The sequence below is a fragment of the Lathamus discolor genome, chromosome 8 (assembly GCF_037157495.1).
Source record: "Lathamus discolor isolate bLatDis1 chromosome 8, bLatDis1.hap1, whole genome shotgun sequence".
Lineage (NCBI taxonomy): Eukaryota > Metazoa > Chordata > Aves > Psittaciformes > Psittacidae > Lathamus > Lathamus discolor.
The window spans coordinates 9,643,985-9,788,163 of NC_088891.1; the positions used below are offsets into that span (position 1 = coordinate 9,643,985).

Below are 144,179 nucleotides of genomic sequence, written 5' to 3' on the forward strand. Positions count from 1 at the left end.
CTTACTGCCTATTGTTTTTTTCCCCAGATTTAAGCATAATTTCCTGTTATATACCAGAGTTTTAATGTTAATCCACTACTGACATGCCATCTTTATGGGAATTTTCAAGACTTCAAATGATAGCATCTTGAGCATTTTAGCAATTGTTAGCTCTCAAGCAGCTCCTGCTTTCTCTGAAACCCAAAATACCCAACAGAAATTACATGAGCGCACACACCATTCTGTCATATGAATGATGATCATCGAACACATTTCAGGAAAAAGCGTGTGCTATTCTAAACAGATTTAAAAATAGCTTCTGTGCAGACAGATTGATTTCTGCCTAGCGGTTATTTTGTTCTCTTCTGTCTAAATGAATCACCTTTACACCATAAAATGTGAGGGAAAATGGAATGATGAGTAGGGGAATGAGTGATATGTATGGGAATCTTGAGGATTACACAGTTCCACTGTGTCTTTCCGGTGTTTATCTTTCCAGCTGTAAAATTACAAAACACTTAAATCCAGGATTTCAGGCAGGTTTGGTATGTCCTTTCCTGAATCTGTGGTTGGCTGGGAGACTCAGAAATCTTTCTAGTGCAGACTTTCTACTAAAGAGCAAATGCATGGCCAGTCCGGTTCACAGAAACAGATGTAGCTGTTGCTTTTCTACCAGAAAGCACCAAAGCAGAAGTTCAGAGTAATTCTCTGAATAAAAGATTAAAATAGAGTTGAATAATTGCCAGTTTGTCAATATATATTACATCTACATTAGCCAGTAATTTTGGGCACAATAGGAATGGATAAGTACATCAAAACAATTTGTTCTCAGACCTTCATGCTTACGCAATCTACTTTTCTATGGTTTAACTTTGGACTAGATTTTGTCTGGTCCTCAGATTAAATGTCTCACACACACACTGTTTTACATCAGATATAGGATCAGGAAATGAGGTGCAAACCTAGAATAAAGTTTCTTGTTAAATTTTCTCCAAGAATAGTCTAGCTTCAAACTATTCTGCAAACCAATCCAACACACTGAGATTTGCCCCCCAAATGCTATGTTTTGCATAATTGACATATGTCTTGCATAACAACCATAATTCATATGTCTTGCATAATAACCAAAATGCTAATGTAGGTAAACTCTCTGCTTAGACTCCTTTCCTCTCACACACTGTATCATCACCTAATGGCAGTTTCCAGACTTTTGATTTTCATTCAAAAGTCTGTATCAGTTTATCTCTTACCACATCCTCTCCCACAAGGTGCTCTCACAGCTGGCACCTTCATCATCTCCAGTAACCCTCTTCCTTGGCAGTTGGAAACCCCAGGAGTGCGGGCCCTTGCTTGACAGGTCTCTTGCTGTAACTTGGTTAGACCTTGCCAGCCCTTGCAAGAGGCTCCCTTCAAGGATTCCAGGATAAAGAATGAGCACTTGCTCATATTTTTTCAATCTAAACTATAATTAATTTTTAAAAGTATAAAAATAACTTGCTGTGAAGCTTTACAAAATCTGTGCCCTTATCATGGATGGTAAAGTAATTTTTTAAAAGTGTTTTATTCAGAACTGTCTGTGGTTTCAGCTTTCTAAATGAATTAGCAACCACTTCAGGTTCATGGCAGTATAATAGTAGAAGCCAATTCTTTTAACACAAGCAGAAAAGGCAATGTTGTGTTACTTCCACAACATTGTTCTGTAAAACTCCTCCAGTCCTGGCCTCATGGGATTGTACCTCCCAGTCCATTCTCCCACTCTTCACTGAGATTATCATCAAGAATGCAGGAAACAATATTGTTTGTTGCAGTGTTCCTTTCTGGGAAGTGGACTGTTCACAGCAACTCATTTTATCAAGCCCACAAATTAACATGAATTCTGTCTTTGGACTTGACCCAAATCTGAACTAATGACCATGCAAAGACTACAAAACAGTCAGAAGGAACTGAACAGAACATGGAGTTAGTATTTTAACTATGTAGTCTGCTGTCAATCCTACAAATCACTCCGGTTTTAGGTATGGTCCCATAGTATAATTTACTGGTCAACTATCACTCTATCACCTGTGACAACTGGATTTTGTGTGATTACGAACACTACACTAGCAGGATAATAGGCTTACTGTCTAGCTCATTAGTCTACAGGGACTTTATTCCAAAAGCTGGAAGAAAAATACAGAAGGTACATGTAGGACTGGAACTAGTTGATAGTTATACAGCTAGTGGATGAAGTATACTTCATGCCCCTACATGAAAAAAGCAGTACAGTAGCAAACCTGCAGGATTTAACAGAAAATATTGTTCTCAGTAAACTTATTTTATTATTACTAAAACCAGCTGAGAATGCTCAGCAAACCTACAGTAAAATGATCTGCAAAATGGAGAGGCTTGTTAGTGAATTACTCCAGGAAAAGCTCAGCGGTTTACAGAAGTTTTACCAAAACTTAACAAGAACATGGGTTTAAAAACTTAGTTTGTTCCGTGCTCATGCATATCAAAGAGTCACTGACACCAGCATTTTAAAATTTATTTAAAAACCAAGCAAATTATTTGTATTCCCTTCCTCTGCAACTTTGAGAATGTATGATTTTGACATTACAAATGAAAATTTAAATAGAAAACCAGAAAGACATAATACAATTCAGAGTGTGCAGGTTTTCTGGTTTTGTTCTTACTTTTCTGAATGATCAAGGCTATTCAGGTCTTACAAAAGGACCTTAAGAATGAAATCTTTCCACAAGGAAAGGCTGAAGATGCTGTATGAGTACAAGAAACCAAACTCTTCATAAAAATTGATTTAGCGTAATACTAATATGTGAATTCATTGTCAGCAGATATAAAGAGAAATGAATGAACTGAAAAGCACACATAGAACTGTCTCAGTTCTGCTTTTTGGAGTTCTTGAAACAAATATTTATTCCATAAACTTGCAAGTCTAAAAGCTTTAAAGATATTTATGTTCACATCTTATTTGGCTAGTATTCTTTCACTGTGATCTTGCTGACTACTTCAGTACAGCCTAAGGCTCTAGGTAATTTCACCAAATAAAATGTCACATTTAAAGCAACGCCCACAATATAGAAAAGACAATATGTTGATTACCACATGGCCCAAATTTCTAAGAACTGCTGGATGCAATGTATGAGTTAACACTTTTGAGGGATAAAAAGTTGGAGGGATGCAGGATTAATAAGTAGGCTTACTTTTTTATTCTAAGGATATTGTTATCACAACAGACTATTTGAGATATGAAACAAAAACTTCCACATATCTCAGACCTTTTTTATTATGCACCTTGCAAACCTCAATGAAGCCAAATCTGGTGCAAACCTGAGAGGAGACTGTGCAACTGCACATGCTTCATTAGCTTACAGTGGGACTAAAAGACAGTAAAAATATTCACAGTCAGAGAAGCTCTATCTACAGTAGACCTCCTACCAGGAACTGCTCTGGTGTTAACAATGATGGGAAACATTCACCCATAATGATCACTGAACAAAACTAGCAGTTATCCATTGAAGACAATGGCACTTTGAACATCTGCAGTGCTAGCTGCTCAACAGAACTTGTTTTTTATTTGGTCATCCAAGAAAGAACTAAAATCACCGCAGATGGATGCTACTTTTTTTTTTTTTTGGTGCAGAATTTATTATACGTTCTTTTCTCTTTGTCGCAGTATTGAAGACGGAGGTATTGTTAATCTAATTCAACCACTGTCCTCGGTAAAAACGAGTCTAATTAGGGTGAAATGGTATTTTATTCACTGAGAAAACAGGCATCCATCCTAAATTCCTTTCAGTGACTAAGGCATGATGACACATTTGGCATTAATTACATAGTGGTGCTACAACACTTATTTTCAGGACTTAGTGCCACTAGAAAATAGTATTCTTCTGCCTTCATCAAATCTCTAGAAACAATCAGTGTAACCTGCACCACAAATAAATTTTCAAAGACCAGAGTGCTTTGGAGTATCTACTATTATTAAAAAAAAAAAAAAAAGGACCAAGGCATTATTTGCTCTCAACCACACTGAGAAGAATCATTCTGTCTCACTGCCTCCTCTTCCTTCCTGAAATCCTTGCCTTATTCTCCAGTGTATCCAGAAGCTTGCTGGAATTATCATTTGCTTTGCCTGACATGCATCGTATTTCATCTCCTCTTTGAATCTCATTTACAGGTTTCAACTTCCCTTTCCAAACTTCCTGTCTTTACCCTTTATGTCCATACAACATCTCTGCCTCTGCCTACAGTGCCTGTTTCATCTCCAGACTTTTGTACTGAGGTAAAAAACACATGTTGGTACTTTTCTCAGAAAATATACAAATACATTATTCAGGATGCTACCATGTCAAAGGCTGGAGATTAGGACAACACAGGAATACATGAGAACAACATGCTGCTGAAAAGAATGGTAAGACCACTACAAGATTCCATCTGCTACCAGCAAGCTTCTACCAACAAGGATCAAAACACTATGGATGACAGACAGGACAACAAAAAGTACTGTAGGGATGATGGTTTTTAATTTCAGTGCTTTGAACTACCTTTTTTGCACTAATGACAGGTATAATTATATAGGCAGTGCTTTTTTGCAACACAAAAAATCTGGACAGCTCCAGGTACCACTTAGCCAGCCTGCACCGAAATGCCTACCTTAAATCGTTAAGTGATTATGAATTATACTGGAAGAAAACTGCCCTTAGAATCTTTTTCTTTTCTCATAAGTCAATTTCTCTTTCCAGGCCTGCAATGAAAATGGTAACAAAGAAGTAGTTAATTTATTATTATTGACCAAAAAATACAAAATTTATCAACCTGTCTCGATAGATATTGTAATAATTGCCAACAAAATCAGAAAATACTATGTTTTTGCGTGCCTCCCTGGAATAATATATATTATCCAGTGTAGCCAATACCTTGTTTTTAGCTCAGGCGTAAGGAAGGCTGAAGATCCAGCTAGAAACTTTTTGTGGCTATAAGAGCTGACCTAATAATGTAAAGATGATGATCCAGAGTTGGTCCTTTATGCTGCTGGACACCAGTTTGAAAACATCCAAATGGATGAAATGCTAAGAGAACACTCATTGGAGCCTGGTAGCTTGGTCTGTGGTCCCCAAACTCCTGGAGATTTTAATATGCATAACATTTCCTTCCTATTTTCCAACTTGTAATTTTTGGGCTATAAAAACTATTTCCCCAGTCTGGAAGATTACACATCTCATTGGTATGTTATTGTTAGAAGAAGACACAATAAAGAAGGACATGTTATGAAACACATAGGGGAAAAGGTTGGGTGGACATGGAAAGAGAAAAGAACACCAAACAGAGAACTAAAGCAAAGTAATTATTAGTGAGAAAGGAAAAACGGAGGGAATGATTAAAATATTATTTACATGCTTATATTTTCACAGACAATTGAAGAGCTGTTTATAACTACAGCTGAGTGTGGTAGAATGATGTGAGGCTTTGCTACAGAGTTATTATTAGCTACTTTTATTACTTAACATAGTGAGATGGCAGAGAATTTCTATTAGCTAGAGAGCCTTCAAAACCTACTGGGGCTCTGTATCCTTGAGCTCAGTCATTCAAAGTTCATGATTGGCCTATGGCTTTCTCATCCCACCTCAGTTTCTCTACCTGCAAAGCACAGACACCCTGTTTCAATTTCTCTACCTGTAAAGAACAAATAACTGCCTTCCTGACCTATTGAAGTTTCTCTAGATAACCTTAAGCATGCTTTGAAGTAAACACAGCTATGCACTATAAGCAGTTATTATTAGATTTATCTCTCATTAAAGTGAGAAGGATATCATAGAGCAGTTAAGTATCTTCTTTACTGCTTCTTGAAGAAGAACCTAGTTTAATTCTTGGCACATTTGATAGCTTTTGCTAGGATTACTGGTTCACCAGCTGTACAAAGGCTAACAAAGGAATAAATTAAATGAGGGACTGTTCCATGCCAGGATACAGAAAACGATGAGAACAGCAAACCTTGGTAATAAATAAGCATGCTAAACTGGCATGGAAATATAAACCTTTTACAGGAGCCTTAGAAATTATTAAAGCAACAAAACTGTCCCCCAGGTTTCCAAGTTTAACTAGAATCCTGAAGGATTCTTAATGACACAAAATATGACATGCAAAAAAAATTAAGAAGTAACAGATGCTGCCAGGCTTCCAGAATATTTTCCTGCTGATGGGAACAGAATCCCTCATGATTTTATAGTCTGAAGCTCACTACTTTGATCAGCTTCCGCTAGAAGTTTACCACAGCCAGAGCTATTCCTAAAAATGTCTTTGCAGGTCTTGGTTTTGCACTTCCTGGGTATACACAGAAAGAAGAATCAGACACATTCTGTGTTGCAGACATTTCTCCTTTCACATACGTGTTTACTCAGTTTGTTTGCTTTCTTCTTTCTCCTTTTTTTTTTTTTTTTTTTTTTTGGCAAGAATTCAAAAACATTTTGGGGGAAGAAAACCAGATTTAAAAACTGTTATTTAAAGTCAGCACGGACTGTACAATAGAAAGACTTCTGCTGAAAGTGGGAAAGTAAGTAACCTTGCTGTGAAAAAACCTAGCCAAACTTCACCTAAGCAGAGGATGCACCTGCAACTTGCAGAAGGCCACACCTAATTTCAACAACTCATTTTCCTTTTTAGACACTTTCACACTTCATACTGTGTAAGATGCAGCCAGCAGAAAACACTTGCTACAGAAATAATAAGTACACTCTCAAATGAGACACATTTATAAAAATATGTAAGAAACCCCAAGATTTTCACTATACCTTTCAGAACAGATGAAGGCACTGTCCTTCAGTTTTATTCTGGTCTAAATTTTAGACAGTGTATAACAAATAGCACAAGAGGGGAGGAAAGAGAACAGTCGTTACAAAAAATAATGGATAAAATAATGAGAATATATATGACACTCAGTTAAGTACTTGCAGGAATCCATATCAGCAAAAATACCTGTAACAGTAGTCTTGTGGGAAGTGCCAATGAATTCTCAAGGGGCAAAGCGGCCTTCATAGATTCTGTGAAACAGAAGATTAGGAAAAAAGAAACAAAATGGACGAAAAAAACAACTTGAGAGGTAGCAGAAGTACATAAAATGGAATTTGAAAGGAGTAGAACAATGGAAGAAAAGAGAACAGGAGGAGGAAAAGAAAAATATTTATTCTAAAACTTCCCTCTCTGTGATGATAGCACTACTGCACTCCTTATCAACCAGAGCCCTATGGTCAGATGTTACGTTTTCTTCATGCCCTGAGTCTGAAGGAATCAAGAATGCTACTTATTCCTCCATCCAGCTGCTGCGGCAAACTTTCCTCTTTCCCTACTGCCAGTGTTCGGATCCAGCCAGTCTCCCAAGGTTAATTCAGCTTTTTCATCTCTGAATTTATTCTGTTTCCCTAAGTGGGCTAGATTATTACATGAAACTTCTTTGTTAACTTAACGAGTTCTTTGATGTTTCTTATTTTGGACATTCAGTAATATTTTGACATAAAGCCTGAATCGTCGCCCTGATTGCGTATCTATACTCTTAAGACTTGAAATTTGCATTCCTGCATGACCATCTCTATTCAGAATTTTTTTATCTCAAAGTTAGCTGCACTGAATCATTTGCATACCCTGTTACATCATGGGAAATCATGCCAGTCTTCTGTCAGACACCATTGCTGCTATAAGTTTTGCCAAAAACTGCTGCCAGGATCAACAGAGATTAAAAAGTTCTTTGTGGTTGTTCTCCATAGAGAACTCCATCCCCACATGACTTCTGTAAGACAGAGAACAGTTTTTAATGTCAAAAGACAATGTAAACTGGAGATAAATGCAAATGTATTCTATCTTTGGTTATCATCTCATGCAAAGAGAAGTCCATTTACATCAGTGGTGTATCTTGAAAAAGAAAATCTATCAGCTTTTTGCTCATTGAATATAGCCCCTTAGATTTTATATCACTAATTTTGTGCTTTCATTTCTTGTTTCCTATAGCTACTACTGCTTAAGGATGCTCAAAGGTAATTGAGGTTTTACTTTCCATTTGAAAGCACTAGTTAAAAGCTAAATGGCCCTGAAACTTCTGCATTTATTTGACGTTACTTACTCCTCAGGAACTGCTACAAAGATTAAATAAATTTTCTTAGGGACCATGTAAGATATGAATCAATTGTATGTATGACAATGACTCTCTGCATTCTTTTGTATGTCTACGTCCTCTCTCCCAGACAGATTCCCAAAAGTTTAAATAATGGCCTGGTGATCTCCACATGAAATCCCTACCTTTTAATTAGCTCTGCATATATTATTGAAAACAGCTTCCTGCTATCAGAGACATTGCTGAAGGAGGAGGAAAATCTGCTCTTTAATTTTCTCAATGAATATAAATAACACCTTTCAAACACATTTTATTCTGAAGTGAACCTTAGTCAAGAGTTCCCTACCTCTGATGAGACAGAAACATCCAATGGTGCTTTCAGAGGCTCCCTTTACCAGGGAGTACAGACACCCTCTTGTGGAAGGTGCCCAGTGTTCTATATAAGCAATACACGCACTGACAAACCAGCACTCATCTCACAGCAAAAAATACTGTTCCTGTGGACAGATAGTCTACCACCTTTCTGAAAAGCCCCAACCCTTGCTTTTACACTAATGAATCTCTTTTCCAACATACATTGTTATTCCTTGGAGACATACTGAATGTTTCTATATTCATTAGTGACTGCTCCTTAAATTACATTTTTCTGAGATTCAGAACTCTAGCAGTGTTTCAGTGGGATTCAGGTAAAACTTGGTGGAAAGTGGGTGATTCTGTACCATTTCATTCCACTGAAAGGAGCGAACAGGACACATCAATACTCAAAAGTTACTTCAGCAAGTAAGTTATTTCTCCCAGAAGAGGTGTTCAAAGAATGAAGAGCCTAGCTTTTCATTTTGGAGTAGCAAATACACTGTACAATGCAATGACCATTTTAGTAATTTTATTATTTATTACATTATTGGTGTGCTGTCTGTTCCTTGGGTCCCCAGCATTATACTGAAATAACATTTCTCTCCCACAGCTCAAAAAAAAAAAAAGCTACCAACTAAAAAGTACTAGTTTACTAACCAATAGCAACAAAGAAATACCCAAATGTTCAGAGTCTCAGATTAGAACAATTGCCAACATCTTCAGACATATAAAATACTTTCTGTAGGCCGTGATGTCTGACATAAATACAGTGCCAGAGTAAGGTCATCCAAATCAAAACCATAAATAGTGGAATGGTGGCAGAAAATGTTAAAAACAATTACAGTACTCATGTTCTTTTCCCTTCAGGACAAAAGATTCTCATCATGTTCCTTTTTGTTCTGCCAGAAATATTTAACTGATTCATGTTTTGTGGTATAAATACATGTCACTTTCTGTTCCTGTTTCATAAGAGTTCATTGTATGTACCATACAGATTAATTTGAACCAAAGTAAAGCTTTCTGATTGCTAACATTTATTTAGCTCTAAACCTTAACTACCACAAATAAACTTCTGATGTGGGCCCAGTGGGATACAGCTTCTAACAAGCAAATTCAGCACAGGTTCGAAGATGGACTTAGAATCATAGAATCATAGAACAGTTAGGGTTGGAAAGGACCTCAAGATCATCTAGTTCCAACCCCCCTGCCATGGACAGGGACACCTCACACTAAACCATCCCACACAAGGCTTCATCCAACCTGGCCTTGAACACCACCAGGGATGGAGCATTCACAACCTCCCTGGGCAACCGATTCCAGTGCCTCACCACCCTAACAGGAAAGAATTTCCTCCTTACATCCAATCTAAACTTCCCCTGTTTAAGTTTTAACCCGTTACCCCTTGTCCTGTCACTACAATCCCTGACGAAAAGTCCCTCCCCAGCATCCCTATAGGCCCCCTTCAGGTACTGGAAGGCTGCTATTAGGTCCCCACGCAGCCTTCTCTTCTCCAGGCTGAACATTTGAACATGATGACTTACGTGCATCTCTAGTGTTATTTCTAAACATCATCACTTTGCTTCAAGAGACTGAAGCAGGTATTTCCACCACGGAAAACAAAGGGAACAGACTGTTTTCCATCTTAACACTATGTCACAAGGAAGTAAAATCCAAAAGGAGAGAAGTGACATAACCAGGCCATGGCTGATGCACATAGGCAATCCACAATAGAAGATAAGAATCACAGTGTGGGCAAGGCTAAACAGGGAAGCAAAAGCAATTCTTAGCACTGTCTGTAGTTAGCCCTGAAGTGGGAAGAAAAAGAATGATCTGAGTCCACAAAAGGTCATGCAAAAATGTTGCTTTCCAGTTTCAGGAGCAGTAGGTTCACACTGGCAGCACTGCATGCTTGAACAACTCCCGTAATCAGTCAGCTAAAGTCATGGAGTTTAGGGCTTTTATTTTTCCCTACATACAATGGTGTTACTGCTTTTTATATGCAAAAATTGCTAACAGAAAGCAAATTTCAAAATCTCAAGCATGAGTATTCATGGAAACCAGAGTTTAAACAGATCAGTAAACAAGAGAGACAATGACCTGCTTTCCACTTGTTATAAATAGGACCACACCTCACTCACAATGATTTTGTGTCAGTGCCTGGGGGTAATGACAGAACTTTGTAGCCCATTAAATGCAATGCACTCAATATATTGGAAGTAGGGTAGAACATGACTTAACAAAAGTCTCTTCAAGTAGGTCCCTGGCAAGCAGTACTTAAGAATGTCAGCTGAGCTCCTATCATGTACCTTAAATACTGCAAATTAAATATAAACCTTTTACATAGCCAATGACCTGGCCAGCCTCATTGTTCTGGTCGTGGTAGCTTGGACAAATACCCCATAGTCTGAAAAATAAGAATTTCTAATTGCCTGTGGGTAGATATACATAGTGCACAGCCCTGTGAAGGGAAGTATAAGAAGCAATGCGGCTTTGTTAATGATGTTTCTGCTTGTGCTAATAAACACCATAATTCTCAGCTGAGCTATTTCTTGCCAATGAAAGTATTTTAGCTTCTTCAGAGTTAACATGAATTTCTTTGCAACATACAGTGTTATATTTAATATTTCTATATTCTTTTCATTAGTGACTGGTCCTGAAATGAAATCTTTTCTGATAGATTCAGAGCTCTAGCAGTTTTTCAAGCCCAGCTCCTGAATAAGATTCAGCCAGGCAGAGGAGAGAATCTTCAAACAGCTAGAGTGATCAGTCATGATGAAACAGCTCCATTTGAAGGGAAAATATTCCATTATACAACAATTTCTTGAAAGGCATGCTCTGTACAAGTCTAAATTAGAGACCAATAGAATGAAAATACCATGGAGATGTGGATAACATAATCCAAACTTTAACTGGCAAGTGTTTGGCAGTCTTAGATGCATTGCAAATGATTCCTCCTCCTTCCCTGTTTCTCAAGCAGAATCTTTTGGTTATAAAACACCAAATGAGCAACCACAGCGATTTCACATGTCTGCAAACAGATCTGATATCAGGGAACTTTCCACTTGTGGAAAGTTTCGTCAGCAAACTTACTACCAATACAACACAGAAGCATCCCACTGCCCTTTCCTGTAAAATGTAGACTGACAGGTTTGTTTAATGGATTACTAGCTTTCAGAAACTATACCATGAATAGGTTTATCGCTCCTCAGCAGCCAGCATTACAGGAAAACTCCATGCTGAAATTCATAGCCAAAATGGGAAACATCAGTACAGGTGTCTGGCAAAACAACAATCATTAAATCTTATCGCATAAACTACTTAAATTCATTTTGTGCTGTGAACGCAAACACATGACTGTTTGGGGAATCGTTTAGAATAAGAAACTGTAGTTATATTATTAACAAGGAGATTAATCATTTTAATAGCCAGAAACCTAATAACATCAAAGAAAAATTATAACTATGCTTTGATTCACAGCACATGTCAGAATAATGCTAGTGTGAAATAATAAAACGAACGGAGACAAATTGTTCCGAAGAACATGTGTTACTCCTGTGCAGCATTATTTAGTCTGGATTATTAATCAAATTTGGCATATTCATAATTTTCAACAGGAAAAACAAAAGAAAGCTTGGGAAAAAACCCCAGATATTCTCCCAAGGCAGTAAAGGCAGGTATTAACAATGCTTTCATTCAACCTGTGTATGATTAAACATTGGTGTAGTATTTTTTGCCATATGAATACAATTTCATAAATTTCCGAAAAGCAGTCACACGAGTAAAAATGTTTTTCACCATGAAATAAGAACATACGTGCGTGAAAGAGCTCACAGAAAAATATAATGCTCTACCACTACCTCTAAATAAAGATGGCATACCTCTTCCTTGGACTTAATTTATGTTCATATCCACTCAGACCTTGCCCTTTTTGCCAGATTTGAGTAAGCTATGGTAATTTGTACTACTGATACACACCAATTCATTTATATATTAAATCATTTAAAACTCTATCTCACACATTACTGACAATTTTAAGGCAATTAAAAGCCTATCCAGTCCACCTTTTTATGTAAACTAATGGTTTAAACAGCTCTCTGCTATTTTTGGTCTTCTCAATCATTTAGTTCTTTTTCATTAAAAAAAGAAAAAAAGAAAAAAAAAAAAAAAGAGGAGAAAAAAGCTTTAATTCTAGAATAGTAGGGGAGGAGTTTCTGAAAGTACACTGACTATAATTGTATTTAACAGAAAAGTACCAGGAAAGTACTAATGTTTCTAATAAAGCACATATACCTTTAAGTCTGGTCAATTTGTGTGCTGGCTAAGTTAACACACAGAACACAGACCAGTTCTTTCACAAGTACAGCTTTTCTTCACACCATTTAATAATGCAAACAACTGTTAGGAGTAAACATAGATTTTATCTGCTCAAAAGGAAACTGGGCTGGGTTGAATAGGCCTGTAACCTCTCCTGCAGGAAAGATGCTTAATTTACAAACATGTTTAGAGGGAGCTCTTTCTGATTGTTTGCATGGAATACTATGCAATCAAAAATTAAAGCCTTCCAGGTGACAAGGACAATCACGGTGTAATCCTGCTAGGAGATGCATGAAGATAATTCTGCACACAATTACATCTTGAGTGTAGATGCCTGTTTCTTTATAATATTTGCACCAGAATCTATGAGCAACTAGGTACAGATAGTGTATAAGTCTACAAAACTACAGAAGTTTTCTGTGGATTTTATGCATCAGTTCCATGCACAGCAAGACAGAGTGTGCTTTTCTTAATAATATGCCTTAGTATAATACATAGTTTTAGAAAAATACATATTACTGAATATTGATTTAAAAGTGGCTTAATTTTGAAACAAAAAATCCAAGAGATTTGAAACTTCTTAAGCATTGCACATTGAGATACTCAAAAGTTAATTAAGTTCAATTATATTATGCAGTTTTGAAAAAAGTGTGATAAATCAACTTTATAAATTCCATATCAATTGGATTAAACAGTCACCCTAATCAAAACCTTAGCTCTGTGAAAAGCATGAACATAATTTTAAGTGCTAAGGAGAAATTACTAGCAACACAGGAAATGAATATAATTTTTCTTCAAAAAAATCAGATTTCAAATCACATCTGATACCTCAAAAATTGTTTGCTTTTTATGTTAAGTTAAAGTGAACAAAGTTTCTTCCTTATTTCAGTTTAACAACTTCAGCATTGCTCCTACCACGGCTAGATGTAGGAAAGCGTCACTTACCAGAACTGACCGCGAGGTGGTGATATTTGAACAGAAATGAGTTGTATTTGGTCCTAAAGAGGTTTCGGATGTGCTGAATAGCATTTTGTGTACTAAGGTTTGGTTTAAAAATAAACAAATACAAAAGAGCCAGGTTTCATGTGAATTGTTGCCATAAGTAACCGATGATAACACGCAGACCACCTGTCTATACAAAAAATCCCACTTTACTTTAAGCTTTTTAAATTGCCTAGCATTGAAACCTTAAAAAGCAAGCTTGCAAGAAAACCATGCAAGGATCTATGCCACCATCGAAAATCATTGGCTGAAGCTATCTGGAAAGTAAACAGATAACACATTCACTTAGCCTGCCTTGCCCTAGTAGGGCCAAAACTGAAATAATAATGAAGCAAAATGTTTGTAATCAAAACATTCACCTAATACACTCAGACTAGATAGAAAGAAGAATTTTTTTACATCGAGGGTGATAAAACACTGGAAGAATTGCCTAGAGAGGTAGCAGATGCCCCATCCCTGGAAGTGTTCAAAGGCTAGGTTGCTTGGAGCAACCTGGTCTAGTAAAAGGTGTCTCTGCCTGTGGCAGGGGGTTGGAACTAGGTGAGCTTTCCTTTCCAATCCCAACTATTCTATGATGCACAATATTCACCGATACTGTAGTGTTACTGTCATGAACTCACTTGTTGCATTGAGCTGATACACCTCCTTGACGAATACAGAGTGTAAAAGGCCACCTGACTGGAAATAAAGTCCCACACTAAAACTGTACCTTGGCTTGAATTCTAGAATTTCAGCATCTCCACTGGTATTTGTGCAACTATATCATCACACAACTGGACCTGGACAGAAGCACTTTCATGCATTGAGGTGTCTGAGAAGGCGCAAGCAGGGTCTCAGCAGCCCCTCAAGCAGTATGGGGAGCTGGATAAGTTGCTCCGGGCCCAGCTGCAACACCACCCTCAGCACATCACTGCAGGAAGGCACCAGGCTCTGCCAAACCACCTTATGGGACAGCAGGCCTCTTCTTTCAGAGCTCCTGAGAGACTTGGCAAAACTGCAAGGAATCCAAATTTTTTTTTTAATTATTAGTATTATTTTACTTGCAGAGGCCTTTCCCTGCTACATCTTGGTCTGGTGGGTACTCCTAAGAGGGCATAAATGTGAGAGAATCACAGAATGATCTTGGTTGGAAGAGAAAGCTCATCTAGTTCCAAACCCACCCCTCCACCCCCGGACAGAGACACCTTCCACTACAGCAGATTGCTGCAAGAATGACTACCTCTACTCCATTCAAGGAATAACCACCTGTATTCCGTTCAAAGAATAGCTACTTCTATTCCATTTAAGGAATAATTACATCTTCCCTTGCTTGAACATTTTCTCCAGCACTTTGCTGTCAGGGGCTGAAGAGCTTCTCCCACTTGGCTCATGGAATTTGTTGTTCAGATACACACACCTCTGGCTACAGCATGAAACACGTTCATCCGGGGAAGGCCATCGCCCCCAGAATGAACGTGATTTAAGCCATACGTGATTTAAGCCGTACGTGATTTAAGCTATAATCTTGAATAATTTACTGTTCTACAGGTGGGCTACAGAGGAACAGTGAATACTCTGGAGTGTACAAACTGCAGGAGAGGCTTGTTGCAGTCTGCGTGTGCCGTCGGCAGTGTCCCCAGCCCCGCCGGGCACGTCTGAGGAGGGCAGTCGGCATTCCTGCCTGTTTTTAACATTTATGGAGTTATTTTATTGCCTTCCTTTTCCCTGAGCATCCCTCCAGGACCCCCACCCCTGCAGCGCTGCTCTTAGGCCGGCCCCCTCCTTCCCGCTCATTGGCGGGCTCTGCCGCTCCAGGGCCCAATCGCTAGCTATAGCGATCGTCATGACAACGGAGGACGCCGCACGGCCCAGGCAGCAGCATGGCTACCTACAGACCCGGGGTGCTCATCGGCAACTGGAACGAGGACTCGTGTTTGCGGGAGGTGAGGTGGAGCCGGGCCCCTCTCCCCTCGCCAGACTCTTCACCTCTCGGTGTCACCCCAGATTCTTTCAGTTCAATTTAAACCTGAGATTGTGAGTGCTAAATAACGTGTCTACGTGCCCTCTCTCTGCCAGGAACTCTTGAGGGATTTTCTGAATAAAAGAGAACGAGGAGAACTTCTAACACAGAGAATAAACAGACTTCAAGATGATCTTTTAAGGAAGGTAATTTTTTTAAGATTATGTCAGTCCTCAATGACTCCACATAGACTGGAGTAGCTGTTATTAATATTCTTTATGCATTAAGGATGCTATGGATTAACATTTTGAATGCTGAAATGCTTCTGATAATAGCTTCAGATAATTCTGTAAAACATTCTGTATATTTCTATTTAGATACACCTGTCAGTGTCTAAGGATGGATTTGTTCATTTTGGGGACACAGTGATGCTTTTGAATACCGACGACAAACCCTCGGTGGAGAATCCCCGTGGTGTGTGCGGCAGTCTGACCTTGGCAGTTAATCTGGATGAACTGTCCATATTTTCACCTCTACCATTGCAAACCCTTCACGGAGTTAGTGCAATCAAGAGCGTGGCCCCTGTGGGTAGAAATACTTTCTGTATTTTAAGGTTTGGAACTTTATTTGTTGTTTTGGATTACTACTTTATCTTTTGGTAGCTTGTTTTGAGAAATATGCAATGAAGTTTGCTAATATACAAATGAATTTGAGGAAGATTAATTTATTTAAGAGTCTTTACCTTGGGTTGTGCATTGCGCTTAATTCTGTTCCACCTATGTGAATAATTCCAAGAAAATTTGAACAAGCTTAGAAATGGTGTGAAAACAGAATGGAGTTCACGGTATCATTTGATAAACTCTGCATCTGTTTTGAAGGTGGTCATATTTCAGCTGTAGAATTCAAAACATGTCCAAATTTGATTTAGAATCATTATTCACTCTTCTGCAAATAAGATCTCTGAAGTGAAAATTTGCGTTGATGCTTTTTCTGTACATGGACAGTGTTTTCCTAAAAAAAACCCCCCAAACCATTAACCAAACAGCATATTCCCTCTCTCAAAGACATATTTAATTCCAGCTGTTTGTGGGAGAAGAAACAGAGGAACAGGGTCCTGCTCAGCAGTAGAAATTTCTGCCTGAGTGCATGCATTTAACAATAGCGCATAAGAGTACAAACTGACCCATATAATCCTGATTGAACAAAACACTTTGGGTTAGACCCAAGAAAGAATTTTGATGCTAAGAGCATAATTTAGGCCTTCTAGAACTGCAACCAAAATGTTTTTGCTTAGCTGCTGACTGAATGCTATTGAGTCCCTCATTAAAAAGTTTATCAGCTGTAGATGAAAATGCTTACTGAGCTTAGCACTTAATGTTTCTGTGAAAAGCAGAGGTTATTCTGGAAATAGTGATATACCAGCATGCATGCTGATATGATGAGCCAAATTACTGAATATCAGTTACATACATTATTAGCAACATCTGTTAAGTTACATACAAACACAAACACACGCTGTTCTGCTTTTAGTACGTGATTCTTCAGATGCTTGTATTAAGTATATTTTAAAGGGGGCCCCAGTGCTGAATTCCTATTGGTTTTTCATTGGTTGGCATTTCTCCACCCTGTATGTTAATGAATATATCATTAAAAGTGATCAATACAGTCTCTTTCTATTCTGTTAAATATTTTAACCAGTAAATCATGTATGAAATGTCTTTTGAGTTAAGATATTTTGTCTATTTTTAAAGGTAAACTTCATACAAAAGATTGCCACAAGACCTAACTATAGAGCAAATTTTTTTTTTTTTTTAAAGGTAAAGTTGATTTTTAAAATAATTTCTTTCTTCCTTTTTATGATTTTAACAGTGTAGATGGAAGTGCACTGGGTGAACCAATTAAATATGGGCAAGCCTTTAGTCTTGGGACAACAGGAGGGTTTTCTGGCCAAATGGTAAGACAATAAGGCTGCTAATGGTAATGGCAGCATATACTGATAGTGTGCATTTAATTACTGTATATATAAAGCTGTACAGTGGTTCAGCATCTTAGCTTTACAGAACAGATTCAGAATCGTAAATAGATCAAGATAAGCAATACCTACTCAGAAAGTGTATGCAACTTGCTGAGATCAGGTGTGCAGGCCAAGGGGGCTGTCAGACAGAATGTGTGGATGAAGGAGATTTTAAAAAAGAAAAGAAAGAAAGAAAATTAAAATTAGCTTGTGAATCATGAAGAAATTAATTATTAGAGGGTGATTTTGACTTTTATTTTTTACTTTAAATAATTCTAAAATGAGATTTCATTCCTTATGAAGACAAATCTATAGCAGGTATATGAGGTAACATATATAATATATTCCACCATTCTGAGGGAGCAGATTTCTATTAATCATTCATATTGTTATCATGTTCCCCTCAGCAAGTTAGAAGCAAATAAGACATTATGGGTTACATGTGCACTCAAAATAAACTGAAAAAATTTTCCTCTCAGCAACCACTTTGGTGAGAGAGAATCTTCGGAATGTAAATTCAATTTTAAATTATTATTCACCAGCCTGAATAAAGAATAGCTATTTACTGAGTTTATCAACAGTAGAGGATCTATGTTACGGGCTTTTCATGTGTATCTTTAGCTTGGCAGACTGATTTTTCAGGAGTCAAAAGAAAATCATGACTTGAAAAATATTTTCTTAAATTACAGACCTGTTTCTTTTATATTTATACTCTCCTTATTATATATTTTTATTTACAGTTGTATCTAGCAAGTGACCACAAATCATTTGTAAGATTTGCTAAAAAATCTTACCTTCAGCAAGTATTTTTGACAGATGAGCTTTCCTATTTGACCCGCTGGCAAGCTGCCTTCTTGGATCCACAGCTGCGTCTTGAACATGAAGGATTTCCAGTTCCTGTAAGAAATTAAAACAGTAGAAAACATTGTGAAGATTTAACTGAAACAGTAGATGGAGTACTTAGAAACAAGTTGTGTGCATTTTCATAGAATGATTCGGGTAAGAAGGGACCTTAAAGCTCATTTCCAACTCCTTGCCATGGGCAGAGACACCTTCCACTGGACCAGGTTGCTCCAAGCGCCTTCGAACCTGGCCTTGAACACTACCAGGAAAGGGGCAGCCACAGCTTCTCTGGACAACCTGTGCCAGCACCTCACCACCCTCACAGTAAAGAACTTCTTCCTTGTATCTAATCCAAATCTACCCTCTTTTCAGTTTTATTCACATGTTTTCTTTATGTAAGTTCTGACCTGTAATTTTAGGAAGGGGGAGAGGGAAAGAATGATCTCTTTAACCAGGGAATCTGCATATACAACTGTGAGGTTCTGGTGTTTATTTTGAGGCTGATTTGCTCAGTTTTTCTCATCAGAATTTTTTTAAAGGTTGACATTATCAAGTTGGGAGAAGACAGTACTTGGAATCTGCTTTTCAGCACTTCTGAGCAATAAATTCCATTTCCAGTACTAGGAGCTCTGATCAATTAAGAACTCCTGCACATTAAATTTAAAAAGTATGAAAAACCCCTCAAAGCACCTGGATAAGTGGATGCCTTTGTAAATATGGAGTTTAACCCTTTGTAAATAAGTTAAGCAGATGCAGTATTTTTCTGTTCTACATACCTGTTGGTCTTCCTGAAGTGTTGTAGTATGGCAAAATAAAACAAATATAACTGTTCCCCTACAGCCTTGAACAGTGACTCATTTACATGAATCAACTTACTAACATTTGACTAATACAGTCAAAATTATGTAACTGTCAAAGACAACATTCTTTATTCACAGTATTGGTAAGTGAAAGTAACTAAAAATGAGTTCTGTTACATATAAAAAAATTTGCAAATTGGTAAAATAGAAAGGTCAATTTCTAGGCTGCATCCCCAGACCATCTGGATCTTTCATATGCCAAATATCAACTATAAGAAGAATCACCCTGATGGCAGAGGCCACTGGAATAACTCTAATACTTCCTTGACATTTTACTTTCTAAGTGCCCAGCAGAAGGGAGTGGTTGAGAACTCCAGTTGTGTTTTTAAGTGCTCAGAAGGAGTGAGGGCTTAAGAACTCCAGTTGTGTTGAGAACTGATATGGTATAAAATATCTTACTATAAATATACAGCACTCTTGAGTGATGCAGCTTACACTAAACAGTAAATAAAAGCATTTGATTTAAGTAAGAACAGTTAAAATCAGTATAAAAATTTCTGTCAAGTGTCTTCTCTTGGTTTTGTTTTTTCTTTTCCAGGCAAACTCCAAAATTATTATTACCCATTGCCAAACTAATCGCAGCTTGGCTGTTCCAAGGAACTTTTGGACAAGGTAAGCATAATTTATAACTGGCAGGGATGTCCACAACAATGTGCCAACCTCAAGAATTACTGTAAGAAGCAAGACAAGTACTTTAGGAACACACTGATGAAAAGAATGCAGAACGCATATTCTTGTTTCTCTTATTTTCTTTTAATTAAGCATTGTAAATGAGTATACCAATCATTTCCTATCAAATTCAGAGCAAGAGGTGACTGAGTATTTGTATCAGGTTTTTGAGGATGAAATAAAGGACAGCTGTTAAGTACCCGGTTTTCCTCAGTCAGAAAGAAATGGCGATGGGAACTTAACCAGCTTATACATACTGAGTCTGTATACCAGAGCCTTACACTGATGAGGCTGCTTTAGCTTTGAAGCTAGAAAAGTGTCATTTGCTCATGACTTCAAATTCCTAAATTATTCATAGGAAACCAAGTGGGCTATTGCATTTCTTGTAAGGGTCTGATATTTAAAATTGAACGGTGATATTTCTGAATAAGCCCAAAAACCTGGAGAAAAACCTTAACAATTTACAGATAATGCAAATCTGCTGAATTTGTATATGTATTCATTGCCCCTACCCATCCCCATTTTTCTTTGACTTTGCAGGTCTTATTTTGGAAGAGAGTATGAAGTAATTTGTCACACTTTTCTGGACACCCATAAAGCTGAAGAAGATAAGAATTACTGGGAAATAATTACAGGAGATCCCAGTGATGAGGATAGTACAATGATTGATAGGCACAACCGTCCGCTAGGGTGGATCAGAAAGAATGAGTCTTGTGAAGAGACAGAATAAAAAAATCCTAGCCTACAGCCAATAGAGGTCAGTGAGATTCTGACTCCTGGGTTTTCTGTTCAGATTCTAGAGATGCTTGTTTTAAAAATGGAAATGAAAGTCTACCATAAGTAATATTGCACAATCTAATCATGGTTATACATTGGGCAAAAAACTAACAGAATTTTATGAATCATGCAGAATGTTAAAAATTCATGAACCAGGAAGGGTTCATTTTCCCATTTTCCCATTCACTGATGGCAAAAAAATGTCAAAATCAAGGAAATCTAATACATTTTCAATAAATTACTGGCTTTCAGGAGGTACTTAACCAATTCTTCCAAAACCAAACCAGTGTCACTCTTTTTAAAATAAGCGTACAGTTTCCAGAACACTGAAAACCAAACTCATGAACTGTCATTGGATACTTTGACATTTAAAGTTCATCTGAAAGAAAGTTGGTTGTTGAGCTTGTTCCACACTCTGCCTAGCACAATGTTGTGAATTATTAAAAAAATCACAAATGAGCTGTCTATCTCAAGATTGGCTTCCAATTTATGGAAATGAACTTTAAAAGTGTATAAATTGATTTTTTTTTTTGTGTGTGTTTGGCCATGTATTCTAAACATTTAAATGCCAACCGATCAAGAACTTGAGCACAGTGGTACAGACCAGAGACTTTCGTCAGCTTTTTCCAACCACCACCATTTTCCATTTGCCTCCCACCCACAGAATTTTTCAATTCATAATCACTTCTACCTAGTTTGACAGCAAGGTAAAATTGTTAAAATTAAGCCCCAACAAGTCTCATGAAAGTATATGCTAAAGTAGAAAAAGAATAAGAGAGACTGTAAGTTTATCCAGTCAGAAAAAGATTGCGATCTGTGTTCATATCTAATTAGACACTGGAGAATCCACATGAAAAAAAATGGCCCAAGAATGGTAAACTGCAGCTGAAACTAATTTTTTTTTAAACAAGAAAATCAACCAAGCATGAGATGCAAAGACATGGAAAACAGATGTCATTACTTCATAGTTACCTGCCTTTATATGGAAGCTGAAACAGCATCACAGAGAAACTTAATGCATGACATTCCATTATATCCATTTAGTAAAGCCACATGCGTACATATTCCATTTCTTACTGTACCACAAGAGTGGGCTCTTTCAGCACAAAGGAAGTGAATTTCTGAGTAAAATACTACTTAAATCTCAAATTCAAAAAGCCATCCATGCTCATAAAGGTCAAGTAAAACTTTAAGTTTTACCAACATGAAACCACTAAACTTTCACAAAAGAAGGGACTGGTCCAAACATGTCTCAAAGCTTTATTCCCAGATAGGCTGTTTCAAACCCACTGACAAGGCTTTAAAAGCTCTTGCCTTTGTTCGGTATGAAGTAAATCAGCAGACTGTGGGACTGGCCAAGTTAGCACTTGGCATAGAGGGTCTCAGAGCAGGACATGCAGGTTTGCTTTGGGGTAGCATATCACAGAAGACAGGTTTTCAATCACTGTCCTTGTGTGCAAACCTCCACAGGTCTGTTATAGATGGGGTATTATTGAGGAAATTATCTTTAGGGACTTTTTCTTTCACTTTCTATGTAAATATATGAAACCTGACATGTAACTAATTATGCGTGTTTTTATAGAGACACTGTTACTACTCCAATTGACAGAGATTAAAATTCTGCATGTTTTCACAATAGGTTAACATAATTCTGCTTGGTTTTGTAGATATTAAACTAGAAAAACTTTGGCTGCATGAGTGCACTGCAGTGTTTCTAATTTGACTGTTGGGGACATTTACTGGTGTTGGGGATAGCTGTTTCAAATCTGGCAAAGTCTCTTTCTTCTCAGTTAAACGTAAGAAACAAGAAGAGGCCTTAAACCAAAAAACCATGGCTGAAACAAAGTTTCATGTGAACTCATGGAGGAATGAGAGCTGTGTGGGCAGAGTGCCTTCACCATGGATAGGAGCTGTTGTGTGATTGTGCAAGCATTGAAGTGGAACAGAAGCAATGTGGGCTGTACAAAACCAATTTTTTGTAAAGTCTTAGAGGAAAACCAGATAGCTACAGAAGTAGGTAATGTTGGAATTTGGTGCTGATTAAAATGGCTTGGAGACTTATGTGCATGATTTGATCAGTCTGTGCTCATGGGAAAGAACTTCCCAAGCTGTTGGAAAACAAAGAAAATAGAATCAGCAGTTCCTGATCACATTATCAGTTTTTCTTACCTAATACAGTTTTAAACCCACAGATTTGTGCATAGCTTCTTATACCATATAACAGATATTTATAATACAGCTGATTTATGATATCAAATACAGATATTCATCTGTTACCTAGTTTTTGAAAACTGTTTTTTACAGTTCTTATATTGTCCACATGATGGCACCACATTTTTCTAAATAGCACAATTACTGCTACATATGTAAAAGACCACGAAATGTTTAAATCCAAATGAGTCCCTGAAATATAGGCACAAAAGCCAATCAAGTTAAATCAGGCCTGAATTCTGGGCTAGGAAATGCCATTAATGTTTTATGGTGATTTTGGAAAATAAAGTTAAGCAACAAAGGGAGCTAGAAGAACATAAAACACTGTGTATTGCACACAGCTTTTTAAAGCTAATTGCAACATTAAGTAATTTGTAACCAAAACATACTTGGAGGAAATTAGGAGCTTTTTCTTTCACTTTGTATATAAAGGTACGAATGTATCGTTACATAGAAAGATGTGACAACCAATGCATGTTTTTATAGAGGCACTTTTATTACTTACTCCAATTTACAGAGATTGTAACTCTGCACATTTTCACAACAAATTGACAAAATTCTGCTTTGATTTTGCAGGTATTAAACTAGAAAAAAAAGTCAGGTGTAGAATGCACCACAGTCTGTCTGATTTGGCCACTGTGGTCATTTATTGATAAACACAGGATTTAATATGAAGAATTATGTGATTGAATGTTAGTGCAGGATCTGAACAATCCTGCAACTGCCAGTTAGAGACACAGTATGTTCTGATATATAGCTCCTATTCAGGTAATGGCAGTGGTGCTTGCCTCGTCTGTAAACCACTTTGCCATATACCAATGAAACACAAAATCGAGTATTAAGAAACCTTTTAATGCTTTTTCCAAATGAGACCCAATATGGATAGCTCTACAAAGTACATTGTGGGAAGAGAAAACTCACTTTGCCTCCATTCCAGGCAGCTCATAAGCTGTTAACATGAAGCTGATCCTGAGCTATTAGTCCTTGCTGAGAGACAGGGTGCATTAGTTCAGATTTACTGCTGTGCTACTATAGCTTTTCAGAGGCCTGAGGCACTGAGAAAACTTACATCTGCACATGTTGTGCTGTACAGACATGTGTTAGCAGCACATTATTGAAGTAAAGACATGGTACAGAGAATTCATAGAGTCACCAAAGTAAAGCTGACTAGTAAACTAGTTAACTCACACATTGGTAACACTGGATAATGAAAATCCAGTTTTAAATCTGTTTTAACTCTTCCCTCTCTTTTTAATGCTTACCCAAATCATATTTCCAATCACATCACTTCTTCTCTGCCATGCCATCTATCCCAAACTTACTGATTTGCTGTGGTTATAAAGTGCTTTTCAAGCACTCAGCACAAGCCTGTGGCCTGTCACCTTAATTACATCAATATCCTTAAGAGGCTGTTTTTCTTTTCTGTGGTTATCATGAAGTATTGTTTTAGCTCAGCTGATCAGAGGAGGAGGCCATAGGCAGGTTTGGTAACTGGATAAGACATCTGAGGAAAAAAAACAAACACAAAACAAAACAAAAAACAAAACAGAAAAAGCACTGAGAATATTACAATAAGAAATTCCACACAAGAGTGGAAGAAAGTATCCAAGCACTGGAAAATTTGGTGGAGTTGGCAGGTAAGAGGGTGATTTTGATAACATCTGTGCCCACTCATCCTAAATTAATATTGCATGTCTGCTGTAATTTGAGGGGGATTGGGGAGGTGGAATGTTCTTTTAAAACCAAAGCTGTTGCTTTAGAAACACTTAAGACTTTTTTAATGCACAAAAACTAAACTAAGAGGACACAAAATAATAATACAGATATGAAATCAAAATACATTAAGTACAAGTGGAAATTAGGCAATCCCTGACATTTTGTCAACTACACTTCTATTCTATTTGAGGCTTTGTTCAAGTGTCACCTCCATTCTCTGCCTGACCTGCCTGTATACAGCTTTGAGAGGGGCAAGCCACAGCTTCTAAGCCCCCTGCTTCATGCTGGTTTGACTTCATCCTGGAAGCTGTAAAAGGGAATCTAGTTCTTAATACTGCTTTCTTCCTGGATAAGAGGAGGAGTGGAAAGATCTGTCCCCTTGCTGGATGTGTGCTATTTCAGTAGGGATATGAACAGCCATATAATATCAACTACACGATTTGCATGCTAGGTTAGCATTACTTATAAGGAGAAGTACAATCTGCAATAAAGACCACCCCCATTTTGGTTTGGGAGGGATTTTTTTTGGTCAAAACTGCTATAAAAGGTATGTAATGAAACAATTGACACTTTTGTTCATTTTTTCATTGCTGGGCTTGTACAAGGTAGTCTGTTACCCAGGAGAAGAGAATCACCAGTGCAGCACTAGAAAGCATTGCTACAGCACTTAGCTTTCGAGAAGTTTCTGTATTTTTTGGCAAGGAGGACTCACAGTGCAGTAGAATAGGCTCAAACATTAAAAAATGCCTGATGACATTAATACCCTCATCCAGTGATGAAATTAATTCATATGCATGCATCTCTGGTGTATGTTTATACGAGAAGCTCAGAGAGCTAATTTCCCAACATCTGTTAAATGCTGCTTCGTATAGTACGTCAAAACAAAACTAAACAGACCATCCAGCTATAGGCCAGCTAGTATATATGTTTCTATAATGCTGGTCTTGTTTTAATTATAGGCTCCTTGGGGCAGGGACCATATCTTAATATTTTTTCCCAAATACGAATAACTACAGCAAGTAGTTCAGTAAGTAATGGCATAAAGTGGTTATTAAAAGTGGTTTTAAGATAACGAGAAATTGATGTAGACCTGGTGAAAATAAACAGAGATAAAGATGTGAAATCTATACATAAACCAGCACCAAATAGTAAACTCTTAGTGTGCGGTACGGAGCTGTAGCTGCCCAAGTAATTCTGACGTTAATAGGAGTTGCTAGGAGAAGAGCCCACAAACCACAGTGCTGTCCCTGTGGGTCTGACAAACCCACAGAGGGGAATAAGAATTATACACGGCAATGTTTACTTTTATACATATATTTAGTTATTTAATTATATGTCATAGTTAAAAATACCTAACCAACTTAAGTCCCATTCGCAAAAGTGACACCAGTCCTGAGAAATTGAAGAGCTGTTTCTGCAGCTTATTCACATTAGGAACTGCTAGGAATTAGGTTGTACATACCTTTGAAGATCTTAGTCTGACTAAGAAAATCACTTTAAAAATGGCTGTTAGCTATTTCTGAAAATGTTACCTGTAGAATTTATGAAAACATTCAATTCCTAAACAAGATCCCTAAGCAAGAAACTAGCAAATAAGCAAAGCACTGAATTAAAGTTTGAGTTACCTTTCCTTTATGGGAAAAAGCTCTTAAAATGCTAATTAACATGGATTATTGTTACAGGATCTCTAAAAGATGAAACACATCAGTTTGTGAAATTCACTTCAGGCAGCAATTTCTATCCTCCTCCCTGGTTTCCTACTACTCTTCTTGCTTGTGCTTTCTGCCTCTTCTATATCCTGAAGAAATAACTGAGCAGTTGTTTAGGGAAAAGTTTAAGGTTCATCAGCTTTTCCGGTCTTTTTGCTGACAGTCTTGGCAGCATCAGTTTAGCCAGAACACCCAAGATGTATTATAGTCTTGCAAATAACTAGTGAATTTAACTGACCATGAAGAGAAGCATATTTTGCTATATAAATATACATATCTATAGAAATAAAAATGAATTGGCACTGTATACACATACATACCCTGGGTGCTTTGGTGCTGACACAGAAATAGCGAGTAGTTCAGCATATGCAGGAGAACAATCTTTCCTCATCTAAAAGTATTAATTGGTTTCTTTTGAAACTGCCTAAACTAAGTAGTTCCTTCAGTGCAACCTTAAGTGGCCAGGGATATATTCAGGTCTCTAGCACATGTTGAGTAGAGGACCTAGATCACTTTACTGTGTGATCAGTATTTCATAAGTTCTGTGATGCCTTCATTTATTTTACTGTATTTTGTGAACTTGCTGCCAAAGTGGCAGTTGAAATTTGCTTTTCAAATCTTTCCTATTGAAATACCAGCTTTGGAACAAACCAGCAATTCTGGCAGAAGTCACTGTATTGTACAAAAATTTTTATGACCAATAAAATATTTTTAGGCCTTAAGTAGAACAAATGTTAGCAACTTGAGCAGGTTGCTGTGGTAATGGTAAAACACTCTTTTGGGAGTCCCAAGCAGGCATAGTTTAATCTATCAGCATCCAACTCTAACAGAACGGGCAGACTGAAAGGTAACTAAAGAGTGCTTCCTGCCTTGTTGCCTGGAGAGGGGAAGGTCTGAGTACGAACCTGCAAATCTTACAGACATAGTGCAGTTAACCCTGGCTGAGCAAGTTCTTGAAGAAAGGACCAAGACACACACCAGAGGACGGTGCAGGCCACCCAGTGGTCACGTAGGTGTATGGCATTACAAATTCATGCTTATCCCTATTGTGAAGTAAAATGTATAATAGATTATAATTACAAAAAATGGGGGCTGAGCTCACTTCTTAAATGCATGGTAAATTGAAGCAGCTCAGGTGGGTGGTAGCTATGGCAGGAGGGGTGGCAACTATGGCACCATTGTAGATCAGTGATCGTAGTAGATAAAAAGCAAAGAGACTAAGCAGGTCAAAAATGCACTATGTTTGAGCTTTGAATCTCTGATTACTGTTTCAAACAAGGGCAAAACTCCTTCAATTTCTCACTGATATAGGTAATGAAATTCTATTCTGCTCTCTCTCATACATGTATCATGCTTTTTCATTCCCCATTTACCATATCTGTGCATCAGTGTCTCTTCCTGTCAAATGGACATAACTCTGTCCTAAAGGAAGATAGCAAAAAGCATTTTGTGGATATATACATTTGCTCCCAAATGGCACCAAATTTCACAAGTTGAATTAATAAAGTTAGCAATCTTGATCAAGTTATCAATTTATCCACATTTCTTTTTCAGATACAAATGATGTGTTTTTTTTTAAAGGGGTCCGTATTCCCATCTCAATAATTACAATGTACAGCCCTTGATACAACATAGCTTATTGTTCTCACTGCTCACTGAAAATGTTGATGCTTCCAGAAGTAGTTGTAACTCAACACTTTCCTCTGTCCCATGCTAATTAATATCTAACTATATATCAAGTGATTGTACCATGTTAGGCAGTTATGAGTGCTAACTCATTTTACACAGTATCACACTTTGGGACTAGTGAATGGTCTCTACTGAACACTAGGCTTTATACAGCATCCAGAAACACCAACACAAATTCCTGCTTCCTATGAAATTAGCTTAACAAGGATATGGGGAGTAACCATTTGCACTATATGGGTGATGTGTGCAACCTTTTCATCTAAGCAATTATTTCTGAGAACAGAATGTTCATTCATTACAGAAAGAATTGAGAAAAACTCAATTTATACCACATATTTGGCCTGTTACATACACAACCATTACCTGCTTGGTTTTAGAAGTGTTACGTACAAGCCAAAAAATAGTGAAGGTTTCTTGGTCAGCCCATGTAACCTATAGCAATTTTAGGTTTTCTGCAGTAACCTAAGATTCACATTGTAAAGAAAGATGTTGTCAGAATTTGAATAAATGCATAATAAGGTTTTTAAAACATATTTGAAGCCATTCTATGAAAGAACTTACCAACATTCTGCGGTAGGGCAGCAATTTCTCCGAATGAACAGTACAATTAAGTGAGCACAATACTGCTGTGTAACTGTCATGGTGAGAGTATTCATCACCTAGAGTTCTTGTGCCTACAACAGAACAGCATCCCCAGCTAAGAGGCTTCAAGTGAGTGAGACAACGAATCTGAAACTGAACTGATAAGCAATGAAAGGAGTTCTTAAAGAGTTCAGAAAACACATCCATGAGAACAGTTACAGAGGGGGAAAAAAAAAAAAGAACACCAACTAAAGCTTTTCAAAATACATTTAAACTTGGAGAGCTAATCACTTGGGAGGATCTGATACGATATTAAACTTCTGCAGGTGAACACAGGCTATTTTCCGCACAGAAATAAGCAATGATCATGTTATGGTTTAATAGTCAAATATAGCCATAGTTATAGTCTTCAATAATAAGCTATGAAGTATTGTGTTGACACTTTTTCGTTGATCAAAGTTAAAAAAGTTAATTCAAAGAGTGTTTTAGAGATCCAAAAATCCACCTTAGCCACAGTTAAAAACAGTTTGCCTTGTATAGTTCCTGTAACTGCAAAAAGATCCTGGTACGATAAAGCCACTAATTATAGAATAGAAAGTGTATTGGGTTTACAGCTCAAGGTTCATAAATCTATGTAATGTTTGTATGTTGAGTACAATCAGGGCAACACCTAATAAGTTATAATTAATAACTTCATTTAGGTAAAGAAAACAAACCATTAGTGAGTTGGATCTATTTTTATGTGATTTTGCCAATTACTATATTACATTCTTCCAATCCAGAAGAATGTTAATAGAAAATATTAATGGCTGGGCATGCTTTTCAAGAAAAAACTAAACAGAAACAGCTCCCAAAATTGGTTATGGGAGTACTAACTGTTGAAATGAGATTATCTACTATGGCTCCCCCATAAAAGTACATCTCTGCTATGTTAAGTTGCATAGAACAGAATAAACATTCCACGAAGTTCTAATTACCTTAATGCTGAACTTTCAGTTGACCATATTTCTGATTCCAATATATCTGCCTTCAAATCCCAGTCCTCTGAATTCTGTCCGTACATAGACAACAAAGAAATCACATTGCAAGAATCTGCTGGAAGAAAATAAAACAAATTCTTTAGTCCCTTACTGCAAAACACATTCCTCAGACTTCTTATAATTGTTCTCTGAACTCTTCCCACCTTGTTAACATCTGTGCTAAAAAGAGTGGATGCCAGATTTGGACATAGAATGGCTTGCTTAATGCTTTATTCAGTAGTAAGCATGCTGTTCTTTCCTTGATGCTTTTTGGCACATGCATCCATTTTCAAGGCTACATCCAAGTCCATAGTGAGGGTGGGTGGCCTGGGGCTAGCTAAAGGAAAAAGTTGCATCCTCCAACCCCCTTATTCTCATTTCTCTTTGCTTGAGCAGTTTGAGACTAGCACAACTGTTTCCCCCAGAGTCAAGGAAGGAGGGAGGGGGAGATGGAGAAGTGAGTTTGGATGCACAGAAGTGCATGCTTGGGATCAGTAGTTAGGCTAAGAACACCTGGGAGCTGTTTTGCTAACTTCAGCTGTTGGTGAATTACTCCATGCTACTCTTGGGAGACTGGAAAGGGCTTTTTGTGAGTTGAGATTACGATTTTCTCTCTCGTGGTATTCTGCTGCTCTAGGTAAGTGCTAGCTTTACCTATAACTACTTTGGCTGCTTTTGTCCATACAGCATTTTAACAGCCAATTGCCATTAAATTATTTATTAAAGATATTAGAATAAAGGATAAAAGTATAACTTTAGAGGTATAACCTAGCTGTATATTTAAAATGGCATAAGATGTTTAAGGGTAAAGAATAGTGGAGGACTAAGAAAAATACGACTCAGAAAGTATCCAGACTGAGTACACAATACAAGTTAATGGTTATTTTGAGCTGGGAGGGATATGAAGAAGTGGAGATCCCAAGACCTACACCAAAACTGGGGTTAATTTCATATATTTACTACTTATCTGGAAAGCAAGCATGCAATAGCAGAGACATCCTAATTCGGAAATTACACGTGATTGTGTAGAAAACCCACAACTTTAAAAACAAAAAAGAACAAACTAACCAAAATCCTAAAGGAAGGGACTGGACAAGATGGCAGCTGAAATTTAGTGTAAGTAAGTGTGAGGTAACATGTGTTGAAAGGAATAATTTGAATTATTCATATACAGAGATGGTTTGCAAAATCACTCAAGAAAAAGATCTAGGTTTTACTGTGGACAGCTTAATGGAAACTTCTACTCAGTGTGCAATAGTGGTCAAAAAAGCAAACAAAATGTCAGGCTATATTAAAGATGGATTAGAGACTAATACTAGAAATAATAACAAGACTATCAGATACATCAATAAAGTGTTCTTCATTTTAAGATTAGATTATTTAGTTCTCATTATCTGAAAAGAAACAGGCATCACCTGGAAAAAGGAATTAAAAGGGATTTGGGGCACTTCTATAGAGTGAAAGATTTTTAGAGGCTGTCAGAATAATCATGGTCTTCAAAGTCAAAATATTTTCTCTAAACAACTTCTCTGCTCATCAGTTTGTAAACAAGGATAGCAGGAGCCACTGACCTTTGCTATATCTACTGACATGAATAGATGAAAAGTGGCATGCAGACTGTGGATGAGCTGCTTTTGAGCACAGAGCCTGAATGTCATTTCCCTGCTGCTCCAGAGAAAAAGGGAAAGGGTCACCTCCTCACTGAACCTCTTCTCTGCTCTCTCTGAAGCCCAGTCTGCAGGGCCTAATCCAGCACCACATCTTATACAGCTTAGGCTCAGCTGATGCCTATACTAAGCACATTTTATTCATTCTGTACCTACTCCTCAAATCCAGTTTAGCATCCTAACTTGAGATCTTTCCTCCTTTAATCCTTTCCTTCCCCTTGTGCCCTGCACTTACATATCTGAACTATCCTCTGCTGCTTCCGCAGTCTCACACCAGTTAACCCACTGCTCCAAACATGGCCTTTTAACCCCCTTTCCCCTCACAGCAGGCACAGCTCACCAGCTTAGTTCCTTCAGTGTCTGCTGTCAGGATTATCAGCACTGTTGGATATGCATTAATTTGCCTCCCCTGCAGTACCTGCACAGCAGCCCACTTCCCCATGTCCTGCAGACCACCAAGAAGTGCATGATGCTGTTGACACTGTCAATTACTATCCATGGTAAATGAGAAAGACTGAAATCAGAGCTTAATTTATCACAGAGGACCCCTTCTATCCCTCTTTCACCTTAGAGTTACAGCATGCCTCAGTGCATATGCTGCTTAGGTATTAAGGCAGAAGGTTTCCCTCCTAATCATTTGACATACTAGATTCAAAGCTGTCCTGTGGATTATGGACAATGATATACACCAACCTCTGTGGTTCCTAGGGTAAAGTGCTTGCTATAAATAGATGTCAGATTTATAAATTTAACATTGTTTAGTCTGAGGGTAAGTGAGGAAAAAGGGAAACTCATTTGCTCAGCAGTGGGAGGGTGTGGAGTGTTGTTTTCTGCTGTGGAGTTTTATTTTTATTACTAAACTCTTGAGATGTCAGAGCCTAGAGATGTCACAAGGTCCTTTTGCTGTTCTGGGCTGTGAAACCAGAAGGGGAATGAACTGATGCAGTTTTATATAACTTACGAATGTGTTTAGCATTTTGTGTGACAGTGAAGGCAGAAAATTTAACTGTTTCCTTTGTGATCTTTATTTTGTTTGTCTGGAATTTCGCTCTGTTCCAGAACTGGCAGCAGCCTTGTCCAGAGCAGGACATTTACCCGTATAACCAAAATAAATTCTAATTACAATAAAAACAAGAGAAAAAAAAAAGAAAATTTAAAGTTGTGCTGTAAAATGGCATTATTACCTCTCTAACAGGAAGCATATGGAATAGTAGCATGCACATAGGTCTGAGAGCCAGGAATAAATCAGTGCTAGTCTAGACATGCTGATTCCAGCTGTGGTCCTGAAACAAGCTGTTAGGGCTAGAATTTGATTAAGTCTAATACCCATCTGGAGATGATGATGAACGAAGGCAGAATAGCACGGTCCCATCAGAGTTGTGCTAGAGGTACTCAAATGATTGCTAGGACACAGGCAGGAGAGCAAGGGTTACCCACTGTAATTCCCTCTAACAGTGCTGGATCCACAGCCAGCATATGAAATCAGCGTGGCACATCCTATGGAATAGTGACTTATCACATTGCCACGTTCTCTCCAGGACAGAAAAAGGAGGAGAGGAAATGTCTTTATTCAGTCCAGTTTTCCATTTCTTAGTATGGCCCTCACTCAGGATTTTGCTTGTGCTTTTTCCCTCACTGTGGCTATAACACTTAATTAGCTAATATTTATAAGAACCCAGGAAGATGGAAAGCCTACATATTATCTATTTAGGGTAATTACCTCACAAAAAACCATAAATAAATGATGACCAGTGATGTAATTACAGAGAGCAAAGAACTAGCAGTCTTACAAACCCTCACCAAAATAACTCCTCTCTCCCGCCTCCACTCCTGAAAACAATGAATCTGTCTCAAGTGATCTAATATGAATATTTGCACCTCCTTTACTATTATCTTATTGTCACACAGCAAAAGCATTCTAGCTTGTGTCTGTTTGCTTTAGCTTGATTTCTGCCATCTTCAGACAAAACTCTTCCTCCAACTACACAGACTTTATTCACCAAAGAAAAACCTCCCAAAGCCCTTGCAGACCTTATGAAAGGCGTTTTCACTCACTTGGGTTAAATGAGCACTGTGTGTTTTCTTTCTCTTTTTTTTTTGGCGGGGGGGGGGGGGGGAGGGGGAGGGTGGGATGTGAAAAGTAATAAATGAATCATTTCAACTTTGGGCGAGAAGTTTAGGTGTTTTATTTATACCATGCAACTACATAAACACAGCACGAGCCAGTTAACCAATGAACTGCAGGAATGAGAAGCAATGAGATGATCTAAAACATTTTAACACATTTTCCATATATTAGCCCTTGGACTAGTTGTGTTTTGCTTTCTTACAACAGACACAAGTCAGTAAATGTCCAGAAGGAAAGTCTGAGGTTTTACATTTCTGTTTGTGGTACAGGAAAAGGGTTACGATCTCAGTGGTTGATTCAGTGAAATAACATCTCTTTTATACACATCTGCCTAGCAAGTAGGGCGGTAGTTGGAAATACCCAATCTAAAGCATTAAAGATTTGCTGGCAAATAGCAAGGCATTTTCTGCAAAGGAAAAGTTGTTATACTGAGTAGTCACTTTGAATGCTGAGGAGTTACAGTCAAATATCCAAACACTGTGGAGTTACACTGCATTTATTATTTTGTCAAGTTTTTCACACACTGGGAATTGACTCTGCTGCACAGTTCATAACCAAGAAGGCATGATAACAGTGGACTTTTAAGAAGAGACTTGGCAATGGTAAGTTATATTTTTATAGCAAATTATTTAGGCATCATGCAGTTATCTCTTTTTACATGTCAGCATGTATAATTTTCAACTGTTTTAAATTAAGAATTTAAGAGAAGTGTAAACAAATGAGAGGTAAACCAGAGGTGTTTCACAAGCTATGTTTTTGTCTATTTACTGTCATCGCTGTTTTGTTTTTAAATGATATGAGAAATTTGAAGTAACAATCAGCATTATGACTAACACAAAGATGCTTTGCATGGACATACCTTAATTTAGGACACTTTCATTTTGCTGCATATTTGTCCTATTTCTCCTGACACATATAAAAGCCAGTAGAGTGGACCAGAGTCTTTTGTGAGTTTGTAGCTTTCTTCAGTTTTGGAGGCCTCTCTAAACCTGCAATATTAGAGAAGGCAGAAAAGAAACAAACAAATCAAACAATTCATTACTCAAAACAATTTTAAATCAACATAATCTCTCTGACTGGCAGTTAATTTTCATAAATAAGAATTATTAATTAATTTCAAAATGACATGAAAAAGAGAGGGGATATGGGCTTATTGCTACTCTTTTTAGGTTTTGTTAAGCCCTTTTTTTCCCGAATTGTTTATAACCTTTGTACTCATTTCAACTCTGCTGTGTAACTGCATGGTTTATTTTTTAAATATTTTATTTTTCTTTAAAGAAGCAATGCAGAAAAATGCATTTCTCCATGAGAATTGGATAGGGGTAGTATCTAATCCTCTGAACACACATAGATATATCCAAACTATTTTAAAATTAAACATTAATGTGATTATCCACTACAGTTTCAGAGCATAGTTCTAACCAAGACATCCAAATGCAATATTTACTTGAATCTCTGTATGAACTAGCCTATACAGGAAATCAGTAAATTGCTCCAGAATCTCAGCCTCAAAGGGGATATGTGTTTGTTTAGTCATATACTATAAATAACATCTGTAGACTCGAAGCTTTGCCAGCATTATTAATGCAGTGTTCACTTAAAAGTACCCTTTATTATGAGCCTCATTAGTAACTGATTTATACAGTATGAACCTACAGGAAAAACATGCAGGCTAGCACAGCACACATATATTGATGTTGTATTATCCATATTGCCAGTGTAACCTCTGTTGTGGTGCTAGTATGCTCCGAGTTGGACAGCCCCTTGGGAGACACAGGACAGGGGCTCCTGGAGCACCTTTTGCTGCTCCTCTGCAGGCAGATTGCTGTCAGGGTGGAGGTGGGGACAACATACTCCTGTCATCCCCCAGTGTACCAGCCTGTGGCTGTGAACTGCTGACATAAACCTGGGGCGCTGCCAAATTGCTGCAATTTATGCTGAAATACTGGCCCAACAGATGATGGCCTCTTCATCACTTTTACAGCTCTTCGCTATTAGAGAGCACTGGTGATGCGATCCACTGTTGTTATTTGCCTAGTACTGTTATAATATTTATGCTGTCTATATTACAGTATGACACACACTGTACACTATAAAATAACTTGCATGCTTTATCATATAGAATAAACGTTGTATGCAATGGATTCTGCATAACACAAGATAATTTGGGGTAAAATATCATTACTTGACATCAGCAAATTCTTATTCTTTTCCACGAGTAGCTGTTAATTATTTTGTTTATTGTCCCATTAAAACAAAACAAAACAAAAAACAACACAAAAGCACAAAAAAACAACAAACATTTAATTATCTTACAACATTTTTCATCAAGGGAAATCCCCATCTCCCCCACATCAAAGAAAAACCGTGACAGCCACAACTAATTTTCATTGATGAGGACAAGGATTCAGAAGTGATGGAAAGTAAGCCTGTCCACAGTCAGAACAGCAGGTCACTATCAGAGCTGGAAGCAGATCTCCAGACTCAGTACAGTGTTCTGCCAAAAAATGAGCAGTGCCTGACTGTTACTGCTTTATAGTGAGTGGTTTGTATTAGATGTGGTTGGTAAGGTTCAGTTATAGGTAACTTATGCCATTCACCCAAGATTAATGCTGAGCTTAAACTGACATTGTCAAAATCTGAACATTTTTCTTACGCTCATTTTATAAATTTGAGTCCTTTGTTTTAGGCAGAAATACTAAAAAAACTCCAACTTTAAAACTCTGTCCTTGGATGGATCCCCAAAAGTGCAGGTATTCTTACCTCCTGAATGTGTGAGTCAAATCTTTTAAGATTCATTTCCGTGAATTAAAAGACAAAGTTTACAGTAATTTTAAAAGATATTGAAGAAAAAGGAAAGAAAAGGAAAAAGGAAATCATGGGTTATGTTGGTGGTGTCATAGTTGTCTTAGAACATGATTTTGGACAACCACTTGGGACTTAAATTCCAAAAGAGACTATTTCTTTTCAGAAATCCAAAAGGAGATAATATTAATTCTTCTACAAAAGCTAGTAGATATTCCCTGGATCAAAAATGTGCATAAATAAGTAAAAGATGCTGGAAAATCTGACCTCCCTGAGCACATGTCTGCTCCCGTGTCAGTGGCTACGCCCAGGACCAAGCTTGTGGGAGTACATGGCATCATGAGATCCTTAACATGCTCTTTTAAACATTCACAGACATACTAGCTTTTCGTGCATATCCAGACAGCCTTTTCCAGCTAGTCAATTCACAAGACAGCCATGTCTCTGGAGGCAATCTATCACACAATTGAATCACGTAGCTGCTCATTCCCTCCTTCAGCTGCAAAATGAATACCTGTCATCTGAGTAATATCAATTTCTTATGGATGAAGGTATTTGTCCTGGTTTCAGCATGACAGTATCTCTTCCACCCCCTGATGCTATGGAGCTTAATTACTTACTATCTGGTAGCCCTGGACTATAGACACTGTGGACCAAACAGTTATTTTAGCCAATATTTAAATTGAGGTCACCACAAAATCCCAAAGCAACCAACTATTAGCCCATAAAATACAGTTCTTTGGTGCCTCCCACCCCGTGGTCTCCCTTCCTTATCTTCAGAAAGGGTGCTGAAGTAGTGCCTAGCAGTAATAGTCAAGCTTTTTTTGACAAATACAGAAATAAAGCAAATGATTCTCAGGACACAGCAATGTTTAAAAGAAATGGTAACTAACCTGCGTAACAATCTGTCTGAGGGTGTAGCAAATTTTCAAGATTAGCGGAATAATGCATTTACATTCAGATTTAGTGCTTATTTTAAAATATATGCTTCAGCTGGGGCCATCAGTACGGGAATTACAGGTTAATTTTGTCTTTGACAGGTCACTTAGACTAGCTAATTACAACTACTTCTGGACTTGAAACCTGCAATTCTGTAGAAAAAACAAAACCCCAGATCAGGAATCCTCAGCTGAGGTCTCTCAGTCGCTATTAAACATTTAACATTATTTAACATTAGGTACTGCTTAGAAGTCGCAGGCTGATTTCAAAACATGGAGGAACAGTCTTCTCTAAAGACACTAGATCCTAGACTGTTTAGGATGCTACAGCTGACTCCAGCACCTATTCACGCCTATGAGAGTGTCATCAGATCTCATGAAGCACCAAAAACATTTTCAGTTTGTGTCTTACCAGGGAGCTGTTTATGTGACAGATTATACCGTTTCACTTATGAGAAATTTGTAAAATAATCTAGTCACATCTTGCTGTCAAAAATAATGTGCCAACACGTACGTGGTGTGCATGCCAACAAAAGTTGGTGTATAAAGCTACAGTATTGCAGAAGTTAAGAGCAAGAGAGCTGCCATCACAGCTTTGTACTGGTATCGTCAACACCACAAATAAAACTCATCCACTTGGCTTCATTCCAGCTGTCACAGCCTTAGAGATAAAGTAAAGTAGCATAAATGTGCAGGGTCTTCAAGACTTCCTTGGTTCAGAGTTAAGCAACAGCCTGTATTGAGTAGCTTTGCCTCTGGCAGGCACTAGGAATGACAAATAATCAGAATTAGCTACTGCTAAAGCCTTGCAAGTTAGAATTACAACTGTACTTACAATGTGGTAAAGTCATCTTATTCAGGCATAGATATCCAAAAAATGAGACTGCATAATTCATCAATCACCGGCAGTACTATTTAAAAATAAACAAGCAAACAAAACCACCTAACCAAACCCCAAACCCAAAAACTCCACAACAACCCCCTCAAAGAAAACCCAAAAAACCAAACAAAACCAAACTGCACTCAAACCATCAAGTCCAGCAAAGCGAGACAGGACTATGCATGCTATCTGTGAAATACTAAAGGACAACAGACCCCCTAGTTCAGTAATACCAAGATCAAACTTCTGTAGAAATTGGTGCCTGTACCAGAGTGCAAAATATGGAGCTAATTCTGCCATTGGTACTCAGATGGACTAAACACATTCACCTCTTTAGTACTGCCATTCATTACTATCTGGCTGTTCAAGGAGTAAAGGAGGAGGCAGTAGCAATGAATATGACAGAATTCAACACAGACTCACAATAAAATGTAAAACCAGACAGGTCCAAATGCACCTTTTATACTGAACCCATGAAAAATACAGAGAAAATATTAATATGATATTTTTATGCAGAGTAAGTTCATTTTTCTTTACCCTTTCCTTTTTTTCTGATAAATCATAATTTTGGCAATTGATAATTCTCCTTTCATTCAACCTGAAGGGCCCCTTATGTCAGCCTACAGTTCAAGGGAACATAAATCAAAAGGAATGCAAAGTCAGATGAAAAAGGAACAGTATGTGACTGGAAATGCGGAGAGAAGAGGTAAAGTCATAACTTTTCAAAATATTTGTTTTAAATTAGAATGACACCATACAGGGAAGCTCACATAATGTTTTTACTACTCTGGTGCAGTTATAAACTGTGTATTGGTCAATGGCTTTTAAGAAAATGATGGACCTTTTCTTCAGTACCAGATATTTAGCAGCTTCATAGCCGACATAAATGTTGTCATGTTTCTCTAAGCCCAAGATAATCTCTTACATGTAGTCTATATACCCAGTACAAAAATAATAAAATAGCAAACACAACCCACAACACTGTTAGAAAGGTTCAATTCTTGCTGCACCTCATACACTGCACCATGGCTACAGTCAATGCTCTTCACACTTATAGTGCTGTCATTTTTCAACCTCATGCTCTGAACACAGTATTTATGTAGATGACATGGGCTAGTTTTTCTGCAAACAAAGCATTACACGTATACAGTAACATTCTTTACAGAGTTCTAGGATGTGTTCTCAAGATGAGGTAAATATACTTTTTGATGGGTGTACACTCAGACCCTCTTCCATGGAAGTATATGAACAATATTTTACAGCTAATCTCTAAGGCATTGCAACAAGTAAGGACAGCAGAATAAGGTTAGTAATCAGAGTGTGAGTGCATGTCATGCAACACATGTTTTTGGAAAGATAAGGTCTAGTAACTCTTATGAACTCACAGGAAAGCAATTAACTGGAAAACAGTCTAGAATGCTGTAGAGTGGGACACCATTATGAAAGAGTCAGGTAATAATGTTCACAAAAGGAAGTGGATTTTTAAAAATGGATCTGAAGAAGGAGGAGATGCAACCATACGAAAGCGGTATGAAGCTGAGAGAAAGAAGGGGCAGAAGAAGAAAAGATAAAAGCATGTAGAAGATAGAAGATGATGTCAGTACAGAGGTCAATGAGAGAAGGATTCGACAGAGACTTGAGTATCAAGATATTTTTCCTAGTTGTTGTACTAGGAACAAATCTTCGAGGCAATGAATTTAAAACAATTAAAAGGAAGTACATTTTTAGGTAACACATGAAACTTATTGCCTCTGGATACTCTTGAAATCAAAATCTTAATGGGAGCCAGAAATGCATTACACAGGATTCATTTCATCTTTAGAAAAAAAAAAAAAAAAAAAAGAGTCTTTGTGCTTCCTGGCAAATGTTAGGTACTAAGTGGTGAAAGGATTTAGAAAGCGATTTACCTAATTTGACATAATGCAATACTCATCCATTATGAGGCAGCTGTAGCTTATGCTAAAGCAAGGCTATCCAATCATAATGTAAAATGCTCCAACAATTTTGGAATATGTACAAAACCTCAGAGTGCCAGCCTCCCATTACCAACAAGGTACTCAGAAGAAAATCTTCCTGAAAGCAAGCTCTCTACTACCTCTTTCATTTTTTACAAGGTAATCCTTTTGAAGCAATTGCTATTACCAAGAAGGAGAAGGATACTGGATTAACTGTGCTCATAGGGTGACTCAACGTGCCATGTTGCTATGTTTTGACGGATGGAAGGGCAGAGTGAAAGTTGTGAAACCCAAGGCAGTGATGACTAATCCAGTCCTGGCTTAGCAGCAACGAGGAGATGGATTGTCCTGTGCGACATAACTGTTGTCTGGAATATGGCAAAATGTGAAATTTGTGAGTTTAAGTCAAAAGTAATTAATCAGCTTGCTGAGTAATGTAAGGAAAGGACAAAAACTATAACACTCCAAACCATTGGCTTGCTTTCCTATTAACACAAGCAATATTCAGAGCTGGGTGGAGATCAGGACTGAGGCTAAGTGCCATCATTACTTAGGTTTGCTTTGCCCAGTACTAATGTTCTGTTTAAATTTATGTGCTCCTTTTCCGAAAAGGTTATCACCAGTAGCAACAGGCAAAATATTTAGGACTGAATAGCCTGCATATTTGTCCACTAGAATCCAAACCTTTGGATATGGAAAATAATTTGGGGAAAAGAAGGATCAGCTCCTGTATCTGTTGTAGTTCCAGACACATCCTGATTTTAGTCAGACAAAAAAGAGCAACTGTCATAAAGAATAAATTGAGTGTCTCCTCTATTTCCTTCTCCCACCTCCAATAGACACTAACTCCAGACATCAGAAAAGTTACTCCATTTTATGGTAACTAGTACCTTATCCCATGGCAGAAGTATCACTCTACCTGTGAACAGTACTGTTTGACTTTTATTCTGAAGCAAAGGTTGCTGCCCCTTCTGCATACTATTCCCTTTAACTAGAGATATTATTTCCATCAACTCCTGTCTTTGGGTGAAATCTCTGTCCTACTGAAATCAAAGGCAAAACACCTAACTTCAAAGTGCCCATGATTTCTGCTATATTCTTGTTCCACATGTTAATTCTGCTATGGGTTTTAAGTACTTCCATTTATTTGTTTGAACTCTCTTCATTTTACTGCATTCTTATTTTCCCATCCCTCACATGAGAAGGCAGTAAAGAAACCCAGCTGAATTTCCATATAGTACCTAATATCTCATAAACCTTTATCTATACAGCTCCCTTCTGTAAAGGAGAGTTCACATAATTTCAATCTTCTAATACAAAATTCCAGCCTCTGATCAGTGTTCATTGCCCTTTTCCTGGTACAATACCTTAGAGCTAAGTAGTGAAGATTGACCACAGTATCCAATATCAAAGCATACTGTTAATGCAACATGGCAAACACAGCAGAGGTTCTCTCTCTTCTTTTCCTTATGGCTTCTAAAACCCTGCTTTTGTGTTCACCACTGGGCACTGAACAATTACCGTACAGAGACGATGGAAAAAACTGCTAAAGGTTAGAGTGAAACAACATGAAAAATCTGCCCCTCCTTGTGATATTTATGTTTCTGCTGCTAGCCCTGGCTGAGGTCCAAATTCTGAATGAACAAAACTCCCAGTGGCTTAGGCACTACAGTATTCAGACCATAGTCAGGAAATGCAATAGCATGTGACAATGGGAAGAAATGAAAAAGAAAAAAAAAATAAATAATAATAAAAAAAAAGCTTTCCAACGCTTTTGAGCTTCCAGCTCAATCAGTTTGGATCAAAACTCAGGACTGTTGAGATTTTGTGTGAATGAGTTCTCTATTGCTAAACAAAAACATGTGTGTGCTACAGTGTAAGACAGTTAAGTGGTAAACAGTATGTGGCTTTGCTTCCTCATTGATATTTCATTTGTACAGTACTAGCACTATAAAACCTCATTTTATGTACAAGGCCACTGTTGTCTCTATTCAAATACAGTGAAGAATTCTTTTCCAAAACACAAAGTCAGCTCCCTACTTCTCCTCCTTTCCAGAAAAGCTACTTGATAACTGTTCGCTACTCGGTGTCAAGTCTTGCTCCTTCTACAAGATTAGAATTTAAAGGAGTTGGGCAATTCTCCATGTTTATTGTCATCCAGTGATCCAGGCTAAAATTCTGTTCTTTATGACAGTTTTCCTTTGGGGAACTAATATCCTGAGAACTTAATTGTTAGGATAATAGTGGCAAATTCTCTTCTTTTTGTAAACACTTAAAATACAAATTAGCCATTTTTTTTTCAGGGCAGAGTATTTCAGGGCTCCTGTAGACACTAGGCAGAGCAGAGATTTCATCTTCACTTTCTCTCCCAGGATGTACACCATTTCTCATGGGGCCAATGCCTGTATTCACAGTCCATTTTAGCTACAAGTCACAGGACCACCAAACATGAGACTGTATCAGTGCAATATTTTAAACATATAACTTCTCTCTCTCTTTTGCAAGTTTGGTGATAGGTCCAACAGACCCAGGACCTTCAAGCCACAGAACACATAAGGCAGGAGGTGTCTAAGCACTTTCCTCTTGACCATTTCCATGACCAGACAGGGCCAGGTGTAAAATTCAGGTTTCTGTTTACATTTTCCTGAAAAGTATAGGATTTCTAGTTTGTGAGGACATTCCAAAGGGGACTCACTATTTCAGTAAACTCTTTCAGAGACAATTCTTTCTTTTATGGATCTTTTTTAACTTGAGGGTAACAATCTCACTAAGTACCATCACATAAATTCATTGAGAGAAAGTAGGTTTCTGCAGCAAGATTTGTCACTGTGAGCAGAACTCAAGATTGAAAGTTGGGGACTGACTAGGGACATGGCGGAAAGGTGGCTGCCTGCTTCCACAACTGATGGTCAGTGCAACTCGAGCAGTGTTTCATGGGGGGAGTTGCCACAGCAGTAGAATAGACTGTGAACCATTTACTTTATACTTAATGAAAAGTCTAATTGAGGCAATTTGGAATCTGTGAAATAGTTCTTATTTCCTGGATGCTCCATGGAAAAAAAACCCAATATTCTGAGTCCTTGATCAGGTTGGATCATAGAGCTGTGGTCTAGCCCATAAAGGGGAGAACTGGTAGGTTTAAAGGTCCATGACACTTCATGGTGAACAATACAAGGGCTTGGCATTCAAAAGCGACTCCTGCTTTGTTTTGCTACTGGAGCAGAAGTGGTCTATGAAATTCTTACTAGTTTAAAATATCTGCTAAAAATGACGAGAAACACGCTTGCCATCTTGGCCTCCAGCAGGAAATCCTGCACTTGATTAGGACAGATTCTGGCTGCCCCCCTATCCTTTCCCCAAGTAGGTTTCACATGCCCGAACCCCATCAATCGTAGGATCAGTGAGCAATGGGTAAAAACAAATGACACAACCTCCTTAAATGGTCTTGTCTTCTCTGGGTAGCTGGGACCCTGCTGGAAACAGTTTCCCCAATACTGCATCCCATTGCTTTTGTTTATCTATCCTTGCTGACATTTTCTTCAATTAGGAAACAATAGCTCCGTTCCAATGTACTGAGCAGAATTACTGAAACCAAGTCACGTGGCACCACGAGAGTGTGTTTTCAATTATTCACTCTGTCTTTTTTTGCCAGGCCTATGAAGAGGAACAGCCTTCTGCAGGAGTCAGGTTTGTCTGCCTCGCTGTTGTAAGTTCCTCCTTTTGAATTTTTATTTTAGGATTAGGTATTTTTTAATTTCTCTCTCTCTTTTTTTTTTTTTTTTTTTTTTTAACAGTAAATTCAACTCTCCAAGAGTGGCTTAATCTTTATTAGGAAACTTCCAAATCTCTAGCTCTTCCTACTGCCTGGAAATCCTATACACATCTGAAATAGTTCAGTGCTAATAGTACTGTTCAGTAATGAATCTGACAAAGATCATAAGATCTAGATTAAAGTGGGATGTAAGATATTGTGCTGTTAGCACTTGGTAATGTAAAACTCATCTAGTTCTTGCTAGTCAATACAAGTTCTATCTTTCCTACTGTCTGGTTAACAGCATTCAGTCTGGGAGCTACACCAAAGTATTTGCATCTTGTAAATGCTTGGTTCAGCATCCAACCAAAAATTTAAACCAAATGGGCACAGATCAAATCATGTATTTTGTTTGCAGAAGACAGACTGAGTTAGGGCTTTTTAGACTTAAAGCTGGAAAAATAAAGCTTGGGGAAAAAAAATAAAAAAAAAAAAAAAACAAAACAGAGAAGGAACATTTGGTTTGCATTACAAACCACAGACAACTTCCATCAGGCATGCTGGAGGTATAAGAATGGCAAAAGAAAATGACAAGCAGTGAGTGCACTGGAGAAAAAGATGAATGTTTTGGAGAACTGACTTTGAAGTAATTGTCCATGCCATCGATACCTTGAATTAAATTTGGTGGAAGATGGAAATCAATCATAAATCTTCTCTGACACTTGCAATATTGTTTTCTGTATAAAATAACTTTTCTGGATATTTTTATTGGAAAACTTATAGACTATGTTTTTGGTACCTCCTATATTTCTTCCACTTATGCAATCCTGAATCAGCAGCTCTGGAAAGGATGTTGCCTTAGTTAAGACTTGGGCTGTGAACTAATACTTCAGAGCAAGAACAAGTATTTAACTGGAAGTCTTCAGGTCTACTACATTTATTTTCACCTCAGCCACTGGCTTGCTTTAAGATATTAGGTAAGTCATTCAGGGTTAAACTTGGTCTTTGAGCTGATGGAGCTCTGTTGGGGGAGGGGAGGAGGAAACAGTTGATTCAGCAGGGCAAGAGAGACATTCTCTCTGCACAAGGTAAAATTCCTCAAAAGCATTGCATGGGGGTGGGATGGCAGAATGCACTTAAAGCAATGTTTCCTTCACTGTTTCAACAGGTACTTATATGTGTTCACTGCATCCCAGATACTTAGCATAGTCAGAGAGGCACCCCCTGGAGTATTTAGTACTAATGGCAGTGCTCCCTGTTTAAACTCAGCAGCTTTAGGCAGAGCAAGAAAGGACTACTGCATCTCTCCATCCTTCATTCTAGCATGCTGGTCTCCAGAGAGCTGTATTTTGACCATTAATCTATCAAGTCTTCTGCTTACCCATGTGCTTAATAGCTGTTTTCTAATTCTTTCTCTTTGGGGAAATAAGAGCAGTTAATGCTTGTGCATCATTGAAATCCTTGAACGAAAAGCTCTTTTTCTTATAATTTACCCCTGTAGGCACATTTGTTTAGGTCTGAATGTGCAGCTTGGGCTCATATCTGATGTTCTTATTGCTAGTGTCTAGTAGCAATCAGCAGAATCACAGAAGAAGCACTGATTCCTATCGCAGATTTTCAAGGGATGTGTATTCCAGACACCTTTAGCAAGTGCCTTGTTTTTTTTTTCCACTCAGGTTGCTGAGGATAGGTACTTGCAGAAGTTTCCCTCACCCTAGCCATCCTATTGCTTTTTAAACTCCACATTCTGGACTAAGGGGCAAGATTGCATTTTTACCTACCTTCAAACATACATGAAAAGCAATATCAAGCTCTACAAGATTAATTTCCTAATTCACTGGGGACATTAACAGGGTTTTCCCAACACAGAAATTGCAATTAGGTACATACATATAAAAGACAAAGCTTTAGGCTTACCAAAACACTTAAAAAGTATATATATATATATATTTCTTTTTTAAGAAAGAAATGAAGAAAATCTCCAAATCTTGAAAGCTTGAAAGTCTTTTCATATTAGTAGAGATAAGTGTCAGTCAGATTTTAACTAATCAACAAAAAAAGAAGCATACAAAGAATTGTAAACTTGTGATGCTGAATTATACCACCACCAACTACTTATTTCTGTTCTCAAAATTATAGTTCTAATATGACTCATAGCACTTTTCATCTCTGTACTTCAAAATGAATTATTACATAGAAGCTCTGAAAAGTAGGTTCTCTCAACAGTGCAGGAGGGAAGAGCAATCTTAGAGAAATAAGATTCCACGTCCCCCACAAAGCTCATGTGTTAAAGCTGAGCTCCATCTATATCGTACCTTTCCCCATTCCCTCTGACTACTGTGTCCTTACACTTGGGTTCAGATGTCCTTTTATTCAGCATGTGCTCTGTGTCAGAAGGGAGCGTGGCTGTGCTGTTGGGCAGTCCTCCATCCACATAGTGGCTACATTCAGCCATGGTTGCAAATCTTGTTATTCATACGAAGAGACACTGATAAAAGAAATAAGTACAACATTCTATGTACTGAAGGGAATAGAGAATACCGTAGCTCATTTTGACCCTGAAAGCTTCCCTCATGCCAGTGAGGGTAAAGGTGGGAGCCCAGTGACTTCAGTTCCAATGTTCCTATCCAATGGCTCCCCCACAGGAGCAGAGGGGATCCCAAAGACACACAGGAAGGGGCAGAAAACACACCATCTTTGTGGAATGTGACATGTTCTCTGGATACTTTCAGACTTGAACTTTGCCCTGGAATAGTGTCCTGCTGGGAAATCGAATGAGTTCCAATACTCAGGGGACAAGTTTCTAAAGTGTTAGGGATTTGGAAAAGAGACAACAGGGAGCAGAGCAATATTAGGATTGGTATGATGGGAAATACGTTATGACAGAAGGCTGCAGAAGCATTACCTATCAAAAATACCAGAAAGAACTGCATAAATAAACATCTTTTTTCCTTGGGAGATGAAGGGACCTCATTCCTGCTCCTCATTGCACTCCGAAAAAGCTGTGTACAAAGTTTTTTTCTTTTACAAATTCAAATGGCTTCAGATTCACACTGAATTGTGTATCTTTCCAGCAACACCATAAAAGTCCCTCAGACAGGTACTCAGTGGCATAGTGTTTATAGTCTGGTTTTGTTTCCTCGTTACTGGGAGGAGGAGGAAGAGAGTAGGGGAGGAAATAATACTGCAGATTTATTATAAGGTTGGCTTGGCTTTATGATATGAATGCGGCTTGGTCAGAACTTGCAGGCCTCTTTATTGTTGCAGTTGTAAAAATCATTTAGAAAATCTGCTGCCATTTATTTCTGTATCCCTAGTGGCATTTCAAGTACATAGTGCTTACATACCTACTTAATTCTGCATAGAAGCAGAAGAAAAGGCCAAAACAAACACAACAACCCAGTTTGGAGCACAATGTACAAACTTTTCTCTCAATAGTATACCTGAGAAGTGTTTTTCAAATTACATGGATCTTCAATTTTGTATATAACAACTACAGCATCTTTGATTTATGCAAATCCTTAAGTTTCAAGAGACATTTTTTCTGGAATGGCAGCATACATTATCAATTATGTACTGCAAAACCAATAAGAAAGTTCGTGTAATAAACATGATAATAAAAATTAAGTTAGAAAGTCAAAGTAATTAGTGTAGGCTTCCTCATGCTGAATTTTCAGCACTGACATACCTACCAAAATATTTCCAGAAAACTTTTTCTGAGAGAAAAAGCAAACAGTTTAACAAAGCTCCCCTTTGTTATCTTAACATGCTCATTACTTACAAAAGCTCCAACTTTTGCATATTTTGATTGAATAGTATTTCTTCAGTTTTCTTTTAATTTTGTATGCTGAATCATACATTGAAACAGATCATTTGTAATGGGACACTTTCTGATTGATATATTGGAGCTGTATTCCTTTATAGACTTCAATCCCTAATCAGATATTCACATCTTAAGTGCTTCACTGGATCTCTCTGTTACTGTTAAATGCACGGTCTTAAGTGAGGTCTGGTCTGCAAAGGTAGGAGTTTTATAGCAGCCTAGCATTCCTTACTCTCTCATGCCTAAGATGTACTTTTGCTAAACCACTTACAAATCAGATGTGCCAGGCAAGGAACTTAACATCAACAATTTGATTAATCTTTGAATTGCAGTTGTTTCATGAATCAAACTTGAGAAGGAGCTTCCTCTGTCCAAATAATATTAGGAGGATAGAGTAACGTTTTTAAAGTGTCTTCTTTTTCAATTTGGGATTTCAACATGCAAATTCAGCAGAAGCCCAAAGCAAGCAGCACAATGGAAACACGAAAAACATTTATTAAAAGCACTCCATTGCGCTTGCGTAGCATGGAAAGAGAATGAAAAGGTGAAGGAGAATTTAGTAGAGCACTGCACAGAAACAGAATTAGCAAGTCATAAGATATCACGTGGCTGTTAGCAGACTGAAAGGCTCTGTTGATTCGATTTATTCATTAGGGCTTTTCGGTAGCGTAGGTTATTAAGTGGAAGAAAGTGGGGTATATTACAACTTACTTTATATATTTCCTTTCCTGGAGGATATTTAGCATCAGAGAAGAGGAGAAAGTTTTTGAAACTACCATGCCTCATAAATGGGAGAATGATAAGAAAAAGGGCAGCACCACCAGCTCTCTGAAGATGGATCGAAAGAGCAATGCTGGGAACAGGAAGTCAAGAAAGTTTCGCTCCATTTCAAGATCACTTATACTTTGTAATGCCAAAACCAGTGACGACGGGTCAAGTCCTGATGAGAAATACCCTGATCCCTTTGAGATCAGCTGGGGTCAGGAGGACTTTGACTGCTGTCCTAGAACACAAGTGCCATGCACATCAGAGACAGAAGACAGCCCACCTGATCCTCCATGCGTGATCACCAGCACAGTCCGGTCCAAAGCTGCAGCAAACGAGAACTGCAACAACATGAGAAGAAAGTTACTCACTAAGGTAGGCAATTTGGTGCAGTATATTGTAATGTTTTCCACTGCAGCAGCTCCTAAATGGATTAATTCATACTTTGCAGGAGTACAAGATTGTACTTTGCTCTTTCAGAGAACTGTGAGCCTGCAGTGTTACTGCTCTGTATAAACAGCATGAAAATGTATTAGCTTCCCTGCTGTGTTGTTGCACTGCACTGATTGACGTTTTGCTGGAATCAGTGCCTGCTAGGCCACTCTTGGTGTATTCAGACTAGCACAGCTGGTGCTTTCTACCTGCAATATAGTATTCACTTCAAAATATAAAACTGCCACTATAGTAAAGTACATTTGTAAAGTGATGCCGGGAGGTCTCACAAACTGTTTAAGTAGGAATTATAGTAATACTAAGAAAGACACAGGAGATTCAGCAGGCAGATGTTCTTTCTCTCTGATTCAGGAAGGAGGTAGTGATGGTTCTAAAACCACCAGAAATAACACTTTTTCCTAGAGATGTAAGAAAGTCTTGACAGCCTCATATTACAACACTATTCTTTAATCAAGAAGTAACTATGTTAACCTGAATCTGAACAATTTTTTCAGTCTGAACAGTATATTTTAGATGCCTTTAGAAAGTTCCTTTTCAGGAATTATCTCAGTTTTCTGACAATCCTGAATTAGGAAAATATCCTATTTTTTCTACTTCCTCTCTGCCCATTGATGTGATGCATGAAAGGGACCTCACTGTAGGTATGACATCTTTTAGCAGTTTGTGTCCTCATGACACCTCCCTTATTATATGGGTTTTATCTGTGTGAATAGTAGTTAATGTGAAAGAACTGATTCTTTTGCTAAAATATTTCTTGTATTATTTATATTATTTTTACATACCTTCAATAGAAATTGGCTAAAACTAGACTTCTACATCTAAACACAGAGTAGCAGAATGCCACTGAAAATCAGAATCTTCCCTTACTCCTTGAATTTCTTGCTAATGACCACAGCCCGCAGCTCAATAATCTAAAGGCTGCAGCAATACAGAGTTCCGGATACGAGATGTTTCAGCCTCTGGCAAAGTCCCAACATAAGGACAAAACCAAGCCAACTTTCTATTACATTCTGACAGAAAACATAAATAGGTGACACTGACCCAAGTCCTAGAACACACTCAGTCACCTGAAAAACCATACCACCTCCTCCCTTTTGGAAATAGTCCATATGAACTCTGCTGATTTCCTCCAGTGACTGAAGAAGGAGCAGCTGCTGTGAAGTCCCCCCTCTTTTAACAAAGCTGAAGCACCTTTTCAGGCATATGTCAGCTGCCACAATCTATTTGCTTGCCTACCTCCAAATACACAGGGCTCCAATAGCTGTTGTGATCGATACCCATATGAAACTACTCAGTATCTTACTGCAGACTGTAAGTTTAGACCATTTGCTTTATAGCTGGCAAGCAGCTCAAATAGGGATCTGGGGAACAAAGCAAGTCTCATAAGTAATGCCATTGCAAATAAAATACAACTGCTAAGGGTATAAATCCACTCTTAGGCTTAGTGTCACTGAAGAGGATGGTTCAGGATCATGGATGAGTGTTGACATAAATTAGTCAGCAACTCAGTCTGTTGCAGCAGCATGTGGGTTGCTTTGTGCCACTGTCAAAAATAGGTACATTGAATTCCCTCTCCAGAGCTCTCATAGCAATATAAACCTTCTGAAATGCTATTCGCTAATCTTCCATACCTTTCAGAGTCACGGATCAGTGTGTGATTCTAAAAAGTCCTATCTCAGAATGCTAAATAAGATGAACTTTGGTAACAGCTACACTGACCTTATTCTGTACTACTGTTGCTGAGGCTTTGCCCTGTGGTATGAAATCAATGATCGCTATCTGCCATATGGCATGAGCCTATCAGGAAAATCTTCCTGTACCATGTGTCTTAGAGTGTTTAAGCTTAAATCCTCTCTCTTTCAGAAAGGAGTCAACAAGTATTTTTCAAGTCCCAGCATAACACTCGCTCTCCCCATGTGACACTTCAGAAATTCATGATGTGTGACTCAGAGCTGAAGGATCCTTGTCTTTGTTCAGGAAAATTGATTCCATTCTTTCTGTGGTGCTGCTGAGGATATTCCACTATTCTGCTTTCTAACGCCTTCAGCCCTAAAAGCATGACTCTGAAGGTGCTAATAACTCTCACAGAACTGAACCATTTTATTTTTGCTGTCACACTGTAAGGAGAGAAGAATGTTTGAAAGTGCTGCAGGATTTAATGTGCCTTGTGCATTTCTTCTCCAGAGCTAAGGGGGAACCTGGTACATCAGTATTCCAAATACTAATTCCTCTCTTCTGTTCAAAAAGCTTAAGTATCAAAGCTTAAGTATCTGAGACATACTCTCATGTATGGGATTCACCATAACCATGAGCCAGTGTTTCAGGACTTATGCATATGTATTAGAGGTGTTTTTTCCCGATTTCAAAATCTTTAGGATGCCAAAGAATGTTTCTGTGTCCCTCACTAACAGTCTGAGAAACTAGGTGCTATTTACAATAAGGAAATGAGAGCTAAGAGGAGGATTGAAGAGAGAGCATCTGTGCATCATGACATCAATTTCTTTCATTTCAGTCTACAATGGAAAATGTTGCTGTAGCCACTGAGGGAAGCACTGCAGCATGAGCACAACCTATATTAAACTACAGAGAATCACCACAAATACTTTGTTCTTACTGCACTACCTGTAGAAAAGACTTTGAGCTGGAACTCAGATCTTATTATACACAAGCGAATTTCAGAAGGCTAAAATTCTGATGATATAACAGGTAGAAGGAAATACGGTTGGGACAAGACCTAAATAGAAGCTCATCCACCATTATTGGGCAGTTCATTATATTTACGGCAAAAACCTCAGCGCTCCATCCATGTGAACTAAGCAGTTACCTCAGACATTTGGATGACCAGATGGCAATTCCCACCCTGCCAAGACACGGCCACTTTAGGTCACACAGGACTTTGTGTAACACTCCTTAGCTGTTATGTCCTACTTTAACCTCAGCCTATCCTACTGCCACAGATATCTACCTCACTTTCCTGCTGCAGTCCTATTTCCAGTAATTTTTTTTTCACAGAAAAGCCGCCACTGTGATGTACAGAGAATGGAATTAAACAGGAGACAGTCTGGGGAAGAGGAAATGGAGATGATAGAGAGAGTGTGGAATTGCAAAGGCAGGAAAAGAGAAAACAGTTGGTTATGGGATACTTTAAAGCAAGTGAGGAAAGAAGAAGTCAGGAGCACTTAAAGAATCATATCTGCAGCAAAGTACATCACCTAACTACTACCCATTTCCTGCCAAATGCCACATTCTTCCTTCTTGTCGTCTCTGTGTCCTCAGCATCTTCTGTGCATTGCATCAGCAGCTTCATTCATCTACCTGTTCTCAGCAGGAAGGCAGCTAGAGATGTTCCCACTAAGAACTATAATTTCATAAACTTCCCACCCATCTCTCTCCTTCTGCTTGGCTAATTGTACAAGAAAGCAGTAGAAGAGCACATCCAGGCAAAGAGAAGCTGTATCAAAATCTTAGAGCATGTAACAACTTTGCCTTGTGAGATAGCACCTGAGAAAATTCCCAGTCCAATCCATAAATCTATACATCCTCTTCAAAGGATCTCATTATATATTCTAAATAGCAAAGATTCCCCTCCCTCCCCCATCTCAAATGTATTGGCAGCAACTATGACAGCAGATGAACAGCCCTTTAATTCATTTGGTTTCTGTGTTCCAATGTTCACTCATATTGCCTATTGTTCACTGCATCTAGAGCACCCAAAATTACCTGGGTGTCATCTGTTCAGCCAGCTCCTGGACCACTTAGCTTCCAAGATGCGGTGTGCTTAGTCTGGTATGGGCAGAGCTGGAAAGTCAGTGTATCAGTGTATAAACAAGCAGATCTCTTTTATAGTTCACTTCTCACAGAATCAGCTATATTCAAGTGGCCTGAAAGGAAAACATAAAAACACTGTGAGCAGTGTCTGATACCCTGTGCACCAACACAGCAAACACTGGAAGATGCCCGTGCCTGCTCGTGTCACTACAAAGCCTGAAACTTTGTCAGCTGTAGGGAGAACACACAGGATTAGATAATATCAACTCCTTCAGAGAAGAGCAGTCTCTGCTGGGCTTGATTGCTGCTTCAAAAGCAGCATTTCATTACCTCTTCCTTGCACCAACAATGCCCTGGGAAGCATCAAGAGTTACCAGCCAGAGGGGGTAGTAGCAGTGCTGAAGTAACATCTAGAATACACTATAAGAGGGAACGGCTGACTCTTAACCAAAACTTTGGATCCAAGCTGATCCAACTGTATGGTTTCACTCAATTTTAGAGATTTTATTCTTGCTTCCTTTGGTCCCTGGCCCTCTGCTTGAAGGACAAAGGTAATTTTTCTCCCTTGGTCACCACAGAATATAATTTCATTAACTCACTTTTATGCAAGTACCAGTTAGCTGGCCCTTTGGTACCAGGACAAGTGTTACAGCAACAGACCATAAGGTCTCTAACATGAGCCTAAGGGCAGGATGAAAAAAACAAAGCCAAGAGAGGAGACTGCATTTATTTAGGCATTCATGTGTCCTACTCCTTTTTCCTACTTGTTCTCTCCTTTTGTCTTCCTGGCCTTCTTGCTTTTGTGACACTGGGGCCATGTTATCTCCAAAGTAAGTTGGGAAAGAGGTTGTTATGTTAAGACAGTGTGTGCTGCAAATTGTGTGCCAGGGCAAAGACTCACAGAAAAACATACCAAAGGCCAAATGATTGGTGGAAAAGTTCATCTGTAACATCTGATGTACTGAATCATCTGCCTTGGGCAGAACCTTAATCCCATGCCCTGCTTCTTGCATCATCCGAAGGGTTTCTAGCTTCTGCCATTTAATTAATTGCAAAGGGAATATGTTGCTGGGAAAATGAATTACATCTACTATAAATATTTTGGAAAGACCAAGGCATTGTCAGAGTCAGTGGAGTCATGTCAGTTTATGCCAGACACAGTTTATGCCAGACAGAATCTGGACTTCCATCTGCTAAAATTGATGCAGAAATAAAATGGTTATTGAAGAAAATCCCCAAAGACTGTGTTCTCTTAATGTTCCCCCTGGAAATCCCAGCCATTTCACAGTCAGGAGGGCAGAAAGCTAAATGTTTAAATTCATTATTGTACTGTTGTTAGATTATTTTTTGGTCTTTTTTTTTTTTCCAAACCAGCAGTCAATCACCTCATTGTCATACGCTTGGTTAGCTGAGTCAAAGACCTTACTTGAACTAGCCTTGTATAATACTTTACTTCATTTCAGACAATCTAACCACTGTGTTTTACGTTAAGAGCACACAAAAGTTTTTCAGTTTTCCACAGATGCCATGGTTACCCTTATTTCTAAACAACATCTGGAATTAGATGTTTTGAAACAGGACTGTAGGCTAGAAATGCCTAATGAAAGCACGAAGGGAAGAGAAATCTCTTAAATGGCAGATAGAAAAACATCCTCAAAAGCTTTGCATTTAGCATGACAAAAAAAAAAAAAAGAGGGGGGGAGCAGGAGAGCTGGCCTGGAAGCACAAATTACTTTTCCAGAACTAAACTCATGAAAACTTAATCTACTCTCACCTGTGACAAAATTGCATTCAAGAAGTCTCTTGAACTCAACCTTTACTCTTCATTGTGCAACCAAGCAGATTCAGTTTACAGACATATTTTGTTTTTCATGCACTCCTGAAGACTTTCTTCATTTTGTTTTAAAAGCCATGAGTGAATATTATAATGCAAATACAAGTTTCCTCAGAGCCTTGAAGGTGGCAAAAGCCTCTTATAAGCAGAGGGATTTTATTTACTTACAGTAAATATGTGTTTAAACATATGTCCTAATAAACACAAGGCAAGGCTGACCTAGAATCCACCTGCCAATTTTATTTTAGCAAATTTTCAGCATTCATTACATTCAGAGCTATAAATCTCTTTTCAGAACAAACGGAACACTTTAAAAAGGAGTAGGATGCAAAATAAATGCTGTCTTTACTCTTGGAACCATCAGCAGTATTTCTATGCATAAAATAATGAGACAGGAAATAAAAAATATTAAAGAACAAAACCCAAAGCAAATTGACTGCTGGCACATGAACTGGTCAAATGTTTATTTTTCTAAAGAACAGCTTTTATTAATTTTCTGTCATGTTGCAATAACTTGGATGTGAATGTAGTGATCTATATCCAGGACCCAAAAAAGTGCAAAAAAAGCGTAGATGCTGACAACATACAGGTATTTGCCACGTGTCCCTCCAGGCCCATAAAAACATTCTTTTTTAAAATGATTCACATAAATTAATTGCAGAAGGCGTTGACACACGGAGCTAATTTCAAATGTAGTGCAACTTGGTAAAATGACTACAGATTTAAACAAAAATTGTTCCCAAGATTTTTCTGCAGTGTACAACAGATTTAACCTCAAATTTCCTTCCGACTAGGTGCATACAACTTATTGACTTGGGAAAGAATACTCGTATCAGGTTTTACTTGGTGTCATTTCACATGTATGACCCAATACAATCCCTAATTTCCCGTCTGGCCTGTGCCACATTGTACAAAATAAAACTTCCCCAAAGGATTTATGTGGTACTGCAATGAAAAACTTCAGAGCCAAACCCATTGCACTTTGTGGTGTCCTGTGAAACTGATTAAAGCCCAAAAACTTCTGGGCAATTAATTATGAGGATTTTTATAAACACCATGAACAAGATTTAGGAAGGATATAAACATGACTGTGCTCTTAACAGAGAGGAGGTGGGGACAGTCTGAAAAGGCCCAACACTGAGCTAAAATCAAGAACAAAAAGAAGTGTGAACAGCTATGCAGATTTCTGTGTGCATTCCTGACCAGTATATATGAGAGGATACATAGCTATTTAAAGGGGGAAGTACGCAATAGTAAAGACTCCTAACAAGAGAAGTTGGCAAATCCAAATTTGGGCTCTGACTACAGAAAAAAAAAACAACCAAACAACAAACTTTTTTAAAAGACTGACTCTATAATACAATTATTCTTTCACCTCAACCCCAACCCATGATCAGCTGACATCCCAAAATACTTCGTGAACCAACAGAATAATTTCCTACCTTTACTATATATCTTACAGTTCTCGTGTTTTTCAACAACACTACTGCAAACTGTGAGTTTAATGGATGCTTCATGGACACAGAATCTGGCCTGTAATTTCTTACTGATACCTAAAACAAAGGACCAATGTAAACAAACGGAAAAGGTAGTTCACATATTTTGCTACTCAACATCTGAAATTTTAAGACATCTGAATTCTAATCTTTATTTTGTTATCACAACAAAAATTCCAAAACAGTGACACAAGATAAAAATGAGCACAATGTAGTCCTGATTTCAGTTATGTATTTCCCAAGATATTTACCTTGGGTGAAAAGTAAATATAGAATTCAAACAATCTGGTTTAAGATAGAATTCTGTCCATACTTATACACTTACCCATTACTCACTAGAAGCACTCTTCATGAATAGAAAAGTCTTCATAAAATTCAGACACTCCTCATTAGTGGTAGACAATCTGGAATGCAAACAAACGCACCGAGTGAGCAGGTCAGGCAATACAAGTATAGCCCTTAGCCATTACCTACTGAATTCAGCCTGCATTGAGCCTAGGGCTCCAAGTTAAATACTTCATTCATTCATAGGCTTAGATTTACTCTGGCAAGCTTCAGAATGGGAAACAGGCTTCAACAGTCAGCTCACAAGATAATGAACTTTATTGACATTGCTGTAAATTCAAAGTTTGTGTTTGCTGTCAGTCATGATGTGATGCATATTGATTTGTGGTCAAAGGACATAATGATTTTAGCCCTCAGAGCTGGATGAACTCTAACCCCTACTGATGGTGAAGAAGATGGTTACACAGCTTTCCTTGTGCTGATAAAGGACTACAGATTACTGGAAATAGTTCGTGCCACTCTGACCAGGGGACCTGGGAGCAATACAGACAGTTGACCACCGCTATGTCTTGTGGCCTGTCCTAACATATGAAATTTGCCTCCCCTTCAGAAATCTATACCTCAGTCATACAAATCTCTTGGGAACAAGCCTGGATCCAGGATACACTGAGAGCCCTCTTCACTTTGTGGAGTATGGAGAGGCTGGCGAGGGCAGAGGAGGTGGGTTCAGTTAGGAGCAGTATGAGTTAATACTTGAATTAGGAGATTTACTAAGCAAATGGAAAAGAAACTGCGTGCTAACTTTCCATTTTTTTTTTTGTCTCTTTTGTATTTTTAAACATACATGCATATGTGCTGCAGGAGCGTATTTCCTTGGTGAATGTGCTGTCCTCCACGTGCTGAGTCAATCCATTCCTTGTTTATTTACTCATATGACTTAAGACACTATTTATCTTTCTGTATGGCCATTTGTTAATGATTCATAACTCTGTTAAAAATGTGCTTGTAATTAGTCCTCCATATGCAACACACAGACTACAGAAACCTCAAATAGAGTAGACAAAGAATCTGCCACTTTTGCAGACCTCTCTGCTCCCCTGCCTCCTCTTAACAAGGCAGCAGCAGGGGTGGAGCTTCTAGGGTTTTGTATACACTTATTTTCCATTCAGACCTCTTCTGTTTTCCAGAGTATTTCCTTTTCTGACACATGTTTATTTTCCTCCCTTATAATAGTTAATGTAGACAAAATTTGTCCAGTTACTATGAAAAGTCTATTATCTGTTCTCTTCCCCTCTATGTAAGGGGGCACTTTATTCTGATACTTCCCTCTTGTACCCAGAAGCCACCGAAGCCTTTAGGAAAACAACTTTTTTTAAACACTGACTCAATAACACAATTATTCTTTCACAACTGCACAGTGCTAAAGGCCTGTTCCTGTTCTACTTGGAGGCAATCTGGTTCTAAGAACAAGAACACTTTCTGTATTTCTTAAAAAGGTTCAAGATAACTAAGTAACTTTTAACATCCTCGGTACATTTTCTTTCATGCAACCTTTCATCTTCTGAATAGGACAGCTGCATCTGCAGGCTATGTGCAACCACAGGGAACAGCAGCTCAGGAATAAAGCTCTCCAGGAGCCCGAAATGTGCATCTCTCTGGAAGGGGCTCACAGGCTGCCATGTGCCTGCTGGAACAGCAGCAAACAGGTACAGTACATGTGAAGTCAGCAGGCTTATTAGGGAACCATTTGTCTGCACATATTTTGCATGACCAGCTTTCTGTGACAAGCTATGCCTTGAAGCTTAGCTTCAGGGAAAGGCTGAGATGTTTGGAATCATTCCTTATACCACTTCCAGTTGAAGAGACAGGTTAAGATTTAGAAAAATAAAACTGCGAACATTCAGGGGTCTAATGCTTCTCAATTACACTAAGAAACAAAACCTGGAAGAATGAAAGACTATATGTAACATCAAGTTTTCAAATAGGTGCCCTATTAAAGGGCAATGTAGGATGTCACCAGCCTAGCAATGTAAGACAAAGTTCCTGACAGGGAATAAAACAACTTGTAGATGTAGGATGGTGAGAGAGGAGGAATATTTTGGTGAAACGTAAGCTGTATGTGGAAAGGCAGTCACTGATCACAAGGACTGAGCAGAAGAGGGCAGCAACAGGGAAAAATCCTAGCAGAGGGTGGGGTGTATCACACATCAAGACATCTCACAGCATGTGTTCCTTTCTTCTATTTTATTTTTTAAAGGGATGGATGTCTGAGCCCAAGGGATGACCTGTTAACACTAAATGGACAATCACTTAAAGATCTGTCCAGCAAGGAGGCTGAATCTCTCATTCACCCAACAACACAGCTGGTGAACATCATAATGGCTAGCAAAGTAAGTATTAAAGTTGTGGTCCCCTCCCACAAGCTGTGCGGTGACTTGAAATTAACTTGAGAGAGAGGGGGGATTTGTGCATCAGACGTTTGAAGAACATGTTTTTGCTCTTCCTGACAAAATCCCAAACCTCTTGTGGTCAGACTCTGGCGACTTTCAGCATAGCTTTGTTTCCCCAGATAAACAGAGGCTATGGAGGCCAAGCCCCTCTGAAATTCTAGCAAGAGCTGTATGACCCCTCCTTTTAGAAACACTTAGCTTGCCAATGTTAATTTTCCATTTGGAAGTTGAGCAAAGACAGAGGTGGATTTAAGGGAAGACCCATGAATCCAGAAGACAGACAACAGGCACTGTACTGAAGTAGTTCTGTGGGTCTAGGATCTAAAAACCTCCCACAGTGAATGTTACTGGAGTGTGCTACAGAGAGAGGGGAACAGGAGGCAGCATTAGCAGGTCAGTAACCCTGGATTATCACCAAGTCTTTCCATGGAAAACTCTTTTGATCTTTCTTTCACAGAGTCCATTTCATTGGATTAGACACACTTCATTTCAGGCTTGCATTTCAGGCCTCTCATCCGCATCCCAGCCAGATGGCACCAAAGGCTTTTTGCTTGCAAATTCTGGAGTAATTCTGGATGATGATGACTGGACAGAGTTAGTCTCCTACCACACATTTACCACTTTGAAGATGATAGAGCTCAGAAAGAGATTTGTTGCAGAGTCCAGATCTTAATATTCAAGGAGAAAAAGGCACTTTCTGTTATCTGCAAATAGGTCGCACAGAAAGTTATGTTATAATCCTAGGCTGAGAAAGAAACCCTGACTAGAGCTGCTATCAGGTCTGAGTGTGCCTCTTCCTAATACGCCAGTGAACTGTCTCACCCAGATGTCTGCTGTATTCTGCCAAGATTTCTATGTGTTTTCTCTCCTTTAAAAGCCTAAGTGTCCAGAGATGATCTACATTAAAATTCTGTAGCATAGTGCCACCAGAGTGGCAGCCAGGTGACTTGTGCATTTAAAGCCTGCACCAAATTAATTAAGGGTTAATAGAAAAGGCTTTTTAAGCTAGCTGGGTTGGCAAGAGAAACACTGCAAAATCGTTTTCAAAATGCCTCTTTATCTTCTCCGCATTTCTTATTTTGAAGAATATCCTAAGGGAATGGGACTGGAAAGCCCTAGTAGGATTTCGCTACTTGACAATGCCTCCACCTGCTGTCGAAGAGGAAAATTATCATTCGTTAGTTCTTGAGGTATCTCCAAGTCAGGCTTCTGGAAGAAAGTGTTTGTCTTGTTTGGATCCAGACAGAGTAGAATATATAGATCCTTCTCTGATGCTGCTCTTGTGGCCTTCTTACCCCCTTTTGGTATTATAATATTGCTGAGCAAACCTCTTCTACATTTGGAGGTCTACTATATTTCAGTTTTCATATGCTGTCTGTATTTAGTAATGTTTTTCCTTAAACTGTGATTCCCTCTGGCTCAATGGCATTCCCTGTGTTGCAAAAGAAGCAGGACTTTCAGGAACCCTTCCCATCCAGAAATTATTCTCAACATCAACTCTTATTCAGATGCAATAATTTGTTTTCAAACTGTTCTAAAAACCTGCATGTAGAGAGCTGAATGTTTCACCTGCAGATTTTAAAATGCTAGAATTAGTGGCCATATTTTCCAAAGCAACAAACAGTTTCCAAGTAGAAGGGGCTGAATCTTTGCAAAACACTAAAGCCTAGTCCACAAAGGTTTTTAAGCAATCGGATCATATTTTGCCTAAAAAGTATCTCTTTGAAATGAAAAGTTAGATGCCTATCCCCCACTGCAAAGCTGAGGCCTTTCTGAGGTGACAGAGACCAATGACACAAAAGCACAAGTTATTTCAAGATATTAAACAAGTATGGCTACAGTTTACCCATACATCAAAATACTTGCCTGTCTGAGCCAACTGGAGGTTTCCAATCAATGTTCTGTCCATTTTGTATAAAAACCTGATTCTATTTCTATCTTATTATTTGGGAAAATTATAATAATTTTATAGCAACATTTTGAGCTGCTTTCTCCTTCATTATCTTGTTTATTTTAAATAATTTATTTTTCTCCTTGCTTTTTGATTCAAGCTGAAATTTATGCAAGCCAAATTAGGAGAAATTCTATTTTCAAGTTTAGATCATTTTCAGCAATTTTTTTTTTTTTTTTTTTTTTTTTTTATTTTTTAAGGAAACACCAACCTGTAAGGAAAAGCCTTTGGAAATACGAAATGGTTTTCTGCACAATAAAGCTGCATGTCAACGGGCTCGCAGTAACTCAACCAGTAAGTTGCAAAGAAGTACTCTTTTCTCTTGTAATAGTCTGGGAGTGCACAGCAGTTCATCGTGTGATGGTACTGCAGTGATGAAAGAAACTGCAGCTGTTGTCCAAATTTAGTCTGGGATCCTTAGCTAAAAATCGCTGATGCGTAAAAGCACCAGCTTTTATATTCACAGTCTCCTACAGTCAGATGTTTCGTGCGTAAGCATCCTATTTTCTGTATTATATTGTATTATATATATGTATTATGTAGCTGTATTCTAAATAGGCCAGTGCTTTTTTGGTAGGGAATGTTTGCTTTTTATTATATTCAGTATCAATGGCTACCCCCACAGCTAGGATTAAGAAGATCACTCCCTTCACAGAGAGATTTACAAGAGAAAAAACATTTCTAAGTAACGTTTACCTGATAAAATGAATGTGCAGAAATGTCCAACGCTTGAGAAATAACCACGCTTCTCCCGCCATGTCTGTCAGGCATAAACTCGTACTGGATCGGAGAGATGGACTGCGCGGTGCCCCAGAAAGCTGCGCCCTTCAGAGACCGGCAGCCCCACGCTCTCCACACCAGCCGCAAATCTCTTTCCCAACAGCTGGACTTCTCTGGAGGCAGAACCCCAGTAAGTGACGCAGGAACTCACCTGAAACACAGACAGAACTGTCTCCAATTAGAATGCCTCCACAACCGCAGCAGTCACATTCCCGCCAAAACCTATCTCGCAGACCCGGTCAGGGAAGATGGCGCACGTGGCCTCCTCCGCTTTTTAACCCCATCTGTCCTCTGTGAGGCTCTGCGCCAGCAAAATGCCATTTCTCCATCACCTTCTTCCTCCCGTTGCCCCAGGAGGTTTTACAATGTGCGTCAGTCCTGCCGTGTGGTTCACACCACTGTGGCAGCCACCCAGAGCCGCCTCAGAGCTCATCGCTGAAGAGCCCTTCCTGAGTGATTTCCTGCCGCTGGCTGTGGAGATGCTCTGTGCAGGTAGTGATAAAACCCTGGCCTGAGCTTTGGGCTCCGCCACCACGAGCTCCGCAGTCACCTCATGGCTGATAGTGACTGCCTTCAGCTTCATTGGCTGCACGAGGCATCCTGCTTTCTGCCCCACGGTGAATCAGACATATTTCAACAACCCCATAAACGTGGGCTAGAGACTGACAGTCTCTTGCTGTCCAGATGGATGCCAACTGATTCACAGATGACTGAGACAGCGGAGGATAGGCAGGGTAGAGAGGGTGTTGGCGTTTATGGATGAAGGTCCCCAAGCTCAAGCTGGGAGTGGGGAGATGAAGGTGAAGCTCCTTGTGCTCAGCTGCCACCTCCCACCCTGCCTAAAGCTTGGCTGGGGACTTACTGCTGCTCCCTGCCTTTTCCTGGCCAGTCCCTCACCCTGGGGGCACCTTGGGCTTCCACAGGGTGAGGAGGTGACAAGCTGAAGCACACATCCCAACCTAACATCACTCATGCAGACACACTGACCCTCGGGGATATGCTGGGCTTCCTGCTGCTTGAGGGTCCTATGTGGTACATGCACCCATTGGCTGAAGCTCTTTAGCAGCATCCTGGTTTTCAGCATTGTTACCCACCACACACAGAAATACTAAATACAGTGCCCCACACAGAAGCAAAAGAAAATTGAAAACCTCTGATTGCCGATTCAGAAGCCCAACAATGGAATCAACCTCATCTGGCAGAGTTATGCTTTTTGAAGAGAATGTTTTTGGTATTGCACAGACATTTCCCTCTTAATCATGTTCCCAATCGCATGCTAAACAATTAATCTTGTTTTCATGTCAAAATCGAGACTTATTTTCTCGCATATACAGAAGCTGAAATTCTGGCTGATGTTCCACATGCTTCAACACCTGTTAGTTTCACTTTGCTGCATTACAAAAAAAAGCATTGAACACTCTTGGACTTGTAATAAGTACAATTAACACTGGCCCTGCTGAAATTCATGCATAGTTAGCTTTAAAATTACTTTTGCCAGTGCTTAAATCAGTTTGCAATACCAAATTCCATGTTCAGATAGGAGGTTTTCATTAAATATTTCCCTAAAGTTTCATTAAAATGGGTTGAATCTCAGGGGCTGAAGTTAGGAAATTCACTATTTATGGAATAAAGGGAGGAAAAACACTGAGAAATTTCTTACCTTGGTTATCAAGCAAAAAGGATGTGCTTCACCTGTTTCAGCAGTAGAAAGAAGCCTATGTGGTGGCTCAACAGAGGCAGCACAGGTAGTTCACAGTCTGAGGATCTTTTGTGAGCACTATGTTATATTCTGGGAGAAATGCTTGAAAACAGGTTCTATTTCTCCCAAGAGAAAGTTGTTTAGTTGCAAGATGAGGGAAGGAGTTAGAATTTCTTGTTTCTTAGTTCAGTTCTTACAGGCAGATATAATAATACTTGTTTAGGGCCCATAATGGCCACAAATGGAATTGTGGCATGGAGAATCACGTGAGAGCATAAATAATTCTACACCATTGCACCATTTCAAAGGGTAACATTCTTAGTTTCACTCTGGCTTAGTTACTGTGGGACAATTTCAACGAGCAGTGATGGTCTGAATAACAAGTGACTTCTGAAAATTAGCAAGAATGGCTTAGTTACTGTGGAACAATTTCAACGAGCAGTGATGGTCTGAATAACAAGTGACTTCTGAAAATTAGCAAGAATTATTTAGTGTTTTTTTTACGCTTTAATATATGGTACTATTTATGCCATGTGGTTATGAGGAGGAAAATTTGAAACAAACAAGTTGTCCTAATATATGCCCAAGAATTTGTGATTCTTTATTAAAATGATTTTTCTTTTTTTATGTTCACAGGCAATTTCAAGGCCATCTCGGTCACTAAGTACAGCACAGCTAGTGCATGCATCCTGTGGCTCACAGGCTTCAGTTATCTCAAACATCGTACTGATGAAAGGACAAGGGAAGGTAAGACTGGCACTGTTGGTTTACCATAGAGTTTTACTTCATTTCACAAATGTAATCTGCAAAGTGCAGGGAAGTGACTTCAGGTATTAAAGTTGCCAGGAGTGATAAGTTACCGTTCAGTTGGTTCTTAAGCTTCTGAAGTATCTCTTTGCTGAAGCACAGTCTTCAGGTTCTAATAACACATCCACATTTAGCTAGCAACACTATCTAAGCAAAGAATAAGTAGATGAAAAGTATCTGCCTAGGAAAGTCTATTGGTGTTGCTCAAATTTACAACACATTAACAGTTTGGTAGAAGCTAAGACAGAGATACCTCCAAGAGATCTCCACCTGTGTGTCTGAAATTAGTAGTAATATCAAGATCTGATATGCTGGTTTTTATCAATCTCATTTATGGGAGAGGAAATTAAGGACAACAGAAAAATTAATATCTCAAGGCTACCTACTGGTTCAAAGACATTAAAAAAAAATAATTTAGACACCTTCCTGTGTTTGACTCTTTCTTCATGGATTATACTACTCCATTGACCATACTGCCCATGTAGGTAACACAGAAGAAACTACACATGAAATATTGTAGGAACGGAAAATGGGCTCTCACACACTTTTTCTTCAAAAAAATAGGGTTTGGGCTTCAGCATTGTTGGAGGGAAAGACAGTATTTATGGACCCATAGGCATCTATGTCAAAACCATCTTTCCTGGTGGAGCTGCTGCTGCTGATGGAAGGCTACAAGAAGGTGGGAAATACGACTTCTCTCCCTTTTCCCAGTCCAGGTTCCCAAAGAATGATACCTAAAGGCAAATTAAAGTGAAGCTGAAATGAACCATAAGTCACTTTTACACCTGCATCCATTACTGTATTTGCAAGACTCCTTTCAAGTACATGTATGTATCATGTAACCTATTGCACAATACAGTAATAATAACATAGTACATTTTTCTCTTCAAAAACAGGTGATGAAATCCTGGAACTGAATGGAGAATCTATGCATGGATTAACACATTATGATGCTTTACAAAAATTCAAGGTCATGTACTCTCCTTTCAGCAGTTTCTGTCTTTACACACATGAACTCAACTCATTCATCCATTATCTTTTCTTTCTAGCAGGCCAAAAAGGGTCTTCTGACACTTACAGTCAGGACAAGCTTCAGCACACCTCATTCTGCTTCCAGCTGTCTGTCACCCCACTTGTGCCAATCACTGAGCTCTAGTACATGCATAACCAAAGAAAACAGCTCTTTCAGTTCAGAAAGTGCAGCATTCTCATTAAATGCTACAAAGCCCAATGACAGGGTCATAATGGAAGTTACCCTAAACAAAGGTAAGGGCTAAAATTAACTGAGCACTGGCAAACAAGGCACTGATTGACAAAACACTGTTTATTTGCTCTCTGGATGTCTTTCCTCGCTAACCTGATTCGTTTTCTGAACTAAGTATTTTTTACTAGGCTAAATTAGATCTTGGTGCTTGTTAGTGCTAACAACTATCTAGCAACAGCAGGAATTTGAACACCATCTGTGCTCAAGAGCCAATAATTAATTTTTTCCACTCAAGCACTAAAGTCACATTCATATCCTGCATGTGAAAAAGTAAACCTCTTGGCAACAACTACCAATTATTGAGCAGATTATGCAACTCTTACCCATAATTATGCATGAAGTTAATTCCATTTTTGAAAAGGCATAAAAGCAAATAAAATACTTTAGCATTGTAGTTCTTTCACCTCCTCTCCAACTGTCATCATCTTCTATTTATAAACAACCACTGGCAGAATGAAATAAACTTTTAAACATGGCAACAAAGCAATGAACAAAAGTCTTTATGCAGTAACAGTATGACTTACCAAACACTCAGCATGGGATTTGACATTAAAGTGACTGTCCAGAGCAAAGATGGTAAACTCACAAAAATCTTAACCTGCATTATATAAAACAGAAAGGAGATTGAGATGATATAGCAAATATCACCAATAGCCACATATCCTTAATTCTTTTGATAATTTTCTTCCTCGTTTTTTTTCCCTATTCTGTCTCCTAAAGTCATTTGAATTCTTCTGTAATGAGAGAATGCATTGCACTGTGTCTGTGACACACCAGTAATGAATTGCAAACCAGATCTTGGAACCCCCAAGCAATACTGGTGTGCACTCACTTTAATCAGGGAGTGGGGAGAGAGGAAAAAAGAAAAACAGGAAAAGAAAAAAATTAGTAGGAACAACGGCTAATACTGAGTGGGAAACATTCACGAACACAAGACTCTGGTTTGTATAGAAAAAGGTAACTAAATTGAAGACAGTTTAAAAGAAGTTCTCTCCAATGGCTTGATTTGACTATTTCTTATGTCTTTTTCTATTATTATTATTAATTCTTTCAGAGCCAGGTGTTGGCCTTGGAATCGGGTTATGCAGCATCCCTTACTTCCAGTGTATTTCAGGGATTTTTATTCATACCCTCTCACCAGGCTCAGTGGCACATATGGATGGGAGACTCAGGTAGGATGAGAAAGAGGGTCTGTCTTATGCCACAGGTTTTTCATTGCTCTCTTTTATGGTTTTGCATTTGATCTGTTTGGGCAGCAAGTAATACTGCATACTGGGAGTTTGAAGCATGTGTGCTATTCTGAGGGTTTGAGCATCCTTATTTAGGGTATGTGGGATTTCTGTATATAGCAACCCCACGAAATGATTGTCTCTTGTCCAGGCTGGGCTAACTTTGAAGGTCTTAGAGAAGCATATCAAATCCTTCCTGGAGGAGATTTCCAAATGTGAGAAAATATCTGGAAAACCCCAGACATATGGTGTAATCTGCCTTGTTTGAGCACTAGTTTTTCCTGTTGCAAGCTCCTCAGATTCTATCCCTTCTTACCCAACAGAAATACAGTTTTGCTGAAATGAGATTTACTGGGAGTTTAGAAATGAATTTTTGTAAGATTTATGACCAATTAGTATTGTAAGGTTGAAAATATTTAGAATTGAACAGAACACAGAATTTCTAGTGAAGGCTTTTTTGATTTAACTTCAGATGCCCTGTAACTTTCCTCTCTACATGCCTAAGATTTTAGCTGAAAGAACTGTGACTTTTTCTATTATCAAGTTATTAACACGTAGCAGAAACGTTACATCCTTTCTGATCTTAAATAACACTAGGAGACCATAAAGACATGAAAAGTGAAGTGTTAACTTGAAAGGAAGGAAGGAAGGAAGACGTAGGTGGAAGCAGGAGCTGAGCTGCATACAACAGAAAGATCAAAGACACACAGTGTGCATAGCTGAGCATGAAGAAAGCTCAAAGGTTGCATGCAACAAGACATTTAGATCAAAAAAAACCTTGCTGTCCAACTCTTTCCCATCCCATTTTCTGTAACAGGAACAAAGAGGCACAACAATTTAATCTGTGATCAAATTAGAGGTCAACCACATGAATCTGCTTTTTTGTATATTTTCACAGGGGTGAGACAAGGTCTGTTTTGTTTGCATCCTCAGTCTTTTTTCTTTTTTCAATCTCTCCTTAGGTGTGGAGATGAAATTATTGAAATTAATGAAGCTTCAGTACAAAATATGACTCTTAATGAAGTTTACGCTGTGCTAAGCCATTGTGATCCTGGTGCAGTGCAGATTATTATTAGCAGACACCCTGAACCACAGGTAGCACACTGCATTCTTTCTGACTTACAATAAAGCACGTACTGAGAACTAAGACTAAGTTTAACTAAAACTAAGTTAAGATTAGTAGGTGCTAATCTAGAACAGGTGAAAAAATGTTGATAACAAAGATGATAATCTCTTTGCAAACATCACTGCACACAAACAAACCTGAGATGTATATTGGTTATAATCCTGTAAGACTTGAAGCTCACTGGAGACAGCCCTGTATGAGTTTCTGTGCTGTGAATAAGGAGAACACAGAAAGAACATGTAGGGAAGAAAACTGAAGTGAATTTCTTATGCAAGAAAGAATTTGCAATAATAATAATTTCAAAGCGGGAACACAACCCCCAAAATGAAAGAGATGCTTATGCACCCATCTTTCAGTAGTTAAAATTCAAGTCTTGCCCAGCCAATCTTTATAATTAATTCAATATTGAAGTAAAATATTCTTGCAAGTTTTTTCTACAAAGTGTTTCCTAACACCAAAAACCATATAAATTATCAACTATAAATTTTCACATATATTATCATAAAAACATGGTATTAAATTTTCTTGGACTGGTAAATCTAGAAATTCACTTTTAGTGAAATACACAAAAGAGCATCTTTGAAAGATCCCTATTTAAAGGACCGATAGCATATCCATAGATATACTTCACCGATACTGGAATATATATAAATATAATAGTGCACAGTTACTTAGCTTCAAAATTAATTGATGTGTGATATAACTAGATCTGTTCATTTCTATTAGAGTACTTCCAGGTCTTAGATTTTTTTTTGTGAAAGGAATAAATTCTGAAATGCTACTCATCACCCAGCAGCAATCTCATGAGAGTATAATGGTATGATATTTCCTAGGTGTCTGAGCAACAGCTAAAAGAAGCTGTTGCACAAGCTGTGGAAAGCAACAGATTTGGAAAGGAGAGACACCAATGGAGTACTGAAGGTAAGTGCATTCACTGAGACGTGGCAATTCTGACTTGAGCAGAAAGGAACAATGGAAAAAAGGAACTCACAGGACAATGCTCCTAACGTACGTTACCAGAGGGAGAAGGAAAGGCCACATGTGTCTGATAGCCAGCAAAAATTTCTGTGCAAGTTTCCTCTTGCTGTTACCCATCTCTTCCAATTCATAGCCTCAGCTTAAAGCTTTTCAAACAACTGTCAGCAGGTGACTGGACTACAACAAAGAACTGCATGATGCAGGTGATGTCCTGCGGTAAAATGGCTTGTTAATCCCCCCATCAGGAAAGGCATATGCAGTTGTGATTAGAGCTATTTGCCCAGTTCAGGTATGACATCCTCTTACAGTAACATATTGCGACAATACTCTTTTTAGTGTCCCCATTTCTTCTAAAGGACCATAGGTAACAATCATCATCAGTAAAACTATATTGCTGATTTATATACACACACACATATGTATGAAAAATGTAGTTTTATTTGCTGTTCAAGAGCGTAACTGTTGAATCCTTGTTTAACGTATACATCATACATTTGCATCAACCAATGATGCCATTTAGCTGCAAAATTTATCAGCTGAATCTTAGAAGTGATGTATCTGAATGGACATTTTGAACATGTTCCCGATACAGGTGTTAAAAAGCTGGAAATGAGCTGGCATGGAAGACACCCATGTGAAAAACATATTGAAAGGAATGCTGCTCATTGTAACCGCAGAGGACAGAAGCTTATGACCCGCTCCAGCAGTGACAGCAGCTACAACCCTAGATCCTCGTGTAGTAATGATGCTGCATACCAACTGACTGACTTGAAAGCAAGAGTACATAGCATTGATGTACCAATTACCAGGCAACCTGGCCTGCTATACTCATTATCTGGTAATGATTCAGAGAGAAGTTCCCCTCCTACTTGTAGTGAAGGAGGTCAACCCTTGCAAAACGCTAAGAAATCATCGGAGATCCTTGTTCGAAAACCTAAATCATCAAAACCCAAACCTCCACCAAGGAAATATTTTAAGCAGGACTGTACATGTAATGACCAGGGTAATGCTGACAGAAAAGAAAAGCTTGTGTCAGATGTGGCTGTATCACCTATTGCAAGTGTTCAGGTAAAGTAAAATTTGCAAAATGTTTCTTGTGCTTGCACATTTGTGAAGCAAGGAAAGGATGGCAGGAAGAAGAGCATGGATGAAAGAGAGTGTGTACGTATGTGAGAACTGGGGGAAGAGGATGAGGCTCGTTTGTTTGGAAAATAATTCATGTATCTTGGTGAAGCCAGTTTAGTTCAAAACATGATGTTCTAACTAAGGTCAGAAGGCAGAGAAGAGTCTGGAGGAAATTTTCTTCTATATCAAGGAATCTGAATTAAAATCTCAAAGACAGCAGCAGCAAGTATGAGTTCTCCCTCACTGTCACTCCTTGTGAGCTTGTGCCACTGGTGGTATTGAGCACTCTCTGGTTCCCGTGTGACTGTGGCAGCAATGTGGTCTGCGCTGGGGCTGGAGGAGCTTGAATAGCCTCTGTGGTTGGCTTGGTATGGTTGATCTTAACCTCAACACTTACAGAGTCAAATCATTTATGAAGTAGAAAAGTCATGAAACAATTTCTTTGTTTCAGTATTGGATTCTTATTGGAAGAAAGTGCTAACATTATGTACAGCAGGTAATATGGGGCTCATGCACATTTCTTGAGACCAGATACTAAACAAACCCACTTAAATTGTGAGGCACACATATATTTGTTGATGAGCTACAGTATTTGAAAAACTGAGTGTATACTTGTTGTTACTAAATTTCAGTTCCCTTTCATCTAAGATAGAACAGAAAGACAGTGTTTCACATTTGCATGAGCGTGAGGGATTAAGAGATCTGCATGTTGAAACAAAGCCGTGGTTTGTTTAAAAATGAAACCTCTTCCTCCAGGGTTTAGTAATATGCCAGTAGAATGAACAGATCTCAATGCAATGAAGAATAACAACCCCACCAAACAGCCAAGCCAGTTCCTAAGCTGCAGAGATCAAAATAAAATGATCTTAGACTGAAATCCATGTATAATGTTAATGTCCAAGAAAGTTTCAGTTCACCATCTCATGTAAGGTCACATTTTTACCATATACTAAAAAGACAGCAGTAGAAACACACTTGTCAGAAGCTACTAGAAAATCCTCTTTCAGAAGTAAAATACAGGGAAACAAGTACTTGTTGAACATATCACTGCATGCAACTTGCTACTCCTTCAGTATTCAGTTATTCTAAATGATAAGAAGAAAACCTTAACTTTTTAATCTTTATTCCCCAAACATTTTGTATTAGTCAGTTTGAGGCCTGCATATCTCAGTTTCATATAGGGGTTCTGTAGGGCATAAGGTTGCTTTTTCATGGCCAAAAATGTTTGATATTTTTGACTGTGCTCTGAACTTCATCAGTATAAAGATAACTGCTATCAATAAAGAGTAAGATCAAACTATATGTTCACAGTGCTTCGAAATTGGCTATTGAATATCTGATATACATATCTAATAGCAACAGAGCCAATGCACAACTTTTAAGAAGGATCCTACTAAACAGGAGACAGAGAAAGCTTTCCTAGAATAAGAAAGTTACATAACAAACACAACTACATTACAGAAAAGCTAAGAAATTGTCCAATTACTGATTTTTTTCAGGACAATCTCATTTGTTTCTAGACCTTCAATTTCTGTCCTGTTTGGTTTTGATCCCTATTAGTAAATTAATGTTAAATCTTAACTACATAGCAGAAAGAACTTCCAGTGTCACGGCAGTACAGATGGTAATTTGGTATCATCGGTTACAAAGGAATCAAGTAATTCTACAGCATGTGCTAATGATGCTGAGAGTTGCCTTTACTGCAACCTCAAACTAGTCCTCTCACCGTATGTGTCCAGCCGAAACCAAGAAAGGGAGAGCTCTGAAACTGCAGTAACAATTTGGCTTGTCTGGCTTAGGCTTAAGGGCAAAAGGCTTCACCAGGAAAGAGAGTTTCATAAGAAGTTAGGAAATTTGCTCGACTGATTTGCAAAAGTCTACTGAATGTCTGGTTTTGCAAAAATTGAAAATTATAGCGAGCAGTCTTTTAGTTTATTATTACTATTATTACTAAATTTGAGATATTAATCAAATTTTTCACAGTCTATTTACAAGTGCAACCATAAAATATCGTGCCAATATTCTAGTAATCTATAATACATTAAGTCCTATGAGGATTAAATCCCAAACAGAAGTGAAAGCTTGGTTTCTGTTCAATATTTCTTTTCAGATTAAAACCAAGTGAAAATATGGCCAAGGTTTTTTCAGATTCATGAGGTGTGGTGTATATAATTACATTCTGACACACTTCTGTTTCCTGTTTGTACAGCAGGAAGTTGGAGAGCCAGTGCTAGAGGCACATAAAACTGATGTAACCCACTGTGTCTTTACCACTTCTCCTACATCATATGATACTGAAAGCACAACTGCTGTTCCAGCGGGCAGAGATCAAGAAAGAAAAGCAAATATCGGTATGTTTAATTCCATTAACTTTTCTTTGCAGCTAAACCTAGCATTTAGGTTGGATTGCAAAATGGGTATCAAGCTGACTTCACCTTTCTCCTTAAACGCAGACTTCAACCCATATCTGTAATTTTTGGATTGAACAGATGAAAATTAAAGTTATTCATTAATCTTTGGAAATAGAAAAAAGGAAAGTTAGCTCAAATGCAGCATAATAAGTGATTTATTGTAAAAAGGTGATAATGGACAGGTACACTTACTGTATTTCTTCAGATGATACTATTTATATTGAAGATTTGATATTAAAGGTTTTTTTTAGCATTCTAAATGGCTTTTTCTGCAGTTTCAAGGCTCAAGCATTGCAATGGTACAAATAAGTGATATTAAATTAGTATTTTGTTGTGCTAATTAGAATTAAGGAAACTTAATGATAAGGTAACTAGACAATCTTAAGAGATCTCTTACAATCTAAACCATTATGAAATTCTGTAACTTGTGGCTCAGATCATTTAAAAAAAAAGATGTCCTAAAAACTTTTCTTTATATTGAAGCAGGCAACAGTAATTGTGCAACTGCACAAAAAAAAAAAAAATAAAAATTGCTGCTATTCAGCTCTATCATGTCTAACATCAAAATGCTTAATTAACCTATGAGGTAAAAGATATTCCTAGTTTAGAATTAAGTTTTTACTTAATGGAAAAATACCACTGGACATGCCTGCACAAATTTAAGGAAGCATAAATATTAATCAAAGATCTTACTGGGAGAGGCATTTTAAAGCAGGATATACTTATAAAGGTAGGAAAGAAAAACTTTTTTTTTTTTTTTTTTAAATAATTTACTGCAACATCAGCTTTTTCACTTGGCTCCAAATATCACTGTGACTTTACCCTTCTGTTTCAACTGTTGTAGCCTATGTCAGCACCCCAGAACTTCAGAAGTTGCAGGCCTTTTAGAAAAGGGATCTTGCATATAAGCAGGGAAGAGCCTTGTTTTTCAGTTAATTTCAGTGTCAAGAGTTAGAACTTTCAGCTCAAGAGTTGTGAATTTTAAAAAAGCTTCTTTTAGAAAATTAAAAGATACCTATTGGAGGCTTGAAAGAAATTCAAATGTAATGAATTAATAACAATACATAGACAAGGAATGGGGAAGTAGAAGGCTGCTCATTTATAATCAATGTTTTTCTAATACAGGGAATCCGCTTTCATCAATACGAAGACCTATACTTAAAAGACAAGCACGGGTAGATTATAGTCTTGATACAACAACAGAAGATCCTTGGGTTAAAATTTCTGACTGCATAAAAAGCTTATTCAATCCTACCATGAGTGAAGACAATGTACACTTAGATTTGCAACCTGGCATGGACACAAAGAAAGAGAATCAAAATCGAAGCAGCTCAGAAACAGTTCTGAAGAAATCAGAATCAGAAATAGTTGGTTCAAAAGTGCCAAAATCAGATGAAAATGACAGTGTGAAAAAGGGCCCTCCTCCTGTTGCACCTAAGCCAGCATGGTTTCGCCAAAGTCTGAAAGGATTGAGGAAAGCAAATCCAGATGTAAAAACACGGGCAGATCAAAGTCCTCCTGACTTCAAGAGTATTTCCACCACAGAACTGCAATCCAGTTTATGCCGTGTCTCTCCTAGGGGATCATCAATAAAACAAAGAATAAGCTCATTTGAATCCTTGAGTGCTCCGCAGTCACCTGAAAAAACACACCGAAGGTTTAGCCTGAAACCATCAGTCCAGAAAGAACACTCTCCCATTGCAACAGGGTCAGAAGTGGCCCCAGCCTGTTTAAACCAAGCCTTTCTCCAACACTGTGAAACTACCCGACAGTCACCTGTGGTCATGGGTACAAAGAGCCTTGATAGATCTTCCTCTCCCAGGGAGGTCCTTGTGGCTAGCTCAGAAAAATGCAATAATGCCAACATTGAAAATTCCTCAGGTCTCTTAACTACAGAAGCCATTGCAAATTCCCACCTTGTACGGGTAGCAAAAGCACACAGCCTAAGATCACGAAGCTTCCCACTTACAGCTACCCAGTCTTGTGAGATGACAAAACCATACGATGAAAAGTGTAGCAAAATCTATTCCATCAGTAGCCAGGTGTCATCTGCTTTAATGAAATCTTTGCTTTGCCTTCCTCAGTCTCCAGCCTCTTGTGGAAACAGTGCATGGGAAAGTCTGGACACATTGTCTCAGTCCTCTGTGGAGGATGATGTGACTTCCTTCTCACCTGCAAGTGAGAACCATCACCTGGACACTGGGTTTTCACTGAAGTAAGATACCATATTTAAAAATCAGATTTACAGATCAGCATTGGTGAGCGCCTGTGCTGATCCACTGACAGATTAGCATTCTAAGGCAGTAGCATGCAATAGTACAGCACAGCCTAAGTTAAGAACTTTAGGGCACAAAGGTCGAATAACTCACATGACTGTTACACTTGGTTTTAATTTGTACTATATAAACACATGTATATGTTAAACCTCCTCCTATGTAAACTGGAATATTTCTAGCATCTCCATGATAAAGGAGATTTAACTCTGGTTTTGCCTGCAGCCAAGAGATTATTCCTACTCTTTTAAGTGATGTATCCTACTTTTGTTAACATGCTAACGTGATTAATTTACATTAATATTGCATTTAAAATAAGTATTATGGGAGCTACCACCCCAGTTAAATGGTAATAAGATCAAAGGATGACTGCTTCAAAATTGTCTGTGCTATGCTTTTGTATGTTCTTTCATAACTCAATGCTTCTTTTTTATTCTTGTCATAATGCAACAGCCTCTCTGAGTTGAGAGAATATACTGTGAGCCTGGCAGACAATGAGAATGAGGAAGAGAAACAGGAACATGGCTCACCTCAAGCATCCGGTGTGTCAGGGCAGTCTGTCATCTCTCTGCTTTCCCCTGAAGAATTAGCAAAGCTGATAGAGGAAGTCAAATCACTAGATGAAGCCACCTTAAAGGTAAATCTACTTTTTGGTTTTGTGCATGATTTTCAGAAAGTTGTGGAGTGAATTCTCCAGGTTAATCTTCACAACTTGATAATATAACAAATAAAACAGTCATCTCAATATGTACCAGCAGAAACATTTAACACGATCAAAAAACTTGAAGTCTTCAAAGATAACTAAGCAAGTGTAATACCTATTTAATTAACAGAATAACACTTATTCAGTGGGTAAAGTCAGCGTATGCAGAAGTAGACATTGATATTTTTGAGACTTTTCTTTTTATTTGGGTTGCCAGTCTGAGACACCCAATGCATCATTTATGGGATACTGAACAGCCTTTAGTCTTACTGGATTAATCTAAAACTGTGATAAAGCTCAGAATAAGTCAAAATCAAATTTAAACACATGCATTCCAGAACTCTAAAGACTTTAGAAGACTGCTTACACTGAAAGAAAAAGCAGACAACACCCAGAACTCTACATGGAAAATAGTTCATCTCCTGCGGGCAGCTATGTGCTTGCTGTGATAAGACACTCCAAACTGTGCAAAAGCAGCATATCTGCATTAATGCACCAACGAGCCTAAGATAATACTGTTTGCCTCTTGGCTAACTGCAGTGGCATGTCTGTGTGGCATGTCAGTGGCACCAGGTTAGTCCTGGTTTGTGTCCGTACTGCATGGAGCATGGGTAGAGAATTCACATCTGCCTGTCAGAAGACTAGGCAGACATATTCTCAAGTTGAAGAAAAAATTCTTACTGATTGCATCAAGGTTTGCTTGTATGCTGCAATCAAAAAGCAGTCTGACAAGCAGAATTTATGAAAGCCAAGTTCTGTATCAATTTGTGTTGCTTATCAACTTCCCATGTTAATGTTTTTGATCCTATTAGAAGTAAAGCTATGTTGCAATGTTGCCCTCAATGGGAAATTAGTCTTCCTTATCAAGTCATTTGTTTTCATGGAATTGTCAGGACAAACCCTGAGCGGCACGTATCTTCTGCCTGGTTGCAGCTGGCCAGTGGATTTAATAACGGAAGTAAAAGACACAATACCAAAAATGCAACTGCAGTTGCTCACATACTGAACATGATTGTGAAATTGTGGTCAAAAAAGCCACGTTTCCTTAGGCAACTAGGTTAAATGGGAGTGGTTACCCTATACAAATTCATCTTTGGGATAACCCAGAGACAGCTTAATCTACCTATCAGTAGAGTATTGTTAAAAAATAAAAATAAGAATGAGAAGCAATTTTTAAGCTCCGACACTTGTATCAATACGAGTTATGTGCCAAATTCTTTTCCCATTTTTTCAATGAAAGGGTTCTCTAACACAATTCAGTATTATTTTCTATTTCTACAGTACATACCTATATTCTTTATTATAATTCAATTAATGGCCCAGATCCAACTGATAACCTGTTTAACAAACCAGAACAATTTTAGACACAGAATAGAGTTTTGTAAACTAGGCAATTGATAGGTAAATTTGATGAAAATTGAACACTACTCATATCAGTATTATGCTTGTGCCACTAAGTCTCATTATAAAATGCACAACAGACAAAAAGGAAATACGCTGATTTCCCAATCATATTGACATATTGGAAAGTTTTTCACTTTATTTCTTTCTTTACCTAGGAATTCGATGATATCCGTGTTACAATTTTGCACAAAGAAGATGATACTGGGCTTGGATTCAGCCTGGCAGGGGGCATTGATCTAGAAAACAAAGTGATAACAGTAAGTAGCATCTTTCTTTACAAATACTCTAAAATCAACAACTCCTTCTAAAAGTACACAACTTACTGGTTTTCTAATACAGAGGTTGGCTTTTGGCATAATCAAAGTAGGCTGCTGTACTGATAGAGTCAGAATCATGGTCTCAAATGGGTGAAAATAAGACTCTACTGTGCAGAGCTGCCCTTTCCAGCTGACTGGCAGTGGTGTCCTGTTTTTCTGGCACCATACTCGCCAACAGGTCTGAAATTCAAGGCAGAACAATACACAGCCCTCAGCAGGAAGTAACCAACATCTTATTCACATGCTTATAGAAGACCTTGTAGGGTGGTCAGGAGGAATGAGATAAGCATGTAGTCATTTAAGGGATCTGGAGGCTAGAGACTACCTTCACGCCTTCTACCTCCTACTAGCAGAGCAGCAAGAAGGACAGGAAGTAGCATAAGCAAGGTACATACCATAGACAGCAAGGCTTTGGCCACTTGATAACATGGGCTAAACAGATTGCCTAGCTGCTTGAGGAGGGCTGTGCGCAGGACAACTCTACAAATTATTTCAGTCCTCAGTCCTGAAACATGCTAGAAGCAACTTGTTCCTGGCAAAGAATGCAAAATGCACATTGTGAAAATGATTACCTGATTTAGCGGTTTGTCCTTCCCCCCCCCCCCCCCCCCCCCTTCCTTGGGTGCATGTGTGATGACTGGACTCTTCAACAGGTTCACAAAGTGTTTCCCAATGGACTAGCATCTCAGGAAGGAACTATTCAGAAAGGCGATGAAGTACTATCCATTAATGGAAAGTCTCTTAAAGGTGTGACTCACAATGATGCTTCAGCAGTCATGCGACAGGCTCGACAACCCAGACAAGCTGTTGTTGTCACTAGAAAAGCTAAAGATGGAGAAAATCTCAATGCTTCAATAAACTCTAGTACATCTTCAGTAGCAAGTGATGCCTCACCAGAGTCTGGTAAGTCCAGTGGCATTGCCTTGCAGGCCCCCACCTGCTAAATGTTTACTCATTACCTGAAATTCGGGTGTTCATAGTGCAGCTCAGTTGAGTTAATCTGAGAGCAACGATTAAAGACAGCATGGTTAATAAAACATTCCTGAACAGACATTTGGAGTAACTTTTTTGGAAAGGGAAAGAATTAATGGATTTCTAGAGTAAAATAAACAAGTGTGATCCTCTCTATGCCTTTCTGTAGACATAAAAAGATTATTATTGTAGTAATACATCTAAGTGAAGATATAATGACAACTCTGAACAGAGATTATTTAATATTATTAGATTCTAGTTTAAAGATTTTGTGAAAGGGAATTTTGGTTTGAACAAGCAATGTGCTATTGTTTGAGACAGCAGGTGGCTACACCTGAAACACAGCAAGGTCAGATTTTTCAAATCCTTTCACATTTTTCAGATTTTTTTGTGGATTTTCTCTAGAGATCTGTGGCTTTATTTACATACTGCATCTTTTACAAACATTAGCATCTTTGTAGTATATACTACAATTTCATAACTAACATCCAATATGTTTACCTTAAATTTTGTTCATTGAACATGTTTTTTTTCATTCCATCAAATGCCACCAGCTTTCATCTTTGTATTTCCACTGCTACAATTTCAAACACAAATTTATCTCCCCAGCTTCCCAGGGGGCCTTACAATAGTAAAAAGAGAAATTAAAAGTTATAGTTTTCTCTTTCATTTGGCAGTTTATGGTGCATTTGCAAACAAAACTGAAGTTCACTTTTTGTGACAGATGTTTTAGCTTTTCAGACTGTGTAGTGCCCATCTGCTAACGTTCCATTTGTTTCCAGCAACTGAACATACAATCTGCACTGTAACTCTAGAAAAAACACCTGCCGGTTTAGGATTCAGCCTGGAAGGTGGGAAAGGATCTATTCACGGAGATAAACCCGTCATCATCAACAGGATATTTAAAGGTAAATACACTTAAAGATAAACCCATCATCATCAACAGGATACTTAAAGGTAAATACACTTAAATGCGTACATGGCAGGTTCTTAGCTGATGCAAACCCGCACAGTTCATAACTGACTGCTGATTTATACCCACGGAAATGACATTTTTTGGAAACGCAGCATTATCCTGTGCAGTGCCAGTAATTCATTCCCTGCTGAGACCAGGTGGTATATACCAAACATGCTGGTTATCCTTAATAAGTGAAAGATACATCAAAGTCTCTCCCACACAAAGAATTAAAGGAAAGTAATTTTCTTTCTCCAGGGACTGCATTAGAACAAAGCAGCCCTGTCCAGCCTGGGGATGAGCTGTTACAAGTGCACACAACTGCCATTCAAGGACTCACTCGTTTTGAAGCGTGGAATATAATCAAGGCATTACCTGATGGGCCCATCACAGCTATCATCAAGAGGAAGAATCCAAGCTCTGTTACCACCAACTCATCCAAAACTTTGTAAGAGGAGGAAATTAGATTACTGCCAATATTACTAACAGAAAAAAGGATTTTATTACTTGCAGCCATTTGGCTAGTACAGCAAGATACTCCAAAAGTGCATATGAAAATCACACATGATCTTGCTGCCAGTTACAGAGCAAGCTGCCTGAGGTAAACTAAGATGTGCACAAGATGTGCATGATTCTTATTTTGACATTTGGAAGGAGATGTTTAATTACAGACTTATAAAATAATGACTTTATTAATAATATACTGGTTGTAATAAAATATGTGACATCTATAGTACTCTCGTTTTTAAAGCCATTAACTTAAATATTGAAAGCTCATTCTGTGCTAAGTTTTCAGTCCTACTTTACAAGCCGTGCTCCCTGCCTTACCTTCCAAGGAGGAAGAAATATGTCTACAAGCTTACATCTCAACACTACCTTACAGACTGTGTAGACGGCAGAGAAAGGGGGATGCAATTCTGTGTGTCAAAATGACAGTGTGTCCTAGAAAACTCAAGCTTTTCTATTTAAACCATAGAACATCCAGGACAGCCAAAACCCACCAACGTAATTTTTTACTAGCACTTGAGAAAGCTATCAGCAAACATGGGGTGGGCAGGAAAGGAGTGTCTCAGGGTATTGCAAGGGTGCAGCAGGAAGCTGAGAACAATATAGGGGAGCTTTTCCTAACCATCCTCTGGCCAGAGGTCTCCAAGGACTACAGCAAGAAAGTAACGAAGCCGTTTAGAAGCAAGTCTTACCTTCTAACCACACATTTTTTTTAAATGTCTTTGTGTTAATTTTGTAAGGAAAAGTACCAGTGAGAATATTAGGGAATTAGAAGTTCTGAATCCAAATGGAGATACTGGAGATACTAAAAAAGTTGGAGACAAACCTATGCTTCAAACGCTGCTATGAGCATTTTGGCAGTGCTGTCTAAGCAGCAAATGGAATTCTACCAGAAGCAGCATGTTTGTCTATGGCAAGATGGTCCTGTGCACGCATTTGCTCTTCTCTGACCTAATTCACCAAAGGGAGAGATGCCCCATCAGGATAGAAGTAGTGACTAGCCGGTTGAAAGACAGATTGCTGCACTGGCTATTTTTCCTGGCCTTTTACCTTCCCGCAGCTGGGAATTTGCTACACCTTTCTTCAGTTACTTAATTTCACCAAACCATAAGCTTTAGGAGTTCAGAAACTATTTTCTATGCACTTAACACAACGTCATAGAAACAACAACTGAAAGGGAAGTAGGGTAGACAGAAGAAGGTATTAGTTGCATCTAGGCATATGACTTGCTTTGGCCTTTCCTCACTAGTCAGCTCTATGTTAATCCTTGAAAGAACATTCTTGACAAGCCATCTGCCCCACACTTCCAAACCCTTTCCCAGCTGAGGTCTTTTCCAAAAACAATCCAAACAATTCTCAAAGCAACATTTCTATGAATTCATTAGCAACCAAAAGAGGAGAAATGTGAGAGGGAATCTTTTCATAATTTTTCTTTTTTAACTGGTACATACATAAAACCCTCTGAATATTTATTGTTTGGGGTAGAATTTCTTGTATTTAACTTAATCTGCATTATTGGCTTAGGCGTAACTAAGTCTAAGGCCTAAGGTGCATATAAAAGATTCTAAGATTTTCTAAGATTTTTTAACCACTTGCCCATACCACCAATATAGAAAAACTGTACAGAAAGGATTTCTGTATATCCTATAGTATTATAGAATCTGTACAGAAAAATAAGTGTGAACTCTTCAGCGCTGGTAATGCTATTTCTCATAAAATGCACTTTTTGTCAGCTGCATGACTGTAACAAGAGAGACTAGACTAGCTACACCCATGGCACAGAGTGCCATAATTACTTCAATGCCATCTGCTGAAGGTGTCCTCACCTGAATCAGCCATTTCATATCATCAATATAAGAAATTACATACACCCACCACGACAGGTTTGATCTTGTTTTTTTCCAGAGGTGATGTTCTCACTTCATGTCCAAAGTTCTTCAGTTTTTCTATGCCTCTGCATTTCCTGGCATCTGCCAAGATCAAAAGAAGTGAAAACATGCTGTTTGGCAGTCAATGTGTCTCACTGGTGAATCCTCCAAGATCTTATGAGATGAGCTTTGCCAAGACATTTCCATCTCCAGTTTGGCAGGCCAGAGGGCTGAATGTTAAGGACTCTTACTTCCTTCTGGGTAGAAAATTTTGAGCATGTAGAAAAGGGATCCTTAACTTATTCCAAGAAAGAGCCTCATCTATCACCTTTACTGCTCAGAGCAATAAAAAACATTATGATATATAACTAATAAAAAAACGTTTGCAAAAAGTTTACTTGAAGAAATAACGAGTGGAGGCCTGAGCTCTGCTTCTTGAACTTTTTGCTGAGATATTGCACTTCATGCCTAATGACTTTAAGTACATTTAGATAAATGTGTACCAGCCTCTGTAATATCAGGGCCCAAATCTCATCAGTGAATTTGTTACTCATCTTAAGTACAGAAAGCAGCAATTGGAAATAAGGACTACAAAAGTGCAAAGAAGCTGGGAGGGGAAAGGGTTATCACCAAAACACCTTTACCTACAGTTCTTGGGGAGTGTAAATGGAAGTGAAGCCTATCCCCTTCCATTCCCTTCAGTTCAGAGAGATACTGGAGGTCTAGGTGGCTCTTAGGTTTCCTTGATGGGCAATGGTGGAGAACCATTTTAAAGGACGAGCCGGAAAAAACAGTAGGATGTAGCAAAAAAATATTTATTTAACCACATGCATACAAGTTTTTACATCTTTGTATACAAAGGAGACTAAAAACTGTTTCACTTTAAAATCGATTCCATAGAGTGAGATTCACAGTGGGAGACTGTGTGCAAGTCCATGTCCTATACTAAATATAAAGTAAATACTAGGACAGAAAGCAGAACACATTAACCTTGTTAATTACTGAGTTACAGCATTAAAATCACAACCTGTATTTAAATTCCTAATTTGGCAATTAGTTTTCCTTTTGTAATTATACGTAAAACACAGTAACATCTGACATTCCTGCCATAACCAGCACCGTAAGTATTTTCAAAAGCTAGACCCGTCACTGGACACAAGATCAGGAGCTGATTTCCCAAGACTGCTGTCAGGCAAACTAGTCTTAGAAAAAAAGCAACATCCTCATGGCCTGTCAAGACAAAGCTATAGAAAAGATTATTTACCCGTTACAACCTCTCACCACAAGTGAACAAAAAATGTTCAAGTGCAGTTAAAAATGGTCAAGTGCAGTTTAAAAAATGGCAAGTAAAGTGCTTAATCCTCTATTTACTGCCACTATGTCAGTGCAGTTTGTTTCATAATATTGTCGAAATCACTGGTTTTGGTACAGAGGGCAGAAAAGAACAGGGTCTATTTACCAACCCACTGATCTACAAATTCATTTGCATGGCTAGACTTAAAAAAAAAACCCACTTAAGGCATATTTACTATTAGTACTGAAGTCTACCGGAACAAACAAGTAGGATCCTCCAACAATCCAATTTGTTCTGGCTTTTACCATTTGCTGGCTTGGACCCATTGAAGCATCTTAGCAGGTCTAAATGTGCCGGCAGCAAAAAGCTACCTTTTCTTTTGGGGAAGGACCACTGTTCCACAGAAGCTTCAGAGACAAAACAGGCTGACCTACACCAGGCTAATGCTGTCGTGTTAAGTGGATTTTAGCAATGCTCCTCCTCGCAGACACTGACAAAGTGTGGCCAAGAACAGATCCAATATGTGCATTATTTCCCTGCAGACAGCCACCAGTGCTGCCTCTAGGACTCTTCCAGCCTCTGGTGTGGTATTTCTCTATGAAAATGAAGGATATAGTATTAGAAAAGAACACATTGCTTTGCATAGACAGATAGAAAACACTGGTTTTAAAGTTCATTGTTCCCCTTTCACTTTTCCTAATATCTTTGCTGGTATAAAGTCCTGTAGGCCAACTTCCTATTTCTACCCTCAAGCTGCCAGGTTTTTCCCTACCCTCAGCTGGTGAGGTCAGCAATTGGTCTTGTCATGCTTTTAACTGCTTAACAGCTTTGGTCAGGTTACTGTAAAATCCAGCTATGCTAGCTGGAAAGAAGGAATCCACCACCGTTTGGGGAAGATAGCCACCAAGATCAGTCTGAAAGAAACTGAGGAGTTGAGTCCTGTCTGGTTCCCTGCAAAGACAATAAAAGTGATTTTTATACCCCGGGGTTTAAGAGCATTAAGAAATTTACAATTACTTTTTATCTATTGTCTGATTATACATACTTCTAAGTACTTTTTCTTAAGCAAACAGCAGACATTTATTCCAAATTTCAATGAATGTGACTATCCCCACAAGTCAAATTACAGTTAAACTAGGCCCTAAATTAGGTTCATGACTGTTTATGAATTATGGCAATGTAATAAACAACCAGATACCCATTTGCCAAAAATTAAGGCCGTATTTGTATGTTCTGCTGAATCTCTGCTTGAGAGGTCAGCGAGAATCCTACTGTGATGATGGATCCTGTAACATTAAAGACTTCCCTCTAGGAAATGAGGACAGACTAATATTCATTGGACAAAAAAAGAGAACAAAAAGGGCACTCAGTCATAACGATTACCAGTCAAAGGAAGACAGAAACATGCCACTGCCAAGAGGCTACAGATCACATGTGACTATATACACACACCACACAACAGATAAGAAGGGCTTTAGAATATGTCACATTCAAATAGATTGCTTCTTACCCTGGAAGAGGTATACAGAAGCAGCCACAGGGATAATTCAAACCTCTCACAAAATTTGGTCTAGGAGGACACAGCGGATGTTCCACATTGGTTGCTATAAGAAAAAGCATTCAAGAGAAGTGTCATTTCCCCAGAAGATGATGAAAAGAGTCCTTGGTACTCAAAGCACCAGTTGAGAAGCAAACTCACTACATAAGAATATTTTTAGGAATGGAAGTAGAACTTTTTCAGCATGGGGCTGTGTCATAAAAGTGGTCAGAAGAGGCGATGGTATGGGGAAATCAAAGAAGTGTTCAATTCAGAAGCAATTGTTACTGAGCTCTGAAGTAAGCATTAAGACACTTTGAGGGAGTTTCACTGAACCCATGTGGTTTCAGGGCACTGCTTTTCTTGAGAGGTCATTCAAGTATTTCCAACAAATCCATGCCACAGAGGTATGCCATGCCACTTGACTACTGAGAAGCTGCACTCTTACCAAGTATATGAATTCCTGGCAAGGTATTCCTGAACAGGATGGGAAAATGGGACAGCTGAACAATGGAGCAATAAAAGCACTCACTTGTAACAGTTAAACAGGATGAAAGTGAAACAAATAAACACACTTCCATGAAGTGGCAGACCTTTAAACATCAGAACTATTTAGTTGCATAAGAATAATTATTTCAACATACAGGAGTGGTGCATTTATCCAATGGCTTCACCAACTACAGGCAGTGGAGAAAAAGTTAAAAACAGGATTTAGGCTAAAATGGGACTCCTTTTAGAAAGCTTGCAAATTCTTAAAACAACAAAACCATACACACACACACACACACTAGTTTTACAGTAAATTAAATACTTATTCAATCTCAAAATCATAGCAAGAGAAGAAAACACAGGCCAACAATATCATTATCTGAACATTAAGATGACTTATAGACTCCAAGAACAACAATGAAGATAGACCACTAATACTTTATCTTCTGATAAAATATGTTGATCAGATCAACATCTACGGAACAATACGTTACTTATTTTTTATTTTATATTGATCTCTGGTACCTGCTGGTTATCTGCTAACATATTGTGAACACACTGCGAACACAAGCATCTTACCAGCAGACAACATCGTCCCATCTTCAAATTGCTTCATCAGTACCACATCCACAAATTCTCTTGGTGAAATAACCCTCATGAAAGCTGAAGGGGTTGTGGTTCTGCATACAGAGACAGCCTGAAAATCACAAAGCAGAGGTATGTCAGTTGATGCTTTCAAAAGCACAGCAGAAAAATCCCAGTATTTTCTGGTACTCTCTCACATACGCTTTCTAAATTGTATCAAAGGGTTCTGTTACACCCTTTGTTGAACAAACTCAAATTGGCACAGCTAAAAGGCACTACGGGTGTGTTGATGAAGGACAGGTTAATGGAGAAAACCAGAGTGATAACACATTGCTTCCAGGTTGATTAAGGCCAGCTACCACAAGGGATGTTGAAAAGCAACGATAACTAACAACAGTGCAGTGCAGGAATATTTAAACAGTTACATATTTTATGCCCACAGTATTTAGCCAAGAATATATTAGCAGCTCTCTCCAGAGAGATAAGCCATCGTTAAGTGAATATATACAATTTACAGAGAATTAAAAGAAAAAATGTCCCTAATCCAAGTATCACCAGATGGACCCAGACAGAAGCTGCACAACTTCTAGAAGCATTTCGACTGCCCTGAGTTTAACACAGGGCCCAGCGCCCCGAACACCACACTGCACTATACGCTGCACTATCATACCAGCACGGTTTGTAAGGAACTCACATCACTGATGACTTCGATGACCTCAAAGTCCTTGACGTTTTGGTCCCACTTGGTCCTGAGCCCTCCGGCCACCGGCTTTATACATTCCCAGACATCCACGGGGCTGGCTGGCAGGATCCCCTCTCCCCTGTACCTGCGGTGGGGTGAAACGAATCCAAACCTCCCTGCTCTACCCTTCCCGGCCTCAATCACACGCGGCAGCAGCGCAGGGGGCGATCCCTCACCCCGGCACCTCGGAACCAAACGCGGGGCACCGGGCGTACTCACACGTTGCCAGCGAACTCCGCGGAAGGTCTCCACGACACCGAAACCTCGCTCTGCGGAAACGGGAAGCTTTCAGCCGCCGGGCCGGCCCGGGCCAGCCCCCCGCCCCTCCGCAACCGCCCCCAGCGGCCTGCCCGCTCACCGTGCGCCGGCAGCCCCGCCAGCCACTGGGGTCCTGCCGGTAGAACGCCATCTTCTCGGCCGCCGCTTCGGCAAGCTCCGCGTAGTCCATAACCGGGAAGGCGCAGCCACCGCTCGGCTGCCTCCTATGAGGGCTCCGTGCGCACCGCCCCCGTGGGCCGATGGCGGCGGCACCGCCTCCTCACCTGAGGGGCGGCGGCCTCAACGCGGGCCGGCCGGTTGTGCTCGGGTCGGTTAACGGAGGGGAAGAGGGCGGCGGGGCTCGGATCGGCCATGCCGGCTAGGCCAGGGCTGCGGGGGACTGCAGCGTGCCTCTCCCGGGCAGCTGGTAACAGCGGGCCTCGTCTCGGGCAGCAGCCGCAGCCACCAGGCCGCACGCAGCTGCCTCCGGCCTTCACAACCGGCGGGGAGCCAGGGCAAAGGCTGTGGTGTTCTCTTACCTAAAGATGGGGCTCACCCACTCAGGACGGGCTGCGGTGCGGCCGTGCCGGTCACACCTCCGTGCGAGCCCAGCGAGACACCGCAGGAGGCCCATCTTCCATCCAGCCCTGGGTGGCGTAGCACAGTGTGATGGAGCCAACTGGAAGGAGACTGCGGCTCTGGCTGAAGGCCAGTGGTCCTTTTATCCCTGTGTAATCCACATGACATGGAGGAAAAAGAAAAAAACCACACCAAAATACCAAAACAATCTTCAGAATCCAAAGAAAGTTAAAAATTGGAATGATGTGTTAAAAACAGGATAGAAGTAAATTAGGAGTCATGAAGCAAGTTTTTTAGAAGCACTGAGTAGAAAGTTTTCCACAGGGAAGCTTATGAGGCTGGACTGGGGAATCTTGCCAGGAAGTTAATAGATGGAGGATTTCATCTAGAACTCTGGCATGCATTGCTATGATCAAATAACTGTGATAACCGTGCAGTACACTGAACAGACTGTAAACTCACCATTCTCTGTAGTCAACCCATTGCTGATTGGAGATACACCATATTCAAGCAGGGTTGATCAGGGTGTACTGTAAATAGGAAGCTGCTTACCTGCTGAATTTATTCAGTGGAAGCATCTTTAGCTGTGACTGTGTCAAAGAGACAAAAAGAACCTGATGCAACATGTTTCTCTACAGCTTTATTTGAAGTGCCCCACGTACATAGCTTTCCATTTTCCAGTAGGTGGGGGTTTGGTTTTTAACAGCATAGCGATGAATAACAAATTGGAGTAATTTTCTCTTCCAAATTTTGGAACTTATCAGTTGTGGTATTAAAGCAAGGTACCATCAATAGTAAAACACAAGGCTGACTGTGCTCTTCCAACCTTGAGTGGCTACATACACTTGTTGCAAAGATTATGCCATAGTTAACTCTGGCAGACCTCAAACAGCAACTACAACAAGCTCACGTACATTCAAGACACAAAAAGGATGGGGTGCTGTCTCAGACATTTGAGCATACCAGTTCATTAGGCTCAGACATATTTAGGTCAACACTGTTTTTTGATTTCTTTTTGTTGAGTTTTGTCCCAGGTTTCGGATACTTTTCCTTGCTATGAATGACTTGAATGTACTGGTCATTGCCGCTGTTCTGTGGATCACTGCTGGATTCAATGGAAATGGAATCAGACTCTGTTAGAGACTGCTCCAGCTTTTGCTTTGATTTTGGTTTCACACGAGGCTCAAGGTAGTTCAGGTGCACTTTCTTGTAAGCATATGGAGGCCTATCCAGGTCTAGCTCAAACCCGTCATCCCAGGATTTGTAATGCACTCTGGCTAGATCTTTGCTCATAAGAATGTGGCCATCACCATGTTCCCCAATGTAAAATCGTGGTGCTGGGCGAAGATCAGACAGTGAGCGCGGGCGATGGGATCTGTTAATGAATTCTCTACCAAGTTCCTCTTCATCCTCCTCATCTTCACTGGGATGAGGGGAATACATCTGGTGTGGTGTTCGAATCACATATCTCCTGATGTTTTGTGGGTACAACTCAATAATACCTTCTGGTTCCCCCTTCCTGAAGCGTGTTTGGAGCCGGGAGGTAGAACGCAGCGATTTTTTGCGGGTCTCATTTTCATTAACAAGAAAATACCTGGTAGCATATGGTCTACGTCCCACAAAAACAGGAGCTCCTGCCCCAAGGGCATCTGGATTTACCTGCCGGATCCCTTTTCTGAAGAGAGGCTCAGAATGAACATCTTCAGTGTGCTTTTTGAAATTCGTTGGCGTGCAGGGCTTTGTTTTAGAGAGATCACTTGCACTCCTATGCACAATGCTTGGGTATCTTTGGGAAGGGAAAAAAAAAAAGAAGGGAGATACTGAGATACACACTTATCTATTAATATAATTAATAAATAAATATAAAAAGTTCATTGCACTGGAAGTCAAACTGTAGATTTCAGGGTGGAGATTCAGCTAGACCTGCACAGGCGTTCTGCACCAAGTTCCTTCACTTTTACTGTGTTTGTTTTGTTCATGGAAAGAGAATCCTGCACAAACTATTTCAGTTATGTGCCTGAGGGGAAGCCTGATATTTATCTTTGCTTGAGGTTTCAAAAGTTTTATAATCCCATCTCAGTTAAGGGAGAGTTAAAGAGGTGATGTAACCAGTACCCATGAATGAGTCTCCTCTTAAAAAATTCTTCAGCCATTTTACTATTCCAGACAGTTGGAATACACAGCTGTTTTGTAAATAAACACAGGTATGTCATGGAGCTGCTGAAATAAAAGCCATTTCAAAACCAAAGCAGACTTGCCTGTTTGTGATAAGATCGTTTCTTGGCTTCTGTATACTTGATGCTGAGCAAGCTGGCGTTAAAGAGGTTGAAGCTGTGGGATTTGCGTTGATGGGTCTTGCAACATCAGCTGAGGGCACAGTTTGGGGCACAGACTGGGAAATGGTCTGTATTCTGGTGCCTTTGGTCACGGGAGATTCAAAGTTCAGGACACTGCCATTCTTTCGGGGAGTTGAGGACCGAGCAGAAGACTCCTGGCTAATATCAGTTTCTTTCTCTGGTCTCTTGTCATTCCCATCCAGATTTTGGATTCTGGCTAGAAAACAAATTATTACAGGAACAATTGAGATTTCTAAATTTAGAAGCTGCAGTGGCTTAAATTCATCCTGCAGTCATGGGATCCAGTGCTGACAGAACCCACTGTGTTCAGAAAAGAGGAAGTGGTGCCACACTGGGAGACACGGTGAGAAAGGGGTGCATTGGCATGCTACGGTACATGGCAGGTGTAGCACTGGGGAACATAGAAAAGACACTGGGCATTGCGCTGTAGGATTTTGAAATGGGTAACAAGCCAGTGTCTCTTTTTCAGAGCCCCATTTTAGTACCTTATGCACACCACTTCCAATATGAAGGTGGCCAAATTCAGCAAGCTGGCTCCAGTGTCTACAGTGGCCACAGCGAAAAGCAGGATTTGGCTTCTGTTACAAAGGAAATCTAACTAGGACACATACCTTTTTGCCCTTGATAGTCACTCCTGGTCACTATTATTACTATACGTTGGGTATTTCACCATCTATGTGTCTGCTGGAGAGCTATAAGGGTGTTACGGTAGCATTAAAATCCAGCTATAAGGCTACTGAATCATGTCTTTGTCTTGGCAAATTTTTACATGGTTCCTTTCACTGGGAGTTACTAGAGGGATGGCATCCTTTGTGTGGTTTCTCATTGCTGAAATCTGAGAAGTGGAAGGTACAGGTTCAGATTCCCTCAGGCACAATAGACAATTAAGTCTGAAATCTTTTCATAGCTGATGAAATATTTCACCATCACAGGTGAAAGAATAGGGGCCATTCCCTATCTTCTCTTCTGTCTGCTAGACTCTGAATTTTACGCAAGGTCTGACGTGATTTGAATCACCAGAGATGCCTCCCAGGTTCTGCCCTGTTGGTAGTAAAAGCAGGAAAATATACAGTCCAAAGATCCCAGCAGTATTTAGGTGTAAACTACACACCTTGTCTCAGTGCTTCCAAGATTACGTCAAGCTGAGCTCAGAAACCATCTAAAAGGAGGACTCTACAGGAAACAGTTTTTAAAATGTAGTTGAACTTCCCTGTGTGTATGAGAAGTCAAAATGTTTTTTAAATACATGTGCTTCATTAATAGTGGCATTTCTAAAGCTCACTGACTTACCTACTGCCATCTGAACCACCTTTTTCTTATCTTCAGTTCTTTCCTAAAATATATTCAGAAGAATAAGCAGCACTAAATTATTATGGATTAGAGAGTAAATTCACTGTTGTGTAAGGACAAAAAAACATAGGATTGGTGTTACATTGTGAAACACTGAAAATTAGAGATTTAATCAGGCTAGTTCCTTAACTGAGGAACCACCAAACTGCATGTAAAAGTACTTTTCCCTGTACTTACTGCTTGGATCTTCATTCTCAGTTGATTGTTGGTGTATTTTAATGATCTTGCAATACTTTGTAGGTAATAGATCAGCATGCTAGAAGTGAAAGAGGTGATTATGAGTCACTTCAAACATTCCTGACCGTTTTCTCTTTGAGGGTTTGTAGGCCAGCAAAATGATACACAGGTTTATAGTTGCTGCTTTGTAGTATTTCTTTTATAATGTGATAATGGATATGGCCTTCTTTCAAGCAAACACACATGAAAAAGAAATGATACTGAAAAAAGGATTTAACAGCAGTTCTAATTGTGTCTATGTTTTTTGCAGGTTTTTGCAGCTCTTTCCAGTGTGTGTATAACCCTGGGTGCATTTCTAGCTTTTTTTTTTTGTTTCAATTCTGGACATGGTCAAAATGAAAATTTTGATAAATAGTTTCTTGTCTTTTTTTCCCAGTCCAAGGTTATGGAACAGAGACAGTAGAATTACAGCTGAGTTTGCACACTCATACCAGTCTAATTTTGTTGACCAACTGGAATAGCACCTTGTTTACACTGGCACAGCCAAGATCAATGCTGGCCTGACATAATGGATTACACTGGCTTTCAGATGAGGTAAAGTCTTACAGCTAGACTTTGTACCACAAACACGTGTGCTTAGCCATCGGTTTAAAGCAGTCAGTAGATCTACTTAAATTTGTAAATATGTTCATATTTACATGGCTGGGACAAATTACGAGTAGGAAGTAGTGCTTCAGTCTTTTGGATTTATCTGAAAAGTTCACTGGTGGGACAAACCCTGCATTCATCTGTAGTTTACAGGCAAAAAATGATACAAAGGTACGTGTAAGACAAACAATACTTTGCAGAAGCAAAGTGATCTTCAAACAGCTCAAAATAAATATGATTTCCCAGCTGTGAACAATTATTTAGGAACTAGAGTGAGAAAGAACTACCTCTGGAAAGTCTGCAGCAGGTTATATTACATTAACACTTAAGAGCAGACCTTCATAATTGATTTATCTTGTCAGAAATCAGGGTGACTGAGTAGCCTCTTTAAATATAGACTGAGCACTGTTCACAGTCATAAACTGAACATAAGAAAATGGAAAATTAATTTCTGAGGAGCATTTGAGGGGGAAGAAGGATCTTAAAACCTCTTGGAACCGGCAGCACTGCAAGCCTTGACACAATGTAGGGAACTTGCTCTAACACAGTATCCCAGAACAAGAAATTCCTCTTCAAAATGTGATGACAGTCTTTTTAACATACTCTAATTCCTGTCTGATCCATATGCCATATAGTCAATAAGGTGTTGGTTTGTTTTTTTTTTTTGCCAGACACGCTTAATAAAATGACAATAATGCTGTGTTTGCTCCTCAGTATCAATGTTTGACTCTCCAGAGATAAGGCCAGTATTAATACAACCAATTTAACCTGGCTGTGAAAACCGAAGTACTTACAATAATAGTAATAGTGCAGGGAGAACAACCACAGGACTGCTGATGTAAGTAATCACCGTGTTAAACCATGTGGGAAAATCACTTTGAATTGTTTCAGAAACAATATCATATATTTTTTCTTGTCCACTACAAGAGGGAAAGAAATAAATGTAAAATTGTTGTAAGAAAGCCCTAATGGGGGGGGGGGGGGGGGGGGGGGGCAATTTAATAGTTATTTGCTTTTTAACAATTTTTCCAAAGCACAAAGGCATTGGCCAGGCTTGGAGGGTGCTTGAATTGAGACACAAGACAGTGATATGTGCCAGATTGCTCGATGGCACATTACACTGTGTAAACATAAAATAACTGAACCATGATATAAAGGAAAACATCGAGCTTCACTCAGAACATTGACTTACTCACCCAATTAAATCTAAACCTGGCAAAACATCTGCAGCAGCAGAACACTGTCTTACCAACTTTTTTTAATTGGTAATTTAGGTATTGAACCCAATGAATGTATTGTGAGAGGATGAAATAAAGTCTTTGCACTTTTCATTTATCCATTATAACTTACCTAAAGGGACCACAGCTTAAAGATGGCTTATATCGGGCAATAGCAAAAATTGTTGGTAACATGCATAAGAACAACATGAACAGCAGCATGGCCAAGTAGAAATTATTTGATCTGCAAGAAAACGTAACGTGTTTCAATTATACTAATAAGAGAGAAAAACAGAGCAAACAAGAAAGGTGCAAGTCCCTATCTTCCTAACGAGTTCAAGATCTGCATTTCTGAAAGATCAAAATCATTCTGCTATGATTAGAAAGTCTGAACTGAGCCAGTTTAAACAGGCTCTTAATGATCAAAATCCTATTTGCACTGTTTTCCAGATACCACTGCTGCAGACGGAGAATGCTTTATGGCACTCTTCAATAAAACCTGACCTTAGTGCCCAGTTGTGTTGGGGAAGAAAAAGAACAGTAGCAGAAGTTGATTAATCTTCAAAACATGTTAGAAATAAGTGATTCTTAAGAATTAAAGATGCACTAAGTTATTTCAATTTTGAGTAAATAATTAAGATATTCGCCATGATAGAAAAAAATGGAGAAACATATTGTGCAACTTTACAAACCCTGCAGTTTCTCACTGTTTTTTTTTTTTTCCACAGACCTTTACTATCAGTATTGTCAAATCTGATTGCCAACTTTCTGAGCTAAAACCTTCTGTTATTTTGCTCTTATGCACAGAAGACATTTCTGTTGCCTGCATTTGATTTACTCTTTATCTTTTGTTCTCATTTTGACTAACCGAGATGCTCTGAAAACCTGCTGATGTGGTACATTACACGTTAACACAGCCCAGCTCCTCAGGTACATGAGTCCAATCAACTTGAGAACATTGAATGCTGGTAAGCAAGGTGAAAAGAAAGCTCCCATCCTGGAAAAATAATATATCAGTGTTCAGTGTTGCCAGAAGCAATTTTAATAGTGAAAGAGCATAGAAAAAAAAAAAAAACCCCAAACCAACAGCTCACCGTCAACAGATGATCTCTTATTATAATAAGGTATAAATGATGGCATTACCAATATCCTACTGGAATAAGTTTCACTGGAAATCATCAGATTAATTTGGTAATCAGCCAACAGAGAAAAATCTCTTCTGGATTACATACCAGATCATTCCTTGGTTGTAGACTAAATGCAGTACATTCTCTGCAATTTTGAATTCTCCGTATTCTGGCTGCAAGAAGCACAGTGTAGGATGAATACCTTGTTTTAATCTTTATTTCACATCATTTATTAGAAGCATTTGACTGAATCAGTTTGCAGACAGCTTATAGACTGAGATGTCCAGCTCAAATACCAACTTTTGACAGGCAGTGGGAACACAGTAAGTATCTAGTAAGTGGATAAATTCCTCTCTAGTTTACTTCACGTCTTTAGTTAAGGACAAAGAACAGTCTTTGGACTTTCATGCCAACAGCTTCTTGCTAAGCAGATATTACTAGCTGTAGTCTTCTTAAAGGGCTATATGCTTTTGGCTATGGTCCCTTGGACCACTGTCTGCATTATGGATAGATGTTACAGATGCAGAAAAGATGATGTGGGGGGTAACTCTGTGCTGTCTCGTTTTTGACTCTGGGACAGCTCCGTGATCTTTCTTTGAGAAAGACAAAGATTTTAGCACCACAGCCATGCTTGAGAAAAACATCCAATCTCTTAATTTACCCTGTGCCATTTACCCACTACTTCCCATTTACAGGGAAGGAGCCTACTCATCTTCAGTATCTTAGTTTGATAAAATAAAGACTGTACTTACAAACTTGCTTTCTAGATCCCAGCACCAGCAATCACTTAAATATCGGACACACAGTCCACGGAAAAAATCAATTAGCAGGATGCTTGCGACTGTGAAAATCATGTCGATAATTGAAAGCTTTAGCATCTCCTGAAATACATTATTCACAGGTAATGAGTCATGCTGGAAGCAAATGCATGTGGCTCTTGTTGCATTTGTATTTTGGCTCAAGTTTAGTATCCTGATAAAATATGATTTAAATATAAATAATTTCCTTTTAAATTTTTCCAGTTTGATGTTTCTCTTATTTGTCTTTGATCTAGCAAAGAGAACAAATATAATGAAACTTCCAGCGTTCCTTCTATTGCTTACAGCAATAAAACTCAGGTGATGATGGCTTCAGGCTTTCTTTTCAATGACTGCTCTGAAAATTCATCTTCATAAACTGAAATGGGCTGGTTTTTCTACTGTACTCAGTCCTTTTTATTACACTGATTGTTGTGATATGTACTTGCTAAGTGTTACACAATGACAAATGCTTATTTTTCATAGAAAATCAAACCCCAGTGGCAGTAGGATCATCAAGCCATAAGAGACCTGTTTACTGCTTATAAATGGAAAAAACTGAATAACTGAATTTTAAAAATGTACAATTAAATAAAGGGTTCATTTCCAAACCAAACAAAAAAACAAACCCAAACCAAACCCCCAAAAACCCCAATCAAAAAAAAACCCACAAACGTCATGCACATTAATTCTAAAAAATTCCTGATGATTTGCAGCAGGGAAAGTGGCATACGGGAATAGAAATCAGGCTAATAAACCTGGGGGTGGGGGGGGTGTCTGCTGCTCCAAACAATCAAACAGGACCTTTAATATTGCGCACTCTGGAACAAGAAGCTCAGCAAGTCAGAAGCACTCTATCATCAGTCAGCCTAGTAGCTTAAGCACACGTGAGACATTGACAGTGACCAAAGCACATTGGGATCAAAGGACATCTTTTGAATTTTGTGTGGCTAAAATGTGTTGGTTCCACTGCTAGTCACTCCAAGTAAAGGTGTTGTATGCTTCACACAGAGGGAAGCAAAATTGTCTTCTTAAGTCTGCAGATCTTCTGCAGTCTAACTGTGGGAACATGTATACATGGCTCTGCATGGATCTCTAGAGATCTGCCTCTACACAGCTGACGACATAGACCAAAGACTGCCAAAAGAACATCTGTTCAACACTAAACACATTGTAGATAATGAACAAAAAACAAAGCTTGGATCTGCAGCCATGTAACTTCACACTGATTTTACTCTTTCTACACAATCCTTAGCTAAAATCTGGAATGTATACAAAGAAAAGCTCTAAAATTGAACACAGCACAAAGTGATTTTAAAATTTTTGTCAAATGTGGGTTAGGAATATGTTGATGACATAATAAAACAATTACTTACTTGGCCAACATATGTCTCCCAGCACTGATCCTGCGGATTCTGGGTGTTAGAGTTTAAGGAAGCTGTTCTGTTAACCAGTGAGTCAGAGACTGTCATGCCTTGAGTGCGACTCTCTTCCAGTGTGACAATGCCATTTCTCTTAAAGTGTACATTGGGAATAGTTGTGGATAAATTGTCCTCTTTAGAAGGAGCTTTAGTTGTTAAGAAGGTGGCAAAATTGCTTGCATTGTGGTTAACATCAGAGTCCTGAAATAATAAATGTCCCAAAAGCTACTTTTTCAACTGTACATACATGCAGATGTCTGCACCTTCTACAGTGTACACACAGAGGCATCTCCTTGTGTATTTTCAAGCAGCAGTTAAGTGACTGGCTTTTTTTTTTTTTTTTTGTTAATTATTAATAGTTAAGCAATGTACAGGAACCTATTTATCATGTTATATCAACAATCAAATGGATCCAGTTATCAAAAAAACCTGCAAGTAGCTGTAAATGAACATTGCAAACTGAACTTAACAACCCTAAATTGTAATGTTTTAATCAATTTCAAACAAATTTTATCAGAATTGATTTATATCACTATCTCCATTATGACGCCTATTTATCTATAAAGTCTAATAGCTTTACACATCAGAAAACATCAAGTTAAACTTACAGTGACACTCATACTGTCCACTTTATCCAGGAGAGCAATGATTAAACTATAAAGGTTTCCCAGGTATAGAACAAGAACCCTGAAAACAAGAATAAGTTATCAGCATTGTTATACCATTGAATTCTCATATGTTGTCTGGTTTGGTTGGACTGAAATGTTCTACCAGAACATATCTCTTCCTCCTTTTCTCCTCTCATCATTTCTACACTGCTTGATGCCCCTACCTGGCAAGCTGGAAGCGAAGAGTGGTCCTTGGGTGGTACATCTCCAGAGCTGCCACAAGCTCAAAAGCAGAGGGTGCAATCATTGTAATCAGTGACACAACTACGCTTACCTACAGAACAGAAAGATGCAGCATTTTTGTAGCTTTTCATGTGGATCATCTGTGGTGCCATGAGTGAAATAATGCTGATGCACATGCTTTGGTGACTGCTTTTCTTGGAAGAGATGCTTTAAAAAGTTATTATTGACATTTGTAATAACAGTACTTATGATCCAAAATTAACAATCTGGAATATCACTCAGGAATCTTTATTCCAGACATCTCAGCTTTAAAATTACCAATCCTGATTCTAGCACAGAAGTGACATAAAGACACTGTGTACCTCATTTTTTTCCCAAAGAGTCAGTTCCTTTTTGGTGCGCTCTAACTTTTGGGATCGATCCACGACGAAGTATATAATGTAAATACTTCCAGCAAGTGAGAGAAGCACAAGGATGTTTGCAATAATTCTTAAGCTTATAGTCACTGCCCTGGAAAAATAAAGAAAAGACACAGCCAATACAGTAGGTCTCATGACACCAGGGGTCTTTTCTAATATGGCTTTAGAAGTATGAGACAAGCAGATTAGCATTGCTATCTACATTGAAACAGTGGTTTGAAAAGTATCTCTGATCTTATATACATACAAGTTTTTGCTTTTCTTCTTTTCCTGCTCTTCCAATATAGCTTCCTTGAAAGAAAAACAGCATTATCATTTGAATAGAGTTCAGCAAAAATAATGCACATATATTTCACAGAAGATACCAAATATGCTAATAAAAAACTTGACATCCTGGCAGTGCAAGTAGATAAATACCTCTCTGCCCTGCACAGCTTTTTAGGAACGATAAGTAGCAAAGGAGATTTCTGAGAAGCTAATACACAGCAATCAAATAACTTGTGCACCTTCAGTCATGAATGGTCAATGGCGTACAACCAGAGACTGCCACTGCCACATCTTTTTGCAGGATCTGTGTGTCAGCAATGTAATACAGAACTGTAAAAAGTTATCCTCAGTCATAGAAATAACTAAATACCATAGCTTCTTTATTTACCCTTGACACAATTTGAAGTAATTTTGTTCAATGACTTAATGAGAATACACCAAATTTGGGAAATAAATTACTCTTGATGATAACCCCAGCTATTCTTAAATTCTAAATGGAAAACATCTGTGTTTAAAGCAGTTTTCTAATGTTGAGAGAGCTGCAACATGTCCCTAGACCATTTGTTACAGAGAGATGAAATAAATCACAGAATTCATAGAATATCTCCAGTTGGAAGGGACTTACAAGGAAAATCTAGTCCAATTCCTCGCTCCTTGCAGGACTAACTAAAACTTAACCACATGACTAAGAGCATTGTCCATATGCTCCTTGAACTCTGAACATGCTTGGTGCTGTGACCACTTCCTTGAGGAGTCTGAATAATAGCTGGTATAATAATGAAGAAATAACAAGAAATTAGGCACAGGAAATTATAAACAAGCTTTAATCTTGGACAATCTGGAGAAGGTCTTTTTACAAAGACATGTAATGACGAGACAAGGGGTAATGGCTTCAAACTAAAGGTAGATTTAGATCAGGTATTAGGAAATAGTTCCTCATTGTGAGGGTGATGAGGCCCTGGCACAGGTCTCCCAGAGAAGCTGTGGCTGCCCCATCCCTTGCAGTGTTCAAGGCCAGGTTGGATGGGGCTTGGAGCAACCTGATCTGATGGAAGGTGTCCCTGCCCATGGTAGGGGGTTAGAACCAGATGATCTTTTAAGGCCCCTTCCAACCCAAACCATTCTATGATTCAATGATTCTCAGTAAAAGAGAGAGATAAAGCTTACTGCTATTTTAAAAAGCATCTTGCAAAATGTGAGGTGGGGTTCTCCTGCTCCACCTGTTATGAATGAATCCCTAAGGCATAAAACGCTTGCTTTGCATAAAAAAATAGAAATTTTATGAAGTTGTATATTTTCCTGACAAATCCTTTGTTAACATTAATTTGATTCTATTACTCAATTAAATTGCATCTAACTTCAGTCTATCTAACTTCTTGTCTCACATACAGCAGTATTAAATAAAGCTCTTCCAAAGAGGAACACAGTGGCCTTGCTGGGACAGAATGACAGTGTCAGCAAGTGTGATGTGACTGCAATACCACACAGAAATATGATACCCACCCTCCCCATAGACAAACAGATCTGTAAATGAATAGGAAATACAAGGGAACAAGAGGAAAGACGTATCTCTTACCAATTAATAAACAAAAGAACTGTAAATAATTTGAGGGTCAGTTGCTCACCCTGATGCTATTAACTATGGCAGCAGCTTTGCTCTCTGCAGCCTCAGGGTTTCCTATTAAATAGTCCCAAGCACAGAACAGTCTCCAACAAAAAGTGTAGTTTTCATCAGAGGCACTTGCTAAACTCATTCTTGAGTTTTTTGCCATTCTGAAAAAAAAAAAAAAGAAAAATTCAACTGTTAATGCATGAATATAAGTATGAAGGAAATCACTGGTTTGGCTCAGTGTTTAGATGTCTACGCCTTTAGGGCTATCAGAAGTTTGCAGCAACTCCTGTCATTGTTGGCAGTGTTCTGAAGAGAATAAAACAGGGTGGGGTTGAGCATGACTTTCCCTTCTGTTCTAATGCAGAAGTGACTCACTGTGGAAGGGCATTTTGATATTTACATTCTTTATAGCTGACAAGTAAAGCAAATAAATCTCAACAGAGTGTGGACTTAAACATATTTCAATTTTACAGTCTCCAGGTAGGATCCAGCTGGAAGATACCATCACTAAGATCACTGTTACTGTGATTACAAGGTAGTTTGGCAAACCCAGTGATCATGCATAAGATCTGTTTGTTTCCTGTATTGTTTTCACCCTCAAAATACGTGTTATTGTCAAACAGAATCCCAGTGCCCTTTTACAGACCTTGGGAAAAAGAAAGAAAACCCCATCTACTCATCTCAGATAGGCAAGATAGCAGAATATTGCAAAGCGTGAAAAATGAAATGAAAATTAATAGCTTATGAAAGGGCATCCAAAAGGACAGCATCAAAAAGGGAACCGTAAGCAGCTAAGCGAAGAGTCAGTGAGCTAAGGCAGAAGGGGAAGGGCTAATCATATCCAGAAACTGCAAGTGTGTAGATCAGTGCCAAACATACCGGTGACCCTTGGCACAAACCAGCAGGCAGAATAAAAATAAATGAAAAGGGAAAGTTTGGCATCAAAACTGAGAGTTGTTACAGGCAGCGCTCAAGATGTCCCTGGACTGCATTGTGACAGGTAATAGGTATCCAGTAGGGAAATGAAAACAGATCAGGAGAGGATAGAGTGACCTTGCTCCTCTCCAAGCAATGCACATTCCTGGATTTACGGTCAGCACTAGCAGCCTTGCTCCCTTTGCTAACTCCTACTCCTGGCCCTTCAACAACAAAGAAATGAAGCTTACATTTGAATGGGTGCCATATACAAGCTGAAACAATGCAAATTATATTACAACTAGCATGGGGATTTTGTATTTGTATTTCAATAGATGGGAATAATAATGCTGAAAGCATTATGGTTAAAATGTATGTTTTTGTCATAGCAATATTTATACCAGAAAAGAGGAAAATAGAAAGGACCTCAGTGAGTGTCAGACTTTATACAAATACAAAGCACACAGATCATTTCTTTTGTGACCCTCCTGTTATAGACTGGGATATTGAACAGAGACGATAGCAAGATGAAGAGCAAACTAGAATTAAACACAGCCTGCCTCCCTGATACTAGCAGACTTGAGCAGATTAATAGAACTATGCAGAATAAATACAGGTGAAGCAGGATAAATACGCCATTATGACTGCCTGAACACACAAGCTTAATAACAGCAATAAATGGGAAGTCTTACTTTTTTAAGAGAATGATGAAGCTGTAAGCAAACACTGCCATTCCAACAAGGAAGTAGGCAAGCGGCAGCCGATACCCAGCTTTCCCAATCTTCCTGTCACGACCGTAGTAGCCATAAAACAAAACAGAGTACTGGAGGTAGCCCTGCAAAAACCAGAGCCTGTAAATAAGAGCAGTAACTAATGATAACAACAGAATAGTGATAGTGAAACAACGAAGAGTGATTTTAGTCTTGCCCCTAGTGACCAGATGGTGTCCAGGTCTTGAGCGGATCTAACATGCTCCTCAGGAATGGTCTTCCTGTCTGTGGTGCCGAACGCTGCCCCGGCCAGTAGCTGGGAAAGAGAGGAGGTCTCAGACACTGTGTGAGCCCATCTGACCCACTGGTGCCCAGCAGAACGCACCAAGAGCCGCCCCCACAGATGATACCACCAGGAGAGTGAGTATTAGGACTCTCGTTGTTCTAAACTAGAAACTCCATGAGAAGTCCTGCATTCATCTCCCACTAAACCAGGTGGGTTAGTTTTTTTTTTTTTTTGCTATCTGTGGTTTACCAATGAAGAAATTTAGTGCTCTGTAGACATCTTCAAAATGGCTGAGAAATGGAAAAGAGACAACTAAAGCCATTAACAAAATAGCTTTAGAACCTATGTTAATTTTAAGCATTTTAAAATGAAACATGGCAGTGTTTGATCTCAGAATGGCATTTCAAAATTAAATCTAATTTTAAAAAAATTGAAAAATTTAAAAAATTAAGTAAATACCCTTTTTATTTCAGTTTACTTTTTGTTTTTCCTGGGGGTACTATTTCTTTTTTACCTAGCTAAAAGGTTGTCTGATAACATTATTAAAGCACAGATTAGGTGGAGCAAAATAATGTTTATGAATAATTTAACAAAGTTAACAACTAGCCTTACTTGCATGCAAAAGCAAACAAAGTTATGGCTGTTCAGGACTTCATGGACAGTAATCCAGAGTCTGGAGAGGGATGTTATATTTTCTGCCTGTAAATGACACTGACAGGACTTGAGTGTGCTCAATATCAACTACAGCTTTTAGGATTTGGTTCTCCATTTTAGTAATCAGATAAAAATATGTTCTGTAAAAGCATTAGTACCATGTTGACAAAATACCATCTCTTAACACTGATAGCAACAATCTCTTCTCCTTCGGCAGATAAAAACCCTCTTAGCAGGTGAATTCATTTTTAAATAATTCATTTTAAATTGTACATTGCAAACTGATGTATGCATGTAAGTGTGGCATTTGCTTAATTTGGAAAGTAAAGTGCAGCAGTAGGCATTTTAATGTAAATATTAACAGCATGTTCTTACCTCTGGTAAGACTACAAATGCTCCTGTCATTATAGTAAGTACAATATTGATTCCAAACAGCCATCTCAGGAAGATGAAGTAAGAGGCTACTCCAGACCCAAAATGACCTTAAACCACAGAAAAGTTATCTGAGCTACACAGTCTATAAAAGCTCTTATCATTTATTCATAAAGTATTATTTGAATACTAAAACAATGGGAAAACCTTTCTTATTCATGCAGGGCATACAGCAAAGTAGAGAAAATGTTAGTTTGTCATTGAAGAAAATAATTCCAACACAAACTCTGTTCGGGAAGTCCCACAGTTACCAGCAGCATTTAAGCAAGGAGCACAGAGGTGTGACCTAATTGCTATGTAATGTTAAGGCCTGCTTTAATTCAACTGAAAGACTCAAGGGCTGGTGATGCAGGTTACAACCACACTTGACCCTGGGCAGATCTTGGGATGTTGGCCCAAGGATGCTGCCCCAAGGACTCTGATAAACTATAACCAAATCTCACTGCAGTTTCAGAACCACAATAGGACAAAGTACACTTTTTAAAAGCTAGCCCCCACTGAGACCATGAACGAGAACTGTGCAGTGTCTAAAGCACCAAGAAGAAAAAAGTTTTAAATGAAAATGAAACTGCTGAAAGTGTGCACTTAATTCTCCCAAATATTATTTAATTCAGTGTATTAAAAAATAAACTCTAACACTCAGCATTTTAAAAAGCGCTTTGCTGTACAATGCCATTAAGTTTTTATACTTACTTTCTATTTTCTTTATTCTCATTTCCCAAGGAATAAAAATGACCACAAAATTATATGCAAGTCGAATAAACTTTCTCCAAAGCTGAGCAAAAAGCAGAGAAATGAGAAATATGACAGTTATGCATGCAAAAAAACCCAACAACCGAACAAAAAATCCCAAACAAATTCAGAGTGTTTTGCTCATATGTCTCATCTTGTATCACAAAAAGTATTATAAACGTTAATTACTAAGATCTTGGAGCATGTCTGAGAGCACAGTCAGGAGCCACCAGTCTACATCTTTTACACATAAAGACCATGAGGAACCAACAGATGGAAGCCAACAGGTGCCATTCCCTGTCACCCTTGGTTGCTGTGGAGGGGAAGAACTGCAGAGAAGGGCCAGGCAGCAGCTCCAGGCAGCTGAAGTCATCCATGTTGAGTCCTGCCAAGACACATCGCCTCCCTTTAGTTTATGAGGGAGTCCCACTGCACTACCTGTAATAAGTTTGATTTCTAGGAGAAACGAACAACTAACTACAAATTTTAGAGAAGCATAATGCTTAAGAGGAAATTTTCTAGAAGGAAAACTTAGTTTTTGTATTCAACAGCAGCAAATTCAACTACTATGTTCTCAGCTGACACCAGTAGAAAACCTGCGGTTATATTTTCGAGAGTATTTATTCAAACTCAACTTTTTGCACAGTCGCAGGAAAGGATCTTCCTGTGGACAGTGGGTTGTACATATACATGTGGGAGAAGAAACAAAATCTGCATGTGCAAAACTGAGTGCAGTTTTGGATGTGTTTAATTAGAGCTATAACATTACTGTATCAACAAAAATAATATTTATATATTGTGCACTATAAAGTTCTTTTAGTACAGCTAGATATTAAAAAACCCCAACCCTATATTTTAGGCAGCAGCAATGTCAATATTGTATGATGTAATCTAATCTAGAATCAAAGAGAAGTAAATAACATTTTAGTTGCTGAATATATTATCAATCTCTTTGGCCGAAGTTAATTAATTTTTATGGTGTTGTGGGTATTGCATGAAAGAGAAGTATTTTAATTAGACAAAGAAATTGTAGATGTGAGTTACATGGAAATTAGTGGGATGGTTACTTTCATTTGAAAACAGCGGGCACCAGGCTGAGAAAGGAATCAAGCAGCTTGTACCAGTTGTACTGTAGGTTTATAAAGTGTACAAAAGTGTCCATGTGGGAGTAGTATTTGTTATAATTAGATAGCTGTCACCTCTTTTGTTACTCACTGCATACCTGGACAGGTAATTTATGCTCTCAGAATCCAGAGTATGGGCATCTGGCATTAATGGAAAATGTGAAATTAATTGAAAAAGTAAAAAAAAAATACAAAGCAAATATAAAATAATTGAACTGAGAAGGAAAAAAAAACAAAACACCAAAACCAAAACCCTTCCATGTCAATTTTCATCAGTAATAGCATGAATGGACTGTCCAATTATGAACAGTGTATATACTGCAAAGTTTAAAAACTTATTTAAAAATGTATACATTTACAGTTCCATTTTGTTCTTAGTAGATGTTCAACCACTGAATTGTTAATTCTGATAATACAGTGCTTGTTTTGCTGTGCCACAATTCTTGTCTCCGTGGTCACCACGCTATTTAAAAAAAAAAAAAATACATGAAAGTAAAGCCCTTCCAATTAAAAACAAAAACACAACTCATTCCGTTGCATTTGCCAAATTTAGCCCTGATGTACTGATGCAAAGGCTATATTCCCTAGTTTGTTCTAGGAAAAAAGAAAGAATACAGTTACCCTACATATAATCACACAGAATCACAGAATCCCAAGGGTTGGAAGGGACCTCAAAAGATCATCTAGTCCAACCCCCCTGCAAGAGCAGGGTAACCTACAGTACATCACACAGGAACTTGTCCAGGCGGGCCTTGAATATCTCCAGTGTAGGAGACTCCACAACCCCCCTGGGCAATCTGTTCCAGTGCTCTGTCACTCTTACAGTAAAGAAGTTCTTCCTGATGTTAACGTGGAACTTCCTATGTTCCAGTTTATACCCATTGCCCCTTGTCCTATCACTGGATATCACTGAAAAAAGCCTAGCTCCATCATCCTGACACCTACCCTTCACATATTTGTAAACATTGATGAGGTCACCCCTCAGTCTCCTCTTTTGCAAGCTAAAGAGACCCAGCTCCCTCAGCCTCTCCTCATAAGGGAGATGTTCCACTCCCTTAATCATCTTTGTGGCTCTGCGCTGGACTCCTTCAAGCAATTCCCTGTCCTTCTTGAACAGAGGGGCCCAGAACTGGACGCAATATTCCAGATGCGGCTGCTGAATTATATCCCTGTGCTGAGTATCTTCAAATACACACAACAGAGGTAATTAGCCTAGATACAAACTTTTATTCACTGTGAACTCTAAGATGAAAACCTCTGTGTTTTATAGGAAGGGGAATATGAGCAAGTAATGAGCCCAATCTCTGATTTACTGACATATATTGCAGAGCCTTAGCACTTCTCTTTCTAGGTAACACCCTAATTCTACTCAAGTCAAAGGCAAAACCCCGTATTTGTTTTGACACTGTTTGTTACTTCCACTGCATTTGCCACACATGCAAAGGCAGAACAAGGATAAATGATTCTTTCCTAGCTTGGAAAGTGGTACTATAAACCTTTGCTGCAGGCCAACATAACAGAAAAACAAATACATATGCAGCCTTTCGCTTCTTCACATGAATAAACCACATGATGTTCTATTTTACTGTTACAACCCTGCCTTTTTGAATGATGATAAGTCATTAAAAGTCTGCTCATTATGATGACAAAAATATTCCTGACTACTTACATGACTAAAGATCTCTCCTCTGCTGCTTGTATATTAGGGACAATTTCCTAGATGTTATTAACTTCCAGAAATTAGAGCCAGGGTCTATTTTCAGTGGTATAAATAGATTTGCTAAGATTAGATTCAAATTCTTTGAGTATTATGCAAGCAAAAATCTTCTTTAACACTGTATTTACCATAAGATATTGTCTTCCAAACTAAAAGCTAGACACATTTTTCATACAAAACTATTGATCTGTGGCCCCAGAGTCTGGTGAAATAGCTCTTCAGAGAATACTGGCATTGTGGTGTTGGTATCCCATCCCCATCACTCCCTCTAGCAGGCAGCAGTGTTTGTAAATTACTTGAGAAGGAAGTGTATACTGTGTTCATAGAAGGACCATCCCTCAACACATCAAATGAGTCTGCAAGAATGTAATTAATACATACACAATATGGAAAAAAGAAAAAGGCAAGCAGCCGCTTTAAACTGCTTTTGCTTCCCTCAACACAGTTCCCGAGTTGGAGATCAGGACTGCAGAGCAAACATGTGCTTCTAAGAATGAAATCTGCACGTGACTTTTGGTATAGAAAAGAGCTGTAATTTAAGAAAAAGCAGGCTTACCTCTGCCCCGGCAGCTTGGTAACCTCTTGTTCTAGTGAGCCTCCCTTCATACTTCAGCACAATCTCCTTCGCCTGTCTGCACAAGAAGGTGGAATTCATTCAATATTGATCCCATTACATGGAGCCCCGTATTCCGTGCAAGTGGCAACTAGTAAAGTTGTCAAATGCTCCAAAATACAATCGTGGATTTTCTCACCATAAAACCCTTATCCAAACAAAGCTTTTTTCTTTTCCTGTGGAGGATTTACTGACACTGTATAACCACTGAGAATTTTTAATGATAAAACTCAGCATTCAAAAGTTTGACTGCAGGAAGAGTTTTCTATTCCTCTATTTTTTTAATCCGCCCTTTTGATTCAAACTCTGGTGCAACCCAAACGAGTAAAATTAAAAGATCGCCATTATGGTCTGGTGAATCTCACATGGACACTAACACCTCTTCTGCAAACATGGTGTAGCGCTCTTGTAAGAAGCAAAGAGGTGCCGTATTCATCTGGTCATATGCAGTCTTTCACCTCAGCAGAAGGGGGATGGTGAACACCAAAATCTCATCAACAAGAGCAAAAAGGCAGCAAGTCACAGACTCTGCCTTTGCTTTGAAGATTGCAAAGGGTCTTCACTGCTGCTAGGGATTCCTTATGACTAAAATGGCATCCTAGAATCATACAGAGGCTTATGAGAAAGATGTCAGATGATAAATAAAGCAAGCCCCAAACAGATTTTGCTTTGAAAGACCTGACACAATTTAGGCAGGTGGCCCACAGAGTTTGGTACCTGCTCTTTCATTGTAAATTTGGGATTATTAATATAATTACTGCCATTCACTATGTATTAACTGGAGATTTCGATCAGCTTCTGCTTTCATACCATGCAATTACCTTTAAAACAGTAGACTGCTTTTCCTTTATGGGACAGAGTGAAATGGTTTAGCTTAAAAACATATTACTGAGCATTACCAACAGCCTTTCCTTAGACCACTGAATAGCTGACACACTGTTTTAATAGCTAATAGCCAAAGTGTGGTTTGAGCCTCTCTTTTCTGCACAGTCACTGTCTAAGGGGAGCCACAGGCATGGCAAAGGAGACAACTTCACCTGCAGACTTTCCAACCCGAGGCTGCTGCCTTCGGCCAGCTCTTGGATCTTGCCAGAGCTCCCTCAGAGCATGCTTTCCTAGCAGCTCTTAATCATTTCTGTGCGTAATGCCTTCCAGGTTATACTGAAATAGAATCTCCTAAGGCTGGAACCACTGTCATAGTCAGGGAGATTGAAAGCTTTGGTGCAAACACCTTTACCTGAGTGCTCTCAGCTTCTGCCTCATTGGCCACGGCCGGCAGCGGATATTGGATATAATCTCCTTCTGGTACTGTATATTCTGGAAGACCTGCTCTGGATCATGGCTCTCAGCCTTTTCTTCACTGATATCTTCATCTGAGTTGCTGGCAGCCCATCACACACCCCATGAGAGGAAAAACAAGACAAATTATTCCCATTCAGATCTTCAGCAAACTGTGGATTTGCACAGGATCCAACCTATTAGAGCAATATAACAGCAGCGAGCTTGGGAACTCGCACAACTTTACTGTTTTAAGGTTGATGAATAATTTGGATGATTTCCCCATCTCCATGATGTGCCTCTCTTTTCCTCCTCATCACTTGCTGCTCAGTCATAAATCATCCCTACTCCCCAGGACAAATCCCAGTCTTTCTCTCCAAGCTTTTCCAGCCATAGAGATTGTACACCATGCTCGCAAGACATTCTATATATTTTCCTAGAACAAAGTGCTGTCTAAACATTTCCAGCAAAAGTGCTGACGATCATTTATTCACTACGTGGTGGTGGACTTCTTTTGTTTATTGTAATAATGATAAAGTATTTTCCTGTTAAAACGGGGGGACAAATGCTTAGGTCATGCTCACCCTTTGTTCCTGCTCCCTGCTGAAAGGGATGGGAGTGTGGGACTCCACACACCACAGATTACTTGTCCCTGTTAAAAAGATTCATGTGCTTTGATGCAGATTTCTGTGGGTGATTATTAAATCATCTTTTCTGATGCTGTCACCACCTTTGGTAAGCTACAGCCCTTGCAATTCTGTATCTGAAACTGGGTGTTGTATATGAAACAGCAGCAGTATTCATTCTTGAACAGGCTTAGGTCTATAAACCTGTGGTGACTGTTTGCCCCTGAATGCAATGAAGGGATCTGAAGTACTGCAACAACCACCAGCTAGGAAGTTTTCTAACTGTATTGCTATATACTTGTTGGGAAAGTTCCCTGCAATTCTGCTGAAGAAGCAGCACCTTTTAATCACTTAGAAATAAATCTTAAACTAAAGCATGCCTCGTAAGAACATTCAAAGGACATACTTCCTCAGACCACTGACCACCAGTCACCAGTCCTGTTCCCTCAGTCACAGGGGACATTTGAGGGAAATGTACAATTACACAGGAAAAGTATTGAGAGATTTCTTACCCTGCTATACCCCATACTCACTGGAGTCATACTGTTTTATGTACTGTGCTTATGTTGCAGTATAGAATGTGACTCTTGTGAAAATAAAAGAGGATTTAAATACATCTAAAGACAAAGAATGAATTTTCTCATGCTCCTTTCCATGTTAAAACAAAAATCACACTGTCTACATCAAAGTAAAAAGACAAGATCCCATTTCTGTGCTAGATAAGGCAGATTTGCTCTTCAGGAGAAGAGAGTCTCTTACCTGTGGGGTGGCTCCTGGTAGGTGTAGATGTTGGCGTGCCGCTTCAGCGTGCGATACTTCTTGCAGGACTTGGCAGTTTTCACTGCAGCAGAGCCTGTCGCCGCTGCCATGGGGGCAGGTGAAACTCTGCCACACGAGAAGGAAGCCTTCAGTTCACTGTCAGACGTCTCATATGCAGCCAAATGTTATTAAGTAAAGAGCAGTGAGCGACTGCGAGCCCTGCCGAGCAGAGGATTGCTGCCTGCGCCTGGTGCTCCAGCCGTGGAGAGGACCTTAAAGAGGCAGTGCACAGCAGTCCTGGCCAGGGCGCTTTTAAGTGGGATGTCCAGAAGTAAGGTAGGGAGCAGAGTCCAAGAGTGAGCCAGCTGCAGGGCTTAATTCAATGAGGTATTCCTTCAAAATGCCATCCCACCACACTGGTCTGATCTGAGTGATGTTTTCAACATCAATGTACTGTTGATGTCAGTGCTTCATGTGCTTGAGACAATGTTCTTCTTGGGTAAAGTAAGATAGTTTGCATTTTGGCCTTTACTAACAGAGAAAAACACAATGCCATTCTCCCACAGGACTTCCAGATCCTCTCCTAGAGGACAGCCCTGACAGAACATCATGATGCTTCTTTCCTGGGCCCTGTACCCAACCCCTCAGTATTCATTATACCTAAATTTATGGCTTTTCCCTTGGAGGTATCAAAACACCTGCTACTCAGGCAAGAATGGATTACCAAGCAATTCACTGTTTCTTGGCAGTTGTAATATCTCAATTATGTTCAACTCCATTAATCAACTGTATCAGTCGTTGTGTCATCTTTAGCATTTACTGTAAGTACTGACTAGATTAGTGATAACAATAATGGGGATTCCCAGAGATAAAACACTGCAAAAAATTACCATCTGATGCTCATTTCCCATTTCTTCAGCTCTACTGAACTATTTGTTACAAAATTAATTTAACAGATACGAAAATTATCTTTAACACAGAATCTCTTTAAAGATAATTTATGGACTGGTGCTGTGAGCTTGAGGAACAAGGGTGGCATTCCTGCATTTCACAGGAATGATGCACTCAGTGCCTATCATATAATGCTTACATATTATTACATCATTAACTAGCATCATATGGTCATGAACTTCCCAATTCAGTCAACGTATTCATGTCCATGATAAAACTGATAGCAAAACACTAGTTTTCAGTTTTGACTATCTCAATCAAAATCCAGTAGCAATAGCTTTTGCTCAGTTACATCGACTCAAGAGGTAACCCATCCATTTAACCCAAGATGAAGCACTGGGCAGCTGACATGCTGCACTTGCCAGCAGTTGTATATTCATGGGGTAGGGTCCCCTGACACCATTCCTGTAGTCAGTATCACCACCACCCTCTCCCATCAGCATCTGTGTGATACTGGTGTTGCGTTGTCAGGAGAGAAGAGACTGCTCCAAGTTTGCTGGGACCAGGGCAGCTGAAAAGCTTGACATATATTCAAGTGAATTTGCAATACCCTTCTCCATCATAGGAATTGTGGGTATTCTGGGTTATATTATCAAAAAAGAGCAAAACTGACAAAGAAGAATTGACATGAATAGTTTCTATGGCCATAATATGATGCTCAGAATGTTGGAGGAGAAGGAAGAGTTTACAGAGAGTTTTCACTTGTTCCTAACTTGGTATTTTCTCTCCTTAATAGCTCTATGCACAGTGCAGCAAAAGTTTCAGTTACATAAATCAATGGTCTGTTGTAGTTAACTTTTATTTGCAGCCCCTGACAAGAAAGAACATCAAGTTCTCTGCTAATATTCCTGTAGAGAATAGCACAGGCTGCTTTTTCCTTCTGCCCTGAGTTAATCTAAAATATTGCCACTTGCTGAGGAATGTTACTTTTCCATTAACATGGTTCTGTCCATTGTACTGTACTTATTTAAAGAAGAGCTAACTAGTCACAAGCCTGATTATTCATACTCTAGAGTTACCTGCATGGTTTTACAGTTTTGAAAGGGTAAGTCCATTGGGTATAACTCACTCCACATTTTTCAGATTATAAGGAAGGACCAGATAAAGATGAGTGCATTTCCAAAATGTAGCCAACAGTAAAGCCCAGAGCACATATGGTATATCTTATGTGAAGCTTCCCCAGAAATCTGCGAGAGATTAAGACTTAGTATCACTGGTAGTTTCCGGGGATTACTAACTTTCACAGATAAAGCAGTATCCTTTAATATGATGCTAGAATAGCAATACCAAAACCATTGAAATACTAACATTAATGATGTACATAGATTTAATTAGCTAGCATATCTTAACATATTAACAGGGAAGGTACTTTTTTTTTTGTTTCCCTTTGTTAGAAGAAAGCCTAAAGTCTAAAAGACAAAGGGACAATGCAAGCCTGACATTTATATAGCTCTAATCTTGCCAATGCTGAAGTCGCATATCTAATATGAAGTTACTACCAAACACTAAAAGGACAATAAGCAGCAAGAGACTTATGAATTCAGGGTCCATCTGACAGAAGGATGTGAAGCCTACTTTATAAGAGAAAATAGAAAGCAGGTTTCAAGAGCTTATCCCTGAAGTTGGTGGCATCCTCTGTCACCCATGATCCCTGCAATGGCCCCTTTAAAGAACTCAAGTATTAACTCAGACCACAAAGAGGGTTTTTGTTTTGCTTTTCAACTCAGCAAGCAGTTTAGCAACCAGAACACCCAGCTGCCCATTTCAATATGCTCTATTGAATCCAGAAACCCACTGGGGTTTGTTTTACTCTGAATGAATACTACAGAGGTTATAGATTTGATTTCAATTACCATTAACTGGATGTAAAACAGGACATTAACCTTTTACTGCAAAATTTATAGTGGCAGCTCTCTGTGCGTAATAGGAAGCCTCACATTTGATCCATAGGATCATTTTGCATTTTCAAACACTTAATGCAGGAAAAAGGTGGGTTGGTGTACTCTGCTTGCTGAAAATTCAGGCAAACAGTAGGCTTTATTTCCTATGCGTGTCCATTACCATGGAGTTTCAGTTTAAATTTTACCCATTAAATTTTCCAGTACTGAAGTTAAATTCTAGGACCTTTTCAAAATCTCCCTGCTTGGGAGATTCACAACACTGCTGATCCCAATTCCAAGGTAAAAAGTCCTGGAAGGATGAGATTTTCAATCATCTCTGCATGAAAAGAATATTGTACCTCCCGATCCTTAAATACATAAAACAGATGGGGGAAAAAAGTATTTGGAAACATTAAAAAAATTGACCTGTACATCTTTAAGTGAACTATTTATTAGCAGTGCTAAAAACATTCAATCCCATAGAAACCAGCACTAGGTAATGATGCTGTACAGCATCCAAATTTCTGTGAAAACCCTGAAACTCCTCTTAGCTTGAGGACCTTTACTTTCAGAGCTGAAAGAACCAAGATCAAGAGACAACCCAGTGGACTTCAGAGAAAGACGTTTCATTCTCAAATTACAATCTCAGTTCACCTGTTTAGTCCTCAGAGATATTATAGATGTGCAGCTGGACATAAGAGCAGTTATGGGATTTCCAGGGTAACAATGCCAAAGCCATTGTCTTCACTTACTGAGAGTAAAATTGATCTACTGAACTCCTCTTAAGTCACTATCTCTGCAATGGACAACTCCTGGACAGTTTAATTTCATACAGTAGGTTTTGCTTTTCAATTTTAGCATGTTCATAACTCTTGCTGACATTTATCAGGCTTGGATCAAGGGGAATACTCCCATCATAGTTCAGTTTTCTTTGTGGGTTCACATCCCACATGAAAATATATTCCATTTAAAAAGCTCCTCCTGTGCAATTAAGTGATCTTACATCATCATAAGATGACTATTTTTATTCTTGGATAAGTATCATGGCTATTAAAATATACATTTCTGTGACAGTACAATCCACAACAGAATATACTGAATTCAGAAAATTATTAAGAGTATTTTAAAGCCTAATGCCAAGAGAGAGGCTAAGGACAAATAGAAGGGGAGCAGAGGGGGGTAAAGACAAAACAGAAGCAGCCACATGCTATGCCAAGCCAAGCACCCATGATGGGGCAGAGCAGGCCCCAACAGGTTTTACAGACAGTTCAGCTGATGCACATGGCTTGCAGCCCTGCCCTGCTTTGCATGACACGCTGCCCCTGTGACTTGCAGCTTTCTACTTTCAGGTGGCAAGAAAGTAATTAGGCACCATAAGAAAACTTATTTTTCAAGTGTCACAGGCTGTAGTGTCTTCTACTACAGGGGAATCTGGACTTTGTGCAGCTTTGTCTATCCAGCAGCATCATGTGGATCCTACAGACATATGCATTTCACCAGAGACCTTTCTGAAAGCACTGTAACCAAATTATTTTCCAGGCTTACACGAGTCGTTACAGCCAGACACAGGAGTCAGTGAAAATTAAGAACATTTTTAAAAAAACAAATAAAATAAATTTCACATTTTCAAAGAAAAGAGGAAGAGTTAAAGGAGTTGACAGTGGCAGAAAGTAACTGGATAGTCAGGGCTCGGGGTTGGTTTTACATTTTTGACTAAGATAAAATCTTGAATTTGCACAATGGCTTTTAAGGGTCTTTTGGGAACACATGATTTATTATATTGTCTTATTTTGTCACAGGGCGAGGAAGTAAAGAACTGTCAACATCTGAAGTACTGAAAGTTTGAGCCTAGTTCAATTCAAGCTGGTTTTCATTGTCCTCCAAACCTTAGAACGTTGTTTTGCACCATTTCTAACATTCATGAAAAACGTACCTTCAGTCAGAATTTAGGGTCATGTTGAAATGCATCTGATGAAGTTCTTCAGCTGAGAAGAACTTAAACAGAACAGTCAGCATTTTTTTTTTTTCAGCCAAGGCAGGGACATCCGGGCAGCAAGATGTCAAAGCTCTAAACTTCGTTCTTATCTCAGAAAGCTTGATTTTGCATTGGCCAACTTCTTCAGGCTGCCCTTATGCTTCACCAGGTCTTCTACCATCAATGACAGTTGAGGTGCTACACGTTTATGTCATGCCCAAATCCCCAGAGTTTTATTCCATATGCCTAGCATAGAACAACATGACTGACCTCCACACACAGAGTAACCACCCATGGCAGCTGGAGCTAGATGATCTTTAAGGTCCCTTCTATCCATAACCATTCTATGATATAAAGGAATATGAAAATGATTATGCTAATTTTGTCCGGTATCTTAATGCTGAGAAAGCATGCACTGAAGAATTACAAGAGCTGAGTTCTGTGTATGACTCACATTAAACGGTTTCGGAATATTGTACATTTCCCCTTCTAGAAGAATGCTTAGGCTGTATTCCAATTTTAGAGGACCTTTAGCATTGAAATAGTAATATTAGTTCACCTGCATTTATTCTCTAACTTCTTCATAAACCAGAAGTTCACAAAAAATGGGAGAGGAAATCCAGATCAGATTAATTCATTGCATAAAGAATGTTAATAATTCTATTACTGCATCACTTAGGACGTTGTTTAGATGCACAACAGTTAACCCATTAGCAAACAACAATCATCATTTGTCCAAGGAAAAACCCCAAACACAACAATTTGAATTAGTGCCTGCAAAGAGATGCCCTTGCATCTCTTTGATGCTCGTGCAACCTTTGCGCTCCAGGATGTTGCATCAACACAGTACTTTGAAAAGCGAGGTGTGCCTGGCTATGGTTACATCATCACTCCAGTTAAACACCTCTGCATAATACTTTTGACACTCCCTTGCTTCTCTCCACTTTCCAGATTTATTTTCAGCAGATCAGTTCTTTTATTCAGCTACCATTCGGCAGCATAATTCTTGCTGTGAGCACAGGAGAGGTGGTGGGAATGAACCAGGAGGATGCAGACACTTGAGTGGGCTCATCCCTTTCAACAGCAGCATAGACTTAGGTCAAAGGTACCATGTAGCAACCACCTGGGAGCAAAGGACCACAGAGCCCCTGTAGTAGTTCATTCACAGCCTGTGTCTTTTACATGAGGTTTCCTTCCAGCTCTGGCTGGTCCCTCCTTCACTCCTTGAAAATGTACCTGCTTCCTCTGTTAAGCTGGTCTCATTTCCTTATTCAGTCCCCAAACTCCTTTAGTCTTCCCAAGCTCGAACTTAAAAGGCTTCATCAGAATCCATTTCTCTGGGGAAAATTGCTTCCTGCAGTTTTCTCACAAGGAATTTGGGATGAGTTTTCTCTCTGTTTAGACCAAGGAGGCAAAGCAAACAAAATCAAATGTTGCTTTCAGTGGCCAACATGCTCACTGGCAGTTGTCTTGTGTCCCATTTCTGTTTCTAGGCACATGAAATACATGGCAACAATGCAATGAAAGACACCCAAGCGTATACAGAGTTTGCAGTATTGGAACAGGTTTCAGAAATTCTACTTAGACAAAGTCCATAAACCCTCAGAGTCAACAGTACCTAAAGAGGATATACAATATCCTTAGCCTGGAAAACAAATACAGCTGCTTATCTCTAGATATAATGTAGACCAGGCTGGTGATGAGAGGAGCTGGCAGCATAGTGATTTATCTACAAGAGTTTTCTAAAGGGTAAAAAACCCCAAACAACTGGCATTAAGAAACATGAGTTAAAAAATACGTCTATTACCGTCAAGAAACTGCCAAGGGGAAAACTTTGAAACTGCAGCAAAACAAAACAGCAAAGCTTTGGAGACTTCAAAACATTATGTCCCGGCACTAAACTATTCTTATTCTTCACATAAAGACTGTGCTGGCGGCTAAATGCCATGGTAAAATTTGGCATTTCTTCTAAAGCTACACATGAGACACACCTCTATTTCTAGGAACAATGATGTCAAGACTGATGTTTATTAAAAGGTGAAAAATGTTTTTATTTTATACTCTCAAAACCACTGTGCTGCCTGAGCTCTCTACATACTGGATGACCTTGAAAGTGCCTGAGTCATGGGCAGTTTGAGTTGCAATCTGAACAACCATCTTAAATCTTATACATTGTCATGTTCTCATTATCTGGACTTTGTACTTTCCTACCATGGAAGGATTTTCTCATAAATTATACAGGAAATGAAGCAAAATGTAATTACGGTGCCCAACAGCTCCAAGGCAGATAGATAGCACAAGGCATGAAACACAGTTCAAGAGTCAGCTTTCAATAAATGTCACCTATTAGAAAGAATCTAAATGAAACATATATCACTAAGCCACCCACTTCTAAATTATGTCATTATCTCATCACTGGAATAAGCAGTTATAAGGTTACAGCAATTTCAAATAATCAGCTTTCAAGCAGATTTCTCAAAGGGACTTTCATCTTTGCTTTTACACATAACCGTTTGGGCTTTAACATATACTAGAAAATTCTATTATACTGTATTAAATTGAGTTATCCCAATGAAAACATCTCTAGTAAGGTTAACCCAGACATTTAATAATCCATTAGCACCCTCAATTTTTCAACAGAACAAATTTTCTCATAATAGCTTTTTAGTCTCAAAAGGAAAAGACACAGCTATCAAGCTTTTGAGTATTCTGAATTGATGTGATTCAGTTGAACAGAAGAAACACTAAAATGATGAATAAAATCACATTTCTGCCCCTGACTTCAGTGCATGATCAGACCAACAGGCCTTGCATTAACCATTTGTAGCCTGGTTTTTAGAAAAGAGCACAGAATGTTCACATCTTCAAAGGAAAATCCTTTCTTAACCTATTTTTACAGAGTAGGAATCTTGGATTTTTGCTTGTTTGGTTTGGGGGCTTCTCTGCATGCTTCTCAGTGCAAAAGTATTGCAAAAACAATGCAGTAATATAAAATAAAGTTTATAATCATTATGTAAATACTAACAAAATCATAATATATATTTCAAATAGTCCTTTCTTCCAAGGCCCTCGTGATAAAAAAATACATAAGCCTTATTTTGCTGCTGAATTAAATGTAATCCTCAAGGTTGTCGAGGTCGGGTGTTTGAGACCAAAAGTTAAAAGAAAAACCTCAAAATCCATAGGCAGTGTAGAGACTCTCTCAGATACTGTGGTAATGATCTTCTCCTTCCTGCCAGAACACATTGAGCACATGCTGGTTTTTGTAAGTTCGTATATTGTGTTCATTGGTCTCATGGTGTTTTTTATATGCCTCATGAGTGAAACGTTTTGAGAAAGCCCTGTAATAGGCAGCACAGGCTTAGCTAAATTAACTCATCTGAAATGGGCTATGACGATGCATATGGACAGCTTCTAAGGCTCAGTTCATGCAAAGCAGTTTAAATCTGATAACAGGATTGTGACTCACAACCCATCATTAATATTTAGCTTTTCATTAACATTGCAGAACAGAATTAGTCTGATCATCTCCTTTTTGCTCTCCTTTCTAGTCTTTTCCTGCTCATGGCATCATCATGAAATTCTCTTCTAGTCATAAAATTTAGTTTTCACACATTTTTATAAAGCTATGTTTGTCTCAATGTTTTAAGACATGCAGTTCTTTTCACAATTTAAAAATGCTTCCAAGGTGAAACCTAAATGCAGAAATTGTATCAACGAAATCAAATCAAATCTTTGTAGGTTTAATTAAATGAGTGCAACATCTGAATACTCATAAATAATCTTCTTTGTAACTAATACTGATTTGTTTGATTGGGTAACAGGTTTAAATGCCTAAAGAATTAAACTGAACCAACTCTGAATTCCAGACTGTGCAATATGTACCTATAGACAGACCTTTAAATTGAGATTCTAGTTCAAAGCACACAAACATGAGTGAGAGAACAGAATCCCTAAAAGTCCTAGTTCATCATCTAATTAGTTCTTACATAATGAGTATGCATTTCTAAAGGGATAACATGTCAAACCATAGGTAAGAAAAGATGATGAAACCAAAGAAATTTGGGGAAAAAACTGAGTGAAAGTGAGTTCTTATAAAAAGTCTTCTAGAAGCGAAAGGATTTTCCTTTGAGCCTTTATTTCTATTATCACACAGTGAATCTTCTATCACAAACACAGATGTTCCCTTAAGTCTGCACAAATGCCAACAGCTCTTTGTCTTAATATCCATTCTGGTTGGACTTCTTCGTTAATGAGGATGGATTAGCAATTTATTAAGTAATGTTCCTGCATCTGCTGCTGGTCCTTAGCCTTTTTGTTCAATGTGATCCAAGTCATGTACTATACAAGATCAGGCTGAGGAAGGCAAAGCATACAATGAGTCCAGTGAAGAAACATAGTGAGGACAGTATACTGCTTTTATTTGTAAAATACATGTATATGTATTATGAATTTGATGCATTCGGGGATGAATAGGCTGAGGACCCCTTCATCTGCATGTGACAGTAGGCTAAGAGCACTGGAAGTGAACTGGAATTTGCTAGTCTGAATTAAATGTAATTAGTTTCACCATTAGAAACGATTTCCAGACCTGGAGAAAATAATAAAAGAAACCCCATCCACACCCCTCATTACACATAAAAGCATAAATCGCCATAAAGAACAATATTTCTAGGACAACTCACAGGACTTGGTGTCTCCTTCTTTGCTGGAGGATTCTGGAAATCAGGCAGCTCTTCTGACCAATTTTCCTGCAGAGAGAGCAGAAAGCTCCACCATGTGGCCAAGTTGCTTCCTTGTACATTGCTGCTGTCAAGAGTTAGCTTTGGTAAATGTGTTTTATCTTTAATTAAATGTCGATTAGCCCTTGGGAAAGAAAACAAAACATTGGAAAAACAAATGTTGTCAGCTAAACAAGAGGAAAGGTCGATTGTTTACTAGGACGTATCCTGACCTGAGTATCTCTTTACAGCCATCAAAATCTCATTTGGAAGGTTTGAAATGTTTTCCTTGGCCGCTGGACTAGCAGCTCTGCCACTATTACAGTTCTTCAACTAGTAACTGGTGCAATTTGGGACTTCAGATATACGGCCCATTCAAATAGCATGGATTCATACCGTTAATCTTTTGTTATTCCTCCTTTTTCCTTCCACTAACTTGCAGTACAATTGTGACAGGACACTTTTGGCTGAAAAACAACTCCAGATACAGTTGTGTATATCTAGTTTTATTCCACAGCATAAGAGATGGCACTGGGAACCTGAGATAAGCCGAAGAACACTAAAGTCATAGAAAATTGATTTGAAAGTATAGAAACAACTAAATCCCCATTTGAAGTCCAGATCAGCATTTAAAACTCAAAGACATTTTTTTTAGATTTGTTAATAGGAAATAATGAGCAATTAATCAGGGACAAAAGAGAGAACCTATGTAACATGACAAATACTTTTATTATCTTCCTTCCTCTCTGAGATGTATAGACTGCATCACTTTTTCACCAAGGATTCTTCTTTTTCTTTACTTTTAATATCAGAAATTTTAAAATCAGAAATTAAGGACAGAATGTTTTTAAATTTATCCTTTTTGATTAAGTCTTCAGTGAACTTTTCAAGCACTACTTTTTCAGTATAACATAAATATTCCATGCCACATTAAATGCTTATATCTGCAGATTACTAGAGAAATGAGTATTATTGTTATTAACATTTATCATCAGAAAATTTAAATGAAGGGATATTTAGGCTCTAACTCAAAGCCTACTAAAGATTTTGTGCAGTTTTTCCTGTGCTTTCTAAGGACTTTCAAGGCCAGGTTGGACGAAGCCTTGGGTGAGATGGTTTAGTGTGAGATGTCCCTGCCCATGGCAGGGGGGTTGGAACTAGATGATCTTAAGGTCCTTTCCAACCCTAACTATTCTACGATTCTATGATTCTATGACTTTGAAAATGTTCTAGTGGGACCAAGTATCCTGCCTGACCAATTTGGTGGCCTTCTATGATGGGGCTACAGAACTGATGGACAGGGGTACGTCATCTACCTCGACTTGTGCAAAGCATTCGACACTGTCCCACACGACATCCTTGTCTCTAAGTTGGAGAGACATCAATTTGATGGATGGACCACTTGGTGGATAAAGAACTGGCTGGATGGCCGCACGCAAAGCGTTGTGGTCAATGGCTCAATGTCCAGCTGGAGACCTGTAACGAGTGGTGTCCCTCAGGGATCGGTGTTGAGACCGGTCTTGTTTAACATCTTTATTGCTGACATGGACAGTGAGATTGAGTGCGCCCTCAGCAAGTTTGCCGATGACACCAAGCTCATTAGGGACTGTAGCGATAGGACAAGGGGTAACGGGTTGAAACTTACACAGGGGAAGTTTAGATTGGATATAAGGAGGAAATTCTTTTCTGTTAGGGTGGTGAGGCACTGGAATGGGTTGCCCAGGGAAGTTGTGAATGCTTTGTCCCTGGCAGTGTTCAAGGCCTGGCTGGACAGAGCCTTGGGTGAGATGGTTTAGTGTGTGGTGTCCCTGCCCATGGCAGGTGGGCCATGGAACTTGGTGATCTTAAAGTCCTTTCCAACCCTAACTATTCTATGATTCCAACCATAAGAACTTGAAAATATAATATCGATAGGATGAGAACTCCACCTGCAACTAATTGCTCATCATAGAGCAGCTGAAAATGTGCAAATGCATTACAGGTTTTTTTGAAGCCTAGTCCCACATGTTCTGACCTGGAGTGGATTCACACATTTACAGAAACATCTGCTGAAAGCAGAAGTGAAGCTCTCATAAGTAATTATATGGGTTTGATACAAAAGAGAAGTCTGATTCAGATGAGTAATACATTTCCTAGAAATGTGACTCCTTTTTCTGTCATAGAACAAATTTCTTTCTTCTCATAATGATGAATAATAAAATCAATAAATTGTAAGTGCCAGATGATAAAACAAGCTTGGAGTGCAGTCTTGGTCATAGGAGTTTTTGAAGAAGGTAAATGACACAGTGGGAACAGCAGCATTTCGACTGCCAAAGCGTTCTTTTGAATACTACTTTATCAGGCTATTAGTTTAATCCACTCTTTACTTACTATGGAAAGCCTCTTTGAAAGAAAATTAAGGGGGTGATACACCCAGTACTGAGTGCTCTGTTCCTCTTGCACACCCAAAGTAGAAAAATTCTGTAAAATAGAAATTTTGAAGTACCAGGTCCAGACATTCATGCTTTTCTTTTGAAAAACTAGAAAGTAATCGGATTTTGCTTTAACCGGATTTGGAATTTGTAACATGAGCTAATACGAAGAAACCAGAAAAATGTGATTAGGAACCTGTACTTCTCTGTGGAAAAAAAGCCAACAGAATACATCCACAGACATAGACAGAGACAAAACAACTGGAATCTGAGATGTATGTGACTAAACAAGATTCTGTCATTTGCAACGACGTGCACTAACTTCCAGGAACATTTAACAATAATGTGATTTACTATAGATCAATTAGGAACCAAGAATACCTGAAAGGGAAAGGTTTGAGTCACTGAATCACAAATCTCTTTAGAAGGTGAAAATCCTCAGGTACCCATTCGTGATGGTAATCTTACTCTGGCCAGTGCAGCACCTAGCAAGAAATTCTGTAGTGGAAAGAAAAGGCAGAAAAGCAATGCCTAGAGGATGTCTCCTGAGTAGAGAAAGTGTCTACAAGATACAGTTTTATAGAAATGGGAAATATAGTAATGCATCAGCTACCAGACAACAACAGGAAGAACTGGAGGGGAATAGGTTGCATCAGACCTGTTGCTGGAGCTCAGTTATTGAGGAGGCGATGACTCATACCAAGCCAATCTGAAAGGAATTATTCTGCAAGACTAGTTTGATAAATAACATGTTGTCATCTCCAAATGTTCCTATCTAAAAGATCGATTATCAATGAGTTTCACTGATACTTCATGAACCATCCATGTTTCAGCAAATAATATGTGGCATATGAGGATGAATTATCAGTTTAGGGCAAATTCTTGAGAGATTCCTGGGAACAGAAGTTACAGAAGAAACATTGAGATCTCTGAAGATTTTCTTTTAGTAACAAACATCTTTCAAAACCCAGAAAGCCGTGTCAATAATTATTATACTCTTGGTAATTATGCTTTGATTTAGTGCTCACATCTCGTCCCACATCTCAGATCCGGTTGACAACTGCTTAATCAATTTATGTTGCTTTTTTATCTGAATGTAGGTGGTTCGGCTGTTAAATCTTGCAAAATCATCTGTTGGGCATAATAGTCTCTGAGCATTTAAATGAGTGCTACAAAAAATGCCATTCTCTGATCAAACAGCAAGGAAATGTTGTTGTTTTTTTTTTTAAAAAAAAAAAAACCTTTTCTGTGTATGTATTTCTGAAGCACAGTTGACAGAACTCCTTTCAGTGGTGGACCAAAACCAGAGGAGGAAGCAGAGGTCACAGCTTCTCAAACTACTCAGCTCTTTGCAAAGCTTTGGACATAAGCTTCTTATGGCAGCTCTCTGCCATGCCCTCCCAAAATGGTGCACAGATAGTCTTAGTTTCCAGTTCAGATGTTTACCCATGATAAAGCAGGTATCTATTTAGAACAAAGGCATGAGCCATCACCAAGAAACCATTTCTTCACTGCCTATGATAACAAGGAAGCAAGGCCACTTGAAGACAAATCTTAGGACTGGAATCCTCCTGTTGGCCAAGTGGATGGTTAAACAAGGCCAGCTCACATGCAGAGAGGATGGTAATGGTAGGCCAGCTTGTTAGAGATCTTCAGGATGTTCTAAGCAATTAAAAGAAAAATGGTGTTCAGTGTTATGAATATATTTCTATCTGGGTGGGTTAACAGCATGTGACTGCCCTTCTGATCTGAACTGCTGCTGCTGAAGCACTAGAAGCAGAAAGGGAAGCTTTGACAGGAACACAACAGCACATGCTGTGGCAAAAGACTGCTGGCAGCAGTACAGCAGCAGGACACAGGGATAAGCAGCCTCAAAAGGCATTAAGACTCTTTAGAGAAGAAATCGTGAACTGAATGGCTTATACCTCCATCACTTGATCTTGTCAGGACAAATCTGTTTTTGAAGGAAACCTGGGTAGTCTCTGCTTTCCTATAAGCTGAATCCACAAAACCCTCATGAAAATGATTGCTATTTCTAGTGAAGTGAGCATCGTTTGTTTCACCGATTCGCAGAGCAAAGAACTGCCAAGGAGACATCGAGTGGAGGACAGTAAAGCAGTTATGAAAAGAAAGGAAATACCAACCCCAATTCAAATTTGGCTGCTTGAGTTGGCAGGATGGGAACAGTAAGGCTGTAATCAGAGAGAACATGAAAACAGAAGCATCTAAGTTGATGTAAAGAGGAAACAGAAATGGACTGTTCAGCCTTTCAGCCTATCAGTACTGCTGTTAAGGCTCCTTGGGAAAGTCAACAGCAGCTCTGATGGTTGCTGTGCCATAACACAATAGATTCAGCTTCAGCATGAAAAGGACCTTCAGCTGCTCTGCAGCCAGTGCCCCAAACTCTGCATACTTACCCTTATGGTAAGTCTATGGTGATTAGGAGGAGGGGAAACAAGATTTAAATGTGCAGGATAAATTGTTTACCATTATCTACAATTGCTACTCATTAACGTATGCCATAGCACTCTGCTGACCCTGGCCCAGTAAAATTCATTGTGACAGGGAAGTTAAGGTTAGAGTTTGGACCTTACCAGTAAGACTATGTGCCTCTTACTACATGAGTATCCCTCCCTAGCTTTGCATCAGTGAACACGAATGGACTCCTTGTGAGCTGGCTGCAGATACTGCAGCATTATAGCTGGAGGTGCAGAGTCTCAGCCAAAGGTCTCAAGGTATTTCTAGTGCACACAGACGCACCAAAATGCTGCTTCTTTCAAAACCACAAATCCTTGCGAGATTTGTCAAAACCTCACTAAAAATGATGGAAAAAAAATAATTCCCCATTTTTGAGGTGACTTTTTTCTTTTCTGTTTTTAATTTTGTGTTTGTGATCATACGCTGCACATGATTCAAATCATCACCATCAGATTATTTTTTCTTTCTGTTTTTTTGAAATAATTTTTTTTTTTTTTTTTTTGGAAGATCATTTGAATTCAGTACATTTCTGTCTTCTGCAGTTACACTTTTTGTGCTGATTACACTTGATTACACCTTTCATCTTTCCTGTCTTTGGCTGCTTTTCAGCTGTTTTTATTAACATTCATGGTGCCTGATCACTATAAACCTACCAGTCTTAATTTTGCTTTTTTTGACCACTGGTCATTTCACATCCTAGCTCGACACTGGCTGCGGGTCTTAAGTTCTAATTTAGCCAAGGAACATATGCATAAATCCAAACATGAGCTTGAGTGTGAAAAGCCTGGCCAGTCACCTAGGCCTGGAAGCCTTGTCCTGACAAGGAAGGTCACCACCAGCAAAACAAATGAAAGCCAAATACTCCTACTCTGTCTTAATGCAAACACTGCAATCCAGATCTTACCCCTTTCCACCTGAAACAGTTTCAGCATGGGTAACACAAAAACTTTAGTCCAGATCTACATGCCTTTACCCTAACTGTAATTTTGAATTTGAAGGACATAACATTGATTTTAGCCTAAGAACCTCTTCTGTAACAGATATTAAATATCAACACAGTCCAGGATCCCTTTTTTACCCTGTATCTAGTTACAGCATTAGTTTAGAAAGTCCCACGGAAAAAAAACTACAGAAGACCTCTCTTGGTTGAAATCTTGCTCTTATCAGGTTTCTCTGCCATTTGGAATTTTTAGACTTATTCAAACCCATTTGATATGCCTATAATGGAGCAACCTTCTGGCTAAATCCAAAGCCTACCTACTTCTACCCAGTCAGGCTTTGGGCATGATTGCTTACAGATTTACATGCACCCGTTGTCAGTTTACATTTACATGCGCCCATTTGTCAAACCAGCTTCTAAAGTTTAGTCAAAAGTATTGATGCCAACTTCAGCCACAACTTTAGCATGGAAGCCAGCTACAGTTGCCAACTTTGACTTTCATCTAGGTCTAATGAGAAACCCTATTGTTATCCTTTAAATGTGCCCAGCCATCAGCCAAAAAATTTCTACCCTCACACACATAGTACCTTTTTTTTTTTATCTCCCTCTTCCTAACCCCACAGTGAACAAAAGGATTCAGTGTCAAGACTTCCACAGATCTTGTTCATCCGAAAAAAACTTAGCCTCATCCAGCATTCCAACATGAATCAAACTTCACGGCCTCATCTAAACCCAGTCCCTAATTTTCATGATTACAGTGTATGCAAAGTAATGTGAGTCACACAGATACCAGTTTGGATAAGGCCGTAAAGACTTTGTTCTTTAAGCCCTGAATGTGCATATTTAACCTTCTGAAATCAATTTATATAGCCATTACTAGCTGTTGTTTCATGCTTGTGGATTTGAGGCTTGGCTTTTATTGAAGAGCTGATTGATTAATTTCAACATTGCAGAAACCTCATTTAGCTGAGGGGACATTTCTGGAGTTTAATTTTCTAACTGAAAAACAACCATAAGGCTACATTAAAATTATCTAATTTTCAAACTCTGAACCTTTTCATGAGAATTTGCATTTGGACATATTTCCCATTTAAAAATAGTTTCAGTCATTGTGTCGCTGAAATTAGACACGTGTATAACTTTTCCCTTACTTCTAATTATGGAATCTGAAATAAATTCTCTTCTAGCCTGCTGCAATTTACCCCTTCTAAGAAGTGTGAGAATTAAGAGAGAGAGAGTTAAGATATTCTAAAACGAGGTCCAGAACATACCATGTATGTCCTAGACCTGTGCATAAATACCTAAGAGACAAATGCTAAACCAGGCAAAACTATTTATTTTAGAAATATCTCATTACTCAAGTAGAAAGGACAGTCAATCACTTTGTTTCTGTTTCCCTGGGAAACTGTTCCATTAATGGCATTTCCCACCAAGAAAATTTAATATTTTACTAATATTTTATTTTAAATTAATTGTTATCCTATATCTACATTTCATAGTTGTGAGAAAAGAGTGGGAAGTAGTAAATATTTGTAGAAATGTCAAATCTTCAAAAAATAACACAAAAGCATGGAACACTTTCATGTACAAGTCACACATCAGCCTTTGAGGAGAAACAAAGTACACTGCAATATGCTAAGATTTTTAAAAGAAGTGATAATTTTTATCCAAGCTTGGGAACAAAGGAAGTTGCAAAAGAAAGATTCCTCAGTGAACACAAAAGATAAAGAAGTTGTATCACCAGATGAAGTATAAGAAGAGAGTTACTTTCCCTGCTCAGCAAATTACTATTTTCCCCCTTTCACAGAAGTCCTGTAATGGCTTACTGAAGATTATCAAAAACCCTAGTAAGAAATACTTTAAAACTATATATCAATTAATGCATAAAAAGAATTGTCAATCAGAGATGCAGTCTATTATTTTTTCATGTTTTACATTCTGAAGTAGGATTTTTCCAAATAGTGAGGCATGAATTTTAAATGTTAGTATTCATTTTTTATTAAACTATATTCTGAATATAACTTTGCCAGTTGTTTTAAATTACAACCTATTCTGCATGTGTTTCATTTTTCTATAAGTGATAAGTACAGCTGACTATACATGCATATCTTATAAAAATATGGAAACAAATGGAATATTAAAATTACTATGAAATTATATAAGTTCAGACCACTTACAATTGCTGCCTGAAAAGGCCATATCAGATATACTCAGTAGACTGTGTTGTAGGCTTTGTAATTAGACAAGTGACACAAAGAACAAGCGTACTTTTAATGGATTTATGATGTCTAATAATGATGGCTTTGTTGATCCCACTTACTCCTCTCCAGAATCTGTTTGATTTTTGCTTTGCTGATTCTACAGCTGATCAACACCATACAGTTTTTCCTCAGTTAAGAGGCTCACCTTTTCTTTACTTTAAATGCTCTTCTGTGTGGTCTTATGGTTCTGCACGTTTGAACTACCTTAATGCATGTTTGACTTATTCTCACCTTTCAGGAAGCATAAAAATGCTGAAGAACACTTACAGATGCCCATAAAAAAGTTCCCTCACAGAAAAGTTACTTCATGTCCAAGAGAGTTAGATTTATTTGTCCCTCCGTACCCCTGAGATTATGGACAACATACTGAAATCTCTTAGGAAAAGCCTAACTGCTTAACAGAAAACTAAGTAGTGAACAAAAGACAACACTTTGACTAGAAATAAATCTTGCCTAGCTGGGAAAATGTACCCTATGAGAGTAATTTCTTCTAAGGACAGAAATGTAAACTAACTGTCAGACAAAGAGTTGTCTCAGGAATCCTTGTCTTGGGACAATTCTGGTAGGGTAGCTGAACTGTGAGAGAGAAGTATTGTATGTGCTCTACAGCAAGTATCTCCTGTTAATGTTGTTTAATAAAGCAGCATCAAGGTCTTCCTCTTTCATGGACAGCAGTGCCCTAGTGGTGGCTGTCCTGGGTTCAGCAGTAGCAGTCGTTTTTCTCCTTCTTGGTAGCTGGTGCAGCGCTGTGTTTCTGATTTTTGGCCTGGGAACAGTGCTGATAATGCCGATGTTTTTAGTTGCTGCTCAAATGTTTGGTCTGGCCAAGGACTTTCTGAGCCTCATGCTCTGCCAGAGAGGAGGGAAAGCCGGGAGGAAGCAGAGACAGGACACCTGACCCAAACTAGCCAAAGAGGTATTCCATACCACAGCACGTCATGCCCAGGATGTAAATGAGAGTTACCTGGAAGAGCTAGCTAGGGACTGCAGGGTTGGACGAGGTATCAGTTGGTGCTCGGTTGGGTGGGGTGGGGCGAGTTATCGGTTGGCTGGTGGTGAGGTGTTGTATTCTCTTCCCTTGTTATTTCCCTTATCATTGTTATTATTGGTGGTAGCAGCAGTGGTTTGTGTTATACCTTAGTTACTAAACTGTTCTTATCTCAACCCATGGGAGTTGCATTCTTTTCGATTCTCCTCTCCGTCCCTCTGGGAGTAGGGGGAGGGCAAGAAAGGGGGGAGTGAGAGAGCGATTGCGTGATTTATGGCTGACTTTTGTTTAAACCATGACAGTGGCTAACTCAGATCTTACATGATCTGAGAAATATCTGCACATGAAAGAGAAGGACAGTCCATCCCTTATTTAGCTAATTAAGCAGAAAACCAGTATTAGCAGCTTTGAAAAAATCAAAGACAAATGTAAGCATCTGGTATTTTCCACTCATCCTTTAACTTGAGCTTTCTTGACATATGAGCTGTCTTTTGGCTGATTTCCACTACAAGCAGAGAACTTGCACTACAGGAGAAGTCAAGAAGAGTCCTCACTTTCCCACCATCCATCTTCACTCTTTTCCAAAAACACAGTGATAAGGCCAGAGGAATCACTTTGGGCATCCCAGGCATAGCAGAGCATGGGACTCTCTCCTAAAAAATTTAAAGTATATATAGTTGCAATATTTTTAACATATTTTCCCTACACATCTTATTTCTTGGGGATTCTTGATGGCCCTTTTGGCAACTTCTTTTTTTGCTGCCTCCTCTGCTACAGAGACTCTTTTCCTTGTCAATCCTAGTTGCATTTGTGGGGAAGAAAAAACTTAGCCAAGACTGCCAACAAATCAGTGAAAGAAGAAAAAAGAATCTCCCTTCCTCCTCAAATATTTTCATGTATCTGCCTTCTGTAAAAACTATGTTCCCACATTTACCAGGGGTTGCAATCATTACTGAAAATCTCATATTATTCATTTTCAGAATGAAGGTGATTGAAAAGCATTGAGTCTCTTAACTGAGCTTATTTGGTTTCACTGTACCAGGAACACAAATTTAACAATATCTGATGCCCAAAATAATTAAAACCTGTTTCTTGAATAAGATGAATTGAGGTCTTAGACACATGCCCTCTAAACAGTTCCAGCTTTGGTTCAAACAAGACTACAGTGAAACGTAGTTTGGGGTCTCATATATAACACCAGAAAAAAAGCACAGCAATATAAATTATAATTTGATCTCCAACACAGGCAGTTTAATAGACCATGATTTAGCAAAGCATTTAAGCAAATGTTTAAATCCCATTGATTTAAGCAGGATTTAAGTACATATTAAGTACCTATTTGAATTGAGGCCATACTGTGAAGGGAGTCTTAGAACAAGGAAAGCACAGTAGGCTTTGGGGATCTTTATTTGCAGCTCAGATGTTTAACTTAGCAAATTTGGCTTGGGAACCTGTATAATGCAAAAGGAGCCAAGGACAGGCTGCAAGAACATTTGGCTGCCCAGGATCACTTCAGGATAATGCAACATAGGGATATAGAACGGATTTAGTTTCTGGAATACTTTTATCTTGTAATTTACCACATGTAATGTATAATTAAGGTGGTTTGCCTTAATGCGTCATTCAGCACTTCATCGTACATACAGATTTCTGATGCTGCCAAATTTCTTGTGCTCTATTTTATCCCTCCCACTTTTAACCCCAACCTTATGGTTACAGGGTGAGGAGGAGGAATATGACATTTGCTGTTTGTCAGTCAACTCTCACTGCATAACTAGGAGCATAAAATGCTAAAAGCAACAAGTGCATCATCCTGGAATGTGAAGACATGGTTCTCCAAGAAGGGATCAAACCAGGCATTTCATCACAGTTAAAGGAGCTCTGTTAAAATTATATTATTTCTCTCATAGGTGTCCTTGAGTGATATCAAAACTGTGCTTAGTCTATATGTACTCTCCTAAATATTGTAGGTGTCACAAAGTGTTATATCGCCTATAGGATGATTTATTTCATTATCTTTTCTTCTTGACTCCAGATATTATATAAGTTATTTAACTCTACTGACACTACTGCAGATGGTTGAACTATTTCTATTTACCCTGCAGAGTAGGAGTTAGCTTTTAGGAACATTAATAATTCTTGTTGTCAGCTTTTCTTTTTCAGAATAAGCCCATTTCTGGGGAGGTCTGGGAAGCCTGGTTTTCTCCATCTAATAATAGCCCAACAGGAAACTGAACATCATATCACTGCCATTTGTAGTGAAATAAAAACTCAAGGTTTTATGAAATTACCTATTCATATTCAAAAACAGATTACTTTTGAGATAAATTCTCATTTAGCAGGATGCTCTGAGATTTATCAGAAACCTTCTTCTTGGTACTGTCTTCATGGGAGGTCCAAATTAAAACATGAACAGATTTTAGAACCACATCTAAAAAATTCCCCATAATTTCATTAGTCATGCTTGTTTCTAATAAGCATTTAGTTATATAGATAATGCTGTCAAAATCAATAATATCCATAATTCCATAAATAAATAGTAAGGACTACTTTCTGTCAGAAAAGAAAGATGAGCAATGTTTCCCAGCATTTAGCTTGGTGCGGGGAAATTATCCTAACAAAACCTAATACTCGATTTATAGATAAAATTTGCACATTTGTGCTGAGCAAATTTACAATAGTGCTAGAAGTTAAACTTACCTTTCCTGACTCCTGCCAGGTGTAAAACTTTCAGAAAACCAAATTTCATCCCAGTGAAGATACGAATCCATTTACAGTACAGCCACTACAATTGAAGTACATACAATTATTCACCCAGCTCAGAAACAGCTCTCTAAACCAGTGCAAGACCAATTTAACTGCACAATAAACTGACTTTTCTGTCATTGTGCTTATTTCTGGTAATTAAACCCTGCTGAGAAAGTTGCATTAACCAGTGAAAATCCTGGCCTTTACAGGTGCAAGTGGAGATGGGTACACATTAATCTAAGCATATAAACAATCAGCCCTACTTGTTCTCACCTGAGTGCATGCAAAATACTCTAAGCCCATTACTTAGACTTGTTTTGATTTCTTAGCACTGTGTTAATCCCAGCTTGAAATTTAACAACAGTCTCTGAACTGAGACTGAAAGTGTTTCTCATGATTAGCAGAGAAATTAGGAAAATACTTAGCCTATTAAAATGAGCATAGTCAGAAATGTGATTAGACAGTGAACGAATCATTCATTTCACAGTGAGTTAAACAAAGGGGGTTGACGGTTCGTGCTCTGTGAGTGTATTACCTGACATTTCATACAGCGTGACAGAAAGCAGAGAAAAAAAAGTAACTAAGGTTTAGCAACAACATTCAGAACATTATGACTACTTAAAGAATGGTCAGTATTTCCACTGTAAACGCTTACCGCAAAGCAAATTTTTGCACTACCCAGCATGTGAGTATTTACAATGGAAAGAGGCTTCATTTTAATTCATTCTCATTCATTCATTCTCATTTACCTCCGCAGCTGATTCAAGTCTTTTCGATAGTAGTATAGCATGGCTACAAAAATCTTCTGTGGAATAAGATTCACTGGCAAACTCTCCAAACAGCCTAAACTCCCAAAGCAGTAGAAAGCAAACAGCTTGCAAAGTACAGTAATACAGTGAGTTTGTGCTGGAGGAGGAAAAATAAAGGACTTTTCAGTGAACTTTCTGTTCAGTATACTACTACATTGAGCTGATGTCAGTTTTATTCAGAATTAATTCTGCATGTTTTCTATCTTAAAGTAAGTGCTGATGAAGTGCTGTTTCCATTAGGAGAATACAAATCCATACTCCATTTCAATTAATTGTGAAGTAGGAAACTCGGGAATCACAGTGGGTCTGAGAATCTTGTGCCTGTGGAATTAAAATGTACAAAGTAGTCACAACCCAGGTACTTTTTTAGGGGGGTGGAGGTTGGTCACTTTTTGATGGTGTTTTTTGGTTTATTTTTTTTTCATTTGGGTTTTTTAAAGATTATCATGAGAATACTTAATGACTTAGGACAACCGTCAGTGACTCTTTTCTAGAGAGGGTGAAGTCTGGGACTGATAGGCTATAACCAGGGAAACTGCACTTGGTTTGAGTCCTTCTGAAAAGTTCAGCAAATGCAACACCACTGTGTTCTGTCCTTTGCATCATTACAGTGCTGCCAGTGCCATGAATGAAGAACTAAAACAGCATTTATAGGTTATGCCTTTTTTTCAGATCGCAGGAATCCTGAAGAACTCAAGCTAATGCTACACAAGCCTGCTTGAGCCTTGGAAGCCATCCAGCAGTCACAATGGAGAGATTGGGAGAGATTAATTTAATCTATTGCTTGAGTAAAATATCCTGCTTAAGGGTAAAATAGCACTTTTTGACCTCATCCTAGTAAGATTAGACTTTTCGTGGTATCAGAATTATTTTAACACAGGGAAAGACCTTATTGCAGGATTCAGAGAAGGAAGACTGCTCTTTTCATTTCCTTGGGTTAGTGAGTATCAGTTTAAAACTGTATTCATATATTCTACAGTAACACATATAGATGAATGCACAAGGTTGGAGCATCACAGAAGGCTCCTGGCAAGCCATTGTCAACAGCATGGCACAAATGAAGAGTCAGCACTTTGCCTGTCGGGCAAGAATACAGTTTCACCATCCCAACACTTTGCTGTTGTAAGACATCTACTGGGACTCATCCAGTGATCAGACTTTAAAGAAATGTAGTGAAAACCCAGCTTGGTCATGGGAATTTATTGAAGAACCATCCAGATGAAGAGGGAATTTACTGAAGGAATTATCCAAATGAGCCCAGAAGGCTCTAAACAACATAATAGGCCTTTTTTATTGCTAGCATCTAGGGAATAAATTATCCCCTCAAATGGAAACTAAAGCCATAAGAGGGTAAAGTTATTTGGTAAACGCACCCCAATAAATCAGAAAGAGTCATCCTATTTTCAAAAGCAAAGCTATTTACAGGATTTTGAATTCTCAGCTATAAATACTCAAAATCATCTAAGAAGCACTTCGAGATCTCCTTAGATATGGTCAGAAGCACAGACCTTCCAGCTGCTCCTGGTTTTGTGACGTTGGTATCAGGTCATCTTTTATAATTTTCCACCATAATCTTTGTCTTTTCCTCCACAACTCAATGACCCCTCTAAGGACACCAAGGAATAATACTACAGACCTGTAGCTTTCTTTCATTTTTATATGTTATCTTTTATGCTTTGAATGTACTGAGGTAGACTCAAAAGGCAATTACTTATTCCATGTCCTACAAATTTTATACCAGAGCTATAATTCTATTATACAAACATTTCTCCTGCATCTCAATACTTGCAGGTGAAAGAGTTTGTCCATATGAATTACTGCCAATAGTTTTTAGGAATATAACACAACTAAATTAAACAACTATCCCTATAATCAAATACATAATAACCACTATAATTAGTTCTTTCTATCCTGTTTTTCCTTATAATAAAACAAAAGAAAGGTCAGGGTTTCAAACACACAAACAAGAATCAACAACAGAGAATATGATTGGAACATAGGAAGTTCCACGTTAACATCAGGAAGAACTTCTTTACTGTAAGAGTGACAGAGCACTGGAACAGGTTGCCCAGGGGGGTTGTGGAGTCTCCTACACTGGAGATATTCAAGGCCCGCCTGGACAAGTTCCTGTGTGATGTACTGTAGGTTACCCTGCTCTTGCAGGGGGGTTGGACTAGATGATCTTTTTAGGTCCCTTCCAACCCTTGGGATTCTGTGATTCTGTGATTCTGTGATATGATCAAACACGTATGTTTCACTAACAATTTTTAGGCTCAGAGACTAGCAAGTCTGTGAAAAAATTGATACACAGAACTTGTGGGCACCACTATAACATTTCCTGTTGTTTTTCCAAGAATCCCATCATCATTTAACATGGCACTTGCAGGAAATACATGAAAACGAGTGTTGAAGGCGGCATTACAGCAGTGTGGTAACATACACACTATCCAAAGATTATTCCCAAGAATATTACTAAACCTAATCAGCAATACAAATTCTGAGAGGCTAAGATGGGTGTGCCAAAGTACATCTCTGCAAGACCATTGCCAGCAGTGCGATTGTAGATGGCAGGATCTGATAAATTAGGCCAACTTTTTGAAGAAACACTAAGGTTGATACGTAACCTGTATCTGAGGAACAGCCCAAATCCTAGAGAGGCAACACAAGTACTGAGATGAGTATACAACCCTGACGTAGTAGAGAATGTAGGTTTCCAGAGGACTGGGGAGACACCCATGTGTTCAGCTTAGCAGGTACGAAGCATACATATTTTCCCTTTGTGCCAGTTATTCTGCAGAATAATAATCCTGTGGCCTAACATCTTCAAAGTTTTACTTGCATTTGGAAATTAATGAATGGCACTTCTGTATCTCACCACAGCATATCCCCTGCACCAGTCAGGAGTGTCTAGAAGCTGGTTGTACTGGTTTGGCACACTGCAGAAACTCTCAGGTTTCCCAAGCTAAGAGAGAGGACCAATATTTGCTGCAGTAGAGCAGCAGCAGAAAGCAAGGTGGAAAATCCAGCTCAGGCTGTTACCATCAGGGTTTAATTTAACCCTGTGGTAGCTCAGTTTAAACTGCTTTAGTGTCAGCTACTACTAGGATTTATTAGGAAAGAGTGTAAGTGGTGCCTCAAAACTGTATCCTCTGTTTGGAAGAGGAAAGTACTTGCTAATATTATGCCCAAATACACCCACAACTCTAAAATGGGCTATAGACAGTAGATTTTTTTAGAATCAAATTCTAGGAACTTATTTTTAGTATATGTCAAGCACTCAATGGAGGGGAAGAGATCCCCCACCAAGTATTCCATTAGTAGCAATGATCTCACAATCATGTTCCTGCTGCCTGGGACACTGGTTACTCATAAAATACCGAGTTCTGAATACTGAATGAAAACACTGTCACAAAGTGTGAAATAATGGGAGAGAATAAGAAATAATAAATACTTCTACGAGTTATAAGCTTACAAAAAGAAGTCTGAAGCAGAAAGCACAAGGTGCTAGAGAAATGCCCACATAGGAAGACCTCAGGCTTCTACTTTTTATGTCATCTATCTATCCCAAGGGACTTTGATATCCATAGATTTTATTTAGTATGTAGTTAGGATCATACAAACCACAATATATGATTTATCCTGCCTTATCTATTTTTAGAAGGAGGTGAAAATTTTGTGAAAGGCAAGTATAGGACAAAGAGAAGCGTGTCAAGATATCTGCATAACAGATAGGACAGTGCTGTCAGGATTTCTCTATTCCCCTGCAAATACGTTCTAAACTTTTACTAGCTTCTCTGACAGCCACTGCCAGTGGTGTCTGCATGATGCACGTATCCAAGAATTCCCCACTGGGCCTGAACTCAGCTGCTTTCCAAGAACCTTATTCTGCCACCCTTTATAACAAATTTCCACTGGCACTGCCCTGGCATTCCACTTCAGCTCCTGCTATAGTTTGTCACAATGTGCATAATCTCAACTAAACTAAGTGATGTTGTTATTCTTATACTTCATGACTGGAGAGGGCTCCAGTCATCGGGACTGGAAATCTATTTTCCCTTTGTTTCTAAATGTGTTACGCCCCAATTTGGATTTTTTGTAAAAGGCAGCAAGAGACTCAAGATGGCAATAGAGAGCTGGAAAAAGCATATTGCAGGAAAGAACTATAAATATCCCTTTTGTTGCTTAATGTGTTGATAAACCTCTTGCTAGAGAGGCCTCTAGTGTTAATCTGCCCATCAGTCTCTCAACAATTCCCCTCTAAAATTATCAACAAATACTTTTGTCAGTAGAGAATGTTTATTTGCAGTTGCACAACTCTCAGTTTGCAGAATATTAGCTGCTTAAAACATAAGCAAACAGCCACAGTCTAGAAAAGCCAGTACTGTGAAAATTAATTCATAACCTTATTTTGCAGTAAATTTAGGGTTATAAGATTTAGCAATGTGTGGCTAAATGTTGCTAAATCTTGGACATATCAAGTGCCTTAAGGGCAAACGTTTTATTAGATTTTTTTAAAAATAGTGATGAGTGCAAAATATTTCAAGATGATTTTAGAAAACAAACACACATTTTATAATGCAGTTGCTACTTTCCCTTGTGTGGAATCACCCTAAAAACACAAACTGGATGCAGAGTTTCTGAATACACCAAACGACTGCTGTGTGCTCCTTGACAGCTGCTGCCTTCCAGCCCAGAGGCAGCAGCCTGGAAATGATGAATGAACTTATTCATACAGTCGGCAGCTATCTGAGTGCAAGAGATATACCTAATATGCATTACATACATCTGTCTAGAGATACGTACACAGAAACTAAATTTGGTTTAGTAAGCATTGAAAAGCCTCCCAAAAGTAAGGCATTGTAGAATTATCACTGACCAGTGTTTCCCATATCGAATATGTCCACAAAGGTAACATTTGTAATGTTTTAGACGAGATTATTCTTAATTAGTGTTTGTCCCTTGCAGATCTTACAATAGTGTGCCTCTTTCAGCCTAAGTGACTCTACTGGCCAAAGAACTTGCTGCATTAAGGGCTGCGCTAGACCTGATAAGGGTTTATCCCTTTACTTCTGTGGACTTCAGATCAAGCCTTCAGCTCCTGAGAAAAATGTTTTTTATAAATAGGAAAGACTGATCTCTGCCTAAGCTGCTGCTTCTGATCAGAATGAACATTGAAGGCTTTAAAGCTGATTACAAATTAAAATATCTGTGTCCCCAAATGCTTGCTTAACTTTAAACAATTGCCGGCCACTGTCTGATGAGCTGGAGCTGTAGGGGCAGGTGTGCTGAGAACTGACACCTATTTCAAGATCAGAAGAGGGCACTAGGGTTTAAGCTATGTTCAGCATAATCCCAGACAAAGAGGGGGAAAACCCCCGGTTAAACGTGTTAGAAACAGTCTTTTGTTCTCCTGGTTGTCTCGAATGAGGAAACACAGGCAGGGCTGGAAGCCCAATGGGACCAGGGGCCATGGCAGCTCCAGGGGCATGTTCAGCCACCAGCATTTACACCAGTGCTTCAAAACTGCAGTAGCCTCACTCAAGTACCGCAGTCCTCCCCTCTGTCCCACCCTGCGTGGGCAAAGCTTTGTATGTTATTTCTCTGCTGGGCTCTCTGCAAGTGACTGTTGCTGGCAGCAAATGGGTATGTCACCAGAATGACAGCTATTCACAGGGACACTGAACTGCCCAATCCACCATGCTGAGAACCAGTCAGAAGGGTCAAGAGGTGTCCCTTGGGGGCTTGAGAGATACAGTGAATTTCACACTGCAGCTAAATAGTGATAAAAAACCACACACCCCCTCAAAAATGTCACATCATGTCTCGCTGTTCTTGCAGCTATGAAATAGAGTAATTGTGTTATGATTGTTAGTCTCTGTTAAATCTGGTTGTAGTATTCTGATACAGCACAACACAAATTTTCATTACACAAGACTTGCTACAGATTGTGCATGTCTGAGTTAAAAATGGAGTACATTCCATGGTGATGGACAGGCTGGAGACAGGAGGAACCATTCAATGCTATGCAGCTGTATCAGCCAGCTCAGCTGTTTTATCTCCTTCTGCTATCAGTAGATAGAAGATTACCTGGAGAAAGAGAACTCAAGCTACGTTTCTCCAAAACACCTTTGGCAGGAATAATTTGCTTCCCATTGGTTCTATATCTACTATACATCAATTAATCTATAAAATCTGGATGCAAGAAAGAACAGCTCTACTAGGTTAATACAAATTACCCTGTGTGATAGAAGATAAATGTAGAGGACTGTAACAGGAGAGTAATACTTTCCCAGGTGTCCTTTCCCAGCTTCCAGCAATTTCTGGCTCAGGGACTTCAAGTCAGATGATGTCTTTTTGTTAAATATCCCTTGGTGGATTTTTCCTGCATGGATTTCCTCTACAGAGATGAAGCAGAAACCTAGAGAGCAATATAGTGAATTAATTTTCCGGACATTCACTTATGTTGCCACTGAAGACTGACTCCAAGATTCATCCTTGCCCTGCACAGAAGTCAGTTCTGCACAAGGCTGCTGAAGAAGCACCTATTAGCTACAACTGGCTTTGAGGCATTAGCTGAGTGTTTTGTCTATAACGCTGTTTCTTCCTCTCAGCTGAATATGAAACATATGAATGTCCCTCCTGAAAGTCCACATTTACCTAAACCAGCCTAATGGAAGCATTTAGCTTTTTCACGACTTGGCAAAAATCAGATGCCAGAAAGCCCTTTAAGAGAAAACTTAAAACTTTAAGAAGCACCTCAAGTGCAACCACTGTTTAAAGATATATTTATATTTTACTGCAATGGAAAAGTCAGGTACAGCACAAATAATGGGGAACACTAGTTGGAAAACCAGCAGGATACATATGTACATGTAGCAGCCTTCACTCCACAGACATCAGCTATCCCACAGCCAGTGTAGAATCACAGTACCCTTCTCCTAATTGCATTAACTGTAGCATATATCAAAATACTGGAGAATGAATTAACGAAGATAAATTTATTAGGATGCTACTTTCCGTCAATTTTTAATTGTAAAATAATTATGTGATTCTATGCACTAAAATAACTGAATAATCTACAGGACTCTCCGGTATAGAGTGTACTAGGATTTCTTACTGTTAGCTTGTAATACATGTACATGTGTACAGTGTTTATATTTAGAAGGCCTCTCACAGTAAGAAAAAATTATCCATCAAGTATTATATTATCTTGTGTATATTTCTCTGCAAGCTAGAGGGGGCAAAAATTGGGCTTTATGCCCAGAAATGTTTCAAACAAAGCAAACAAAGCAAATTCAAACAAATCTTTCAAACAAAAATTCAAATTGCATTTTATAACAAGGAGTTTTTGGTACAAGAGGCCATCAGTCTGTGCAGTTTCTTAAATGTTGCATGTCAAAATGCAATATTCCTACCATTTCTTTCTACTTTAAGAATTTATTATCTACTTTAAGAAATAATTGTTATTGTGTTCTACTGAAAAGTAAGCGAACAAAACTGATTTTTTTAATGCTGTTCTAATATAGACAGAGACAGAAGGGGACTGGCATATTTATGTGTAAATTAGGAGTAGCTTTAGCAAAGGAATTACTACATTGGGTAGAACTGAAAAAAAAAAAGAATTTAACAATCAGAGAACAAAACATTTGTGTTTCTGAGGCAGCCTGTGTTCAGAGATTGTACTAGCCTATACAGTACAGCACCTCCCCACAGAGTAACCCTATAAAAGCCCACCAATATGCAGTTTTCAAATATATGTGAGTCTAACGTCTTTCTGTAGATTTTGTCAAATCCTGTCAGATGACTCAAGACTGCTCTAGCCTCTCCCTTGGACTGAGACTTTGAAATCTTACTCTGCAGCTTTTAGGTCACCTTTGGAACCTGTTGTCTCCCAGACAAGTATCTCCCTCTGTTTCAGTGAGAAGGTGCCAATACTAACCTAAAACCTCAGAAAAATGTACACATCATTAGCACCAATATCAGCACATGAGGAACCCATGTGAACTTGTGAGAAAAGGAATGAAAAGGTAGTGAGCTAAACCTGTTGTGCATGCTGTACAATGGGCTTTGCCAGAAGATCTAAGCAATTTTATGTTGTTCGGCTGGTAAAAACGTGTGCATATGTAAAATATAAATTAAAACCCAACAGAATATGTAGAATTCCTAAAAATTAAACTTTGTTATCAGGGAAGACTTTATCAGAAGTTTTTTAACTTGTCACAAATGACTAATGACACCACTGAAGTTTTCTTTACTATTATCACAGATTGGCTATCACTTCTCCCCAAAACTATCTGCTTTCGGTTTTGTCTTTGCTTTTCAAACTTAAACAGCTGACTGAATAAGCTAAAAATGAAGGTTATCAAACACAAGAAGTATTATCTTTCATATAGTCCATCACATGCTTACAGAAGGCATGTCATTTTTATCTGGGGACTAATATAAGAACCTGTGTCTTACCAGATTCTTCTTGTAGTCAGTAATCACACCTCAAAATTAGCAAAGTCACAAGAGTGACACTGAAATGTATTATGTTACTGGACAGCTATTTTTTTCATGCAAGTTACAGACATAACCACAGAGGAGGATCTGACTGCATGATTAAAGATATGATCTACCACAAAGAACCAAAAAGGCAGTAACACCCACAAAAATTTACTACAGTTACACTTCAGGATCATGTCACCATTGTCTTGGAATGTCTGGATACTTTTGCACAGACAGTGCAGGGGGCATACACCATCAGAAATATCCAAAGGATTTCCATTAGCTAAAAAGAAGTAAGAAAATAGTTGAGGAGGAGATATTCTTGGCTATAAACATTATTATACTGAGGTGCAGCTCTTAAAATGTTGAAATTGGTCTCCCTGCTCCTCTGCTGCAAGGCTGGCTCAGAGAGAAGGATTCTTGATGGTACCTTAGGAGAACTGGGAGCTGAATATGAGCTGAAGCAGTTAATTTACGACTAATGCCTGCTAGTGATAGCAGCAAAAGTGCATGTTTATCAGAAATGTTTAAAACTTCAAGGGGAAACATTCACAAAGGTGAGAGTCAATATTCAATAATGCCTTAATAAAGCTGGAAAGTCAAGAAACATAAATGAGTATTAATATTATTTTTAAAAGGGAGAAGACCAAAGTTATATTAATGCAGAAGTGGAATAAGAAACTCTCACAGCAAATGGAAAAATAATTAGGATAAAAGTGTGGCAGCTTAGAGGGACTGATTTGCTCTTTGAAAGTTAATAATGAAAGACTGTTTTGAAAAGAAAAAACAGGTCTGCTTAAAGGCAAACACTTGTTACTTGTATGTATAAAAACCTGAACAATAATGATGAAAAGTTGAAAGCTAGGGTGTATTTTGGGGGAATATAGCATGCCCTAGAAGTTAAATGGGAATAAAAAAACACATAGTTTGAAATCACTTTTTGCTGTTGAGATTTTTAGAGAGAGATGTTACAGAAATTGCCCCTTTCTCTTGGAAAGGAGACAATAATTTTGCAGATCCTCCTTTAAATTTAGACCTTTGGTATTTTCAAGTATTGAATATACCATCAGGAAGGATTAGGAGCAATATGCATATACCATCAGGAAGGGTTAGGAGCAATATGCCAGCTTTGCTGATATCATTCCTTTCTATCTGATCAAGCCAGTAACAGATTGGACACAGACTGATCAGGATAAATTCATTTGGAGATAGGCTCTCCCTGGAAAAAAGCGCTACATGAAGTTAAACATAATTTCATGGTATTATGAAAAAATGATGAAAACAACACAAAAAAAGCAGAGAAATACTTTGAGATACTCAGCATTTGTAAATGAAGGGACTTTCAAAGGAAGTGATAAAAATTAGGCCAGAATTACCCTAACACCTAACATTGAGCCTTTTTAATGTACTCTGTCACCTAATGGGAGAGCATTTCTATACGGATTGCTGTAGGGCAACTGAACATGCACATATTAAAATTCCCTATGAAATCCTCCCAGTTCTTATTAAGGCAAGCAAAGGAGACATGAGGACATGTCATGCTCCCTTTTATATTATTCTCTCCTCAGAGCACCGTGGGGATTTGCGGAGCGTTTAGTGCCAGCTTGTGTGCAGCTCTCCCTAACAACCATCCAAGTGACCAGAGCACCCTAGGACTGTGCCCTTTTGATTCTAAAAGGAGTTTTTCTGAAGACAAAAGAAGCACCACCACCCATCCCAAATCCAAAACAGACTAAAACCCTGGAGAATTTTCAAATTTACAATAAAATAAAACCATAGCTAATTTCTAACAGCAGTGCTCTCTCTTTTCAAGTTTTGTGTAGCAAAACGTCATTCACTTTAATTTCACTACTACATTATAGTTTGCACCACTGTAATTACCTCTCTGAACAGAGATCCCAAAAGCATTCAGAAAGGTGTTCATTATTGTGGCCTTTTACATAGTGTGTTTGTTGTGCTTATTTATGTGATTATTGTGATAGAACAATTTGCATGCCAGCTATTTTCTACAGTCAATTTATAATCTTATATTTTCATGGCATTTATAATGAACATCTTCATGCAAGAAGGCTGATTTATTTAAATTCACAGATTTTTAGTTTAGGGGATGATGGCTTTACTTTTTAAAATATCTGGTTAAGAGATCTGAAGACCTGAAAAAAAGATTCTTCACCATAGAGCTGCATCATACATTTTCTGGCATTTAATGGACCTGTAAATATAAGGCTGAAGTGTGAAAAAACCTCAAGGAAACAAAGTGCTTTCCCATGGTTTGTGTCATATTAGAGCATTGGCCATGACTACATGTGCAAGGTCTCCACATAGCTGAACACGCAAAGAACAGAAATGCTGATACCCAGTGGTGCTGTGGGAGTTGCTCAGAGGTACCAGTGGCAGCCTCTGCTCCTTATCTCTTCTGCATTTGTATTTTTGGAGGAAAAAAAACCTCCCAGCTTCTGCTTCTCTGTGGTAGATGTTGAGAAATATGTGTCCACTGCAACAGTGACTAGCGCACAGGCCTGTTCCTCATGCACAACACACACAGAATAGCATTTTATACAATTGAACTGGAGAGTGAGAAGTCTTGCTCAACATGCCTCTTCCTTTAACCACAGAATTTACTGCATGTTACAACAGCTAACAAAATTTTAAATTGCGGTTTTACTGAAATGTACAGCTAACCAACAATCCTCCCGAAAGAAAAAGTGATTACATAAAGCCATAAAGCATTGCAGCATGACAATGCACACATTTCAGATCTTCCAGGAAAATGAGTAGTTAAGAAATCTCACAAAGACCTTGGTGGAATTAAGACAATTTTTACAATCTGAGGAGCCAGCCTCAAGGCTAGAACAGTTTCTCCGGAGGGAAGGTAGTTGGTAGGGACAGCTTTGTAAGGCAATGCTCATCCATAGCTCAGGAAATGTTTTTGGTGAGCCTTATGGGGGAAAAGAGAGCTGCTTCCACCCTGCAGGCTAAAATTCTGAAGTTTCACACACAGCTCACAATAGCCATAAAGGACAGAAAGAAAGCAAGCTCTATTTTCCCACCCGATAAATTCCTGCAGTAATCTCCAGAGTTCTGAATGCATGGAGGAAGTGGTAGTTTCCTACAGCAGGAAAGCAGTTACAGTAACATTATGGGCTAAATTAATGTAATGTGAACCATGACAACTTACTCCTCAATTAAATGCTAACATTACCCTGCAGGTCCATGAGATAGTGGCAGCACATGTGCAAGTTAAACATCAAAACTCAGATGAAGTCACCATATGCTTGTCCCCTGGAAGGAAAAGTCACCTTTAAGAAATTATAACTGCTCTTTCTTTGCTGTGCTCTTTGTCTTTGATGCTGGGAAACAGAACATGAAAAATGCTTCAACAATGTAAATCTTCTGAAGCTGAAAACCACTGCTACACTAAACCTCATCTCGTCTGCATGGCACTTTGTTTTATGGGTGTAACAAGATACTGTGAAAATGCTAGCAAACTTGACCTTACCCTCATCTTTGGACTTGCAAAATGATCTCTGCTTGAAACTTCCTCACATTTCCTTTCATGTGCCAGATCAAGACTGAGACCAATCAGATAAAGCAGCGTGTCTTGAAGGCTTGACTCACAGCTGTCCAGACAGTCAACCTTAGCTATGGAAAAAAAAAAACCAATAATCAAACAATCTGTTTTCTTTGCAGGCTTACAACCGCTGTATCACATGATGTGACACTAATTTCCCAACAGTGTATACTTTGAAGCTGACAAGTGTTAAGCCATGATTAAAAATTCCAAATGAATGTAAGTACCTCTCACTCAGATGGGTCCCTCAGTTGCATTGGTGACCACAGGTTAACAACTAGGGATCCATCTGCCCATTTATGTACAGAGAAGGTGCTGCAGAGACCTAATTACAGGGTGAACCAGTTAACTTTCCCAGCACCTGTAGATCAGATACACAGTTGACTCACAAGCAGCCTAAACTAAATGCAGTTAGTTTTCATTTTACCATTAGGATCAAGGACAATGCAGTAGATAGAGAAAAAAAAAAACAAATCCCAAACCCCCAGAAAATACTATGGAAAAATTTGCAGACTTGTTTCCAGAAACTCACAGGTCTGTTATGGTCAGTTTAACTAGCTGGTTCAGAAAAATAGGTGGTTTAATCAATTTATTAAAACATGTATCAGTGAAACAGCTGTATCAAGAATGCACCAATTATAATAAAATAAGAAGTGCAATTGGATAACATCAGTGCCTGCAGTGCAAATTGTGACTTTTGAAGCAACCTCATTTCAAACAAAAAATGACAGCTTTATACAGGCAGTTTGTCTTTGATAAATATACTACAGCTCATTGTATGTGTTCTGAATATGCATTTATAATTAAGCAAATACGCAGTGCTTTGTTAGAAGGACACAAGTTTGAAGTATTTATGCTTCCTTGATAAAACACTCATTCCAGAACCTTTTTAGAGTAATAAATTCACTTGAAGTAAAATGCAGCTAACTAGAGGTTTTAAAATTGTAATAAATAGATACTATAAACATTAAATACCAAATGAACACACTAAGCAGGAACACTATAGATGATTCAAATGAAGAGCTAAAAGCTAGGAATCACATAGAAAAATGCAAAACATTCTCAATAATTAATAGTTACAGCAAATATTCAAACCAGTTGTTTAGTCTAGATTAAATCCTTATTTGGGACACAGTAGATTAAAAATGCCTTCTGATGTTCATATGCTGGCTTTCCTTCACGGAGGAATAGAAGGAATGTGGGAGAGGAATACTGAGTGTTTGCTCTCAAACACTTACTTG

At 38.7% G+C, this 144,179-nt stretch overlaps 4 protein-coding genes across 12 annotated transcripts; 2 read left to right on the forward strand and 2 right to left on the reverse strand.

Annotated features, from left to right (window-relative positions):
- Window positions 1–15,609: 15,609 nt before the first annotated feature.
- Window positions 15,610–22,805, forward strand: CFAP161 (cilia and flagella associated protein 161). 2 transcript variants are annotated; one of them, XM_065688280.1, is made up of 8 exons: window positions 15,610–15,672; window positions 15,806–15,895; window positions 16,067–16,302; window positions 17,559–17,643; window positions 18,444–18,602; window positions 19,945–20,018; window positions 20,616–20,832; window positions 22,643–22,805. In XM_065688280.1, exons 1-7 carry the CDS (start codon window positions 15,610–15,612, stop codon window positions 20,803–20,805), a joined length of 897 nt encoding a protein of 298 aa, XP_065544352.1. In that variant the 3' UTR covers window positions 20,806–20,832; window positions 22,643–22,805. The 2 variants fall into 2 exon arrangements, with proteins under 2 accessions (XP_065544352.1, XP_065544351.1); XM_065688279.1 differs by lacking the exon at window positions 22,643–22,805 and having other exon boundaries at window positions 20,616–21,178.
- A 7,522-nt stretch (window positions 22,806–30,327) lies between these two features.
- IL16 (interleukin 16) lies at window positions 30,328–79,503 on the forward strand. 6 transcript variants are annotated; one of them, XM_065688272.1, is made up of 25 exons: window positions 30,335–30,415; window positions 34,086–34,175; window positions 38,801–38,902; window positions 43,804–43,838; window positions 44,742–44,879; window positions 48,469–48,865; window positions 57,896–58,032; window positions 58,584–58,716; window positions 60,928–61,021; window positions 61,495–61,637; window positions 63,843–63,953; window positions 64,578–64,692; window positions 64,910–64,983; window positions 65,066–65,279; window positions 66,332–66,449; window positions 67,469–67,601; window positions 68,466–68,553; window positions 69,203–69,678; window positions 71,945–72,086; window positions 73,272–74,361; window positions 74,873–75,056; window positions 76,682–76,783; window positions 77,497–77,746; window positions 78,598–78,723; window positions 79,029–79,503. In XM_065688272.1, the coding sequence occupies exons 6-25, from the start codon at window positions 48,503–48,505 to the stop codon at window positions 79,220–79,222; spliced, it is 4,287 nt and encodes a 1,428-aa protein (XP_065544344.1). In that variant the 5' UTR covers window positions 30,335–30,415; window positions 34,086–34,175; window positions 38,801–38,902; window positions 43,804–43,838; window positions 44,742–44,879; window positions 48,469–48,502; the 3' UTR covers window positions 79,223–79,503. The 6 variants fall into 6 exon arrangements, with proteins under 6 accessions (XP_065544349.1, XP_065544344.1, XP_065544346.1 ...); XM_065688274.1 differs by having other exon boundaries at window positions 71,948–72,086; XM_065688273.1 differs by lacking the exon at window positions 30,335–30,415 and having other exon boundaries at window positions 34,000–34,175.
- Window positions 79,504–81,944: 2,441 nt separating this feature from the next.
- Window positions 81,945–86,327, reverse strand: STARD5 (StAR related lipid transfer domain containing 5). 3 transcript variants are annotated; one of them, XM_065688283.1, is made up of 7 exons: window positions 86,151–86,327; window positions 86,012–86,061; window positions 85,745–85,877; window positions 85,045–85,162; window positions 83,950–84,043; window positions 83,212–83,390; window positions 81,945–83,034 (listed from the first exon to the last, which is right to left on the reverse strand). In XM_065688283.1, the coding sequence occupies exons 1-6, from the start codon at window positions 86,238–86,240 to the stop codon at window positions 83,243–83,245; spliced, it is 633 nt and encodes a 210-aa protein (XP_065544355.1). In that variant the 5' UTR covers window positions 86,241–86,327; the 3' UTR covers window positions 81,945–83,034; window positions 83,212–83,242. The 3 variants fall into 3 exon arrangements, with proteins under 3 accessions (XP_065544355.1, XP_065544356.1, XP_065544354.1); XM_065688284.1 differs by lacking the exon at window positions 83,212–83,390; XM_065688282.1 differs by having other exon boundaries at window positions 81,945–83,390.
- Window positions 86,328–86,721: 394 nt separating this feature from the next.
- Window positions 86,722–108,828, reverse strand: TMC3 (transmembrane channel like 3). The gene is made up of 23 exons (XM_065688694.1): window positions 108,719–108,828; window positions 107,293–107,436; window positions 105,999–106,074; window positions 102,563–102,644; window positions 101,813–101,919; window positions 100,715–100,813; window positions 100,480–100,622; window positions 98,886–99,033; window positions 97,241–97,284; window positions 96,937–97,084; window positions 96,556–96,665; window positions 96,332–96,410; window positions 95,679–95,924; window positions 94,258–94,386; window positions 93,611–93,678; window positions 93,247–93,375; window positions 92,512–92,622; window positions 91,956–92,081; window positions 90,514–90,592; window positions 90,277–90,319; window positions 88,888–89,182; window positions 87,182–88,415; window positions 86,722–86,777 (listed from the first exon to the last, which is right to left on the reverse strand). Exons 1-22 carry the CDS (start codon window positions 108,826–108,828, stop codon window positions 87,575–87,577), a joined length of 3,357 nt encoding a protein of 1,118 aa, XP_065544766.1. The 3' UTR covers window positions 86,722–86,777; window positions 87,182–87,574.
- Window positions 108,829–144,179: the final 35,351 nt, after the last annotated feature.

Coding starts and splice junctions, on each gene's coding strand:
- STARD5 (XM_065688283.1), bottom strand. CDS start 86,240: ATGGACTACGCGGAGCTTGCCGAAGCGGCGGCCGAGAAGATGGCGTTC. Junction 85,163..85,744: donor TCATCGAAGTCATCAGTGAT/GTGAGTTCCTTA, acceptor TGTGATTTTCAG/GCTGTCTCTGTATGCAGAAC. Junction 84,044..85,044: donor TGGGACGATGTTGTCTGCTG/GTAAGATGCTTG, acceptor TTTTTCTTATAG/CAACCAATGTGGAACATCCG.
- TMC3 (XM_065688694.1), bottom strand. CDS start 108,828: ATGGCAGCGGCGACAGGCTCTGCTGCAGTGAAAACTGCCAAGTCCTGC. Junction 97,285..98,885: donor CCATAGTTAATAGCATCAGG/GTGAGCAACTGA, acceptor TTTTCTTTCAAG/GAAGCTATATTGGAAGAGCA. Junction 89,183..90,276: donor GGTGGTTCAGATGGCAGTAG/GTAAGTCAGTGA, acceptor TTTGTTTTCTAG/CCAGAATCCAAAATCTGGAT.
- IL16 (XM_065688272.1), top strand. CDS start 48,503: ATGCCTCATAAATGGGAGAATGATAAGAAAAAGGGCAGCACCACCAGC. Junction 58,033..58,583: donor GCTGGAACAGCAGCAAACAG/GTACAGTACATG, acceptor TATTTTTTAAAG/GGATGGATGTCTGAGCCCAA. Junction 78,724..79,028: donor CATCAACAGGATATTTAAAG/GTAAATACACTT, acceptor TTCTTTCTCCAG/GGACTGCATTAGAACAAAGC.
- CFAP161 (XM_065688280.1), top strand. CDS start 15,610: ATGGCTACCTACAGACCCGGGGTGCTCATCGGCAACTGGAACGAGGAC. Junction 15,673..15,805: donor AGGACTCGTGTTTGCGGGAG/GTGAGGTGGAGC, acceptor TCTCTCTGCCAG/GAACTCTTGAGGGATTTTCT. Junction 18,603..19,944: donor ATGAAGGATTTCCAGTTCCT/GTAAGAAATTAA, acceptor TTTCTTTTCCAG/GCAAACTCCAAAATTATTAT.